Source organism: Fundulus heteroclitus, unplaced genomic scaffold (assembly GCF_011125445.2).
Source record: "Fundulus heteroclitus isolate FHET01 unplaced genomic scaffold, MU-UCD_Fhet_4.1 scaffold_36, whole genome shotgun sequence".
NCBI classification, from domain to species: Eukaryota; Metazoa; Chordata; class Actinopteri; order Cyprinodontiformes; family Fundulidae; genus Fundulus; species Fundulus heteroclitus.
The window spans coordinates 287,200-408,020 of record NW_023396770.1 but is presented as its reverse complement, the minus strand read 5'-3'; the positions used below and the strand labels follow the sequence as shown (position 1 = coordinate 408,020).

General features: G+C 48.3%; 3 protein-coding genes and 1 non-coding gene across 18 annotated transcripts; 2 read left to right on the top strand and 2 right to left on the bottom strand.

The window, feature by feature from the left end:
- The first annotated feature begins 4,547 nt into the window (after positions 1–4,547).
- Positions 4,548–34,673, top strand: senp6a (SUMO specific peptidase 6a). 2 transcript variants are annotated; one of them, XM_036130412.1, is made up of 23 exons: positions 4,548–4,666; positions 6,758–6,851; positions 11,043–11,106; positions 11,194–11,288; positions 11,766–11,921; positions 12,316–12,386; positions 12,515–12,603; positions 12,819–13,185; positions 13,262–13,494; positions 13,563–13,706; positions 15,072–15,105; positions 15,231–15,419; positions 23,317–23,510; positions 30,009–30,175; positions 30,265–30,381; positions 30,480–30,602; positions 30,676–30,768; positions 31,312–31,577; positions 31,653–31,738; positions 31,818–31,906; positions 31,982–32,050; positions 32,161–32,311; positions 34,183–34,673. In XM_036130412.1, exons 1-23 carry the CDS (start codon positions 4,636–4,638, stop codon positions 34,324–34,326), a joined length of 3,066 nt encoding a protein of 1,021 aa, XP_035986305.1. In that variant the 5' UTR covers positions 4,548–4,635; the 3' UTR covers positions 34,327–34,673. The 2 variants fall into 2 exon arrangements, with proteins under 2 accessions (XP_035986305.1, XP_035986306.1); XM_036130413.1 differs by lacking the exon at positions 6,758–6,851 and having other exon boundaries at positions 4,556–4,666.
- A 4,320-nt stretch (positions 34,674–38,993) lies between these two features.
- On the top strand, positions 38,994–90,175 carry LOC105934395 (unconventional myosin-VI). 10 transcript variants are annotated; one of them, XM_012874337.3, is made up of 36 exons: positions 38,994–39,188; positions 49,422–49,548; positions 50,193–50,262; positions 50,369–50,442; positions 52,243–52,372; positions 52,454–52,559; positions 52,687–52,742; positions 52,820–52,917; positions 53,797–53,961; positions 56,001–56,081; positions 57,598–57,778; positions 59,255–59,399; positions 59,501–59,658; positions 59,927–60,018; positions 60,140–60,212; positions 60,766–60,893; positions 61,142–61,237; positions 61,997–62,167; positions 62,763–62,801; positions 62,882–62,975; positions 63,710–63,840; positions 64,093–64,170; positions 65,027–65,156; positions 65,965–66,055; positions 66,618–66,768; positions 68,034–68,242; positions 69,104–69,182; positions 69,639–69,799; positions 70,031–70,069; positions 71,009–71,044; positions 71,947–71,985; positions 73,242–73,345; positions 80,192–80,323; positions 81,565–81,591; positions 83,666–83,887; positions 88,455–90,175. In XM_012874337.3, the coding sequence occupies exons 2-36, from the start codon at positions 49,432–49,434 to the stop codon at positions 88,652–88,654; spliced, it is 3,903 nt and encodes a 1,300-aa protein (XP_012729791.2). In that variant the 5' UTR covers positions 38,994–39,188; positions 49,422–49,431; the 3' UTR covers positions 88,655–90,175. The 10 variants fall into 10 exon arrangements, with proteins under 10 accessions (XP_012729791.2, XP_021178109.2, XP_021178111.2 ...); XM_021322434.2 differs by having other exon boundaries at positions 83,663–83,887; XM_021322436.2 differs by lacking the exon at positions 70,031–70,069 and having other exon boundaries at positions 83,663–83,887.
- A 2,580-nt stretch (positions 90,176–92,755) lies between these two features.
- Positions 92,756–105,174, bottom strand: LOC105934340 (interphotoreceptor matrix proteoglycan 1). Of its 5 annotated transcripts, none has more exons than XM_036130424.1 (8): positions 105,157–105,174; positions 104,548–104,667; positions 101,985–102,774; positions 101,226–101,713; positions 95,953–96,172; positions 95,458–95,665; positions 93,871–93,941; positions 92,756–93,310 (listed from the first exon to the last, which is right to left on the bottom strand). In XM_036130424.1, the coding sequence occupies exons 3-7, from the start codon at positions 102,253–102,255 to the stop codon at positions 93,908–93,910; spliced, it is 1,221 nt and encodes a 406-aa protein (XP_035986317.1). In that variant the 5' UTR covers positions 102,256–102,774; positions 104,548–104,667; positions 105,157–105,174; the 3' UTR covers positions 92,756–93,310; positions 93,871–93,907. The 5 variants fall into 5 exon arrangements, with proteins under 5 accessions (XP_035986317.1, XP_035986316.1, XP_035986314.1 ...); XM_036130423.1 differs by having other exon boundaries at positions 104,941–105,164; XM_036130421.1 differs by lacking the exon at positions 105,157–105,174 and having other exon boundaries at positions 104,548–104,897.
- Positions 105,175–106,490: 1,316 nt separating this feature from the next.
- LOC105934339 lies at positions 106,491–108,472 on the bottom strand. Its single transcript, XR_004928985.1, has 3 exons — positions 108,384–108,472; positions 107,378–107,427; positions 106,491–106,578 (listed from the first exon to the last, which is right to left on the bottom strand). It is a non-coding gene; the product is annotated as an uncharacterized LOC105934339 (transcript).
- Positions 108,473–120,821: the final 12,349 nt, after the last annotated feature.

Sequence of the window (120,821 nt, the reverse complement as noted above, 5' to 3'; positions counted from 1 at the left end):
CCTTTACTACTGTCGGCTCTTATGGCAGAGGGATATTTCAGCTGGATACAAAGTGTCTAGTGCAGGCAGGTCTCATAATAACCGCTGTTTCGTCACTTATTTTAGAGCCTAAATAAGCGATTTCACTTTCAGAAACGTGCCCAAAATAACCGCAACCTGTGACTCATTAAATTTAGAAGCGCCTTTAGAATAAAAGAAGCCCAAAGTCTCATGAAATAAACAGTCTGTGCAACAGTGAGCGCGGATCTGTTTTGCTACAGTCTCTAGCTCTCTTGAAACTACGGAAAGCGCCGAGGGTAAAAGAAACACAGTCCGGGAGCGCGGCGGGGAAAAACATTAGGGAACGGTGTTTTGACGCGCGACTAACGGCGACAAAAAAAAAATGTCGGCGTTGTGGTCTTACGCGTTAAAACCGACAGTCCTAATTTATATACATTTTTAAATTCAGACCAGAGGGGAGGAGGAATGTATTCCCCCCAGGGATAAAACATGAATGACCAGAGGGGGGGACGTCACAAGCAGAGGGGGGGTAAATCCCCCCATCCCCCCGGCAAATCGCACCCAGCATCTATACATCATTTCCTCTTGTGTTGGTGCAGAAATGATGAAACTCAGTCAGCCTCCTGCACCAAACCCAGGGAGCAGACTTCAGGTGGGCCTCTGGATTAAGACCCATTTTATTATGAATTTCTGGTCTTCACCGTCTAACAACAACCAGTGTGAACCAGAGGTGTTCTGGCTGGATGGTGATATGGGGACAGCCAAGGTGTCTCATGGTGGCGCTGTGCAGCTGTTGCAGCTGTTGCAGCGCTGCCTCACATCTTACCAAGGGAAGCGCTGCTGCAGCACCTGCTCCACTGCAAAGATCCAAACACCAGATCTTTGGTCCAGTTTGTAGGCAGAAAGCTGCTTCTCAGTTAATCATGGTTCTATAGCGAGGAACACGCAGCCTGAGGAACCACCAGGAGATCCGCACCAAGCGGCCTCCGACCCTCCTGGCCTGAAGCTGCTGGGTTTCACTTTGATTCTCCCTCCACTAGGAAGATGATTCAGAAATCAGACTTCAGACATCAGCAATGCCTAAAAGGTTCTGCATGGTCCAACATCCTGCTGGATGTCCTTAAGTTTCAGATTGTTTCCCTGCAGCTGAAGGAGGGAACCTGGTGTGGTCCAGAGAGACGTTCTGCCCAGGTTCTAGGTGTCCCTGATGGGAGCCATTTACCGCCCTGTGAGTTCAGTTTAAAGCGGTTCTGGATTAGCAGGTCTATGGAGTTTCCTGACGTTACACACAAATAAAACTTCTTTTACAAACTGGGCTCCGTTCTTCGTACGTCGCCAACTCAGTTAGCTGGATCTGATTGTTGACGGTTTGGCATGATCTTGGATCGTTTGGTTCTTCTAAACTCATCCTGCACTTGTTGTCATAGCAACATATGCGCCAGCTTAAACCTGCTCTTGTATTTCCCTTTTACTTGTCCCCATGTTCTAGTGGGTCCCATGGAGGCTCTGACATAAAAGAACAAAGTAAATATGATGGTGGTGGAGGTGTGGACAACATCAGGTTCCTGGACCTCCACATCTCCTCTGACCTCCTGGACTGTGAACACCTCCCACCTGGTGATGAAGGCCCAACAACAGCTCCTCTTCCTCAGGAAACACTCTCCCCCCCCCCCCCCCCCCCCCCGTGGTGACCTCACCATCCATCCTTCCTCTCCTGGACTGAGCAGCTCCCAGACCTCACAGTGATGCTGATCCATAAACGCTTTCTATCGTAGCTCTGGGCTGAGAATGCGTCTAAGATCTGGACACAGTCTATGCAGCACATGTCCAGAAGATCACCCCCCCCCCCCCATTTGACCCACTTCCATCAAGGAAATGACTCAGGGACATTAAATCACAAACTAGTAGACTTCTTTCCTAAAGCTGTGAGGCTAGCGCCCCCTGCAGGGCGTCAGTGAGCCAGCAGCCCAGTCCATGTTCTGCTACATGTTTACTACACGCTGCTGGTAATTTCTATTTGTTCTGTTTTCTATTTGTTCTGTTTTCTCCTAATAGCTTTCTAACCAGCTGTTAGCATTATCTTGATCAGATGCCGATCTACTCTTACCTTTTCTTTGATATTGTTAAAGTTGCAAAGATATATAACCATGCTGCTCGTGGAAATGTCCTATCCCAGTATTTCCTTTATGGTTTTGTGTTTTAGGTAAATACGTGTGAGCGGTCTGTGTCTCTGCTCCTCCAGCAGGTCAGGTTTGTGCCCTTCTTCCTGTTCTAGACTTCAGGTGTGATATAAACCTTACCTTTCCAGGTGAACTCCCTCCATATCTTCCTATTGGTGGATGTCTGGTGCCTTTTCCACATTTCCTGCCATCCTCATAATTATCACCTTAAGCTCTGATTCCCATTATTCCTTTAGTTGAGTGTTTACACCACAGGTTTTTGGTATAAAGTAGAAATGGTTTATATTTTTGTTCCACTATATGAATTTATTACAGTTTGAATCCACAGAGGGTCCCTCCTGTCTGATTGTAGATATCTGTAAAACTCGTGTTTATCTAAATTCTATTTGTCTTTCACTTTCTGTAAACCCCAGATGTCCATAAAGCATTTTTGACCAATATGTCAGCAAATGATTTCAACATGACTTAGGCTACCTTCACACTGCAGGAAATGTGACCAATCTGATCTGTTGGTCCATATTCTCTGATCACATCAACAGCTAGCTAACGGTAAGCGTTACCTGCTGCAGTCCAACATGTAAGCCTCCGCCCTGCTGGCAGGATCAGGATTATTACCAGGACACTCAGTAGCATCCCTTATTGGCTGAGAACATGCTGATAGCACCTAAAGGCCTGATGGACAGGGAGAACCTCCTCTTTCAGTAGCAGCAATGGCCTTAAAGTGTACCAAGGTCATGAATCCAGTCAGGTTTAGTGCAACAGACGAGGCTGAACCAGCTTGTTGTGTGACTAAACTGTCTCAGTGTGCTCCACAGTGAACGTCTGGTGGTTGTGCTGAATAACAGCCTGACTGCTTTCCTGCCACATTAGAAGCTCCATCATAACCCTAACCCACATGTCTGACCTCTGAGACCCCATGTTGGTGAATTCAGCCTCAACAGAACATCCAGAATGACCCCAGCAAGATTTTTAGCTGTTGGAGACGTTGCTTCATACAACCTTCATGAATTCTTCATGCACCAGCAGATCAGAGTCAACACAGCGTAGGTGAGCGCCTCCTGCTCAGCGCCTCCTGCTCAGCGCCTCCTGCTCAGCGCCACACATCCCCGTCTACAATCATGGAAGGTACAGGTCTGGTAACTGATGAACTCATCAGATTCATCCGCTCATTTTGACAGTCAGACTTCCACCTGCTGATCATCTCCAGCTTTGTTTTTCAGACGGCTTTATTCAGAGTTGTTAATTTTAACAGATTGTCTGTTTTCTGCCTGCGCTGCACAATCATGCAGCAGCTGGAACAGCCAGGTGGTGGTGACCCTCTGGTTTCTCATGCATCGTACATTTTTAAGCGCTTCTTTCCAGCTCTTGAATCAGAGAAGGCCTGTGTCTGGCCTGTGCTGGTCTCCTTGTCCTGAAGTATCTGGAGCAGTGAAGCACAGATCACCATCAGCACCACATTTACACGCAGCCATGAATACTTCTCATATCTCTGTAAAACCGTCAGGTCAGGTTGGCTGTGGATGCTACGTGGTCATGTCCATGATCATGTCCATGATCATGTCCATGATCACGTCCATGATCATGTCCACATTGTCCCTCTCTGAGTCCCTTCCTGTCCCTTCCTGTCCCCGTCCTGCTTCTTCTGTCTCTCCTTCCTCATGCAGTCCTCTGCTACTGAGGCTGCGAGGCTGCGTCCTGCCAGGCCGACTGGGCCTTGCTGCTCTGTCACCAGGAACCAGGAGGAGAATCACATTTTAAATCTAGGGATTTTATTAGCATTTGTCTGAATAACATTTTACATAAAGATTAGGAAACCTCATTCAATTTAAGAACATTTTTCAGTCAGAGAGACATCATGGGAGGAGCTAAATGAAGACTAGTATGAATGTTGTGCATAATCACACAAATGCATGCCCAGTCCAGGAATGTTGCAGCTCTATTATTATGTTATTATTATTTTATTATTATTATTATTATAACACTGGAGCAGTCCGGGTTAATTACCGAGTATGATACTAGGTCTTAACCCGGTGTATTACTGGGTCAGTTTTAGCCAGTAAATCAGTTCTTTATTCACACATAAACCTGACCAGGTGAACCACCAGGTGAACCACCAGGTGAACCACCAGGTGAACCACCAGGTAAACCACCAGGTAGTGTAACTATGAAGCGGGTCGTGGACAAAGGTGCAGAAACGCTGACTTGGTTTCATGCCCCCCCCCTCTTATCTGAGGTTTATTACGTTTTACGGTTTTATTGATGTTTTGTTGAGCAGAACCCGTTCTGGTCCAGTTCAGCCATGACACGCGCGTGAGAATGTTCAAGCTTTTATTGTGAAGTCCCGGCGTAGGAACTTCCGGCATGGTCTGTGGATCCGAGCCGCTTTAAAGCACCGATCTGCTGTTTCCATCCTACATGAGCATCCTCGGAACCTGAAGCGGGTCATGGCATAAACATGGCCCACAACAGAAGCTTTTTCCTCGAAGGTAAGCCGTGGCCTGCCCCCGGTACCGGTACCGGTCCGCTGCGGGGCTCTGCCCGCACACAGCTCCTGGTCCCGGGCTGCCTCCATGCTGCTGCCCCCAGCCATCCTCCGGCCGCCGGGCAGCGGGGGGCTGCCAGGCCGCCGGCGGAGCCGCACGTTCGGGCCTGGTGGGGTAGCAGCTGAAGGCCGGTTCGGTTGTTTCTGAGCGGTACCGGCGGTGTTCTGTAGCCGCGGAGCTAGCCCCGTTAGCGCTGGCGTTAGCCGGAGGTAGCCGCGGCAGCAGCGGGCCTTCCTGCGGCTAGAAGCGGCTGGAAGCTCCGCCTGGTGGGTCTCTGCGGAGGGAGGAAGCAGGTAGGCAACAATCAGCAGGTAAATGGGCTCTGATTGGCCAGAACTCGGAACCAGGCTGCTCACCTGCGCTAGCTAGCATGCTAAGAGGCTAGCTGCTGAGCTGAGGACAGATGTCAACAAAGCAGGACTGGTTGTTTCCTCCGACCTTCGCCTGAAAGAGGCTCTACCTGCAACATTAATATGAATATTAATAACCTCTGTGACGTCACCCAGCTCAGGTCCACCATCAGAGGTCCATTTAACTCTGGTTCTGGTTGGATGAGCCACAGAACCAGAGTTCTGAACGGGTTTCCTGACGCCACTGGGTCGGGACGTTTCTAACAGAGCCAGTAAAACATGATGGAGGAGAACCGGACCGGGTTCAGTACTCCAGGTCCAAAAGAACCGCTGGTGCTGCTCAGACCACTTTGTTGCTCTAACGGGCCTTTAAAGTTGCACCAGAGAGAACACTGAGAACATCAGTTCATGCAGAGTTCTGGACTGGACCGGTACCGGTTTGGGTCTCTTTAATCCTAATGGTGTTTGGGTCGGTGGTGGAATGGTCCTCAGGGAGACTGGAGGCTCCTGGACCAAACCAGAACCGGGTCACTGAGCAGCTCTGACGCTAATCTGGACCCACCCTGGTTAGGTTGCTCCTCTGAAACAGAAACGGACCGGTCCACAGCTAGTTGGTACCAGTCAGAGACCAGGAGAACCTCTGATCAGCTGGAGCAGCTCGGCCCGATGACCGGCGCCGTGAAGACCGCTGAGGAGAAATGAGGCAGATGCTCAAAGTGTTGGGTTGGTTCTGATGCTGCGCTGCAGGCTGGTTCTGATGGTTCCGATGCTGCAGGCTGGTTCTGATGGTGCGGGCTGGTTCTGATGGTTCTGATGCTGCAGGCTGGTTCTGATGCCGCAGGCTGGTTCCGATGCTGCAGGCTGGTTCTGATGGTTCTGATGGTTCAGATGCTGCAGGCTGGTTCCGATGCTGCAGGCTGGTTCTGATGGTTCTGTGGCTGTTGGACCTGCTGTCTGAACCAAGATGGAGGAGGTAAGCGGACCTCCTTCAGGTCCTTCAGAACTCTGAGGTCTCCACAGCGAGACGGCCGACTGGGTCAGACGGTTTGGTACCGCCCGTGTGGTCCTGCAGGATCCAAAAGGTTCCTTTCTAAGCAGGTTCTGTCAGTGTTTTCAGATCACTTAACGGGCCAGTGTGCTAGAACCGAACGGACCGTGTTCTGCCGGGCCGGGCCGGGCCGGGGTTACCTGGTGCTGAGCGTGGAAAGGTCACTGAGGTTCTGCCTGCTGGACCGCTGCAGAACCCGGTTCTGCTGGGAGCAACAGGAAGTGGTTGCACTGCTGCGGTTCCAGGACGCGTGTCGGTTTATTGGACTTCCTCATGGTACCGGTTCCCCATCAGGGAAGCAGCGGTACCGACCAGAACTTTGGCTAATTTATTAGCAAAGCTAATAAAACGCTGCAATAAAAAGAAAAGTCACACCAAGTCTGACGGCTATCTGCAGACCCGGGGCTGGTTCTGTGTGCGGCCTCGGGTCAGAACCGGGTCAGAACATGTGGAGCCTGCTTAGCTCGCAGAAGCAAATTGTCCAGAAAACAGAAACGGACTCAGCGAATGAGATGGAGCTGGGACCTCTAGTGACATGAGCGTGTTTCTGCAGCGGTTCTGGTCGGGTTCTGCTCAGCTCCTGTGATGCATGTTGATGATGTTCCTGCACTGACCTGGTTCTGGTTCTGATTTCAGCCCTGGATAGATCTGACTCCAGGAGAGATGGAGGCTTCAAGCACAGCTGGAGCTTCTCCCTTCCTGGTGACGGGGAGACCGAGAGGAGACACGAGTAGGCATCATCCGCCCTCGCCTCTAGCCCCGCCCCCTGCTGCTGCCTCGCTGCTTTAAGCTGCTGCCTCGCTGCTTTAAGCTGCTGCCTTGCTGCTGCCTTGCTGCTGCCTTGCTGCTGCCTCGCTGCTGCCTCGCTGCTGCCTTGCTGCTGCCTCGCTGCTGCCTCGCTGCTTTAAGCTGCTGCCTTGCTGCTGCCTTGCTGCTGCCTTGCTGCTGCCTCGCTGCTGCCTCGCTGCTGCCTCGCTGCTGCCTTGCTGCTGCCTCGCTGCTTTAAGCTGCTGCCTTGCTGCTGCCTTGCTGCTGCCTTGCTGCTGCCTTGCTGCTGCCTCGCTGCTGCCTTGCTGCTGCCTCGCTGCTTTAAGCTGCTGCCTTGCTGCTGCCTTGCTGCTGCCTTGCTGCTGCCTTGCTGCTGCCTCGCTGCTGCCTCGCTGCTGCCTTGCTGCTGCCTTGCTGCTGCCTCGCTGCTTTAAGCTGCTGCCTTGCTGCTGCCTCGCTGCTGCTTTAAGCTGCTGCCTTGCTGCTGCCTCGCTGCTTTAAGCTGCTGCCTTGCTGCTTTAAGCTGCTGCCTTGCTGCTGCCTAGCTGCTGCCTCGCTGCTTTAAGCTGCTGCCTTGCTGCTGCCTCGCTGCTTTAAGCTGCTGCCTTGCTGCTGCCTCGCTGCTGCCTCGCTGCTGCCTTAAGCCGCCTTAAGCTGCTGCCTTGCTGCCGCCTTAAGCTGCTGCCTCGCTGCTTTAAGCTGCTGCCTTGCTGCTGCCTTGCTGCTGCCTTGCTGCTGCTGCCTCGCTGCTTTAAGCTGCTGCCTCGCTGCTTTAAGCTGCTGGTTCCACGCCAGCAGCCTCCATTCGCTCACTGGTCGCTCTGCCAGCAGCAGACAGAAATGTTCTGCCTGTTTTATGCAAACTGATCTGGGTCACACCTTCCAGAACCTCACTACACCTCACTGACCCGCACCAGACAGCAGACAGATAAAGCTCTAAAGTATTCATACCCTGGAGGATGTGGGTAGAAACGCGTTTCTGGCAGGAAGTGAGACGCCGTCTCCAGAGATCCTAAAACCTACAGATTTATTTCTAGTCTTCTCAGTAATGATTATAAAAACCTTCTAGCAGCTTCTCCATGTCTGTGAGCAGCTGGAAGGCCTCCTGACCATCACCCTAATCTCTGGCTGCCTTTGGGCCGGTCCAGCTAACGATGAAGGCTGACCTTAACGTCTGTCAGTAACTTTGGGTCCAACCCTGGTAGGTTCTAATATTTCTGCAGAACTTTGTTAACGGAGCTCCACAGCAGCACCACATCTCACCCACCTGTGGCGGTTCTGGTCCAGGTGGTCCAGGTGGTCCAGGTGGACCAGGTGGACCAGGTGTCTCAGAGACCAAAAGCAGGAAGCTAGAATCAGAACATTTCCTCCTGTTCGTACATTAAATGACCCAGAGAGGCTGCAGAAGCAACAGCTTCGTTTTAAAATCATCGTTAGTGAAGCTAAAGGTAAAAACTTACGTTGGACCAACGGACCAATCAGCTGGTTTCTGTGCCAGCGCTCAACATCAGAACAGATTTAAGCTTTTAGAACCGGGACCATGACCCGCTGTGCTGGTCCTGCTGACTCTGTCACCGACCTAGACCAGCCCACCGGGCAGAGATGGCAGGCAAGGCAAGGCAAGGCAAGGCAAATTTATTTCTATAGCACAATTCAGTACACGACAATACAAAGTGCTTTACATGATTAAGATATAGCAAAATAATAAAATGTAAATTAAAAACGGTAAAACAGTTTAACTAGAACAGTCAAAGTTAATCCTAAACAAATGTGTTTTAACCTTGATTTAAAGGAACTTTCAGAACTTTTCCAGTTTTCTGGGAGTTTGTTCCAGATCAGTGGAGCATAGGAACTAAATGCTGCTTCTCCATGTCTGGTTCTGGTTCTGGTTCTGGTTCTGCAGAGCAGGCTGGAGCCAGAAGACCTGAGTGGTCTGGAGGGTTGATGCCCTGATAACAAGTCTGTGATGGATTTAGGAGCTAATTCAGGGATTTATAGACTAACAGAAGGATTTTAAAGTCTATTCTCTGAGATCCAGGGAAGAAGCATCAGATCTGCAGCATCATGGCTGTTTTCAGCAGTAATTCAGTAATTCATCAGTAATTCATCAGTAAATCATCAGTAAATCATCAGTAATTCAGCAGCAATTCAGCAGTAAATCAGCAGTAATTCAGTAATTCAGCAGTAATTCAGTAATTCAGCAGTAAATCAGCAGTAATTCAGCAGTAATTCAGTAAATCAGCAGTAATTCAGCAGTAATTCAGTAATTCAGCAGTAATTCAGTAATTCAGCAGTAATTCAGCAGTAATTCAGTAAATCAGCAGTAATTCAGTAAATCAGCAGTAATTCAGCAGTAATTCAGTAATTCAGCAGTAATTCAGTAATTCAGCAGTAATTCAGCAGTAATTCAGTAAATCAGCAGTAATTCAGCAGTAATTCAGTAATTCAGCAGTAATTCAGCAGTAATTCAGTAAATCAGCAGTAATTCAGCAGTAATTCAGTAATTCAGCAGTAATTCAGTAAATCAGCAGTAATTCAGCAGTAATTCAGTAATTCAGCAGTAATTCAGCAGTAATTCAGCATTAATTCAGCAGTAATTCAGTAAATCAGCAGTAATTCAGTAATTCAGCAGTAATTCAGCAGTAATTCAGCAGTAATTCAGCAGTAATTCAGTAAATCAGCAGCAATTCAGCAGTAAATCAGCAGTAATTCAGTAATTCAGTAATTCAGCAGTAATTCAGCAGTAATTCAGCAGTAATTCAGTAATTCAGTAATTCAGCAGTAATTCAGCAGTAATTCAGCAGTAATTCAGTAATTCAGCAGTAAATCAGCAGTAATTCAGCAGTAAATCAGCAGTAATTCAGTAAATCAGCAGTAAATCAGCAGTAATTCAGCAGTAATTCAGCAGTAATTCAGTAATTCAGCAGTAATTCAGCAGTAATTCAGCAGTAATTCAGTAAATCAGCAGTAATTCAGCAGTAAATCAGCAGTAAATCAGCAGTAATTCAGTAAATCAGCAGTAAATCAGCAGTAATTCAGCAGTAATTCAGCAGTAATTCAGTAATTCAGCAGTAATTCAGCAGTAATTCAGCAGTAATTCAGTAAATCAGCAGTAATTCAGCAGTAAATCAGCAGTAAATCAGCAGTAATTCATCAGTAAATCAGTAATTCATCAGTAATTGATCAATAACGTGCTGCTGATCGTTTCCTGGTCAGCGTCTTCTAGCCGCCTGAGCGTTCCACCTGCTGGGGTCCAGTTGTGTGTGTGTGAAGGTCCAGTTCGTCGTTATTCTGCAGAACCTGCAGAACCTGCAGCAGGGTTCTGCGGGATCCAGCATCGCTGCATGACGCAGACGGACCAGCGGACGCCTGGAGATCCTGGAGTCCAGAGTAGTGAGCCGGTCCAGTTGGACCTGAGCAGCAACAGGACCGTACAGAACCAGCGCCTGCTCCATTTAGACCATCACTTCCAGTGGTTCTGCTGGATCATCTGCTGGTTCCTTGGTTCCTGATCCGTTCAGGAAATATTTGTCAGGATACATCAGAACTAAAAAAAAACCCTCTAAACTATTAAATCTATAATTATTGAATGTGTCTGTTTATTAAATACATAAATAATGCTGCAGGCCTGCTCTGCCCTCCACAAAGATAATAATTAATAAATGGAAATAAGAAAACATCTGGCTCATTTCAAACCAGGAACTATTAATTAGTTCCTGGTTTCAGCGCATGCTGCCATCTGCTCCCAAAAAGTGGGCGGGGCTAGCGCTGCAGGGGCTGCAGTGATTGGCTGGTAACACTGTTGACCTCTGACCCATCGCCTCCATATATGGGCATCTTCGCTCAGCTTCATGTTGGCGTGTTTTCAGTAAATGTTCCGATTCTGAGGCACTTGCTACGTCTGCTAACGCGCCGCCGCCGCAGAGCCAAGGAGGCTCAGAGCGGCAGCAGCCGGAGTGTGAATACTTTCTGCTCTGGTTCTCAGTAAAGTGCTGCAACTTTATTTTAATGAGTAATCAGGGATGCGTTAATATTTGCCACTACGTCTCGTCGTCTCGCCGTCAGACATCATGGTCTGATGGCGACTCGTTATGACGGCGCCACGTTGAAAAGGCGCCCAGCTGACGCGGGGTTGTTGTGATCTTCTCCTCAGAGCGAGCGTGGTGAGCGTGGAGGAGATGGAGCGGGAGCAGCTGACCTCCCCGGAGGAGAAGAAGGTAAATCCTCCTGGTTCTGCTGATGCACCGGTCCAGACTGCTGGCGCTGAGCTTTGGACTCGTCTAAGCTGAAATGTTCTGGTCCAGTCTCCTTTAGGCCCGTTCGGTTCTGATGCCCTGAGAACCTTTGGAAGCCGATCAAACGTGAGGCCTCTGAACCGGCTGGGTCCGAGAAGATTCAGGTAGGAACCGGTTCTGTTCGTCTTATTGTTACTTTGCCGTTATTAGTCCAGACCCCCGAACCCAGAACCAGAACACACCAGAACCAGAACACACTAGGACCAGAACACACCAGAACCAGGCCGGTCCAGAACCAGGGCGTCCTGTGAATCAGTACCTGGCCTTGGCTGCAGGCGGGTCGGTGGCACATCCAGCGCCTCCTGGACCCAGAAGAGGCCGCCGGTTCTGTGACGGTACCAGGATGGATGAGGAGAACCAGAACTCGGTCCATTTAGTCAGAGCTCTCAGAATGAGGCCTTATTGTTCTGAGCTAACCCAACCAGGTTAAACGGGCCTTCAGGTCCAGTTCAGTCTGGGCGCTGCACGCTGGGCTCTGATTGGACGGCGTCATTAACTCTCTTCAGGGCGCCGTCTGGCTGAATGTTCTCGTCTGTCCTCCATGTTGGACTCGGCTTGACTCGGTCTTTCCTCTCCTGCAGCGACGTCCCGCTGGCGGTACCGACGCCGTCCTCCACCAGCGCCACAACCAACTTCAACCTGATCCTCACCTCCACGCTTCCCCCGGGGATCGTGCTGCAGGGTCGGCACTTTCAGCACGCTCAGGTCCCTTCCATGATCAGGAAACCCGTTCAGAGGTCAGCGGCTTCCTCCCTCCTCATCCTCACTGAAACAGGCTCTCAGCCAACTCAGAACCGACCAATCAGAGCCAGCCATTCCTCCTGGCTCTGATTGGTCGGTTCTGAGCGGTGGATTTCTGCAGATGGCAGCAGGGCCACCAGGGGGCGCCAGAGGAGCTCAGATTTTACCAACTACTGTAAAAACCACATTTATGCTGACGTTACCTAGAGCAGCTTTAATCACCGCGCCTCTGATCTTTGCTACAAACATCGCTAACATTTTGTTGAAACTCAACTAAAGAGTGTTTTAGCACAGCAGAGCTAAACAGAAAGGAGCCGGTGGCGGCGGCGCTGTTGGCTCCGTGTTTCTGGGCCGTTAAGGCAGACATGATCCTGATCTCTGCTCCCACAGAAACGACCCATCAGCCACACAGGAAGCTGTGGAGATGGACAGCATCGTCCTCACCTGTCCAGAGTCCCAAGGTACAGTCCACGTGTCACGTTCTAATTGTTTATTGGACTGTGTGCTGTTGGGTCAGAACCCGGGGAACCAAAGGCGTTCAAACAGCAACGATGTGAATAAATCCATTAATCTGTTTTAAATGTTGCAGACGAGACGCTGATCAGGAAACGGCGTGTCCAGCAGAAGAGGAGGCCTCTGGAGAACGTCTGCTGTTCCCCTCAGCTCAAAGTCACCGAGGTGAGAGGAGCCCTGAGGTTGGAACTTCATTTCCCACAATTCATAGCGGGCAGCCTCAGCACAATCCAGCAGAGTTCAGATCTGTGATCCCTGCGGCTGGAAGGATGTAGAAAGGCTGAGGGGTGTGAATACTTTAGGGAAGCTGTGGTGTAGCGTGTAATCGTGTAGCGTGTAATCGTGTAGCGTGTAATAATTTCCTCTCCTGCCCTCCCCAGCCCGCCCCCCCCACCGTCTACCACACCGTGTGCCTGAAGTGCAACAAGCCCAGCGAGGACAGCAGCCGCTGCCTGAGCTGTGGGAGCAGCGAGTCTCTGGTGGGCCCCCGGTCCGCCCCGGCCTCCCCGACCCCCAGGCCCTCCATCAGACCCCAGCCCCCCCCCGGACCCAACGGCCTGCAGCAGAACTTCTACAAGCCCGCCATGAGGGAGCCCCTGCCGGTACGGGTCACCTGCGGCAGGGCGGGGCTGCTCAGCAACGGCCGAGTCCCCCCATTGGCCGGGACGTCCGGCTGCTGCAGGGCCGGCACCCCCACCAAGGGGAAGGCCCCGGGGGGGGGGCAGCCGCCTGAGCTCAACGACCCCAGTGAGTAGGAGCAACGAGGGGGGGGGGGGGCTGTGGTCGTCTGCAGCGGTTAACCTCTCTTCCTCTTCCTCTTCAGTCGTCCTGTCCAGCGACGAAGAGGAAGAGGAGGCAGAAACCAGCAGCACCGGCAGCGGCAACCGATTGGACAACGTTTCCCCCCGACCCGCTGACTCCGCCCACTCCTCCCCGGCGCCCTCTGCTGGCAGAGTGGAGGCGGCGGTGAAGAGCGCCGAGGAGCTGCCCGCCGACTTCTTTGAAGACGTGAACACCAGGATCCGGATCCCGCGGAGAGCGCGCATGAAGGACCAGGTAGAGAAGGCGGGGGGTCTGTGAGCCGGCGGGCGGGGAATTAACAGCTTCTCCGTTCTCATCCCCAGTTTGGGAACCAGCCGCCCGCCCAGCAGCTTCCCGCTAAGAGGAAGAAGCTGAAAGCGTCGCCCACCAAGTGCGACAGCATCATCCTGGAGTGCCGCAGCGTTCGCATCGGGACCCTGAGGCGCATGGTGGTCAAGCCCGTCATCGTGAGTCCGTCCTTCCTTCCTGGAGATGCAGAGCAGGTTTATCACAAAAGTCCCACAGGAACTTTAGATATTACACCTGCAGTCATTTATTTCTGGAAGTGTAGCTAAGAAACGACCATTTCTGGATAACTGAGCTAAATGTTCCAGACGTCTTACCTGCCCTGCTGCTCCTCAGGGAAATAAATCCACCATGATGTTTTTCTACTGAGGTCCTCTCCTCCTCATAGACCTGTCAACAGTTTGCTTCTTCTGACTCTCAGCCATTTGCTAAATAAACACTGAGAGCGGCGGCGCTGAAACAGAAGCTCACTGATAAACACTAGAAGAGCGCAGCCAGCTCAGGAAAGATGATCCTCCATGACTCAAAGCTGGAAAAGGTCGTCCACTGCACCTTTAATACGATAAACTCACCCACATACAGTCATTTAGCTGCACTAGCAAACATTCTTAAGTCAATCATTTAGCATTCCTGGCTGATTGAAAACATGGAAAGCTATGGTTTCAGTTTCTCAGAGCCAGGTTCATGGCCTGGTGAGGTTAAAGCTGCTCTAAGCTCGATTGCTTTGGGCTGAATGAGCCACGATCTGCCATCACTCACCACTGTCTTTGCCTTTCTCTTCTTCCTCCGTTTTTACTTCCTCTTTTTGCTTCCAGAAGGATGTCTTCTTTTAGTTTTAACAGAGTTGAGGCTGCTGTCATGTTTGCACTCATGTTTAGTTAAGAAAACCCACTTTCTTTATTTAAAACACACTTTATTCACAGTTGTACCCAGTTCTGGGGCTGAATTATTTGATTATTTGATCCTAAACTGTCTGAAAGGGACTAAGAACCATAAACTGGCCTCAAACTGACGTAGAAAACCTGAAAACTGTTCCTTTTTATCCGCCTAACAATCTTTGATCGGCTTTATGACCTAAAATCCATCCTTTCATTTAGAGTAATAAACTTGATGCTGCAACTCAATTTAAAAATAATAATAACCCAAACTTTAGTGTGTCAGAAAATAGAAAAGCGTGGCAAGAACCACAGGCGGAACGCCTCCATGCGGAGCCCAGACCCGGTTCTGACACAGACAAGAGACATTTCTGTTATAAACACCATTTTACTGGATGGAATGTCCTAATTTTCTGAGACGTTGAATTTTCATTCTGTCTAAGCCAGATTTATCAAACTACAGGAAATAAAAGCTGGAAATCTTTCTCTCTGCCTGATTATGTCTGTCTACATAATAAATGATTTTCACTTTGTGAAAGTTTCTCCTTCACTATATCCTTGTTTTCCAGGCACATAATGATAATAATCTAACAGATTTGCATGTAAATAAATGAAACTGGAAATGAAACGATGTTATTTGTTGTTTTTCAGTTTTCTGTGGACAGCATCGAGGTGGAGGCTGAAGGTAAGGAGCGTCCTTCTCTGCGTGGTCTGGGCTTCCTGCGGCCCGGTTCCGGACCCAGCTGGACGCCTGAATGTGTCGGGGGGGGGGGTTGTGGAGGTGCTGCTCCTCACGGTTTGTCTCCTCAGGCGCAGAGGCCGGCACCTCGGAGGCGCTCCGCCTGCAGACGTCTGAGCTGATCAGCTGCGAGTGGTGCAGCGTCCGCAAACTTCCCGTCCTGTTCTTCCAGACCAGCGAGGACGAGTGTCTCCGCCTGCGCTCCCAGCTCCACATGTCCCAGGAGCGGGGGGGCCAGTGGTACGACTGCGCCGCAGACCGTGAGTAAAGAAGCCACGCACGTCCGCTTCCTGTCCTGATCCGGAGTCCACAGCAGGTCCAGTCGCTCCCGGTCAGAACTAAATCCTCCAGGAGAATCTCTTCTGCTGTCCTTTCCCTCAGTTAGCTGCTGCCTCAGGCCCACGTCTAGAGTTTCACCGTCCTGGTCCGCTAATATCAGAACCAGCTTCTTACCGACGTCATGCAAGCTGCTCCTGTCAGCAGAGTTTATGAGAAGGGCTGCTGGTGATCTGCAGAACCCTTCAGTTCAGTATGAGGGATTGCTGCAAAGCCATCAACACAATGAAAATACCTCCTCAGAGTTCATTTGAAATTGAAATACCTATTATTATTATTAGGCCCGAGCAGCGAAGCGCTGCGAAGGCCTATTGTTTCTGTGTTGTTTCTTCTTATTATTAGGCCCGAGCAGCGAAGCGCTGCGAAGGCCTATTGTTTCTGTGTTGTTTCTTATTATTTTTATTCTGCCCCCCTAAAGAGGGGCCTTTTTGGGGGCTTTATCATACTCAAAAACTCACCAAACTTTGCAGGTGCATGGTGACTTTTTAAAAATTTTGTATTTTAAGGTCGTCCCAAAAATCAAAAGAAAAATGCCTCAACGGCGCCACCTAGCAATTTTCAAAGGACCCTTTGCTATTCACTTACTTAATCGTTGAGACATGAGATTTGGAACAGTGGTAGAGCTCACCAAGACGCTCAGAATTTACAATTAATGTCATAGTGCAAATATCACAGGAAGTCGGCCATTTTAGATTGAAAGTCTGATTTTGACCCCATTTTTGACGTGTACAGCAGTGGTATTTGATCGAACTCCTCCTAGAGATTTTGAGCGAGCGGCTTGAAACTCGGTCAGTCTGATCATAAGGCATGGCCAATTAAAAGTTATCAAAACGGTGAGTTTTTGAGCTTGTTGAAGGGGCATTCGCAGGGGTCAAAGTTCACCTACTCGCCACAAAAAATAAAACTGTTATATCTCCTACACAGAAACACACAGAGGCACCAAACTTTCTGTGATTGATCATCATCGTGTCTTCTTTAATATCCAATGGTCAAATGATGACATCACTTAGGCCACGCCCCCTGACAACAGGAAGTGTCATGTTTTATTGTTAACAGTCGCTATGTTACCCCTCTGAGCTAATCAACATGAAACTGTGTCCACAGACAGAAGACATGTTGCTGTGTTGTGGATTCCAGGCCCAACTGGATTTCATGTAGCAGTGCGGCGTGGTGGCGTGGCGAAGTCACCTGAAACGCTGCTGCCATATGTCCAGACTTCCATAAGATATTGACAAATTTAATAAAAAGTAACTTAAAATTACCTTAAAAGGACAACATTTTTAAAAGTCAAAAGGCTTATTTAATGCTTTGAGAACATCTCTTCTATTCGGCTACAAAATCAACTGGATTCGATGGAGCAGGGCGGCGTAGTGGCGTGGCAAAGTCACCTGAAACGCCGCTGCCATATGTCCAGACTTCCATAGGATATTGATAAATTTAATAAAAAGTAACTTAAAATTACCTTAAAAGGACAACATTTTTAAAAGTCAAAAGGCTTATTTAATGCTTTGAGAACATCTCTTCTATTCGGCTACAAAACCAACCAAAACAGGATGATCTTTTAAGCTATAAGACTATTTTTAAGATGTCAATACATAGATTTTAAGCTGGTGGGTCGCCACTGCCTCCGGTGGCCAAATGCATCGCTGCATCAACTGATCTGCACCAGTTTAATCTCGTCATGGCAAAATTATTTTTTCTCTTCATGTGTGGCCCTAATACTCCATCGTAATAACACCGCTGTCGTTACCGCGGGTCCTGAGGAAAAAAAAAACGCTGCACCTGGGGGGAATTTTTGATTATGCTCACGCATAGATGTGTAAAACTTCACATTGCAATTCAGACAGGCGCAGACTGAACCGTGCAGTTCATTTTAAAGAGGCAGTTTTGGCGCATATTCCGATAGAAACGGGCTGCGGGGAGCCTAAGTGTGTTGTCGTGGGCGTGTTTACCCGCTGCAGGTAACCGCTGTGAAACAATCAGAAAGATTTCCCTGATTAATAACATCTTTATGGCGCTCATCTTTATTGTTACTATGTGCTGCTTTACCAGTTGTCTCTCTCTCGCTCGCTCGCTCGTCATCGGACAAAAATCAAACTGCTTCGTGTTTGTATTTGAAATTGTGCGTCAGACTCAGATTTAGAAGTGTTGTTACGACGTTTGAGCTGTAACTGCAACCGTTTTATATATATATATATATATATATATATATATATATATATATATATATATATATATATATATATATATATCTGGTAACTTTACTGAATTTGCAGCTTAAGAAGATTGGGTTTGACAAACAACACCAACTGTCCCCTCAATCCAGTGCACACAATACCACAACAGACCTCATCACGCTCTACAGTACATCAAGAAAACTAAATCAACTAAAACAAGTTCACGAGTGCACATGAAATGAAGTTAATCCATATTTGTGTGTCAGGGTGTCTAAGCATTCTCCAGAATTTGACATCTCAGCAGAGCCTGTAATAATTATAGAAAGTAACATTATAGTTGTTCTGCCTTTTGTTAAGACAGCAAGGAATTCATGTCGTGAATACATTACATAAATAAGATAATAATTCTTAGTCAGAGGAAATCCAAGGCAAAAACAGTTAGAAAAGTTTTGGGTTCATATTTAATCAGAGTGAGACATCACAACTTTGTTAGATCTCTATGTGAATTACGTGAGATAGTGAGTGCTCTCACCTTAAAAAAAGATCTTTGACGTATTTTGCTCCGGTTAAAAGCTGCTTTTCAGCGATGAAGCTAGGGAAACTGCTAATGTTGAAGTTGAATTTGTTCTACACGCTTCTGCCTTGGAAAAATATTCGTCTTTTTACAAAAAGAATGTTTAAAGCCAGATTTGGGAACAAAGGTTATTCAGTGAATGCAAGAAAAGGAAGCTTTTGTGGGGAACTTTTGTCCTAGCTGTCTAGCTGCATATGGCCCCAGGACAGCACAATAGTTTTCTTGAAGTTTAATTTTGGAGAAGTAGAAACAAGTATTAATTTCAAAAGGTAGGTAAAAAAGGAAAAAAGTTTTTACAAAATCTTAAAATGTTGGATAGTCGTTATTTCCATCTTGCTGTGAAAATTGGTGAAATATTATCATTTTTAATGCTTAGATATAAAATCGCAAGGCCATTACTAAAATTGCCTTTTGTTGAAAATGTTTTTTGGCATGCCATACTTTATATTTATAGGTAGCCTAGATGTGCATAATAAAAGAGTGGAACTAAAACCTGGTCTAAAATTATTATGGAGCTTTAACTTGCTAAGAGTAATACTGTTAGATGATTATATCTTTAAAATGAGATAACTGTCTCAAAAAATGTGATAGTTTATTTGGTCTGAAGAGATGATGCAATTCAATGTTATTTATATAGTGACAATTCATGAAATATGTCATCTCAAGGCACTTTACAACGTCAAAATCAATCAGATTATACAGATTGGGTCAGATTATACACATTGGTCAAAAAATTCCTATATAAGGGAACCAGTTCATTGCATCAAAGTCTTGACAAGTAGCATTCTCTCTTGAAGAAGCGTAGAGCCACAGGGAGAGTCGTCTGCATTGTCCATGGCTTTGCAGCAATCCTACCTACTGAGCAAGCATGAAGCAACAGCGGGGAAAAAAACTCCCCATTAACGGGAAGGAAAAACCTCCAGCAGAACCGGGCTCAGTATGAACGGTCATCTGCCTCGACAGACTGGGGGTTACAGAAGACAGAGCAGAGACACAACAAGACAGACAAAAAAGCACAGAAGTTCTACATTAGATGGTAGTAGCGGGTGATCTGTCTTCCCTGGATGAAGCCACAGCTAACAGAACGCCAGACCAGGTGTGCCTACTATGAAGAAAAAAGAAAAATCAAAAAGTTAAAAGCTGAAATTACAACAGTCATTCAAAATTGAAGAACAATAGACCCTGATGTCCTGCAGTAGCCTAAACCTATAGCAGCATAACTATAGAGGTAGCTCAGGGTAACATGAGCCACTCTAACTATAAGCTTTTTAAAAAAGGAAAGTCCCAAGGGCCAGCTTCTAGTGGAGAAGTTCAAGTATCTTGGGGTCTTGTTCACGAATGAGGGGAAGATGGAGCGGGAGATCGACAGGCGGATTGGTGCGGCGTCTGCTGTGAAGCGGGGGCTATACCGGTCCGTTGTGGTGAATCTGCACCAGATTTTTTGTGAGTCGTGGGGGAGCGCTGCCGAACACGTTCGTGTAAATCGCCCAGTGGACGGGCGGGCAAAATGCGTGACAGCATCTGCGGTGGCGGGCGGCCGGCGGTGCGCAAATCCCAGCGGTGGCCAAGGCCGGAGCGGCGCTTTGCTGCGAGGGCCGCTCATCACCGCTTGCGGTTTTAATTATTATTATTTTTATTCTGCCCCCCTAAAGAGGGGCCTTTTTGGGGGCTTTATCATATTCAAAAACTCACCAAACTTTGCAGATGCATGGTGACTGTTTAAAAATTTTGTATTTTAAGGTCGTCACAAAAATCTAAAGAAAAATGCCTCAACGGCGCCACCTAGAAATTTTCAAAGGACCCTTTGCTATTCACTTACTTCATCGTAGATTAATGAAATTTTGTACAGTTGTAGATCTAAGCAAGACGCTCAGAATTTACAATAAAAGTCATAGTGCAAATATCACAGGAAGTCGGCCATTTTAGATTGAAGGTCGTAATTTTACCTCATTTTTTACGTTTACAGCATTGGTATTTGATCGAACTCGTCCTAGGGATTTCGAGCGAGCGGCTTGAAACTCGGTCAGTCTGATCATAAGGCATGGCCAATTAAAAGTTATCAAAACGGTGAGTTTTTGAGCATGTTGAAGGGGCGTTAGCAGGGGTCAAAGTTCACCTACTCGCCACAAAACAGAAAACTGTTATATCTCCTACACAGAAACACACAGAGGCACCAAACTTTCTGTGATTGATCATCATCGGGTCTTCTACAATATCCAATAGTCAAATGATGACATCACTTAGGCCACGCCCCCTGACAACAGGAAAAACTGTTATATCTCCTACACAGAAACACACAGAGGCACCAAACTTTCTGTGATTGATCATCATCGGGTCTTCTACAATATCCAATGGACAAATGATGACATCACTTAGGCCACGCCCCCTGACAACAGGAAAAACTGCTATATCTCCTACACAGAAACACACAGAGGCACCAAACTTTCTGTGATTGATCATCATCGGGTCTTCTACAATATCCAATGGTCAAATGATGACATCACTTAGGCCACGCCCCCTGACAACAGGAAAAACTGCTATATCTCCTACACAGAAACACACAGAGGCGCCAAAACTTTCTGTGATTGATCATCATCGGGTCTTCTACAATATCCAATGGTCAAATGATGACATCACTTAGGCCACGCCCCCTGACAACAGGAAGTGTCATGTTTTATTGTCCATGGCTTTTACAGGCAATTCATGTCGTGAATACATTACATAAATAAGATAATAATTCTTAGTCAGAGGAAATCCAAGGCAAAAACAGTTAGAAAAGTTTTGGGTTCATATTTAATCAGAGTGAGACATCACAACTTTGTTAGATCTCTATGTGAATTACATGAGATAGTGAGTGCTCTCACCTTAAAAAAAGATCTTTGACGTATTTTGCTCCGGTTAAAAGCTGCTTTTCAGCGATGAAGCTAGGGAAACTGCTAATGTTGAAGTTGAATTTGTTCTACACGCTTCTGCCTTGGAAAAATATTCGTCTTTTTACAAAAAGAATGTTTAAAGCCAGATTTGGGAACAAAGGTTATTCAGAGAATGCAAGAAAAGGAAGCTTTTGTGGGGAACTTTTGTCCTAGCTGTCTAGCTGCATATGGCCCCAGGACAGCACAATAGTTTTCTTGAAGTTTCATTTTGGAGAAGTAGAAACAAGTATTAATTTCAAAAGGTAGGTAAAAAAGGAAAAAAGTTTTTACAAAATCTTAAAATGTTGGATAGTTGTTATTTCCATCTTGCTGTGAAAATTGGTAAAATATTATCATTTTTAATGCTTAGATATAAAATCGCAAGGCCATTACTAAAATTGCCTTTTGTTGAAAATGTTTTTTGGCATACCATACTTTATATTTATAGGTAGCCTAGATGTGCATAATAAAAGAGTGGAACTAAAACCTGGTCTAAAATTATTATGGAGCTTTAACTTGCTAAGAGTAATACTGTTAGATGATTATATCTTTAAAATGAGATAACTGTCTCAAAAAATGTGATAGTTTATTTGGTCTGAAGAGATGATGCAATTCAATGTTATTTATATAGCGACAATTCATGAAATATGTCATCTCAAGGCACTTTACAACGTCAAAATCAATCAGATTATACAGATTGGGTCAGATTATACACAAAAATTCCTATATAAGGGAACCAGTTCATTGCATCAAAGTCTTGACAAGTAGCATTCTCTCTTGAAGAAGCGTAGAGCCACAGGGAGAGTCGTCTGCATTGTCCATGGCTTTGCAGCAATCCTACCTACTGAGCAAGCATGAAGCGACAGCAGGAAAAAAAACTCCCCATTAACGGGAAGGAAAAACCTCCAGCAGAACCGGGCTCAGTATGAACGGTCATCTGCCTCGACAGACTGGGGGTTACAGAAGACAGAGCAGAGACACAACAAGAGAGACAAAAAAAGCACAGAAGTTCTACATTAGATGGTAGTAGCGGGTGATCTGTCTTCCCTGGATGAAGCCACAGCTAACAGAACGCCAGACCAGGTGTGCCTACTATGAAGAAAAAAGAAAAATCAAAAAGTTAAAAGCTGAAATTACAACAGTCATTCAAAATTGAAGAACAATAGACCCTGATGTCCTGCAGTAGCCTAAACCTATAGCAGCATAACTATAGAGGTAGCTCAGGGTAACATGAGCCACTCTAACTATAAGCTTTTTAAAAAAGGAAAGTCCAGCTTCTAGTGGAGAAGTTCAAGTATCTTGGGGTCTTGTTCACGAATGAGGGGAAGATGGAGCGGGAGATCGACAGGCGGATTGGTGCGGCGTCTGCTGTGAAGCGGGCGCTATACCGGTCCGTTGTGGTGAATCTGCACCAGATTTTTTGTGAGTCGTGGGGGAGCGCTGCCGAACACGTTCGTGTAAATCGCCCAGTGGACGGGCAGGCAAAATGCGTGACAGCATCTGCGGTGGCGGGCGGCCGGCGGTGCGCAAATCCCAGCGGTGGCCAAGGCCGGAGCGGCGCTTTGCTGCGAGGGCCGCTCATCACCGCTTGCGGTTTTAATTATTATTATTGTTATTGTTATTATTATTATTATTATTATCATATTATTATTATTATTATTATTATTATTATTATTATTATTATTATTATTATTATTACTTCCACACGTTGTGCTGGCAGTGCAGCCTGGTGGTGTTTACCCAGGATCTCCGCCCTCCACCAGGTACTGATGAAGCTAAAGAATCTGCAGGTTCTGGTCACCGGATGGCGTCTCTACTTTGTACCTTAACTGAAATTACAGGATGAATTTTGACATAATCACCAAATAAACTATTTAACCAGTATTTGTGTCAAACTAACTGACAACTGACACAGCATAAAGTTTCATAAAATGTTCCACAACCTTTTCAATCAAACATGCAATAATAACAATAGAATTAGTTTTAATTACAAGAGTTGGGTTACATTACTTTATATGGTTTGTTGTGTGATTTATTAGCCCCTTTAATACAAGTTAGATCCAAAATATTGAACTTTAAACTGGGAATAGCAGTAAAAATATAGACGAGAAATAAAACTGGGAGCAGGATTTAAGCGTTTGATCTCTGTCGTCATCAGAGGTAGACGAGAAGTACATCGTCCTGATCTTCGAGAACGGTCTGGTGATGAAGGAGCAGATGATCCTGGAGGACATCCTGACGGTCATCGGCAGGAACAACAACCTCAGCAGCTTCCCCACCAAGCTGACCTTTGAGGAGGCCAACATCCGCCTGGTCAACTACAACAAGGCGTCCAGCCAGAAGGTGGAGAAGGTGGGTTCATAGCAAGGAAGCCGGAAGGAAAAACAGAAAAAGTCATTTACCTAACATAAAATTTACTTTAGGGCAATTTAAAATTCACATTTCTTTTAAGACACAATGAGAAATATCATGCAACTTGCTCTTTTTAAGTCATATTTTTTATTACCTTATTTAATGGAATGTTTTACGTGTATTGCTACTGTTATTCAAATCTTTTTTTTAGTTTTTTATGTTGTTTTCTCAAACTGGTCCCTATTGAAATTTAGATTTAAGTAAAAAAATAAAATCAGCTTTAAATGTAGAAAGTCTTATCTTCTCCAAAGAGTCCTAATCAAGCTGCTGGTGCCCCTTTGGACTGGATGTTGGGCAGAAACACTGATGGACTCTGGATGCTCATCGTCTATTTTTTATTTCATTTCTAGTAGAGGGAAAAATTAGAAGGTTCTTTATTACATCAGAATTTAACACACGGATTAGAAGCTCACATTCATGCTACTAGAATTTAGCTAACATTTAACTATTTAAAATGTAGCATATATTAGCTTAGCACACATTAGCTTGGCCTATTTTGGCTAACATTAGCAAAACCTAGCTTATTTTACCATAGCTCATCTCAGTTTAGTAGTTTTGACTTTGTATTTTTGTTCATTTTAGCATAATTTATTGAAAATTTATTTGTCCAAGTATCAGTTATCTTTGCTAGTTTAGCTTAGCACATTGTAGCTCCTCCTTTTTTAGATTAGCTTATTTGGTATATTTAAGCTTTTCTAAAGCTGTGTTTATGCGCAACACAATTTAATTTGACACTCTTGACATTATTATGCTTTAGCTTGTCTCAATTTTAGTTGGTTTATTTGGTATTAATTTAGGTTAGCTGAATTTAGCAACTGTAGCTTTGTGTATTTGGGAGGATTTTAGATTTTCTATCCTCAGTTTGCTTTACATCAGCTCATCCATTTGTAGTTTAGTTTAGCACATTTTTTATTTTATTTCATGTTAACACAACTTAACTGCAGCTTTTGTTATTTTATTTTAGGTTAACTTAGATGCTCTCTATTTTGGCTAATCTTAGCACTCTTTAAGTTAGCTTAGGTTAGCTTATTTGATCTGTTGTTGAATTTTTAGCTTTCAGTTCTATGTTTTTGTTAAACATTTACCAACTCCAGTCCTTTTCCATCTGTGTGAGACAATGCTGGAAGCAAATCAAAAGCTTTATATCTAACTTACATTAATAATAATAATAATAATAATAATAATAATAATAATAATAATAATAATAATAATAATAATACACACACTGGACACTATAAACTAATATCACTTATATTTTGAATATATTTGTGTAAATGCATTCTCGCCGATAATTGAACTTATATAGAAAATTAATTTTAGTTTCAGCTGAAAGGACATGACGCTATCAGCTGACTGTACAAACATTACTAGGAAGCTGTGGCATCTCTGCATGCGGGGCCACCAGGTGTCGCTGTGGAGCTCTGTGTTCAATCAGCGGGACAGAATTGTTCTTTATGGAGCAATATTGTAAAAAGACAGATTCCCTTACCAATAAAATTCTGTTATAAACATTTGTGTCTATATATCTAAGTCTGCCAGAAAACTAACAAGCTCAGAGGTTAAATCCTCCTGAGGCGCTTTGATATTGGGGGCGGTCCACCAATGTTTGTTTAAATAACAAACATCTAAAATCTCAGTGAGCATGCCCAGTACACTCACAGTAGATAGCAGTGGGGCACAAATCCTACGGTCCCAAGCCCGCATCATCCAATCAGAACGCTGGAAATGCAGACGTTACGTTTACGTTGTCCTGGATAATGTGGGACCATCTGGGCAAGGCAGAATTATATTAGTATAGCACATTTCAGTACGATGACAATGCAAAGTCCTTTATGTGATTAAAACATAGAAAAATAAAAACAATTACATTTTATTTATATAGCGCCAATTCATGAAACATGTCATCTCGAGGAACTTTACAAAGTCAAATCAATCATATTATACAGATTGATAAAAAATGTCCTATATAAGGGAACCAGTTGATTGCTTCAAAGTCTCTCCAAGCAGCATTCACTCCTCCTGAAAGAGCGTAGAGCCACAGTGGACAGTCGTCTGCATTGTTGATGGCTTTGCAGCAATCCCTCATACTGAGCATGCATGAAGCGACAGTGGAGAGGAAAACTCCCCTTTAACAGGGAGGAGAACCTCCAGCAGAACCAGAACCAGGCTCAGTGTGAACGCTCATCTGCCTCCACCCACTGGGGCTTAGAGAAGACAGAGCAGAGACACAGAAAGCTCAGAAGCTCACATTGATCCAGGAGTACTTTCTATGTTAGAGAAGACAGAGCAGAGACACAGAAAGCACAGAAGCTCACATTGACCCAGGAGTACTTTCTATGTTAGAGAAGACAGAGCAGAGACAAAAAAGCACAGAAGCACACATTGATCCAGTAATCTGTTCTACATTAGATGGTAGTAGCGGGTGAGCCGTCTTCTCTGGATGATGTCACAGTTAACAGAACGCCAGACCAGGTGTACCTTCTATGAAGAAAAAAGAGAGAGAGCAAAAAGTTAAAAGCTGAAATGACAACAGTCATTTCAATGTAATACAATGCAAAACTGGAGAACAGTATAAATCAGCAGAGTGAGAGAAATAGACCCTGATGTCCTCCAGCAGCCTAAGCCTATAGCAGCAAACAAAATAAAAGCATGTAAAAAAAACTATTAGAATAGAACATAGGAAAATGGAAACTAAGAGCAAAAATGTATCTAGTGTTTGTTGTCCTTGTTCGCTCATTGATTGATGTGAATCTTTTCTGTTCAATAAATTAACAAGCCTTGATTAATAATTTTATGTATAAAATTTAAATTACATTTACCTTATATATAATAGATTTTCTAGTTTGTTGGTTTATGCTAATTTATCTGTTTAATTTAAAATTGATCAAAGTCAGGTTGTATGCATCACAAAAAATTAGTTGCTGCTAATTTAAGGTAAGCTTATGCTAAATAAAGGTATTGAGTTTTTGTGCCCCACTTAACTTATCATACCAGAGACGCCACTGCTAGGATGTCAACTAAACTGATTATAAAAACATTACAGATAGCATTAACTACCAATATATAGTTTTGTCTCATCAGTCTGTGTTATCTGTTAGTCATCCATCCATCCATTTTCCAAACCGCTTAATCCCTCATGGGGTCGCGGGGGGTGCTGGTGCCTATCTCCAGCGTTCATTGGGCGAGAGGCGGGGTTCACCCTGGACAGATCGCCAGTCCTGTCCAGGGCAACACAGAGAGACAAACAGGACAAACAACCATTCACACCTAAGGACAATTTGGAGAAGCCAATTAACCTAACAGTCATGTTTTTGGTCTGTGGGAGGAAGCCGGAGTACCCGGAGAGAACCCACGCATGCACAGGGAGAACATGCAAACTCCATGCAGAAAGACCCAGGGGTGTACTCGAACCCAGAACCTTCATCTGTTAGTTATAAAGATTATTAAAAATATAAACTATATATTAATTTCAGGTGCTGTATAGCTAGTAGTCCTGTTTATTCCTCTTCTAACTGAATGTAATTCTCATGCTCTTGAACTTTAAGAAAATCAACCAATGGTCCATTTATAAGAAAGTGTTTTTTTTTTTTTTTTTTACACTATTAGCGGGACGAGAGTCCCATATAAAGAGAAACTCTCAGTCCTTCCTCAGTTTATATTTAATATGTGATTCATTTTTATTAGATTTGGTCCAATCCTAATTTAGCCCAATGGGATGAGGAAAGTTATTTTTTTATTATTTAAAGGTAGAGTGGACAATTTTTTTCTAATAAGTAGGTAAGAAATGCCTAAGTCCCTTTTTCAATAAAACGTAAGACCATCTTACCTGCTTTTCTGCTTCTCAGGGGGATCACTTGTAAAAATTTTCAAAATCCACTCAGTTCTTATTTCTTTCTACTGAGGCCTTCCTCTTCTTCTCATAAATATGAACGTAGTTTGCTTCTTTTGACTCTCAGCCATTTTCAAAGTCTACAGTGAGAGCAGCGGCGCTAACACAGAAGCTAACTGCTAAGCTATGCAGCAAATCTTAATGCTACACTGCCAGACAGCACACAATAAACCCCTCTAAGCTAACCGCTAAGTTAACCGCTAAGCTAACTGCTAAACTACGTAGCAAATCTTAATGCTACACTGTCAGACAGCACACAATAAACCCCGCTAAGCTAACCGCTAAGCTAACTGCTAAGCTATGCAGCAAATCTTAATGCTACACTGCCAGACAGCACACAATAAACCCCGCTAAGCTAACCGCTAAGCTAACTGCTAAACTACGTAGCAAATCTTAATGCTACACTGTCATACAGCACACAATAAACCCCGCTAAGCTAATCGCTAAGCTAACTGCTAAGCTATGCAGAAAATCTTAATGCTACACTGCCAGACAGCACACAATAAACCCCGCTAAGCTAACCGCTAAGCTAACTGCTAAACTACGTAGCAAATCTTAATGCTACACTGTCATACAGCACACAATAAACCCCGCTAAGCTAACCGCTAAGCTAACTGCTAAGCTATGCAGCAAATCTTAATGCTACACTGCCAGACAGCACACACTAAACCCCGCTAAGCTAACCGCAAAGCTAACTGCTAAGCTATGCAGCAAATCTTAATGCTACACTGCCAGACAGCACACAATAAACCCCGCTAAGCTAACCGCTAAGCTAACTGCTAAGCTATAGGGTAGTTCACGTGTGACGTCCCGCGTGACGTCAGCGCTACATCCGGGTCCCGCTGGTAGGCAGAAAACAGTACTGTTCTCGTCTACTACATGACAAAACGGGTGATTTAGAGCGTACTTTTACTTCGTTTATTTATGGAATCTAAGCAATGCCTACGACTTGTTGTGCTCCCGGTTGCACAGAGAGGCATTCCAAATCGTTGGATGTACGTTTCTGTCGTTTACCGAAGGAGGAAGGACGAAGAAAGAAATGGATATTTTCAATGAAAAGAGCGCAGGCAGACACTCCCAATGGACTGGGGGGGGGGCATCGTACTACGAGAGAATTTGCAGTCTACACTTCATCTCCGGTAAATACAACTTAATTCTGCTCTAGTCATTGTTCTACTTAAATTGCGGCGGAGGGTACACAGATCGCTACACGGGCCGGAGAAGCGGTAGCAGCAGCAGCCAAGCAGCAGCGGCGGAGCAGGCAGCGGCTGCTCTGCCAGTTCACGGGCTGCGGCAGCAGCCCGCGGCTGCTGCGTAAACACTACACGGGCCGGCGCCGCCGGCTACACGGGCCGGCGCCGCCGGCTACACGGGCCGGCGCCCCGGCCCGGCTACACGGGCCGGCGCCGCCGGCTACACGGACCGGCGCCGCCGGCTACACGGACCGGCGCCCCGGCCCGGCTACACGGGCCGGGCCGGGGCGGCTAGCAGCAGCTAGCAGCTAGCAGCAGGGGCTACAGCCGCTGCTGCTGCTATTACGCCCCGGTTCACGGGCGCTAGTATTTCTGTGTTTACGCTGCAATGTCGCCGACACCGCCACCCATTTTAACAAGACAAAAACACCTAAATAATCCGTAGTGAAATTTTTTTTTTTTTAACCTACCGGGCCTCTGCTGAGACGCGGCCTGTGTCCGACGCCGCTTTGTGCTGTTGCACAAACATGTGTGAACAACATCCATCCATCCATCCATTTTCTGACCGATTAATCCCTCATGGCGTCGCGGGCGTTGCTGGAGCCTTTTTCCTGATATAAAATAATTGTAGCCGTCCAGTGGTTTCATGGCTTTCGTGCTCTCTGTCTGTACTGGCCTGCCATGTTTATAAGGCAGCTGTATATGTCATGGTACGGAGCGCTTGGCCAGCATTTCACAGACTCGCTCCGTCCCTTCAGGCTTTTGCTGTGTGGATCTGGCAATCTGATACCATCAACCATCAACTTACTCTTAAAACGATCTTGTAGTACGTTATCTAAAGAAGAAAAATACGCGGAGAACTCGTCAGTTTCTCTGTTTGCGTCCGCCATTGTGTTCGCCTTTTGCCTACCAGTCCGGCGCGCATGCGCGAAAAACCCGCCTCAAAACAATAACAATGAACTACCCTATGCAGCAAATCTTAATGCTACACTGTCAGACAGCACACAATAAACCCCGCTAAGCTAACCGCTAAGCTAACCGCTAAGCTAACTGGATACATAAAGACCAGAAGTGCCAGCCGGGGGAGACTAGGAAGGAAGGAGCGCACACAGGTGTTAGGTGAGCACATCCGTGGTTGGCATGTGGGACAACCAGTAGATAAGATGGTTCTCCAGAACTTGAAGCTGAACAAACATCGTCTGCTCTACCTTTAATGTTGACCGCTGGCTGGAAGCTGTTTAGGTCGGGGCTAACTTAACGTGGTGCTGGTTCTGAACTGGACCGTTAAACATTTTTCATTTTAATGCAGAGACGCTGCCAGTTTTGTTGGTGTAAATGTTATCCAACCCCGGACAGGTGAAGCCAGAGCAAACCTCTCCCAGCTCGCCGGCGCTGTCCCTGGGCCCGGCCGCCGACGTGTCCACACGCACACGCATGGCCACGCGGCAGCACGCCGGCACGTACTTCGATGAAGAGGAGGACATGACGGACCTGCAGCCCACCTTCTCTGGACCAGTCATGAAGTGAGTGGCTGCTGTTATCCTTTCAGCTGTTGTGGGCGGCCATGTCTGCACCGCTGCTGTGCTAACGGCGGGATGTTTGCCCCCCCCAGGCTCATGGTGTACCCGCCGCCTCCAGCCAAAGGTGGCATCTTAGTGACTAATGAAGACCTGCACTGCCTTAATGACGGCGAGTTCCTTAACGACGTTATCATAGACTTTTATTTAAAGTGAGTAGTAATCATTTCTGCCTGTCTTTATTCTTGTTACACAAATTTGACCTGAAAACAGTTTTCTTTGAGCTCACGGTCCTTTCTGGTGCGTTTAGATATTTAGTTTTGGAAAAGTTAAAAAAAGAAGATGCACAAAGAATCCACGTGTTTAGCTCATTCTTCTACAAAAGACTGAACCAGAGGGAGCGCCGGACGGGGCCGGACACGGTCAACCTGACGTAAGTGTCGGCCGGGTTCTCTTAGATCTAGTCTTTTATTTTGCTGCTCAGCTAAACTTCTCTGGTTCCTCAGAATCCAGAAGAAAAAGCACAACAGGGTGAAGACGTGGACGCGGCATGTGGACCTGTTCCAGAAGGACTTCATCTTTGTTCCCATCAACGAGTCGTAAGTCTCTGCTTTAAAATCTTCTTACTGGGTTTAGGGTCTGAACCGGGCCTCTAAGCAGAGGCGGCACCTTTTCCGTCAGGTTTAACTCACCTGAGGACGGGAGACTCAGGTGCTGTCATTATGTTCCCACCAGTTCAGGCTTATTTCATGGCTGAAATGGAGACGTATGAAAGAAGAAGGTGAGCGTGAGGCAGCAGGTGTGCTGCTCAGGTAGTTTATCTGAATGTTTCTGTGGTGATGAATCAGTGAGGAGGAACGCTGACGGCCCAGATTTAAACTGTGAGCTCCACTTCTGACCAGCATCTTTACTCTGGAGGAGCCGTTCCTTCTCTGGTCAGGTAGCCTCAGAGATTGTGGACGGAAGCAGCAGGAAGTCTCACTTTTTTCCACATAATCACTTGTAGCTCAGCAGCAACGCCTCAACCGCCCCCCCCCCCCCCCCCCTACTGCGCGCTGAGGGAAGTCTGCGGCTGCTTCCCTTCTTCTGGCAGGAATGGTGGTTCTGTGCTGAAGTCTGAAGGGGTTCTGCTGTTTTGTCAGAGCTCACTGGTATTTGGCGGTGATCTGCTTCCCGGGCCTGACCGGTCCGGTTTTGGAGAAGAACCCAAAGTTTGAGTCCGGGTCACCGGCTGAGCCGCAGTCAGAGGACAGCATCCCGGACCACTGCCGGCCTCTGTCTCCGGACGGAGACGGCTTGGACTGCTCGTCAGAGGAGCCGTCACCAGAGGGCTCTGCGGAGGCCGACTGTGACTTTGGGCCGGAACCGCCGGGGTCCAACCAGACAGAACCCGGGCCGCAGTACCTGAGTGAGTTATCCTGCCGTTCTTCGTTGGATCAGGAGTAGAGAGGTTGTGTTTGAAGTGTGGGGTTCTGTGTTGAAGGCGCGCTGCACCAGATCAGCGTGTGCTACGGCTCAGGGAACGGAGACGACACCTGTACCTTCTCTGACGACCAAAGCTCCTGTCAGGTACGCTCCCTCCTGTGTTCAGGTTCTAGCCAGGCCCGCTATCAGTCCGGTCCGTGATGATTTCTGGCTCTGTGTCCAGGACGACTGCAGCAACGACGGCAACCTGAGCGAAGACGCCGGGGCCGCCGACGTCTCCGCTTTGGCCTCCAAGTCCATCATCTGCAAACAGTGAGTGGCTGCAGCGGCGCGTGGGGCCAGCAGGGGGCGGCGGAGGGTTTGATGACGCTGATTTCTCTCTTTCAGGCCCTGTATTCTCATCATGGACTCTCTGCGGGGGCCAGGCAGGTCCAACGTGGTGAAGACCCTCAGAGAGTGAGTCCAGACCTTCTGGACGTGTCCTCCAGGCGTCCTGAAGGCCTTCCAGGCTTTTTGTTCAGGCAGCGGGGCCGACTGGCTGCTGATGCTGCTGGTGGTGTGTTCAGGTACCTGGAAGTGGAGTGGGAGGTGAGGAAGGCGAGTCAGCGGAGCTTTGGGAAGGAGGTGATGAAGGGCTCCAGCCCACGTGTGCCTCAGCAGGACAACTTCAGCGACTGTGGAGTTTACATCCTGCAGTATGTGGAGAGCTTCTTTGAGGTGAGACTCCTCCTCCCTCTGGTGCAAAGCTGTCCTGCTTCTGGAAATCCAAATTTAAGACCTTAAAAAGCCTTAAATTCTCAGAATGATGACGTCTGAGTGAACAGGTCTTCATTTTGTTCCATTTAAGGCACAATAAAATGCTGCTGTGGCTGCAGGCTGCTGTAATAAAGGTGTTTCCAGGTGAAGGTGTCATGTGACAGACATGGCTGCCGTCAGGGAAACGCTGATTTAACGACGCTTGGCATCAGAAGAAGCGGTTTAAGGCTCGGTTAAACTCCGTAGCAGCCTGAACGTGATGCTGCTCCTGGAAAAACCCATAAAGCTGAGATGGTGTGCGGGCGGAGGAGCATGTAGGCGGCGCCGGTACCGCTGGTACCGCTGGTACCGCTGGTACCGGTACCAAAGACACGAGGAAGCCGTTAAACGTCGTAGCTAACGTGATTCCTGGCACACTTAATGACGTAAAATGTTGGCTCATAACGTCTGGTTCAATATTAAAAATGAGAAAACCAGACAGAATTATCAGCTTATGTGCAAAGAATAAAAGTTATCCACCATTAATAATTCATGCAGAAGAAACACTTTTCATGTTCTTCTATATCAGCCCCATGAAAGCAGAACGTCTGAGAATAAACAGAATAAAGCACTTTATTATTATTCATAATAATACTAATATTATTATTCAGCTAAAGGGAAAAGCTGAGAGTAAATTCATGGGATAAAAGGCTTAAAATTCATTAAAACGTCTGCAGGGCTCTTATTGTGAAGGTTGGCAGGAAGTTCCGTTTCACTTAATCTGTGGTTTTGATGGTTCCCCCAAAGAAAACGGCTTTCGTTTCGGTTCTTTCGGCGGTCCGGTTGAACGTAGCCTGAGGCGGCGCTGGTAGTCCAGGTTCTCCTGTGGTTCCCAGAAGGTTCCATCTGATAAGAACCTTTGACTGCTCAGTCCACACCGAGGGAAAATAACCGGGTCAGGTTAGGTTCTCTGAGCCGGTTCTGATGGGAACCAGGGCTGAGATACGGAGACCCAGACAGGACCGCTTCATCTGGTTCTACCTTTAGTTGCCTTTAGTTGAGCTGCATGCTGGGAAATGTTCTGGAGCAGATCTGGGTTCTTCCAGCCCTGAAGGAACCGGTTCCCAGCATGGAGGCAGCAGAGGAACGTTTCCGTGTGGCGATAATTATTTTAGTCCTTTAGATTTATGATCAATTCTTTCAGGTGAAATCATTCAGAAACAAAAGCTGGTTCCTCTGCAGACGTTCTGGACGTTCTGCCAGGTTCCTCTGCAGAGGTTCTGGATGTTCTGCCCGGTTCCTCTGCAGATGTTCTGCCCGGTTCCTCTGCAGATGTTCTGCCCAGTTCCTCTGCAGACGTTCTGCCAGGTTCCTCTGCAGACGTCCTGGACGGTTCCTCTGCAGACGTTCTGCCCGGTTCCTCTGCAGACATTTTGGACGTTCTGCCAGGTTCCTCTGCAGATGTTCTGCCCGGTTCCTCTGCAGACGTTCTGCCCAGTTCCTCTGCAGAGGTTCTAGACGTCCTGGATGGTTCCTCTGCAGAAGTTCTGCCCGGTTCCTCTGCAGACGTTCTGCCCGGTTCCTCTGCAGACGTTCTGCCAGTTCCTCTGCAGACGTTCTGCCCGGTTCCTCTGCAGATGTCCTGCCCGGTTCCTCTGCAGACGTCCTGCCCGGTTCCTCTGCAGACGTTCTAGACATTCTACCAGGTTCCTCTGCAGACGTTCTGGACGTTCTGCCCAGTTCCTCTGCAGAGGTTCTGGACATTCTGCCAGGTTCCTCTGCAGACGTTCTCCCAGACGTTCTAGAGCAGCTGAGACGTGCCCGCTGACAGGAACCTTGTGCTTTGTCTGCAGAACCCCATCCCCAGCTTCCACCTCCCCATGAACCTGTCGGATTGGTTCCCTCAGCAGCGCATGAAGACCAAGCGGCAGGAGATCAAGGAGCTGATCCTGAAGATCAAAGATCAACAAGAGCTGGACAAGAAGGAGTCCGACTAGGCGGCGGCCCGGTTCCCCCGGTTCTCCCGGTTCTCCCGGGTCCTCAGCCACGAACAGCAGACTTTAAATTTGTACGGAGTGAGACGTGTAAATACGCTGCCTTTGTAGTTCCCTTTTTCAGGACTCACGGGAGAAGTGGCCCGTTAAGTTATGGTGTCATTCAGGTTCTGCTCGCTCCAGGAGGTTCTGGTCAGAGCCGGCGCCGCTCCTGGAGCGTTCTAGGCCTGCCCTGCTTAGCGGAGCGTGCTGATAATAAACGTTGTAAGTATTGTCAGTCGGTAGCTTCTTGTTGTGTGTCTGGAGTGGAGTGCAGGAATTTACAGCATTAAAATTAAACTTAGATGCAAGAGCCGCTCCGTGAACTCTTCTGTCTGCTGCTCGTCTGACCAAGGTAAGAAGTTCTGGTGCTGCTGGGCCTCCAGGTACCGACCCAAAGAGTCCCCGTAGGTTCTACAGGAGCCCTCAGAACAGAACCATTACATACACCAAATAAAAAAGTCCCGTCAGCTTTTCTTCTCATCGTGGTGAAATCTGAATAAAGGTTTCAGGTCACTGTTCATTTATTATTCATTATTAAATAATAATGATCATTTATTTATGTTCAGAAGTTTACATACACTAAGATCAACGCCCAGATGATGATGTCATGTCTTTGGAAGCTCCTGATTGGTTGCTTTGAGACACCTGTGGATGTTTTAAAGGCGCCTGGACCAGCCAGGATATCAGCGCTCTGGATTATTTTTTTTATACCTTTATTTCTAAAGGCAAGTCATTAAGAAAAAGTTCTTATTTACAATGGCAGCCTGACAAGTGGAGTAACCACTTAGGAAATGGGAAGTAGGGCTAAAATAAATAAATATATTAGTAATACATACATGAAATACAATTTAAAACACAACAGACAACCAAAGTCTCTAGTCTGGTTCATCCTAAACGTCTGAAGGCGCCAGTAAGATCACCACAGGACGGTCCATCACTCAGAAAGGAGACGGTTCTGTGTCCCAGAGATTCAATTACATTTTATTTATATAGCTCCAATTCACATCCTATCATCATCAAGGCTCTTTCTAAAGTCAGACTCCATCAGATCCTCCAGGTTGGTGAGAAAGTTTCCTCTCTAAGGAAACCCAGCAGGTTGCATCAAGTCTCTCCAAGCAGCATTCACTCCTCCTGAAAGAGCGTAGAGCCACAGTGGACAGTCGTCTGCATTGTTGATGGCTTTGCAGCAATCCCTCATACTGAGCATGCATGAAGCGACAGTGGAGAGGAAAACTCCCCTTTAACAGGGAGGAGAACCTCCAGCAGAACCAGAACCAGGCTCAGTGTGAACGCTCATCTGCCTCCACCCACTGGGGCTTAGAGAAGACAGAGCAGAGACACAGAAAGCACAGAAGCTCACATTGACCCAGGTGTACTTTCTATGTTAGAGAAGACAGAGCAGAGACACAGAAAACTCAGAAGCTCACATTGACCCAGGAGTACTTTCTATGTTAGAGAAGACAGAGCAGAGACACAGAAAGCTCAGAAGCTCACATTGACCCAGGAGTACTTTCTATGTTAGAGAAGACAGAGCAGAGACACAGAAAGCACAGAAGCTCACATTGACCCAGGAGTACTTTCTATGTTAGATGGTAATAGAGGATAGCAGCATAACTACAGAGATAGCTCAGGGTCTGAGATGTGCATCAACACCTGGTGAAGATGCTAGCTAAGCTGGGAGGCGTCATCATCACCAGTGAAACGAGTCCTGGACCCACAGGGGCTGCAAAAGGAGACGGGGATGAGGAAGTGAAAGTCTGGAGGAAGTGAAAGTCTGGAGACATGTCCAGTGGCTCAGTGGCATGAAGAAACTAAAAATGAACAGTGTGACCATAATGAGCATCGTTACCTCTGGGGGAAGGAGGAGGAATGTTTGCAGCCTGAGAACAGCGTCCCAGCAGTGAAACACGGGGGGGCAGCATCATGCTGTGGGCTGGTGCGCTTCACTAAACATGAGAAAAGAAGATTATGTGGAAATTATGAAGCAACGGCTCAAGACGGAGAGAAAGTGGAAGCTTGGACATAAACGGGTCTTCCAGATGGACCGGTTCCAGAATGGCTTCAGGGGAACAGAGTCGATGTTCTGGAGCAGCGATCACAGCCCTGATCTCACTCCTGAACATTTGTGGGCGGAGCCGGACCGGCAGCTCCAAACTGGGTCAGCGCCACCGGTTCTGTCAGCAGGAACGGGCCAAAGATCCTGCAAACGTTTAAAAGCAACGGTAGCAAATATGAACAACACGTATGTAAACTTCTGACCTTCAGGAAGACAATAAAACAATGTTTAAAAAGTATCAATAATTCTGGTAGTTCTGACGGACTGAAGGCGGAAAAGGTTCAGATTTCATGTCTGACTGGGAGAAAAAGGCAGATTTTTAGGTGGCGTATGTAAACTTCTGGCTGAAAAAGATCTGTGCTCCGTGTTTGATGGGTTTTCAGCGCCGTTCACACATCTGTCAGGAGAAATAACTGTTAGAAACATCTGTTTTAGACTGCAGTTCACTTTGTTTTAAATCAGCATGATGGAGATTCTTTCAATGCCAAGAGATTAAATGAAAAACTTCCTAAAATGAACTTTGCTCTATTTTCCTGGAGGATCAGCTGAATGAATATTTATAAATAAATAAAATATTCTGAGCTCACGTCCGTCCATCAGACGTCTGGGTGCTGTGGCAGAGGAGCAGGATCTAAGATCTCATTTTCTGAAAATCAGGATGTAATTTTGACCTCTATGGGCTTCCATAGAGAACAGCAGCCATGCTGAACAAGTTTAAGATAAATTGTTGTTAAAATATTGTAAAGAAGAACTGAATTTACTCATTTAGCTTTTTAAAAGTTAGTTTAGGTTAGCAGAAGTGACGCCTGCTCTCAGCTCATGGTGTAAAACCAGCAGCAAACATTTATAGCTTTATTGTTTATGGCAGCAGGGCGGCCATCTTGTTTCACCAGCATGATCCACAGCTTGTTGCACTTTACATTCAGGTTGACTCCCAGACGAAATGCTGGACATAAAAGCAAGTTTTTAAAATTATTTAATTTTGTGAAATGAGAAGGAGGAAAAAAATATGGTATAATAAAATCAGAGACTTCTGACGGCTGCATAGCATCAGTCCAACAGCCTTAGCTTTAGCTTTAGCCTTAGCCTTAGCTTTAGCCTTAGCCTTAGCTTTAGCCTTAGCCTAAACCCGACAACCTAAGGCTCCAGCCATGACCGTTCTGTCTAATGTGGGAAAAGTTTAGTTGTCTTTGCCATGCACTCACCATGAAGTTCTGATGCCATCAGAGAGAACTAGGCATGGTAACCGCTGATGCTGATAAGATGAATTTGGGCCTATCGCATGAATCTCAACAAGCTATAGGCCTGCTAAGAATCAAGCTCATTTTTTCATCCTGAACCTGATGGGTCATCCGCTTATATCAGACCAGTGGGACTGTCGCAGAGATGCTGAAGCTGCAGGCGTTTATTCTCCAGAGGTCAGATGGACCGACCCTGCAACGTTAAACCTTCCTACATGCAGCAAAATCTACCTCCTCTCAGGACGGCCGCCTTAAATACTCTAAACCAAAATCTGACCAGATTCTGCCATTCATCTACACACAAGTCAATTACCATCAAGGATTAAATGCTTTATATTTTAAACGTACAACGGCCCTGGTTATGAGAACACCAGGCCTCTCCTGGGACCTCGCCATGGTGTCCAGACCCGGATCAGGACACTTTGGTCCAAACAGCAAAGACAGGTGAGTAGTTATTCCTTAACGAGCCGTTGCTTCACATATATTCCTCTAGAATGCACATAGAGTTGAGCTTAGTTGCTGCAGGGTAATAACTCTTCACAGACAATCGCCTCACTTCTTAACGAGGAGACGCTGTGCAGGACTTGGAGCATGCTAATTATTAAAATGCTCAATAAACAATATAAACTTCTTGTGTGCCTAAAGTGCCGTGCTGAATAAAGAGCTGCCCAGCTTCCCACAGTAAAAATGGCGCCGCCTACAAAGACAAAAAAAAGAGAAAATTGAAAAAATTAAACATGGGGAAAAAAAAGAAAATTAGTTTTTTTTAAAAATAATCTGAGAAAACAATTACTGTTGAAACCTTTTTTGATTAAGAACTATTCAAAGTTTAAATTTTTTGTATTGCATTTTTTTATTTACATTTACAAAACGTGTTATTTGCAACAATAACGGAACAAAATTCCCTCCACTTGGTTCTGCGCCACATTCAGAGCTCTGATCTGGGTTTATCTTTGCTGCGGTCGTCACTTTAACAAGCAGCGCTTCGTTATTGCATATTTTGTAAGAAAGGAGAATAATATAAAGATTTTCTGGCTTGAGACAGAAAAGAAGCATCTAGTGTCAGCATCAGCCACAGGAGGAAATGTGGTTTATGAAATGTTCTTACATTTACCAGAATGCAAAGCTTGATAAAATATATACTCACTGAAAAGTTAATTTCAGTGATTAAAATCTAAAAGTGAAACTCTGACAGAGGACCGGCCCCTTTCATCCTTTATTAATGAATTATTAACCTTCCACTCCGCGTTTCCACTGTGGAAAGGCTGGAGGACAACAGCGCCCCCTGCGGGCAGCCCCGCTCCGCCCGGAGCTATAAAGGCGGCGTGTGACGTCACGGGGCTGTTTCCCAGGATCGCTGCGGGAGAGGGGAGCTGCTGCTCGGGAAGAGAGTGGACCAAGCCGCCGGCTGGAGGGACGCAGTTTGTTTCCGGACCGCCAGCTGAAGCCGCGCTTTGCTTTCTGCGGATCTAAAATAATTTCTGCTCTAATTTTGACCCAAACCGAGTTCCGTCCAGGAGAGCCAGGTAAGAACCGGCTTTAACACCGGGAGGTTCGGGCTGGGGAGACCGAGCTGGTAGCTAGCTGGCGGGGCTACAGAGCTCAGCGTCCCGGTTCGAGTGGCGGAACCTGTGTGAGGGTGTGTCGGTACCGAACTGCGAGCCGAACCCCTGACCATGGCGGGTCTAATTTAAGCAGCAGGTAAGAACAACCTGCGGCGGGATGTTTTTATTCTAAAGGTGAGATTTGTCGAACCGACCTGCCGCTCAGCTTTGTGCGCCGCGCCTCCCACCGAACTCCATGCAATAAAGAGCCAATTTAGAGCGGAGCCGGAGCCGGCAGAAGGCAGCGGGTGTGGGGGGGTTTATGTCCCCTCAGTCCGGTGGAGCTGGGTCGGAACCGTGGATCCGCGGAGGAAACACCCAGACACGGAGGGCTGCGCTAGTGTGATCCCAGGAAGAGGAGCCGTGCTGCGGCCTGCAGCTGACAGGAGGCTGCTGCTGAGCCTGGGAAGCAGAACCGATGGACCTGCTCTGAATGGCAAGTGTGGACCGGGCTGGTTCGGGTGTGTTAGCGTGACGGGGCTGATGGTCCAGGGAAGCAGGTTACATAAGACCTCCCTGCTGCTGTCTCCTTTTGTTCAGCAACTCTGGCCAGAACTTGTTGCAGCAACCTTGGTGTAGCCCAGCGGCTCCTCGGCAGGATGCTCCAGGTGCGCAGGGAAGGGAACCATCGACAGGTATCAGGAGTCCGGCCTGCACTAGTGGACCTGAACCCGCTGCGGGGCGGAGGCCTCGGCCCGTGGTTTCCTCATACCTGCAGTGGACTTTGACTTTTGCCTCCTCCTGGTTTTATCAGCGCAGAGCCATAAAGTGGCCTGCTTCCTCTGGCCTTCATCCACCCTGGTCTTCCTCAGCACATGGACCATGTCTGGTTCCAGGAAGTGTGGAGCGGTTGACCAGGCCTGGGAATGAGGCAGCAGGAAGGTTCTTCCTGACTGGACCCGTCCTCCCTGGGCCCGGTGCCGCCCAGCCCGGTATCGGGTCGCTGGGTCAGAGTCTGCTGAGACCTTCAGGACTTCCAGGATGTTCCAGACAGTTTATCAGGAAGTAAATAAATGTAAATAGTCTGACGTCAAGTGTTTGGTGTAAGCAGACCCAGGATCTGCAGGCAAAGCAGCAAATCACCACAGTAGTGGGGGGGGGGGGGGGTGTATTTATTCAGGAAATCCCAAATATGGGCATAGTTCCTCACCTGGTCTGGGTCAGGTGACTGATGGCGCCTAATGGATCCCATTGATCGGCTCGTTTGTTGCCATAGTAACATATAAAGTAGGTTGTTGCACGGTTCTGGTTCAGTCTGTGCCTCCCTGCTGAAAATGTTCTGGTTCTGGTTCTGTCTGTGCCTCCCTGCTGAAAATGTTCTGGTTCTGTCTGATTCTAAACGGCTACTTTTACTCCCAGATATTTAATTAGTTTTTGAAGGAAAGTATTTCCTGCAGGAGAAAAAGGTTCTACGCTCAGCAGAACCCGGCTGCAAAGCTGCTGACTGGGTTTGGGTCGTCAGGCGGATCAGAATCATGGTTTCTGGAAGGTTTCTGCCGTTAGGTTCTGGAGAACAGCCGCAGCGACCCGGTTTCAATGAATAAATCAAACCGGGTCGTCAGTTATGCTAGCGGGCCTCCTGCCGGTCCTGGACCTGTACATGATGGACGGTTCTGATGATCCTCTCTGCAGGCCTAGTCGCTGCAGTTTGGACCCGTGTAGTTTTCTGGATCAGCACCAGACTGTGGTTCTGTGGTTCTGTGGACTGGTGGACACGGTTCTACAAGCCTAAATATGTCGGTGAAGATGAGGGTCGCCATCAGAACCCGGTTCCACTCGGACACTAGAGGAAAATCTAATATCACTATTTATTTCATTTATTGATATAAAGCGCGCCCTGAATTATTATATGATTTATTTCATGATTTATTTCATTTATTGATATAAATCATATAATAAATAATATAATAAATCATATAATGAACCTGATTCATTATATGATTTATTTAATGATTCATTATATGATTTATATCATTATTTATTTCATTTATTGATATAAATCATATAATAAATCATATAATAAATCATATAATGAACCTGATTCATTATATGATTTATTTAATGATTCATTATATGATTTATATCATTATTTATTTCATTTATTGATATAAATCATATAATAAATCATATAATAAATCATATAATGAACCTGATTCATTATATGATTTATTTAATGATTCATTATATGATTTATATCATTATTTATTTCATTTATTGATATAAAGCGCGCCCTGATTCATTATATGATTTATATAATGCCACGTCACTGATCCAGAGCCGTTTCAGAACCAGAACCAGCTGGTCTGGGTCCTCCTCACACTCATGTCTTGGACCTGGAACCGTTCTGAGCAGAATCAAAGATCTCTGGGGGGGGGGGGGGGCTGGCTGCCGGCCTGTAGTGGTTCCTCCAGACATGCGTCTCACTGAGGATAAGCCGTTTATCTGTGTCTTTATCCACTGGGATTACATGGCCTGGGATGCCGGGTCGGGCCTGGGATGCCGGTGGTTCTGGATGCCGGGTGGTTCTGGATGCCGGGTGGTTCTGGATGCCGGGTGGTTCTGGAGCTGGCAGGTCCAGGACGGGTCCAGATGCTGCCTGGCTCATTGGATCGTCTGCAGAGCTGCAAGGTGGTGTTGGTTCCATCGGGTCTCCAGACCTGTTGCAGAACCAACTGGACCTGCAGAACATGCGTCTGCTTTAATGACGGGTCCGCTTCACACTTCTGGTCCTTTGCTGTCGTTTCCATCGTTACCAGAACTGAAGGGAACCCAAATCATGGAGGAGGAGCCCAGAACTCCCCCCCCCCCAGTAATTAGGGGGATGTGAGCTGATTTAGTCACAGCCTGCTGAGCAGAGCGATGGCTTCTGTGGGGGGGGGGGGGGTTCTGCTCTCTGAGGGGCTCAAAGACTCAGATTACTGGAATAAACCAATAAAGGCGATAATATACCAATAAAAAAACAATAATAACTGATATATCAATAATAATTGATAATAAACCAATAATAACTGATAAACCAATAACTGATAATAAACCAATAATAACTGATAATAAACCAATAATAACTGATAAACCAATAACTGATAATAAACCAATAATAACTGATAATATACCAATAACTGATAATAAACTGATAATATACCAATAAAAAAACAATAATAACTGATATATCAATAATAACTGATAATAAACCAATAATAACTGATAAACCAATAACTGATAATAAACCAATAATAACTGATAATAAACCAATAATAACTGATAAACCAATAACTGATAATAAACCAATAATAACTGATAATATACCAATAAAAAAACAATAATAACTGATATATCAATAATAACTGATAATAAACCAATAATAACTGATAAACCAATAACTGATAATAAACCAATAACTGATAATAAACCAATAACAGCAGCTTTGGTTCCTCTGGACCTTCAGACACTGCAGAACGAACAGAACCGCCGGGCTTCATGCGGTTCCTCACGGACTGCAGGCGGGCCGGTCCAGTCTCCCTGCCGTTCTGTCCCTCAGCCAGCCGTGCGGTTCTGTCTGGAGCTGACTGGGTTTTAGGTTCTACATGCACCTGTGGGTCAGCACCAGCCACGCAGCAGAACCTTCCAAAACCAGGAAGTTCTTGGTTTCCAGAACCCGACCCAAAATGTCCTGTAGCCCATAATCTGGGCCGGCAGGAGAACCCGTCTGATTGGGTTTGTTCTGTTGGCGGCTGATGATGCAGCGCTGTGAGGGGTCAGAGGTCACGGCTGGCCAGGTTAGATGGGCAGAACCGTGTTCTGGTTTATCTGGAGCGGGTTCTGAAAGGACCGGACTGCAGTGGCGCCGCTCAGACACGCCCGGCACGGCGCCGCACCCTCGGGTCGGGCCTTCTGAAGATGGTTCTGGCAGCAAACAGTGCGGCTGCCTTCAGCCTTTGTCTGCCGGCACACCTGGCTGTCCAGGTGAGCTCCGGCGCCGCTGGAGGTCACCTGCGGCTGCGCTTTGAAACCGGATCCCTGCCAGAGCCAGGTGTTCCCTCACCTGGGTGGAGGTCCGCGGTTTTAGCCGGGCGTTGGCTTCAGGTTCTACTGCATTCACGGCGGCTGGAGCAGGGCGGGGCACACCTGGCCCCGCTCACACAGGTGTTCCTCCACCTGTCTGTGTCTGACGGCTGCAGTGCAGCAGGACTGTCTCCCTCAGCATGACGCTGCCACCGCCGGGCGCCCCGCCCTCTGACCACAGCGCCTTCATGGCGTCCTCTCAGCTCCTCATGTTCCTGCAGCTGCAGCCAGGTGGCGCTGAAGAGTCCGGCTGAGACGCGCCTCACATGAATACCTGGTGCAGTCTGTTATTTCTGTCATTTCTCTCTGACATTGTTATTTTCTGTTTCTCCCCCTGTTTGTGATGGAAATGTTGAGGAGGAAGCTGGAGCTGTTGGTTCTGATCCGCACTGTGAGAAATGTGGTGGTTCTGGTCCGTTCATACCTGTTTCCATCTTTACGGGTCATGTTTTGTTTCCTCTGGGTTATTTTTGGCCTCCGCTGAGCCTCCCGGACCTTTCCGCTCTGCTGCTTTGAGATCAGTTATGCAACATCATCCACACTGAACATGAAGAGCAGCTTCTCCATCTTCATGCCAACACGCTGCTCGTTTCTGGGTCCGCCTTCTGGGTCGGCGCCGGCTGCAGGAACCGGGCCTTCCTCCTCTGTCAGACCCGCAGAGATGCTGAGGGAGGTAAAGGCTGGACCAGAACAAACGTGAACTATATGACCTAAATTATAAATTATCTTTACTGCTGTATTTTCTGAAACAGAACATACGTCCAACAAAGCCACAGAACGCAACCAGGCGTCAATAATGTGAGTCAGACTAAAAACATGAACTGCAGCCTCATCATCTCTATTGGAGCTGAAATTAATAAAATCTTCCAGCTTAGATATTTAGTCTCCATGGAAGCTGCGAAGCCATTTGCCTGATAATGTGTTGATGATGCAATCAGATGTTACTATTGCAGAATAAATGATCAATCTACACAAAACAACCAACATGCTCCATGATGACATATTCAGCACTGAAATATTTGCAGAATATTTTCCTTAGAGATCAACTCCAGCAGGTTCCACGGGTTCCTGCTTGGTTCTGCTCTAATTCTCAGATTCAGAACCTGCTACTATTAGCCACATTAGCTTCCACTAGCTTTAAATGGTTTAAATGTTTTGTTGCTTTATAATTTACCAGCTGCCTGAGCCGTCAGCCGATGGACATTTTCCTGAGGTGATTCAAACCGCAGCAGGAAAATGGGAAGCTCATCTGGACGGGGAAGCTCAGACTGATGAGACTTATGAAGCTAATGTTTAACCTGACAGCGTTAGGTTATGTTGCCTGGGGGGTTTGCTGCTTCACTGTTGCAGAGCCAGGAACTTTACTGGAGCTTGTCACGTTGCTCCAAACATCAGTGCATGGTGCTAGCTTGTGTCGTTAGCTTGGGACGCTAGCTTGTGTCGTTAGCTTGTGGCACTAGCTTGTCTAAATGATCAATCTACACAAAACAACCAACACGGTTCTGGTGCAAACATATTTTTACCGTGTAAATCAGGTTCTGCGCCATGATTATATATTCAGCGCTGAAATATTTCTGTCTTTCTGCTAACCTTGCAGAATATTTTCCTCAGAGGTCAGCTTGTGGTGCTAGCTTGTGTTGTTAGCTCGGGGCGCTAGCTTGTGTTGTTAGCTTGGGACGCTAGCTTGTGTTGTTAGCTTGGGATGCTAGCTTGTGTTGTTAGCTTGGGACGCTAGCTTGTGTTGTTAGCTTGGGGCGCTAGCTTGTCTAAATGATCAATCTACACAAAACAACCAACACGGTTCTGGTGCAAACATATTTTTTCCGTGTAAATCAGGTTCTGCTCCATAATGATATATTCAGCGCTGAAATATTTCTGTCTTTCTGCTAACCTTGCAGAATATTTTCCTCAGAGGTCAGCTTGTGGTGCTAGCTTGTGTAGTTAGCTTGGGGCACTAGCTTGTGTTAGCATGTGGTGCTAGCTTGTGTTGTTAGCTCGGGGCGCTAGCTTGTGTTGTTAGCTTGGGGTGCTAGCTTGTGTTAGCTAGGGGCGCTAGCTTGTGTTGTTAGCTTGGGACGCTAGCTTGTGTTGTTAGGTTGGGACGCTAGCTCGTGTTGTTAGCTTGGGGCGCTAGCTAGTGTTGTTAGCTTGGGGCGCTAGCTCGTGTTGTTAGCTTGGGGCGCTAGCTCGTGTTGTTAGCTTGGGGCGCTAGCTCGTGTTGTTAGCTTGGGGCGCTAGCTCGTGTTGTTAGCTTGGGGCGCTAGCTTTTGTTAGCTCGTGGTGCTAGCTTGTGCTAGCTTGTAGCGATAGCTCGTGTTGTTAGCTTAGCTAATTGAGTTTTTTCTTGGCCGTCTGCCTTACAGGGAAAGTTCCTGTGAATAACTCCTCTGTGGATAAAGAGGCTCTGGTGTTTTTCTGGCTGAACTCGACCTGCTAGCAGAGGTTCAGCTTCCAGCAGCAGGTTGTTGTTGAGCTGAGCTGCAGGGAGGCTGATGTTCTCTGCTGCTGCAGCTCTGGGTCCCCAGAAGGGCCACAATTGGAGCACATGGGTTCCTTTATATCCTTTGGAAAGGAACCTTGCAGCAGAACCAGAACATGGATCCTGATCCTGTGGAAGTGGGACCATTACTGGGTCTATGGTGGTCCATCAACCTCTGAGGTTCCTGGAAGCAGGTGTGATTACTTCCTAACCTGGAAGCAGGTGTGATTACTTTCTAACCTGGAAGCAGGTGTGATTACTTTCTAACGGCTGCTAATTGCTGGCTGTGAATCAAACGCCGCGGGCCGGACCGGGTCAGAGATGCAGCCATCCCTGGCGGCACCATCATCTCAGAGGTCTGCAGGAGGATTCATGTTACGGACCGGTACCAGTAGGACCGGTACTGGTACCAGTAGGACCGGTACCGGTAGGACCGGTTGTCAGCGTTTCTGTGGGTCAGAACCAGCGGCCCGTCTGTGTAATGAACAACCTGAGCTGCTGCTGCCACATTTTATCAGGCAGACTTTGGCTGAAGCGGGGATGACTGCAGTCAATCTTTAAACCGGGTCAGCACTTCACAAAGTCCTGCCGTCGGCGGGAATGAGCGGCGCCGGCCCGATTGGGCCGGGGGGGGATGCGGTCCCTGAGGAAACATTAGCCAGCGAATGCTTCAGGAAGGAGGTTTTACTGGAGAACCATAAAGTTCCTGCTTTATGGCGTTTCTATAACTCAGTAACGATTTATCTCAGGTCAGCTGAGCTGCATGTGGAACCGTCACGCTTTGGGTCCGGTTCGCTGACTGGACCGGTTCTGGAGGGCCAGGATGCAGTCTTTGGGTCCGGTTCACTGACTGGACCGGTTCTGGAGGGCCAGGATGCAGTCTTTGGGTCCGGTTCGCTGACTGGACCGGTTCTGGAGGGCCAGGATGCCAGGACCCGATGGTGTTGGTTCTGCCCGCATCACCGCGTCCATCCAGATGCTGGGATCTGGACCGGAACCAAAGACTGGATCCAAGCAGCTCGTTGAGGGTGTGGCTGTCCTGACCCGGTTCTGGCTGACCCGGTTCTGGCTGACCCAGTTTGGTCCAAGCTTCCGCTGACGGATCTCACTGCGGAGAGAAGACCCTGGTCCACTGCAAGGAGCAGAACCAGCACCTAACCCGAACCAGAACCAGAACAAAATCCTCTTAAAGCCCAGGACTGTGCCGTGTAGGATAGAACTTTGGAACCGGTCCCTAAATCTGGACCCAGCTCAGCAGAACCGTCAGACAGAACCAGTTCATTGGAGCATAAGTGAGACGTGTTCCCTGGTACCGACTGTCTCTGAGCAGAACCAGCCGGCCCGCAGGAGAAGCTCTAAGCGGTCCGGTAGGCCCGCCCTCAGCTGGTTCTGTTCTCCACGTGACCGGGCCGAGCCGGCGCTGAGCTCAGAGCTCCAACAATCAGCTGATTGTCTGCCGGGGCGTGGGATGACACGGCCGACCCAAACAGTACTTCCTGTCAGCGCCGTCCTCTCAGGAGGCCCGCATGCTGCAGCGGGTTCTGCCAGAACCGGCCAGAACCGGGCTTACGGGTCCTGCTGGGTACCGGCTTCCAGGCCGGTCTGTGGGGCAGAAGGTCCAGAAGTATAATCTGTCAGCATTACAGCTGTTTAAGCCCAAAAGGTTCTGGATGTTGGACCCAAAAGGTTCTGGATGTTGGACCCAGGAGGAAAAAAACTGTTAGATTGATCAAACTCAGAACCGGGTCAGGAAGAGTCCAATTTCCTGTGAGCCCGTCAAAGTTTGAATGATGGTTCTGATGGGATGGACGCGTTCCAGCGGTCCAAACAGAACCGGGCTTGTCTCTCTTGTTACTAAAATCCCATTAGTCAACATTAACCCTGCAGCGCTGGTTCTGAACCATCAGAACCGGGTCAGACTGCATAGATGTGCGTGCTGGCCTGGGTTTGGGTCCAATCAGACAGTTCTACCCAGGTGACCCGGCAGGTCCATTTGTAGAGCCTTCAGACTGGTTTAAGGTTCTGGTCCGATTGGTTCTGGTGGTCGAAAATGGGCCGGTTGTGTCTAAACGTCTGGGAGTCGGTTCTGTTGGCTGAAAGGTTCAGTTCCTACTGGACCTGTGCGTCCTCCATCCGGTTCTGATTTGCCTTCTCTGTCAGAACCACCGAGCGGTCCAGTTCAGCCTCCTCGGCCCGGTCAGAGCAGAACCAACTGGTTTCACTATTAAAACATGTTCTGGTGCTGAGGAGGGAGGGTTCTGGTTCTGGTGCTAAGGGTTCTGGTGCTGAGGAGAGTTCTGGTTCTGGTCCATTTTACCTTAAAATGGGGATGAATGAGGTGACCTCCTGAACCGGACCGAGCTGGGAGCAGCAGAACCCAGACTGGGTCGATGCAGCAGATTCTGGTCTTTATGGGTCTTTGTTCTGGTTCTGTAATGTCCGTCCCTCAGTCGGTACCTGGGCCTCCTTTTGGACCAGTCCAGAACCGGTCTGGTTTTAAAGGGCCTCCCTTACATCTGGGTGACCCGCTAACTGGAGAGGCCCGGCGGTTCTGGACCCGCTCAGATGTTGCTTCCAGAACCTCCTGGACCCGGGTCTGGAGGTCTGTAGGTTTCCCTCTCTGGATGCTCAGAAGTGGTTCTGGTGGTCCGATGACGCCAGCCAGGTTCTGGTCAGGTTCTGGTCAAGTTCTGGTCAGGCAGGTGGACCTGCAGCTCAGCAAATGACACAGTGGGTCGTTGGAGAGTGAAACCCAACCGGGCCGAAGGTTCTGGAACCGTCTCTGTAGAATAACCGCCTTCAGACGAGGTTCTGGTGGTTCTGATCAGAACCTTTGGGTCGAGCTGAGCGTCAGACGATGGTTGTTATAAAACATTAATTATAGAGAAATTAATACTAATGCAAAATGGCAATAATATGCATTCAGTTAAAATTATAAAATCAAAGAATAAATTTCATCTTAGATCAAGTTTTGCTAAACATTTTTATTTTTTAAACTTCCGTCCATCATCTGGGACCGTTTGTCATTTAACCGGATGTAGTTTTTAAAACGACTGCTTTGATTGGATGAAAACAAGCTGAGCGTGATTGGCTGCTGGTGGCTCAACCAGAAGGCATAAATATAGCTCCATGTTCTGTCGCTGATGGTCTCATCTTCTGAGAACCGCAGGCCCGTTCTGTTCCAGGATCCGGTCCAGGATCCGGTCCAGGACCCGGTCCGGTGTTTATCCAGCAACACGTCCAGGGTCCGGTTAAACGGCGCTGCTCGGTCATCAGAGGGGAAACGGCGTTAATGAGCCAGAACCGCGGTTCTGGTTTCGCTCTAGCCTGCATCAACAGCCCGCCTCCGACCCGGATCCTGGACCGCTCCTCAGAACCGGTTCCCTGGAGTCCTGACAGGGTTCTGGTTCAGCTGCTGCTGGGATCAAGGTTCTGTTAGTGACCCACTTTGGGTCCAGTCAATGGCTGCAGGGGCCAGAACCAGCCCACACCACCGTGCCTGGAGCAGCTGCTTCTGAGATAAAACTGGATCAGAACCGGACTGAAATCAGAATCAGCAGAACTCTGCAGGTCCGGTAGCAGGTCCGGTGTGAGCCGCTGCCTCTTGCTTCCAGAACCGGCGCCATGGAGGACGGGAAGCCGGTGTGGGCGCCTCACCCGGCGGACGGGTTCCAGCTGGGAACCATCGTGGACATCGGTGCCGACAGCCTCACCATCGAGCCGCTCAAGCAGAAAGGAAAGGTGAGACCGCCAGGTTCTGGGAGCGGACCGGTCCAGGAGGGGCGGTTCTGGAGGCTCCTTACTGGACCGGACCTGCTGCCCCCCCCCCCCCCCCCCCCCAACACACACACACACAGGAACCTCCAGCTCCTCCGTATTTCCTTCATTCCTCCTTCCTTCCTTCCTTCCTTCCTTCCTTCCTTCCTTCCTTCCTTCCTCCTCTCTCCTTCCTTCCAGCTCCTCTGTAGTTCCCTCCTTCCCTCCTTCTTTCCTTCTTTCCTTCTTTCCCTCCATCCTTCCTCCCTCCCTCCCTTCCTTCCTTCCTTCCTTCCTTCCTTCCTTCCTTCCTTCCTTCCTCCCTCCCTCTTTTCTCTCCCTTCCCTCCCTCCCTCCTTGTGTCCTCCCTCCCTCCCTCCCTCCCTCCTTGTCTCCTCCCTCCCTCCCTCCCTCCTCCCCTCCAGCTGCTCTATCCTTCCATATCTCTTCTTTTCGTGTATTTCTAGTTGAAATGTCTTCATAGCAGCAAAGTGGGGTTTAAACCAGAGTTTAGCTTCCTAGTGTCACAGACATGGAGGTGAATGATTCTGCTTCACATCCATCACCATTTTCTCCTCCTCCTCTCCTCCTCCCCCCCCCCCCCCCCCCCCCCCCCCCCCCCCCCGCAGACGTTTCTGGCTCCTGTCAACCAGGTCTTCCCTGCTGAGGACGACGTCAGCAAACATGTGGAGGATAACTGTGAGTGTCTGCTTCCTGCTCCTCTGTCTCATGGTGTCGTTGGGCCTCCAGGCCTGCAGGTGGCGCTATGGAGCTCTGCAGTAACCCTCCCCTCTCTCCCCATCAGGCTCGCTGATGTACCTGAACGAAGCCACTCTGCTCAACAACGTGCGAGTCCGCTACAGCAAGGACAGGATCTACGTGAGTAACGCTGTTCAGGAGGCAGAACGTGTTCTGGTTCTGGAGTCCAGAGAAACTCTGAGCGGCACCAGCAGAACACCAGAACAGTGTTAAAGCTACACACGCTAATCCTGTATATCAGTCTAATACCTTTTGTTATACTGGCTAAACTCGTCCTCCATCCTGAAAGTAGTTAAAACATGTATTCAGAAAAAGGAGGTTCTCTGTGGAGCTGCAGGTCTGTAGAACCTCTGACCCTGCTGGGCGGTCCGGATGGCAGGGATTGGTCAGAGTTCTGGTTCTGCTCTCCCCCCCCTCTGTTCCTCAGGTTCTGGAGGAATCTCCTCCTCTCCTGGTGGTTCCACATGCCGTCATTCTGACGCGCTCACCTAACACCAGTCTGCGTGCTCTTTCTTTGTTAGGTTCTGCTTGCTGGCTGTGCATTTCTAGTGTTTATGTTGACGGCTAGCTTAGCAGCTAGCTTAGCGGTTAGCTTAGCTGTTAGCTTAGCCTTTAGCTTAGCGGTTAGCTTAGCAGTTAGCCGTTCATTGTAGCTCCACTGCTCTCACCAGAGACTGTGAACATGAGCAGTGAACTGAGATTTTATTGCTGCGATCCCCCTGAGGAGCGCAGCAGGTGAGACGTTCTGCTGCAGGTATTCATGAAGGGATTTAGGGGAAACTTCCAGGTGTTTGTTTTCAGCGCGGCACTTTACAAAGACTCAAAGATTCTTTATTGTCATTCACACATAAGACAAGCAGACATGCGATGAAAAGGGTTACAGGGTTTTTTCTTGTTAAATTAAAAATATGAAGATTCAGAAGTTTGTCTGACCTAGTTGTCCTTCATGAGCCACAGATGGCAGATAAAGAGGTAATAATGTGATTATTGAATGATTGAGTTTACAGCATTTAGCTAATCAGAGATGATGGCGTGCAGCAGACAGTAACATGAAGGTGATAGTAGCGTATGACGGCTGAGTCACAGCGTTGGGGCGATTGCCCTCACAGCTCTGGTTCCACAGGTCCGGTTCCTCACTGCAGCACGGTGAATGGACCCTGAGTGGGTTTGCACTGGTTCTGTTCTCATGTCCTCCACGTCATGCAGGAAGCTCCTCGCTCCAGCAGCAAGGGCAAGAGAGAAAAAGAACCGGCACCAAACACGGGCCGGGTCTGCTGAAGCAGCCCAGAGTCCTCTGGACGTCAAACAGGAAATGACATCATCGCCTGGAGGAGAACAACTGAAACCTAAACAGAGAATTACCAGCAGAGGTCTTTACTGGTGCAGGAGTGAGGAAGGAGGTGACCTCAGAGTTGACTCACCCACAGGAGGCTTCTCTCCTCCAGCCCCGCCGTCCCCTGAGACGCTCGGTGAGAAGATGCTTCTGTGCATCCTGGGTTATATTGATGAAGGTCCCTCGGCTCATTTTGCTGCTACATTCCTGTCAGATGATAAATGCTGAGATTGACTGCTTGTAGCTGCTTGCAGCTTGGCAGCAAACCGCCGTCATTCAGCAGCGTGTGGCGCTGAGCGACCGTTCAGTGGTCGGTGCTCCTTCTGCTCATGATCAGCTGCAGCCGTGCAGAGCAGGACGTTTCTCTGGACCTGAGCAACGTCCAGCAGCTCCTCACCAAGTCCACTTCTGCAGCCTGCAGGCCTCAGGCCTCCTCTAGTTAGTCCAGGAAGTACCAGCTGCAGGCCGGCTGCACGCTGCCATCTAGTGGCGCTGGGGGGTGCTACAGTTTTCCTGGCAGGATTCATTTCAGCTTCTAGCAGATGATTCAGTTTAGGCCTGAAGGTTTTCTGTTGTCTTCTCCTCAGACGTACGTGGCCAACATCCTGATCGCGGTCAACCCGTACTACGACATCCCAAAGCTTTACTCAGCCGAGACCATCAAGAAGTACCAGGGCCGGTCGCTGGGGACGCTGCCGCCGCACGTCTACGCCATCGGTGAGCTCCTTTACCTCCTGGTCCCACCCTGTTCAGGAGGCCCAGAAGATTAATCTGCCTGCTTCATGTGTCGCTCTGCAGCTGACAAGGCGTACCGGGACATGAAGGTCCTGAAGATGAGCCAGTCCATCATCGTCTCTGGAGAGTCTGGGGCTGGCAAGACGGAGAACACCAAGTTTGTGCTGAGGTAAGTGGAGCAGCAGCGCCTCCAGGCGCACATCCAGGGCTGGATGAGCTGCTCCTGGTGGCTGGTGGCTGTTTGGTTCTGGTTCTCCCCGTAATCCTGCTGAAATGTGTTGTGGTCCACATTCCAGATACCTGACGACGTCCTACGGGACGGGCCAGGACATAGACGAGAGGATAGTGGAAGGTAATGTTTGTGCGTCAGCGCTGAAAGGAAACGGCGAGGAGTTAAAATGTCTGAACTGGAGTCTCTGCTTCCTGCAGCCAACCCCCTGCTGGAGGCTTTTGGCAACGCCAAAACCGTCCGCAACAACAACAGCAGTCGCTTTGGCAAGTTTGTGGAGATCCACTTCAACGAGAAGGTGATCTGCTCTGTTTTATCAGAATAAACCAGGCCTGATAAGCGCCGCTGTTCTAGGTCCAGATTCTGCTATAAGACATTAATGGACCGTTCCCCTGAGAACAGAACCAGCAGCGCTGGGTCCAAACGGTCTGCAGACGTCCTGCTGTACAGTTTGTGCTTGGCTGGTTTTGCTATTTGATGAATATTCTTTCATTATTTCTGTGCATTGTTGCTTCAGTCAAGAAAGAAACCAAATAAACTAGTTTTCTAAACATTTAACTAGATTTCCTCTGTGATGCCACAAGGCTCGTTGCTTCAACATTCACCACCTTGGTTAGGGTTAGGACCCGGTCCGTTTATCCAGCAACATTATTATTATTATTATCATTATTATTATTATTATTATTATTATTATTATTATTATTATTATTGTTATTATTATTATTATTATTATTATTATTATTATTATTATTATTATTATTATTATTGTTGTTGTTAGCATTATTATTATTAGCATTATTGTTAGCATTATTAAGAGGTTCTGATTTTGGCTTAAATTTCAACCATTTTCTCACATGCCTGCAGGGTAATTACCTCATCAACACACATGTAACTGAAATAAAGTGACAGATGAAGACATTAAATATTTGGCTTTTAAGTCCCAGCGTGTTCTGCAGTTCCTCCAAGCTCAGTGATTGGTTCCCTCGTCATCTTTAGGGTTATTTATCACCATCGTTCTAGGAGTCGTCCCACTTTACCTCCAGTTGTTGCTTTAAGCTCCTCTCAGCTCTGTTTCTGGTCTCTGACTACGATCAGTGAACTGCAGCTGAATTCTGGCTCCTGACTGAAGGAGCACCTTGTGGCTCATAACCTGTGTCCTCTTCCTGTCTTACACCAGAATGCAGTCGTCGGCGGGTTTGTGTCCCACTACCTCTTAGAGAAATCAAGGATCTGCAGGCAGAGCTGCGAGGAGAGGAACTACCACATCTTCTACCGCCTGTGTGCCGGAGCGCCGGAGGACATCCGCCAGAAGTTCCACCTCAGCTCCCCGGACACATTCAGGGTACCGACGTCTGATGATGTTCTGTTGGTCTGCTTTAGCTTCTGTGAGGCCTCAGGTAGCAGGAAGGAGCCGTTTCTACACCGACCATAAAACTGACGGGCCTGGAGTTCTGCAGTTCTGTTGCACTGGAAGTTCTCTTCCTCATTTTGGGTCCAGAAAATCTAAATGCTGTGATGGTAAATCTGAACGGCTAGCTGTGAAAAACGTTGTCAATGCCTGAGAATCTCAGCCTTTAAAATAATGAAGTTAAAATAATTTTTCTGAAAGTTTCCAGATAGCAAAACACAAAACTTTAAAACTCTTCCCCCGGGTTCTGGTGCTGGTGTGACCTCCACCCTGCAAGCACCAGTCATGGCCGCAGGTTTCTTCCTCTGATTGGTCGATCAGACGCATCAGAGTCCAGATTAGCGTCTGACCCGGTCCGTGGCCCCGGTCCTCACGCTGTTCAGAACACCACAGAACCTACAGAACCTACAGAAACCTCAGACGGTTACGGCCCGGCTCTGTGAGCTGGGAGCGGCAGCCTGCAGCGTTCCCATCCCGGCCAGCAGGGGGCAGCAGAGGCAAAGGGAGCGCTGATGCGGCTCTGAGGTCCGTTAGCAGCATCAGTTTCACAGAGTTTGGATCAGAAAGGAAAAGATTGTGATGAGGAATTGCTAAAGGAGCCGGATCCTGACCCAGTTGGTTCTGATTAATCTGGACCCATCGACTGTAAACCTGCAGAGTTCCTCTGCTGCTCATCATCGCTCCAGCAGCCTGGATGATGGTGGGAGGCATAAAGGAGAGCAGCTAGGATGGAGGAGATGAGGAGACCATGAAGGAAAGGAATGAAGAATCAAAGTTAAGGTGAAACAAAGAAAGAGGCGCCGACAGATCCACTGCTGATCAGAACAACATCTGGAGACGTTAGGCTGGAAAACCAGTTAAAATGTCACTAGATTCCAACATGGCTAACATTAAGTATGAACTGGAAGGGATTTCATGTTTCACGGTGTATGAATGTGATTCTCAGAGAGTCGGCTCTTTGAATGAACTACTGGAACCGGTTCCTGCTGGGAAGCCCCAATAAAATTCCCTGCCTGACCAAAAATAAAGGTCACACTGTCTCTAACATCTGGGTGGACCTCCTGTAGCTCAGTCTTCAGTCCCTCAGGTTCCTTCACATCGTCCGTGTGGAGATGCTCCTATAAAACCTGGATGGAGCTCCGCTGCTGTTCATCGCTGATCACCATCATTCAGCCTTTAGTTCCTCAAAGGCCGCGGCTCTCCACCATCCTTCCAGCTTTGATAAAGCTCTGATCACTTCTGGACCCTCTCAGATGTTTTCTCTGCTCGCTTCGTGGCCCTTCTGAAGCGGACATGACGAGCTTAACGAGGAGCAACACGTCGCACGGCTTAACGAGGAGCAACGCGCCGCACGGCTTAACGAGGAGCAACGCGCCGCACGGCTTAACGAGGAGCAACGCTGATCTGCAGCAGAAGTTCTCATGGAGGCTCAGTTAACGCGCCTCACAGGTCAGAAGGTCTGCCTGTGGTTTCCTGCTGCTCTCTGAAGGTTAACGCCTTGGCAGCAGATCATCTGTTCAACGCAGAAGCTGCTAGAATAAAACCGTAAAATCACATCATTTACACACTTAAATATAATTAAACATTTAAATGATTTATTTATATTTAATGAGAACGTTTAACTTGAAGGTCGTTTTATGGCTTTGTGCTTCTAAAGAAGGACAGAGTCCTCCTCCTCTCTGCCATGACCAGTCACATGACCGGTCACATGACCAGTCACTGGTCATGTGACCGGTCACATGATCACATGATCGGTCAGAAAGCGGTTTCTCGGCTTTCCCCCACTGGAAAAAATAGTTTTAATGTGAGTTAAAGTTCAAAGTGTTGCTGAAGTTTCTCGGTTTGTTGCTTCAATCACAGGAAGAATAAAATGTTTCTCCAAATCTTTTAGATCAGCGTCTAGAGACGGGCCGGTTCTGTTCTGGTCCGGTTCTGGTCCAGTTCTCCTGAACGTCTCTCTGCTTCTCCTGCAGTACCTGAACCGAGGATGCACTCGCTTCTTCGCCACCAAAGACACGGATCAGCAGATCCTGCAGAACCGCAAGAGCTCTGAGGTAATTCAGCCCAAAGCTGACCGCTGCTCCAGAACCAGAACCGACCCGCTGCTCGTCCTGTAATCAGACCGGTACACCACAACAGAACCACTTAGAAACATGCATTTGGACGTTCTAAGCGTTCTACGTGGAACATGAGCTGGGGCGTTTTCTGATTAAATACGGACAGATGTGAAAGATTCTGGTTCTGTTGGTCCTGAGCGGATCTCTCGGGTCAAGAGCCTCCTGGTACCGTGGTGTTGGTTCTTAGTGGGTCGGGCTGAGGGGAATTGAATCTGTTGTTCTGACCCATTAAAGGCTTTAAAAACTGGCGGTCCAACAGAACCGATTGACCCCTCTGGGCCCGGTTCTGTGTGGAAAACCCAACTGAACCGAGATCCAAGATGGCGTCGGATGACTTGGAGACACAAGACGGACCTCCAGAAAAGATGAACGGTGTTCTGGTTCTACGGGCCTTTCCTCTGGGTCCAGCTGCAGTTTTTAGAAATCCGGTTCGGTACCAGGAGGTGTCTTCTGGGTCTTCAGGAAGTTCTGGTTTGTTTCTAACATCTGGGTCAGCAGGAACACCTGGGAAAGCTGAGACCTTCAGGCTCAGCAGTACCAGGCCCGGCCAGCAGGTGTAGAGAAACTTCTGAGCTGCTCTGAGGTCAAGTTCCCGGTTCCTGCCCGGTTCTGGAGGTAAACCGCTCCATGATGATTACTGGACCGATGTGCTGACCCGGGTCAGACTGCAGCTCGGTACCGCCTGCAGTCAGAGCCTCCTGGTCGCTCCTGGTCCTGCAGTCAGGCATCCTGTGGAGACGCCTCATTCTGCTGCAGCTCAGAGGAAACCCGCCGTGCTTTTAACGCGGGTCAGAACCTGGACAGAACTGACGGGCCGACTGATCCAGATGGAAGCTCTGGTTTCTGTGCGGAGCAGCTCTGCATGAGTAATCTCCTCATTTAGATGTTTGCAATCAAACATTTTAATTAGCAGCCTGGCTCAGAGCTGCAGCGGCGCCGCCGTGTGAGACGGGTTCTGCTTTCAGGCTCGGTTAATTATGCTCAGGCTCCCGCCTGGACGCCTTTGTTCAGTTCCTGCAGCTCGCTGCTGTTAATTAGCAAAGTCGTTAAAGGCATTTAACTCCTGCTGAGCAGAACCAGAACCAGCTGCACGGCGTCTGAAACAGCCAGATTGGTTCTGGTGCAGAAATGTGTCCCTGGTTCCACTCTAGGAACCGTGTTCTGATTGGACCTCGGTGCCAGTCTCCCAGTTTCTGGGCTGGGAGGAGAACCTCCGGTCCAGCTGCTCCTTCCACTGTGGGCCCAACAGAACCGGACTGGAGTCCCCAGCGTTGGGGGGTCAGGTGATCCTGGTGGCGTTGCTGAGGCATCAGAACCGGAGCTCCTAGGTTCCCCAGCAGAACCGTCTTCAGCTGATTGGGTTCTCCTGCTGATGGCAGTGAGACGGCGCCCCCTGCAGGCCGGCGGCGTCCAGCTCAGGCCCGGTCTGAACCCGTCTGTTCTGGTTCTGCAGCACGCCAAGTTCGGCCCGTTGAAGGACCCGCTGCTCGACGACCACGGCGACTTCACCAGGATGTCGGTGGCCATGAAGAAGATCGGCCTGGGCGACACGGAGAAGCTGGACCTGTTCCGGGTCGTGGCTGGAGTTCTGCACCTGGGCAACATCGACTTCGAGGAGGCGGGGAGCACCTCAGGTGAGCTGCAGGTGACCTTTGATCTGAGCCCTACAGCTGGCCAGATGTTTCTGGAGGAGAACCAGAACCGCAGCTGATCAGCTGGCCAGATGTTTCTGGAGGAGAACCAGAACCGCAGCTGATCAGCAGGAGGACGGCTTGCTGTGCTTTTCACCACATACGATTCCTGATCCGGTGAAGTTGGGTTTGTCCAGAACCTTCTTGGTTCTTTAAATGTGTGCATTGGAACCCTGGTCCTGGAGGGCGGTTCTGATGGACCGGTTCTGGGGAAATTATGCAGCCCAGGCAGGTTTATAGATGGTTTAGGTGTGAAGTCGCATCAGTAAGTAGCTCAGCAGAACCGGGTCATCTGGACCGAGACTTTCCAGCTGCTGTGGCGTAATCTGAGAGCAGCTGATGGGTGCTGTCACCAGCAGGGGGCAGTCTCAGGCCATGCTCAACCCCCGGTTCCTCCAGGTTCCTCCTCCTGGTTCCTCCTCCTGGTTCCTCCTCCATGTTCCTCCTGGTTCCTCCTCCAGGTTCCTCCTCCTGGTTCCTCCTCCTGGTTCCTCCTCCTGGTTCCTCCTCCTGGTTCCTCCAGGTTCCTCCTCCAGGTTCCTCCTCCTGGTTCCTCCTCCTGGTTCCTCCTCCTGGTTCCTCCAGGTTCCTCCTCCAGGTTCCTCCAGGTTCCTCCTCCAGGTTCCTCCTCCAGGTTCCTCCTCCAGGTTCCTCCTGGTTCCTCCTCCAGGTTCCTCCAGGTTCCTCCTCCTGGTTCCTCCAGGTGGAGCAGCAGCATTCATCAGCTGATCAGTATTCAGAGCTGAGGAGTTTTTTTTTTTTTTTTGCAATAATCTCCCAGATTATTATTTATCCTTTAAAGTCCAGACAAGGAGGATGAAATTCCTCAACAAAATACTTTTATTGCTTCCTTTATTTAGTCTGATTCTCTTGCAGGATTTCCCAGGAAGGCCGTTAATCTCCCAGACTGAACACAAACTAACAAAAGGCTTGAAAAGATAAAGGAATGCATGTAAAGATTTTTTATTCAGTTCCTGCGTCTTTTGATCCAAGGAGAATGTGATCATTTCCCTCCTTGTGATAAAACAAAGTTTCCTAGCTGCTCCGCCTCCAACAGCTCCGTTTATTTTATTATCGGAGGATAAAAGCCACACTGGGTTCTTCCATCAACCACATTTACTGCTAATGAAGCAGTTTTCTGCTTTTAGGCCCGCCATCGACCCGTTGGTGCACTGTTGCAGCAGATATTATTTATTGGCACCATGTGACCAAATATGTTTAGAGCGGCGCAGCAGAATGTGATTTAACTCTATAATCGGTGACATGAAGGAAAATCAGCATGTTGACAGCCGGGAAAAACGACCCGTTTGCTTCTAAGATGGGATTTAATTTTAGACCAGACAAAAGGGAAATAATGGAAATAATAAAAATGTCGTAGCAAATCTAAAGTGTGTTTTAGCCCTTTCCCTCGTCTTGCAGGCGGCTGCACCATCAGGAACCAGTCCAGTCAGACGCTGGAGCACTGCGCTGAGCTGCTGGGCCTGGAGGAGGACGACCTGCGAGTCAGCCTCACCACCAGGGTCATGCTGACGTCAGCAGGGGGCGCCAGAGGGACCGCCATCAAGTAAGGCCTCTAGACACGCTCACCTGTGCCGCTGTGGCTCACCTGTTCAGGTGAGGCCGGGGCCCTGCCCCTCTCTTAACAGCCTCTCTCTCCCCCCCCAGAGTGCCGCTGAAGGTGGAGCAGGCCAACAACGCCCGGGACGCGCTGGCTAAGGCCACCTACAGCCGGCTCTTTGACCACGTGGTGACGCGGGTCAACCAGTGCTTCCCCTTCGACTCCTCGGCCAACTTCATCGGCGTCCTGGACATCGCCGGCTTCGGTCAGTCACCTGTTGTTTTACCTGTTGTTTCACCTGTTGTTTCACCTGATGTGTCACCTGTTGTTTCACCTGTTGTTTCACCTGTTGTTTCACCTGTTGTTTCACCTGTTGTTTCACCTGTTGTTTCACCTGTTTCACCTGATGTTTCACCTGATGTGTCACCTGATGTGTCACCTGTTGTTTCACCTGTTATGTCACCTGATGTGTCACCTGTTATGTCACCTGTTGTCGGAGCAGGTGTAGATGTTGTGCCGCTTCTCTTTTCCAGAATACTTTGAGCACAACAGCTTTGAGCAGTTCTGCATCAACTATTGCAACGAGAAGCTGCAGCAGTTCTTCAACGAGCGCATCCTGAAGGAGGTGAGCAGCAGCGTCAGGTCCTCCCGGTTCTGGTCCGGTTCTGTCTGGGCTCGGCCCGGGGACAGCAGAACCGTGGTGGTGCTGCAGGTTTCTCACCGGGAACGTCTGGTTTGCTTTGCAGGAGCAGGAACTGTACCACAAGGAGGGGCTCGGCGTCAACGAGGTCCATTACGTCGACAACCAGGACTGCATAGGTAGGCAGCGCAGCCAGAACGCCCGGTTCTGATCCGGTTCCTTCCTCCTGGTTCTCCCCACACCCAGGTTCTGGTTAAAAACACACACCGGCCCGTGGAGCCAGGTTTAGATCCCAGGTTCTGTCTCAGTACCACGGCGCCGTGCTCGGGTCGTTGGGAGGAAGGGTTCTGGTGGTTCTAAGACTAAAGTCCAAATGCCACGCAGACCTGCGGCCGTTTAGAAGAGCTCAGACTATAGAACCGGGTTTAACCGGTTCTGGTCAGGCCCGTCTCTGAGAAAGCCGGCAGAACCTCCTCCTGATGATTGGATTAGGAACAAGGAGGGTTCTGCCGGTTCTGGAGGAACCTTTTTATTGTGACGAGGAGCCGGGTCCAGATGTGTGTGGTTCTGTTGGTTCTGTTGGAGTCGGCTGTGTGGATCTTCTGTAGATCAGCCAGTTCATCTCGTCTGTGGAGACGGAGCCGGCTGCTCCTCAGGCTGAAGGTCCGCTGGTCTCTCCCATGTGGGCCTAACCGGACCAGCGGTTCCGCTAACACCTCTTCCTCTCTGCAGACCTGGTGGAGGCCAAGGTTCTGGGCATCCTGGACATCCTGGACGAGGAGAACCGTCTGCCTCAGCCCAGCGACCAGCACTTCACCGACACGGTTCACAGCAAGCACAAGAACCATTTCCGCCTCACCGTGAGTTCTTTGCCCTGCGTGCTGACTGCCAGGCTGCAGGGAGCCTGCACAAAACTTCTATGAAACATTTCTACGCTAGAAAACAGCAACTAGATCCTGGGCTGACTGCTGAAATCAGCTCCTTTCATCAAACAGAACAATTAATCAGGATCAGGAAGTATTAAATAGATAAAAGAGCTGTAATAATTTCCTCAGCTTTGTAGTCCAGGTGTTTGTGTCCTCAGGAAAACGTCTCTCTCGTCCTCCAGGTCCCCAGGAAGTCCAAGCTGGCCGTCCACCGCAACGTGAGGGACGACGAAGGCTTCATCATCCGACACTTCGCTGGAGCCGTGTGCTACGAGACGGTGCGTTCAGGGTGCTGCGCTGCGTTCAGGGTGCCCCGGTGCATTCAGGGTACTCTGCCCAGCCGTCTTTCAGAGTGTGTGTCGGGCAGAACCAGTCTGAGCTCAGCAGCTGATGCAGGACCGTTGTGCCTCTCAGAGCCAAAATGGCGGGTTGTGCTGCATTCAGGGTGCGCTGCGTTCAGGGTGGTGCGTTGCGTTCAGGGTGATGCGCTGCATTCAGGGTGGTGCGCTGCATTCAGGGTGCGTTGCGTTCAGGGTGCGTTGCATTCAGGGTGCGTTGCATTCAGGGTGCGTTGCGTTCAGGGTGCGCTGCGTTCAGGGTGCGCTGCGTTCAGGGTGCGTTGCATTCAGGGTGCGCTGCGTTCAGGGTGCGTTGCGTTCAGGGTGCGCTGCGTTCAGGGTGCGCTGCGTTCAGGGTGCGTTGCGTTCAGGGTGCGTTGCGTTCAGGGTGCGCTGCGTTCAGGGTACTGTGCGTTCAGGGTGCTGTGCTGTGCTGCGTTCAGGGTGCTGTGCTGCGTTCGGGGTACGGTGCGTTCAGGGTGCTGTGCTGCGTTCGGGGTACGGTGCGTTCAGGGTGCTGTGCTGCGTTCGGGGTACGGTGCATTCAGGGTACCCTGCCCAGCCGTCTTTCAGAGATTGTGTCGGGCAGAACCAGTCTGAGCTCAGCAGCTGATGCAGAACCGTTGTGCCTCTCAGAGCCAAAATGGCGGGTTGTGCGGCCCAGGCAGCGCTGACCTCTGACCTCGTCTCCCATCTCAGACCAAGTTCGTGGAGAAGAACAACGACGCGCTGCACATGTCTCTGGAGAGTCTGGTGAGCGAGTCCAAAGACGCCTTCGTCCGCCGACTCTTTGAGAATTCGTCCAGCAGCCGCGACGTCAAGCAGAAAGCCGGCAAGCTGAGCTTCATCAGCGTGGGGAACAAGTTCAAGGTGAGGCACGCTGACAGCTAGGGGGCGCTCACGCTCTGCACCGCGCCTCTGCTTTAGTGAGCAGCAGGAGGACTGCAGCTCCCCCACAGACCAGCAGACCTCAGAGACGCTGTAGGCTTTAGACCATCACTGAGCAATTAAACGCTTTTATTTCAGGTTTAACGACTCTGTCTGTTCTGTGAAGATCAGCACAGCAAACGCTGCACACAGGCAATAAATATAAAACTTAAATATAAAACTTTATTGATAAATGCTCATGCAGGGAACAACGTTAATAACATCGTTTACCTGAATTAACTACAACTCCTCGCTCTCTCCTCTTTCTCTTTTTCTCCATTTTTAGCATTTTGTCTCCTTTGTTCCATTGAACATGAAATATTCCCAGAATAAATTAGAATAAATTCTTCCTGCATTTATAAATCAAGCAGAGCTCTATGGAGAAAGCAGGAAGGCTCCACTGGTGAAAATAAACCTGCTTTTAGCATTAAGTCAACAATTAACACATTAGACAGGACAGGTCAAACATGGTTCTGGTTCTGGTTCTGGTGGTCCAGTCTCAGCCCATTGTGGTAAAATGTTCCGTTTGTTCCTGCAGACGCAGCTGAACATTCTCCTGGACAAGCTCCGCAGCACGGTCAGTACGGTTCTGGTGGTTCTGGTTCTGGTTGTCCCGCCTGTTCTGACCCGGTTCTCCTCGTCCCGGTTCTCCTTCAGGGCTCCAGCTTCATCCGCTGCATCAAACCCAACCTGAAGATGGTCAGCCACCAGTTTGAAGGAGCGCAGATCCTCTCGCAGCTGCAGTGTTCGGGTCAGAACCGCCTCCTCTGAAACGTTCTAGAACCCTAACCTCTGACCAGAACCGGTCCGGACCCAAGCGGCCGACTATCAGCAGGTCTCAGCACCTCCTGCAGAGGAAGGAGAACCCAGAACCGTTCTGGCCTCCTGTTGTTGGTTCCGTTTGGTACCAGAGCCGCTGGTCCCGACCAAACCGGGTCGGTTTGTTCTGAAGAACCAGGAGGCCTGGATCTGAGCTGCTCCGTCTGTAGGAGGTCCAGCCTTTAGAGATGAGGGGAGGAGTTCAGAACCGCCGGGCCGGGTTTGGGGTTCTGCTTCAGGTGTTGGACCTCCTCACATCTGCCAGGTTCTGTCCCTGGAGTCCAGAGAACACCAGTGAGGCTCGGGTTCTGCCCGCGGGTCCGGTCGGGTTCTGCCTGTGGGTCGGGTTCTGCCTGAGCTCGTTAGCAGAGCTGGGCGGTCCGGTTGGAGGAACAGCGGGTCAGCCCACTGAGACCGCTGAGTGAAACCAAGCAGTCAGAACCGGTCAGAACCGGTCCGTTCTCCCACCTGGACCCCTCAGAGAAGGGAAATGGGCCGAAGCTCATGTTCTGCAGAACCAGCAGGTTTGGGTCGGTTTCACTGAAGGAGAAGAAAGAGACGTTTTATTCCTGCGTCTCTGAACCCAAACGTCTGTAAAGGTTCTGTAATCCTTGGTCGGGTTGTTCTGATCCGGGTTCTTAAAGTTCTTCTTGTGGGGTTCTGCAGGAATGGTGTCGGTTCTGGACCTGATGCAGGGCGGCTTCCCCTCCAGAGCTCCTTTCCATGAACTCTACAACATGTACCAGAAGTACATGCCGCCCAAACTGACCCGGCTCGACCCGCGGCTCTTCTGCAAGGTGAGTTCTGGTCTGTGCGCCAGAACCGGGCCCGGTTCAGATTGGTCAGAACCTCTGTGTTTGTTCTGCTGGTCTGTGCGGCAAAACCGGGCCCGGTTCAGATCGGTCAGAACCTCTGTGTTTGTTCTGCTGGTCTGTGCGGCAAAACCGGGCCCGGTTCAGCCTGGTCAGAACCTCTGTGTTTGTTCTGCTGGTCTGTGCGGCAGAACCGGGCCCGGTTCAGCTCGGTCAGAACCTCTGTTTGTTCTGCAGGCCCTGTTCAAGGCTCTGGGACTCAACGAGAACGACTACAAGTTCGGCCTCACCAAAGTCTTCTTCCGCCCTGGAAAGGTGAGGCTCTCGCTGCTCGGTACCGGGCCAGAACTTCAGCCGGGTCTGGAAAAGAAACATTCAGAACCAGAGTTTTAACCCAGAGGAGCTTTATGGCAGAACCGGAATAATAAGTTTCACATAAAAACATTAAAATGGAGAAACCTTTGGCCTTCAGGCCAGGTGTGAAGGAACCAGCTGGTTCTGCCACAGACCTTATAGAGACTAGACTACAGCCTACAGGCTGACGGGATCTGGGGCGGCCATCTTGGGAAGGTCGGCGGCTTTTATTCAAGCAAAACTCTGAATGCCTTCAGGTGTTTCTGTTGAAAGCTGAAACATCCAGGATGAATTTACATTGTTGACTGGAATTAATTAACTGTAATGTAACATTCTAATGTATAGTTTTAAACCAGACCCTCGTAAATAAAACCGTAAATATGTAAATAGTTACAGTCGCCAATTTCTATATGGATATCCTGATATCTGGCTATATTTCCATATCTCTCGTATTCCTGTCACTGACAGCCTTCAGCTGCACGTCTGAGAGGAAGTAAACATGAAAGATGAGGTTTGGTGAACTTTAAAGTCAAATAAGATGTTTGTTATAGTAGAAGGTTTGAGGTTATGAATTGTGCATTAAGGGTGACGTGTTTGCGTGTCCTCTCAGGGAGGCACACGTGTGTAATATGATGAGGAATCCACAGAAAAAACTACCTGGATGAGTTTGTTCAGGTTTTCAGACGCGATATTCCAGCAGAAACGTTTTCATTGACGGTCCTAAAAACGTCTTTTTCTCTCTAGCAGACGTTACCAATGTTCTGCTAGAGCTGTCTCTGCTGCTGCTGTGTGGTTTTAATGTTCTGACTGGGTCCAGTTCGCAGAGTTTGACCAGATCATGAGGTCGGACCCGGACCACCTGGCGGAGCTGGTCAAGAAGGTCAACAAGTGGCTCATCCACAGCCGCTGGAAGAAGGTCCAGTGGTGCTCCCTGTCCGTCATCAAGCGTAAGCACCGCTGTTCTCCTGCAGGTCCACCGGGCCGGACCTGGAGGACCCGCTCCTCCCTGAACGCTTAACGCACGCCTTCCTGCGGCCTGACGAGTTTCAGCTTCTACCAGAAACAAGAAAGCCGTTTAGTTCCCAACAGGAATGAATAAACAGTGAGATTATCGTAGATTAATGAAGGTTGTAGATTAATGAAGGTTGTAGAACGTGAAGAACCGTCTGGAGGGTCCGCCAGCTCAGAAATTAAACAGTCCAGCTTCTAAATAAAGGTTTCAACTTTTTCACACGTTTATTCTGTTTTAGGTTTTGTCAGAAAAGGACCAGAAACACAAGCAAAGCAGTCGGGCCCGGTGGGTCGGTCAGAACCGGCCAGAACCAGCCAGAGTCGGATGAAGGATAAAATAATTTTCCACCATGGTGCCTGAACTTGATCAGAACCTTTAGTTTGCTCCCTGGTCCGGTTCTGGTGCTGGTCCAGGAGCTTTGGGTGGTGTAGTCGGATCAGGCTGGTTCTCCTGAGGGTTCTGCAGCTAAATGGGCCGGGCCTTCATCCGTATAAGGCGGTTCTTTCTGGACCATGAACCGGTGCTGAGGCTGACTCCTCGGGTCAACCCGGGATTGGACCCTCCAGATTATTAATCCCGTTCAGATTAGCGCTGCTTCCTGTTGCAGCAGCAGGGCTCGGCCACTAGGTGGCTCCACCTGACTCACGCTGGGCCTTTAAGGCCTCCCTTTGTGCGCGGTGTGTGTGTTTATCCAGCACAGCGCCCCCTGCTGACGGGCCTCCCTGCTTCTGTGTGTGTTGCAGTGAAGAATAAGATCGTGTACCGGGCCAGCGCCTGCATCCAGATGCAGAAGACGGTCCGGATGTGGCTCTGCAGGAAGAAGCACAAACCTCGGTGGGTTGGCTCTCATTCTCACCTTCACGCTCCTTCAGCCGCCCCCGCTCTTCATCTGCTGCTCCTCCTCTTCATCATCCGTCACTTTCACAGCTCAGCAGCGCCGTTCTGCTCGTTGCACATGCAGCGGTTCTTCCTCTGATTACCAACACTTTGGACCCGGCAGGTACCGTGAGGGATGCAGGTGAAGAGGAGGCCTCTTCCTCCTCTGGGGGTCCTTCATCTTATCTGACAGCCTGCTGATCCGTTCCAGGCGACAGAGTGACTGATTACTGAGCGTTAACGACTGCAGGGGGGTTCTGGTAGGAACCGGGGGGTTCTAACGAACCTTAATGAGGCGAAACGCGTCGGCAGGATTAATTAGAGCAAACCAGGCGCTGGAGCCGCAAGATTATTGAGTGACTAATTAACGGTTCTGCAGCGGCGGTTCTGGGGAGGCGGCGGTTCTGCTGCATTTACTGCCACCGGGCAGGTTCTGCCCGGTACCGTCAGCAAAGCTCCCCGGTAGAACGATGATATAATAAAGGCTTCTCTAACGGAGGCCCGGTTCCTGTGGTTCCAGAATCGACGGGCTGGTGAAGGTCCGGAACCTGAAGGAGAGGATGGGCCGCTTCAACGAGGTGGTGGGCGGCCTGAAGGAGGGCAAGCAGGAGATGAGCAAACAGATCGAGGGCCTGGAGAACGCCATCGACGCCCTGATGCTCAGAATCAAGGTGAGTTCGGTTCTGGGGGTTCTACAGGTTCTACAGGCTCTACGCTGGGTCCAGGGTTCTGGCGGTTCTACAGGCTCTTTGCTGGGTCCGGGTTCTGGAGGTTCTAGAGGTTCTACAGGCTCTTTGCTGGGTCCGGGTTCTAGAGGTTCTACAGACTCTTTGCTGGGTCCGGGTTCTGGAGGTTCTAGAGGTTCTACAGGCTCTATGCTGGGTCCGGGTTCTGGCGGTTCTGTAAACACTGCTGGACAGAATGACAGGGAAGCCCTCTGCACTGCATGTTGGTCAGTACCAGAACATTTTGGACCCGATTATTCTTCAGGTGCCGGTTGGTCCGAATATTCAGCCCCGCTCTCCATCCAAACCCGGTCCTGTTTGGACCCAAATACCCCCCCCCCCCCCATGGTTTACACCAGAACCATCAAAGTTTAAACGGGTCTTAGGAAGCTTACCCGACCCAGATATCATCTTGATCATTTTTCTTTTCACAATCACAGTTTAACTCAACCCCAGAATGTTCTGATGGTTTGGACCTGCCGAAACATCCAGAACCTTTAGGATTTAAACCGGTTCCCCTTCTAGCCAGCGTGTCTCCCACAGCTGGAGGACTTCCTACTTTCTGTCCAATCAGAGCCCAGAGTGCAGAGAGACACGCCCACTCTCATTTCACCTCTGGATGGTTCTGGTCAAACCGGACCTGAAGGTTCTGCTGATCCAGTAATGACCACCACAGAACCTGTAGTGGTGGTAATGGGTTTTATTATTGCATAAATGGCTTGCCATACCAGACTTTTTTAATAAAATGTTTCATATTTTCATATTTTAAAGCTCTTAGGTGAATGTCTGCAGTTCTGAGGCCGAGTTTACCTGAAACTCCTCAGTCTGGACCTAGAACCCGCCTGGAGAACACGCCTGTAGAACCCGTCCAGGTTCTTCTAATAACAATGTTTTAGTATTTAGTGGCTCTCTGAGCAGCTTTTATTTCTGCCTGACGAACAGCCCACCTCTCTGCTGCTGGAGAACGGATCAGCGCTCAGAACTTCTGCAGTTCTGGAGGTTCTGGCATCCTGACCCATTACACGTTAACTTCCTGTTTTTACATCTTTTTGGTTGGAAAAGAGCAAATATTTGGCCCTGATGGCTTGCCGTAGGTAGCAGCCGCTGACAGGAGGTGATGTTTGATGTTCTGGTCGTAGGAGCAGGTTCTGACCCGCTGGGTCAGAACCTGCTCCTACTAAGCCCGGTTCTGGTCCGTGTTTGTGTTGCAGGGCACCATGATGAGCCGCCTGGACATCGACCACGAGTTCCAGGCGCTGGTGACCCGGTCCGAGAAGCTGCTGACGGACCTTCAGAACAAGAAGAAGGAGGAGGAGGAGCGGGAGCGTCTGCGCCGCATCCAGGAGGAGATGGAGAAGGAGCGCAGGAGGAGGGAGGAGGAGGAGCAGCGCCGCCGGCAGGACGACGAAGACCGCCGGCTGTAAGTGGCAAACCAGCCGGTTCTGACGGGTTCTGCAGGAGCCCGGCAGAACCAGGCACACCTCTGCTGATCAGGGCTGGGGCTGAACCGGCAAGGACCGCAGGCCCGGTTCAGGAGAACCAGCGGGTGTTTCTGGACCCGCCTGAAGAGCTGCTTCCCTCGTTAGCAGAACTTTCTGCTCGGTACGACCCGAAGGTTCTGCCGAGGTTCTCCAGACGAGCCCGACAGCTGCTTCCAGAGGCAACAGAACCTCTGGCTCAGCACCAGGAGTTCTGGTGGCACCGGCCGTCAGTCCAACAGAACCTCTAGGATCCATCCTCCGCTCTGCTCACCTGCTGCCGGTGCTGAGCTCTGCACCGGTGGCAACGTTGGTCCTGGTCCACTTTGGACCGCTGACCCGTTAGTGTGAGGTTCTGGATGACCCGGTTAAATGCAGTGGTTCTGTTTGCTTTAGGTGAGTTTTAAAGGTTAGGTCAGATGTTCTGTTGGGTCGGCGCCGCTCGCCCCCCCGCAGCGACTGATGGCGCCGCCGTCACAAACCGCTGCTGCTAATCAGACATCAGCTCCCAGGAGCCGCTGAAGGTCCGAGCCCGGCGCCGGTTCTGACAGCAAACAGGAAATCATTGTTTCTGCAGCAGAACCGTCCCAGCAGAACCGCTGGGCGGCGCCGGGAGCAATCTCTGGGATTCGAACCGGGGACCAAGCGCCTTGCTCTAACTGCTCCTGGTGTCCCGGTGGTTTCTGGCACTGGGCAGCACCAGAACATCGGACTTTCAGCAGAACCGGCAGGGAATCTGCTTTAGCGGAGGTTCTGACGGGTTCTGATGGGTTCTGACGGGTTCTGTCGTGTTTCCCCTGCAGGAAGGCGGAGATGGAGGTGAAGAGGAAGCAGGAAGAGGAGGAGAGGAAGAAGAGGGAGGAAGAGGAGCGGCGGCTGCAGGTTGGTGCTGATTTCTTCATGCTGTCGGGTTTAAACCAGAACCAGAACCAGAACCTGATCAGAGCTCTGGGGGGGGCGTTCATTGGACCCTCTGCCTGGGCGGATAAAGGTTCCTGTGAGGCTGATGGTGCAGAACCTTTCAGAACCTCCACAGAAACGGAACCAAATGGGTGACAGAAACGAGTTCTGGTTCTGTTGACCTGCCCCGCTGGCTGGTTCTGGTTCTGTTCACCAGGTGGGCGGCTGCAGGTGTCATTCCGGGTCAGAACCGGGACACCGCCGGGTTTTCTGAGGGGTCATTGATTCTCACTGGACCGCCTCGGCATGCCAGCACAGGTCCAAACCGTCCTGGTGGCTCGGGCAGAACAGGCAGCAGGTTCTGGTTCTGGCCCGGCGGGCTGAACTGGCAGCAGGTTCTGGTTCTGGCCCGGCGGGCTGATGGCTCTGTGTGTCCAGGTGGAGATGGAGCTGCAGCTGCAGGCGGAGCGGGAGCAGGATGTGGCCCGGCAGGCGGTTCTGGAGCAGGAGAGGAGGGACCGGGAGCTGGCCATGCGGATCGCCCAGAGCGAGGCCGAGCTCATCCCCGAGGAGGCGCTGAACGACTCGGGCCTGCGCAGGTAACCGGACCCGGTCAGAACTCCAGGCTCGGTCCGATTGGACCGCACGGAGAACCCGTTAGAACCCCGTTAGAACCCCGTTAATGGGTCCAGCATCACGTCAGACACGTTTTTATTCCTCATCTTCCATCCGAGCCTTACCGGACCAACCCGCTGACACAGAACCAGAACCAGAGAGGTTCTGACGGAACCGCCCTGTTTAATCGTGTTCTTCTTCTTCTGTTCTCCCAGCAACGGCTCCTCCGTTCCGTCGTCCCCCGAGAGAGCAGCGTAAGAGCCTCACCTTTGACCTTTGACCTCTGGAAATTAACCCCGCCTCTTTCCCTGCCTGCATGCTGCAACCACCCCCCCGCTAACAGAACCGGACCCAGTCAGACGGTTCAGAATCAGAACCGGCTCGATTCTAACCCCCGCTAACAGCCTCCTTTACCAGAACCGGCTCGGTTCTAACCCGTGTTCCCAGTCAGACGGTTCAGAATCAGAACCGGTCAGCAAACCCTGATTGTTTCCAGCCACAGAACCGGTTCAGAATCAGAACCGGTTCAGAATCAGAACCGGTTCTGATTCTGCAGCTTTTTATCAGACACTCAGATCAACGGCATCAAAAATTCTACTTTTAGTTCTGCTCACATTTTCCACCTCACTGGTTCCAGGCCCGGTTCTGCAGAATCCCAGAACTGGCTTGGTTGTCCACGGCTTCAGAACCGTCACGCGCCATGTCCAAATTCAGGGTTCTGCATCCTCCCGCCAACCCGGCGGTTCTGAAGCTGGACGGTCCCGTCTGGACCAGCCGGTCCCGCCCGGACCTCAACTTGGCTGCTGTCGTCTAGCCACCGGCAGCTCAGAACCGTGGCGCCGTAGAACCGGACTTTAATCCCTGAGAAAGTCCAGCAGTAGGTCAGGTGGTTCTGTTGGACCTTGGCGGTGTTGGGTCGGCGCCGTGGAAACCAGTTCTGGTCGATAGAAAGTGGATCTGAACCCCAGGTTCTCCTCTCTGGCCCGGTTCTGGGCTGGGTCTACTGGGGTCCACTCAGAACCGGTGCTGCCGGACCCAGTTTGGTGGAAAACAGGAACCAGTGGAAGGTTCTGTGTTGGTGAGCGGGTTCTGGAGTGGATCATGTGAACAGCGAGCAGCTGGTCTCCCCTGATGGGGCTGAATGGACCTGACCCGGTTCTGGTTCTCTAACTCTCCTCTAACTGTCTTCACAGCGGCGCCGGCAGCACAAAGCTGAAGAACTACACCATGTAGGTTTCCTCCCTCACACTCAGAACTTCTCAAACCGGGTCGCTTCAGAACCTACAGTCCGGATGCTGTTAGAAACGGCGCTGATCCACGGATCCTCAGCTGGTACCGGGTCGGTACCAGCAGGCAGGCCAGAATCAGAGGCACCCGGACCTTCGCTCCGGTCTGTCTGGAAACATTTTGACACCAGGTCCAAATTCTTGGTTCTGCCTAACCTGCATTTGGAACGCTGCTGGACTGGACCGGACCTGGACTGGACCGAGCCAGTCCAGGTCCGGTCCAGTCCAGGTCCGGTCCAGGTTGGTCAGCGGAGCCGCCAGAACTGACCAGGACGTTTCAGACAGACTGAGCGAAGGTCCGGTTGCCTCTGATTCTGGCCCGCTTGCTGCATCAAACCTGAAAACCCAGAAATGAGGTTCTGTGGTTCTGTTTGCTTGAAACACCATGAAAACCTGAGCTGGACCGGGCTCAGACAGACAGAACCAGAACCTAATGATCACAGAACAGGTTTAGATTACAGTTGCTGGTGTGTTCAGACCCCAGAGGAACCATTTCTGGTGTAAAGGTTCTGTTTGGGTCAGTTCTTCCAGGTTCTGTTTGGGTCAGCTCCTCCAGGTTCTGTTTGGGTCAGTTCCTCTAGGTTCTGTTTAGGTCAGTTCCTCTAGGTTCTGTTTGGGTCAGTTCCTCTAGGTTCTGTTTAGGTCAGTTCCTCTAGGTTCTGTTTAGGTCAGTTCCTCTAGGTTCTGTTTAGGTCAGTTCTTCCAGGTTCTGTTTGGGTCAGTTCTTCCAGGTTCTGTTTGGGTCAGTTCTTCCAGGTTCTGTTTGGGTTCTTTGGGTTTAAATGTTGTCTGATAAGCTCCGCCCACTCTGCTGGCTGCTAAATCTGGACCATCATGCTTTGCAGGGAGGAAATGGCGAGGGAGATGACTGAACTTCTGTCCCGGTGGGTAAAAACGGTCGGAACCAAATCAACCAATCAGCCGCTCTGATTTTTCCTGATTTGGACCAAATCATTAATGAAAACCCGGTGATTCTGAATCATTGACCCGATCCACATGTACTTCCAGGGATGATGTTTGATTCCCTCAGCAAAGAAGGTTCTGGTTCTTCTGAGCTTTCAGCAGAACCTCCAGCTGCTGAAACCCAGAACATTTGACCCGCGGGTCGGTTCTGCTGCTTTACTCAGTGATGCTCTGGCGCCGGGTCCGGTAACTCGAGCAGAAACAGGAACGCTGTGAAGATCAGGCTTGTGGACCGCTCTGCGGTTCCGTCTCGTTGCCACTCCTCGGAACCAGCAGCTGACCCAAAAGTCGACGGTCCGGGTCGGCGCCAAAGAACTCAGCAGCTTCTAACGAGCTGATCTCTGCAGCGTTGGTCTGAAGGCGGGTCAGATAAAGTTCCCTCTGGTTCCCCTCCTAAAGCTCCCACGCTCAGGTCGGGTCCAGTTGGATCAGAATCTGATCAGAATCTGTCGCCCCTGGTGCTGGTCTGGATCTGGCAGGAAAGGAAGCAGAAGAAACGGGTGGGGGAGGGGCAGAGGGTGCAGTATGGGTCGGGGACCGGACCTGAACAGCGCCACCATCTGGCGGCTCGCTGCGACTCTGAGCCTGTAGATGATTCCCAGGTTCTGACCCGGCACCGGCAGAGGTCCGGTCACCTAACCTCAGATGTTCTGGAAGCCCGTTGTGGTTCTGGTGGATCCTGAAACATGAAAAGTCACGAGCTGATGGTTCACAGGTGCAGAGGGATTCTTCTCACTCTGGGTCCACTGGACCGGCGGTTCTTCTGGACCTCCTGGTGTCTGCAGCATGCAGTCTGTCTCCTTCCTCTTCCTCCTACAGGCTTCCTGAGTCTTCCTCACCTCTTTACCGACCCGTGGTTCTGTCCGGTTTGTAGAACCGGACTCGGGTTTCCCCTGTTAGCTGCCGAGAGCTCCTGATGGAGTGGAGTTCACAGAGGGAGCCAGAAGGTTTGAGGATCTGGATCCAGAGTCTGGTTCTGATTAAGGTCCAGTTCACAGAATCAGCAGAAATTCTGATTCTCATCAATTGTCAGTAGGAAAAGATGGAAAGTGGATCTAAAACCTGTAGGCCCATATTCTGACTCTGCGGTTCTGACTCCCTGTGTGGACTCCAGTCCTGAGCCGGATCTTTAGTTCCCAGGTGTTCACGGCTGACTCGGTTCTGTTTCCTGTCCCAGAGGTCCGCAGGTTCTGGCCTCCAAAGCTGCCGCCAACGCCAAGAAGTACGAGCTGAGCAAGTGGAAGTACGCCGAGCTGCGGGACGCCATCAACACGTCGTGTGGTGAGTGTCAGCGGTTCTGCAGAACCGGGTCTTTAATTTGGGTTTTAGGAACTGGAGCGGTTAAAGAATGATTCATGTTGAAGATCCAGATGGAAATGTCTCAACTACCAGATGGTTAAAGGTCAAAAATCGGCTTACAGAACCAGAACAATAAAGATTTGTGGTTCTGACTGGTCCAAATCCAGGAGGTTCTGCTGGTTTTAATTCAATTTAATTTATGCAGCACCAATTCATGAAACGCATCATCTCAAGTCTCTTTCCAAAGTCAGCTTCCATCAAATCCTCCAGGTTGGTGAGAAAGTTTCCTCTCTAAGGAAACCCAGCAGGTTGCATCAAGTCTCTCCAAGCAGCATTCACTCCTCCTGAAAGAGCGTAGAGCCACAGTGGACAGTCGTCTGCATTGTTGATGGCTTTGCAGCAATCCCTCATACTGAGCATGCATGAAGCGACAGTGGAGAGGAAAACTCCCCTTTAACAGGGAGGAGAACCTCCAGCAGAACCAGAACCAGGCTCAGTGTGAACGCTCATCTGCCTCCACCCACTGGGGCTTAGAGAAGACAGAGCAGAGACACAGAAAGCACAGAAGCTCACATTGACCCAGGAGTACTTTCTATGTTAGAGAAGACAGAGCAGAGACACAGAAAGCTCAGAAGCTCACGTTGACCCAGGAGTACTTTCTATGTTAGAGAAGACAGAGCAGAGACACAGAAAGCTCAGAAGCTCACATTGACCCAGGAGTACTTTCTATGTTAGAGAAGACAGAGCAGAGACACAGAAAGCTCAGAAGCTCACATTGACCCAGGAGTACTTTCTATGTTAGAGAAGACAGAGCAGAGACACAGAAAGCTCAGAAGCTCACATTGACCCAGGAGTACTTTCTATGTTAGAGAAGACAGAGCAGAGACACAGAAAGCTCAGAAGCTCACATTGACCCAGGAGTACTTTCTATGTTAGAGAAGACAGAGCAGAGACACAGAAAGCTCAGAAGCTCACATTGACCCAGGAGTACTTTCTATGGTAGATGGTAATAGAGGATGATCTGCCTCCCCTGATGATGTCACAGCTAACAGAACACCAGACCAGGTGTACCTTCTATGAAGAGAAAATGACAGAGAACAAAAAGTTAAAAGCTGAAATAACAACAAACAATGCAGATTGGAGAGCAGTAGGAGAACTCAGCAGAGAGAGAGAAATAGACCCTGATGTCCTCCAGCAGCCTAAGCCTATAGCAGCATAACTATAGAGGTAGCTCAGGGTAACATGAGCCACTCTGACTAGAAGCTTTGTCACAAAGGAAAGTTTTAAGATTAGTCTTAAAAGTAGACGGGGTGTCTGCCTCACGGACCAAAACTGGGAGTTGGTTCCACAGGAGAGGAGCCTGATAGCTAAAGGATCTGCCTCCCATTCTACTTTTAGAGACTCTAGGAACCACCAGCAGACCTGCAGTCTGAGAGCGAAGTGCTCTGTTAGGAACATACGGGGTAATCAGAGCTCTGATATATGATGGAGCTTGATTATTAAGGGTTTTATACGTTAGAAGGAGAATTTTAAATTCTATTCTTGATTTAACAGGAAGCCAATGAAGGGAAGCTAAAATTGGAGAAATATGATCCCTCTTGTTGATTTTCATCAGAACTCTTGCTGCAGCATTTTGGATCAGCTGAAGGCTTTGAACTGCATTTTGTGGACTTCCTGATAGTAAAGAATTACAATAGTCCAGCCTTGAAGTAACAAATGCATGGACTAGTTTTTCAGCATCACTCCTGGACAGAATGTTTCTAATTTTGGCGATATTCCTGAGGTGAAAAAAGGAAACTCTGGAAACCTGTTTAATATGGGATTTAAATGACATGTCTTGGTTAAAAATAACACCAAGATTTTTAACTTTATTACCAGAGGCCAAGTTAATGCCATCCAGATTAAGTGATTGGTTAAGAAGTTTATTTTTTGAGGACTCTGGTCCAAAGATTACAACTTCTGTCTTGTCAGAATTTAAGTGCAGGAAATTTAAAGTCATCCAGCTTTTGATGTCATCAAGACATGACTGCAGTGGAAGTAATTGATTGGATTCATCAGGATTTATGGATAAATATAGCTGAGTGTCATCAGGATAACAGTGGAAATTAATCCCATGCTGTCTGATAATTTTGCCGATGGGAAGCATATATATAGTAAATAGAATTGGTCCAAGGACTGAACCCTGTGGTACTCCACAGGTGACCCTAGAGTTTGAGGAACATTTATTATTAACATGAACAAACTGGAATCGGTCTGACAGATAAGATTTAAACCAGCCTAATGCTTTCCCCTTAATCCCTACAGTATGCTCAAGTCTTTGTAGGAGAATATTGTGATCAACTGTATCAAATGCAGCACTGAGATCTAACAGGACAAGTACAGACACAAGTCCATTATCTGAGGCCAAGAGAATATCATTAGTGACCTTCACCAGAGCTGTTTCAGTGCTATGATGAGCTCTGAAGCCTGACTGAAACTCCTCCAGTAGGTCATTACTTTGTAAATGTTCACAAAGTTGATTAGCAACTACTTTCTCAAGAATTTTAGATGAAGAAAAGAAGATTAGATATAGGTCTGTAATTTACTAACTCATCTTGATCAAGAGATGGTTTCTTAAGTAAAGGTTTAATAATAGCTACTTTAAAAGCCTGTGGTACATATCCATTTAGTAAGGATAGATTAATCATGTCTAAAATAGTGCCACTGATCAGAGGGAATACCTCCTTAAACAACTTGGTTGGGATTGGGTCTAACATACAGGTAGAAGGTTTAGATGAAGCTAAAATTTTAGATAGCTCAGAAAGCTCTACTGCTTTTAAACAGTTCAGACACTGCGCAGGTTCTAAAGATTCCTCCAACGCTGCCTCACTTACTGAGGACGAGGTAATCATGTTTGGGAGGATGCCAATTATTTTATTTTTAATGGCATCAATTTTATTTATGAAGAATCCCATAAAATCATTACTGCTAAGAGCTAAGAGAATGGATGGATCAACAGAGCTGTGGCTCTGGGTAAGTTTGGCAACTGTACTGAAGAGAAATCTAGGATTATTTTTATTCTCTTCAATTAATGATGAAAAATATGCTACTCTAACTCTGCGAAGGGTCTTGTTATACAACAATAGACTGTCCCTCCAGATTAGGTAGGATTCCTCTTGGTGTGTAGAGCGCCATTTTCTCTCCAATTTCCTAACATTGTGCTTCAAGGAACGCAGCTCTGAATTAAACCAAGGAGCCAGCTTCCTGTGAATAATCACCTTCTTTTTCAAGGGATCTACATTGTCTAATGCCGAATGCAATGAGGAAGTCAGATTGTTAGCAAAGGTATCGATTTGTGAATGGGAAGAAACAGCATTGCTGCCATCTACAGGGCATTTCTGCAATACTGACGATATTAAGAGGGGGACAGAGACTTTAAAGTTTGATACTGCATTATCCAATAAAGATCTACAATAATGGAACCCTCTTTATGGGGTGGAGAACTTAGTTTGATTAAACTCAAATGTTATTAAAAAATGATCAGACAGGACAGGGTTGTGAGAAAATACTGTCTTAATTCTTCACAATCAATGCCATATGTCAGCACAAGGTCTAAAGTATGAAGCAAAGAGTGCGTCGGTTTATGCACATTTTGAACAAAACCAATTTAATCTAGGATAGTTTTAAAGGCTACACTAAGGTTATCACATTCTTTGTCAACATGGATGTTAAAATCACCCACTATAATAACCTTATCAGTATTTAACACCAAATCAGATAAGAAATCTGACAACTCATCCAAAAACTGAGTGTAAGGGCCTGGTGGACGATACAAAACAACAAACAGAAGAGGTTTTATTGCTTTGCAGTTTGGATGAGGGAAACTGAGGGTTAAATGTTCAAAAGAACTGTAATTATTAGTTGGCCTGGGACTAATTAATAAATCAGACTGAAAGATGGTTGCCACTCCTCCTCCTCTTCCCACAGATCTGGGAATGTGGAAATTTGAATAACTGGAGGGAGTTGACTCATTTATACTAACGTAGTCCTCTTGCAGCCAGGTTTCTGTGAGACAAAACAAATCAATCTGTTTATCAGAAATCAATTCATTAACTAACAAAGTCTTTGGAGGGAGAGACCTTATATTTAATAGACCACATTTAATTATTTTATTTTTAGGTTCAAGGTGAACCGTATTGATTTTTATTAGGTTTTTATGATTTGTTCCTTTTAGATCAGTTTTTGATCTGTTAAGTTTTGGCCGTGGGAAAGTCACCGTCTCAATAGGATAATGGGTGGGTAACAGTACAGAAGCTGCAGAGAGGTGTGTTAAACTACGGCTCTGCTTCCTAGTCTGGACCCTGGGTTGTAATTTTTAGACTGATCCAGCAGGTTCTGCTGGTTTTAGGCTGATCCAGGAGGTTCTGCTGGTTTTAGGCTGATCCAGGAGGTTCTGTTGGTTTTAGGCTGATCCATTTGGTTCTGCTGGTTTTAGGCTGATCCAGGAGGTTCTGTTGGTTTTAGGCTGATCCGGGTGGTTCTGTTGGTTTTAGGCTGATCCAGGAGGTTCTGCTGGTTTTAGGCTGATCCGGGTGGTTCTGTTGGTTTTAGGCTGATCCAGGAGGTTCTGCTGGTTTTAGGCTGATCCGGGTGGTTCTGTTGGTTTTAGGCTGATCCGGGTGGTTCTGTTGGTTTTAGGCTGATCCAGCAGGTTCTGCTGGTTTTAGGCTGATCCAGAACCGGGAGGTTCTGCTGGTTTTAGGATGATCCATGAGGTTCTGTTGGTTTTAGGATGATCCAGGAGGTTCTGCTGGTTTTAGGATGATCCTGGAGGTTCTGCTGGTTTTAGGCTGATCCATTTGGTTCTGCTGGTTTTAGGCTGATCCAGGAGGTTCTGCTGGTTTTAGGATGATCCTGGAGGTTCTGCTGGTTTTAGGCTGATCCAGGAGGTTCTGCTGGTTTTAGGCTGATCCATTTGGTTCTGCTGGTTTTAGGCTGATCCGGGTGGTTCTGTTGGTTTTAGGCTGATCCAGGAGGTTCTGCTGGTTTTAGGCTGATCCGGGTGGTTCTGTTGGTTTTAGGCCGATCCACGTGGTTCTGTTGGTTTTAGGCTGATCCAGGTGGTTCTGTTGGTTTTAGGCTGATCCAGCAGGTTCTGCTGGTTTTAGGCTGATCCAGAACCGGGAGGTTCTGCTGGTTTTAGGATGATCCTAAGGATCATCCAGGAGGTTCTGCTGGTTTTAGGATGATCCTGGAGGTTCTGCTGGTTTTAGGCTGATCCAGAACCAGGAGATCCTGCTGGTTTTAGGTGATCCAGGAGGTTCTGCTGGTTTTAGGCTGATCCAGGAGGTTCTGCTGGTTTTAGGATGATCCTGGAGGTTCTGCTGGTTTTAGGCTGATCCAGAACCAGGTGGTTCTGTGGGTTTTAGGCTGATCCAGGTGGTTCTGCTGGTTTTCGGCTGATCCAGGTGGTTCTGCTGGTTTTAGGCTGATCCAGGAGGTTCTGCTGGTTTTAGGCTGATCCAGGAGGTTCTGTTGGTTTTAGGCTGATCCAGAACCAGGAGGTTCTGTTGGTTTTAGGCTGATCTAGGAGGTTCTGCTGGTTTTAGGCTGATCCGGGTGGTTCTGCTGGTTTTAGGCTGATCCAGGAGGTTCTGTTGGTTTTAGGCTGATCCAGAACCAGGAGGTTCTGTTGGTTTTAGGCTGATCTAGGAGGTTCTGCTGGTTTTAGGCTGATCCGGGTGGTTCTGCTGGTTTTAGGCTGATCCAGATCCGGGTGGTTCTGCTGGTTTTAGGCTGATCCAGATCCAGGAGGTTCTGTTGGTTTTAGGCTGATCCAGGAGGTTCTGTTGGTTTTAGGATGATCCAGAACCAGGAGGTTCTGCTGGTTTTAGGCTGATCCAGGAGGTTCTGTTGGTTTTAGGCTGATCCAGGAGGTTCTGTTGGTTTTAGGCTGATCCAGAACCAGACGGTTCTGCTGGTTTTAGACTGATCCAGAACCAGGTGGTTCTACTGGTTTTAGACTGATCCAGAACCTGGAGGTTCTGCTAGTTTTAGGCTGATCCGGGTGGTTCTGCTGGTTTTAGGCTGATCCAGGTGGTTCTGCTGGTTTTAGGCTGATCCTGGAGGTTCTGCTGGTTTTAGGCTGATCCAGAACCAAGAGGTTCTGCTGGTTTTAGGCTGATCCAGGTGGTTCTGCTGGTTTTAGGCTGATCAGGGTGGTTCTACTGGTTTTAGGCTGATCCAGGAGGTTCTGCTAGTTTTAGGCTGATCCTGGAGGTTCTGCTGGTTTTAGGCTGATCCGGGTGGTTCTGCTGGTTTTAGGCTGATCCAAGTGGTTGTACTGGTTTTAGGATGATCCAGAACCACGTGGTTCTACTGGTTTTAGGCTGATCCAGGAGGTTCTGCTGATTTTAGGCTGATCCTGGAGGTTCTGCTAGTTTTAGGCTGATCCGGGTGGTTCTGCTGGTTTTAGGCTGATCCAAGTGGTTCTACTGGTTTTAGGATGATCCAGAACCACGTGGTTCTACTGGTTTTAGGATGATCCAGAACCAGGTGGTTCTGCGGGTTTTAAGCTAATCCAAGTGGTTCTACTGGTTTTAGGCTGATCCTGTAGATTCTGTTGGTTTTAGGCTGATCCAAGTGGTTCTACTGGTTTTAGGCTGATCCAGAACCAGGGGGTTCTGCTGGTTTTAGGCTGATCCTGGAGGTTCTACTGGTTTTAGGATGATCCAGAACCAGGAGGTTCTGCGGGTTTTCCTGCAGCATTGCTGTGGGCAGCATTAATGTGAAGGTTCTCCCTCATGCTTCAGAACCGGGATCAGAACTCTGTGGTTCTTCTGTCTGCAGACATCGAGCTGCTGGCCGCCTGCAGGGAGGAGTTCCACCGCCGTCTCAAAGTGTACCACGCCTGGAAGTCCAAGAACAAGAAGAGGAACGCCGAGCCGGAGCAGCGAGCGCCCAAATCCGTCCTGGACTACGGTATGACGGTTCTGCTCCACAGGTTCTGCTCCACAGGTTCTGCTCCACAGGTTCTGTTACAGTGCTTACGGTCCATCAGGCAGGTTCTGTTGCTGTTCTGTGAAATGTTCTACCTGGATGTTCCTGAACCCAGAGCTGCTAGAGAACGTCCGTCGCACTGAGCGCGCTCAGCACTGATGCGTTGTGACGTGCTGATCCGGCTCTTTCTGGGTCAGAACCAAACCACGGCGAGCTGGTCCTCACTGGTGTTAATGAGAGTTCTGGTTCAGTAGAAGTTCTGGTTCTAACTAATAGTTGTTGCAGGACTGTGAGACGATCCGCTCAGATTAACCGGGCTGCGCTCAGGTTGGCGGCCCGGTTCTGAGGAGGAACCTCCTGGAAAGTCCATTTCCAGGAGGTTCCGGTTCTGTCAGGTAGCCTCCAGCCACTGCTGGAGGACTTCCTGTTTTCTGTCCAATCAGAGGCCAGACTGCAGAGAGACACGCCCACTCTCATCCACTGCTAGATTTCACCTCTGAGTGGTTCTGGAGAACCCTGAAGGTTCTTTAAGAAAACACAGAACCATTTACCAGAAGGTTCTGATCCAACTTCTAGTTTCCCACCTTGACTGAGGCGTCTGCGGTTCTGTTGGACCTGACAGGTTCTGTTGGACCCAGCAGAACCGCAGACAGGATCCCTGTTAAAGGTCCGATTGAAACAATACAAAGTTGTTCACATTCAGGACAATTTGACATTAATTTATGATTTGCACATAATTAATCTGACGTCACGTTCTATAAATTACATTTAAACTTAAATTTAAAACGTTGCATTTCAGCGCTCTTTAAAGGAAGTTAATGTTTAAGGAACTTATTCCTGAACCGCTCTAAGAACAGATGTGTCTCACAGTTTATCATTAATTTAGTCTTAGCATCTGGTAAAATGATAATTATCTGAGCTGTTAGTGTGACTTTTTTAAAAATTAATAAATTATACAGCAACCTTCAGTGGAGGCCAAAGGACATCTTGGCACTAAGCGAGCGGCCTTATGCTGGATAGATGGAACGGTTCTAAATGAGACGGAACCAAAGATCGTACGTCTGTCAGAGGAACGTCTCCTGGCTTTAAGGTCAAAAAGGTTCTCAGGTTCTGTGATGGTTTAGATCATCATCCAGACCAGAACCTGTCCCCTGGGTCTGTGGGCCCAGCAGAACCGTCTGCTGTCATGCTGTGTGTCTCATTACCTGCTCTGTGTGAAACAGGTTCCACGTCTCCAGTGAGAAGACCAGGTAGGTGTTCCTGTAGAGAACCCCCAGCTAACCCTGACTAACCTGGCCGGGCCTCCTGCTGCTTCATGCTTCTAGCTGCTCTGGGGGGGGCGGGTTCCACCAGAGGTTCTCCAGCTGGGGGGGGGGGGTTCCACCAGAGGTTCTCCAGCTGGGGGTGAAGGCTTGATGGGGGGGGCAGGAGAAAAGGTTAGAAAAGGTTCCCTGGTGACGGTGTAGATAAATCCTGCTAAATGGGTCAACAGCGCCACCTACTGCCTGGTCTGGACCTGCAGTGGTCTGAGTGGCAAGGGATTCTGGGTAATGCTCAGAGCAGCGGCTTCCTGCAGTGAGGGAACGCAGCTATCTAGAACGTCTCATTGCTGTCTCATTTTATAGTTTATAAAATGTGGCGCCTGTTAGAAACGGTGAAAGGCATTCTGGGTAATCCTCAGCGACCTGGCTGCATTTAGAGAGAAAACTGGAAACGGACCAGGCTTGGACCCAGAGCAGAACCTTTAGTCTGGAGAACAACAACCGGGTCCAGACTCTGGTTCTGATGGTCCCATGTTGAGCCACTGCTGACCCGTTAAACATCTGGACCATCAGAACCGCTCTCAGCCACCTGGGGCTCTTCTGTTGCAGCAGAACAATCAGAACCTGAGTGGACCCAGCAGGGAGTGAAGGAGAAACGTCTCCTCAGCACAACCAGCAGATGCTTCAGCTTCATCTGGGAAGTTTCCAGTGTTTCTGACGGTGTTGGCCTGGTTCTGTACCTTCTGGTTCTGTACCTTCTGGTTCTGTACCTTCTGGTTCTGTGCGGGGGGGTTGAGGACTTGTGTGGGTGATGGAAGAACTTTTTCTGACTGTTTTTTCTTCTGGGTTTGGATCATGTAGCATCCTGAGGCTGTAGATTCAGATTTTAGGCTGTAGAGAGGATGACTGGAGCCGCTGTGGTTTCCTCCTCTTTCATCAGCACCGCTGACCTTCAGCTCTAACAGAACCACTTCCTGTTTACAGGCAGTGATGGGAAATGGTCCACTAATGTCTCAGATCAGAACTTAAAGGTGACCTATTATGAAAAATTAACCTGTTGCATCTTTTTGTGCTTCCATTTGGGTTTCCACCACTAAACATGATCCAGCTGGTTTTAGCAATAAGTTAATGTTGGTGTCTGGAAAACGACACGTTTCAAAAACGTCACAATCAGTGGGCCCAGCCCGTCACCTAGCAACCCATGTGAAGTAAACCTAACAAATATTTAACACATTGCTTTTATATAATATCTTACATTTAAGTTATTATTATTATTATTTTTATTATTATTATTATTATTATTTTTATTATTATTATTGGAATAAATTACATGCACTACTAAACATTTTTACATGCTGATTAATTCCTTTGCAATTAAAGACGCATAACTAAAGGTTAGCATGATGCTAATTTGCATTAGATTTGCCATAGGGATGCTAGTGCTATTATTAGGGTCTAATTTTTCGGCTCTTCATCTGAGAGCTACCGCTATCCTTTAGCCTTAGCCAGACACCGACCTAAACAACGTTCCCAGCATTTACTCGTCTAGACCGCTACTTCTGGTGCGCATAAATAACCGCTGACTGTGGCGCCGCCGCCAACCGGCTCTGGGAAACTGACAGGATAGTTTAGCACGGCAGAAACGCAGCTCTGGATCTGTGGCAGGCCTGCAGCTGCTGCTGGTTCTGCAGGAACTCCTCTGCTGCAGGACTGACTCTGGGTCACAGGTGCTTCTGTCTGCAGCCACTTTCAGGTGTTTAACGTGTGAATATTAAAGAGTCCCACTAACAGCTGGTTCTGAGCAGCAGGAACCCAGGAGGAACCTGATCTGATTAGATTAGGTGCAGACAGAACGTGTTGGAGCGTAATGGGTCACCTTTAAGATGTGGGTCACAGGTTCAGGTTCTGACCCGTTCATTTAAGTTGGACTTTAACAGAGAAATGATCTAGATTAGTGTTTTATTTTCCATCAGATCTGAACTGAGACGTTTCCCATCAGCTGCGTGTCGACCCGCTCACCGCCTGATGTTCTGACCCAAACATTCTGATATCTGACCAGCAGCCCAGCAGAACCTGGCGCCGCCCATCCCGGCCCGGCAGCACGACGTGGCCATGAACCGGCAGCAGCGCTACTTCCGCATCCCCTTCATCCGACCCGGGGACCAGTACAAAGACCCGCAGAACCCCCAGAAGAAAGGCTGGTGGTACGCCCACTTCGACGGGCCGTGGATCGCCAGGCAGATGGAGCTGCACCCGGATAAACACCCCATCCTGCTGGTGGCCGGTCAGTAGAACCCAGCGGCGCCGGTACCAATCAGCCGTTGGTGCTGCTAAAATTCAATTCAATTTTATTTATATAGCGCCAAATCATGAAACATGTAATCTCAAGGCACTTTACAAAGTCAAGTTCAATCATATTTTACAGATTGGTCAAAAATGTCCTATATAAGGGAACCAGTTGATTGCATCAAGTCTCTCCAAGCAGCATTCACTCCTCCTGAAAGAGCGTAGAGCCACAGTGGACAGTCGTCTGCATTGTTGATGGCTTTGCAGCAATCCCTCATAGTGAGCATGCATGAAGCGACAGTGGAGAGGAAAACTCCCCTTTAACAGGGAGGAGAACCTCCAGCAGAACCAGAACCAGGCTCAGTGTGAACGCTCATCTGCCTCCACCCACTGGGGCTTAGAGAAGACAGAGCAGAGACACAGAAAGCACAGAAGCTCACATTGACCCAGGAGTACTTTCTATGTTAGAGAAGACAGAGCAGAGACACAGAAAGCACAGAAGCTCACATTGACCCAGGAGTACTTTCTATGTTAGAGAAGAAGGAGCAGAGACACAGAAAGCACAGAAGCTCACATTGACCCAGGAGTACTTTCTATGTTAGATGGTAATAGAGGATGATCTGCCTCCCCTGATGATGTCACAGCTAACAGAACACCAGACCAGGTGTACCTTCTATGAAGAGAAAAATGACAGAGAACAAAAAGTTAAAAGCTGAAATAACAACAAACAATGCAGATTGGAGAGCAGTAGGAGAACTCAGCAGAGAGAGAGAAATAGACCCTGATGTCCTCCAGCAGCCTAAGCCTATAGCAGCATAACTATAGAGGTAGCTCAGGGTAACATGAGCCACTCTGACTAGAAGCTTTGTCACAAAGGAAAGTTTTAAGATTAGTCTTAAAAGTAGACGGGGTGTCTGCCTCACGGACCAAAACTGGGAGTTGGTTCCACAGGAGAGGAGCCTGATAGCTAAAGGATCTGCCTCCCATTCTACTTTTAGAGACTCTAGGAACCACCAGCAGACCTGCAGTCTGAGAGCGAAGTGCTCTGTTAGGAACATACGGGGTAATCAGAGCTCTGATATATGATGGAGCTTGATTATTAAGGGCTTTATACGTTAGAAGGAGAATTTTAAATTCTATTCTTGATTTAACAGGAAGCCAATGAAGGGAAGCTAAAATTGGAGAAATATGATCCCTCTGGTTGATTTTCATCAGAACTCTTGCTGCAGCATTTTGGATCAGCTGAAGACTTTGAACTGCATTTTGTGGACTTCCTGATAGTAAAGAATTACAATAGTCCAGCCTTAAAGTAACAAATGCATGGACTAGTTTTTCAGCATCACTCCTGGACAGAATGTTTCTAATTTTGGCGATATTCCTGAGGTGAAAAAAGGAAACTCTGGAAACCTGTTTAATATGGGATTTAAATGACATGTCTTGGTCAAAAATAACACCAAGATTTTTAACTTTATTACCAGAGGCCAAGTTAATGCCATCCAGATTAAGTGATTGATTAAGAAGTTTATTTTTGAAGACTCTGGCCCAAAGATTACAACTTCTGTCTTGTCAGAATTTAAATGCAGGAAATTTAAAGTCATCCAGCTTTTGATGTCATCAAGACATGACTGCAGTCGAAGTAACTGATTGGATTCATCAGGATTTATGGATAAATATAGCTGAGTGTCATCAGCATAACAGTGGAAATTAATCCCATGCTGTCTGATAATTTTGCCTATCGGAAGCATATATATAGTAAAGAGAATTGGTCCAAGGACTGAACCCTGTGGTACTCCACAGGTGACCCTAGAGTTTGAGGAAGATTTATTATTAACACGAACAAACTGGAATCTGTCCGACAGATAAGATTTAAACCAGCCTAATGCTTTCCCCTTAATCCCTGCAGTATGCTCAAGTCTTTGTAGGAGAATATTGTGATCAACTGTATCAAATGCAGCACTGAGATCTAACAGGACAAGTATAGACACAAGTCCATTATCTGAGGCCATGAGAATATCATTAGTGACCTTCACCAGAGCTGTTTCAGTGCTATGATGAGCTCTAAAGCCTGACTGAAACTCCTCCAGTAGGTCATTACTTTGTAAATGTTCACAAAGTTGATTAGCAACTACTTTCTCAAGAATTTTAGATAAGAAGATTAGATATAGGTCTGTAGTTTACTAACTCATCCTGATCAAGAGAAGGTTTCTTAAGTAAAGGTTTAATAACAGCTACTTTCAAAACCTGTGGTACATATCCATTTACTAAGGATAGATTAATCATGTCTAAAATAGGACCACTGATCAGAGGGAATACCTCCTTAAACAACTTGGTTGGGATTGGGTCTACCATGCAGGTAGAAGGTTTAGATGAAGCTAAAATTTTAGATAGCTCAGAAAGCTCTACTGCTTCTAAACAGTTCAGACACTGCGCAGGTTCTAAAGATTCCTCCAATGCTGCCTCACTTACTGAGGACGAGGTAATCATGTTTGGGAGGATGCCAATTATTTTATTTTTAATGGAATCAATTTTATTTATGAAGAATCCCATAAAGTCATTACTGCTAAGAGCTAAGGGAATGGATGGATCAACGGAGCTGTGACTCTGAGTAAATTTGGCAACTGTACTGAAGAGAAATCTAGGGTTATTTTTATTCTCTTCAATTAATGATGAAAAATATGCTGCTCTAACTCTGCGAAGGGTCTTGTTATACAACAATAGACTGTCCCTCCAGATTAGGTAGGATTCCTCTTGGTGTGTAGAGCGCCATTTTCTCTCCAATTTCCTAACATTGTGCTTCAAGGAACGCAGCTCTGAATTAAACCAAGGAGCCAGCTTCCTGTGAACAATCACCTTCTTTTTCATTCTTTTTACATTGTCTAATGCAGAACGCAATGAGGAAGTCATGGCGTTAGCAAAGACATCTATTTGTGAAGGGCATGAAACAACATTTAAAGTTTGATGCAGCATTATCCGATAAAGATCTACTATAATGGAACCCTCTTTTGGGGGTGGAGAACTCAGTTAGATTAAACTCAAATGTTATTAAAAAATTATCAGATAGGACAGGGTTGTGAGGAAATACTGTTAATTCTTCACAATCAATGCCATATGTCAGCACAAGGTCTAAAGTATGAAGCCAAGAGTGCATCGGTTTATGCACATTTTGAGCAAAACCAATTGAATCTAGGATAGTTTTAAAGGCTACACTAAGGTTATCACATTCTGTGTCAACATGGATGTTAAAATCACCCACTATAATAACCTTATCAGTATTTAACACCAAATCAGATAAGAAATCTGACAACTGATCCAAATTAAAATTATCTCTATTGTCTCCATCGCCGCCGGCGGTCTGACGCTCAGCCGCAGATCTCTAGAACCAGCAGAACCGTTCTGTAGTCCACCGGGTCAACCGGAGCATTTAGGGAAGCTTTAAAAGATTTAATCACTTACTGCTGGTTCTGTTATGGAGAAGGCCCAGCACCAGACTGCATTACCAGAACCATGAGTCCGCCCGACACTTAATGGTGCTGCTGAAAATGGACTTTCAGAACCACTGTGTGGACCGACGTGTCCTCAGCCCGTCTGTCCAGACTAGACCTGCTGCTGAGCAGAACCATCAGAACCCAGCGGCACCAGAGAGGGCCCTGGTTCTGGATGGGTAAAATAAAGAAGGCTGGGCTCTAGAAAAGCTCCAAACCGGATCAGAACCGCTACAGGTTCTGCAGCCAGTAAACCCAAATCAGCTGAGAGGGAGGGAGATGTTCGGAACCTGTTCCGACCCGGTCCTGTAACTTAATCTGCCTACAGAATATGATCATCCCGTTCAATTAGATATTTAAATACTCTTAACGGGTCAGGGAGGCGGTTCTGATCCTTTCCAGACCCAGTGGTACCAGTAGCAGAACCTTTTCTAAAGGAACAGAGTGGATTCTGGTGACATTATGAAGCTGCCAGAACCTGCTGGTAAACTGGTTCTGGAGCATCAGTGGGATGCTTCAACATGGGGAGGTCCACCAGAACCAGAACCAGCAAGGCCCACTCTTCATTTCACTGTAGCTACAGAGCATGGTGCCAGTCTGGCTGTTCCTGTCCTTCTTTGGTTCTAAGAACCGGCCCAGTTAACAACTGATAACACCGGCCTGCTGGTTCCGCTTCCTGTGGGCGGTTCCGCATCCTGTGGGCGGTTCCGCATCCTGTGGGCGGTTCCGCTTCCTGTGGGCGGTTCTGCATCCTGTGGGCGGTTCCGCCTCCCGTTGACGGTTCTGTTTCCTGTGGCGGTTCCGCCTCCCGCTGACGGTTCCGCCTCCCGCTGACGGTTCTGTTTCTTGTGACGGTTCTGTTTCTTGTGACGGTTCCGCCTCGCGCTGACGTTGTGTTTCTGCCTCCCGTTGACGGTTCCGCCTCCCGCTGACGGTTCCGCCTCCCGTTGACGGTTCCGCCTCCCGCTGACGTTCTGCCTCCTGTGGACGGTTCTGTTTCCTGTGGGCGGTTCTGTTTCCTGTGGCGGTTCTGCCTCCCGTTGACGGTTCCGCCTCGCGCTGACGTTGTGTTTCTGCCTCCAGGGAAGGACGACATGGAGATGTGCGAGCTGAGCCTGGAGGAGACGGGTCTGTCGAGGAAGCGGGGAGCAGAGATCCTTCCTCGGCAGTTCGAGGAGATCTGGGAACGCTGCGGCGGCGTCCAGTACCTGCGCAGCGCCATCGAGAGCCGGCAGGCGCGGCCCACCTACGCCACCGCCATGCTGCAGAGCATGCTGAAGTAACCGGACCGGACCCAGGCCCGCGGACTCGGACGGTGTCGGAGCGCTCTGGGCCGCAGGACGCTCGCCCGGACGGCGGTTCCTCACCTGTCCTTTAGTTTCTTTGCTGCTCCTCGGGGGGTTAATCTCAGTAATTGATCACATCCGGTTCTGTTCCCCGGGGGGTTCTGTTCCCCGGGGGGTTCTGTTCCCCGTCGCATCACTGCACGTCTAACTGAGGCCTTAAATCTCATTAACGGGTTTAATTGCTGAAGAGCCGGACTGTTTCCTCCCCACATGAAATCATCTCGTTTATTGTAATTATTTCCTGATCATTCCAGCCAATCGCTGCCGTCCTCACGGCTCGGTCCAGCTGATTGGTTCTTCCAGAACAGGAAAGGTCCCGGTCCGGCTGCCTCTGATTGGTTCTCCTGGACGTGATTTAAATGATGAATGAATCAGTTTTTCTCACTGTTTGATTTAAATTTGGGGGCGGGGTTTCCTGGTTCTGAGCTCTGATGTCACTTCCTGTTTGTCCAGGAAAAGGTGAACTAATTATGCAACATGGAGATGTGACCCGTGGCTCCCCCGTCTGTAGGGGCGGACCCTGAGCCTGTTGTCAGAATAGTTCTGGTACCGGGGCGGTCCAAATAGAGTTTATTTTTGGGAGAATCATTTCTACTTTTGTGGCTCCAAATAAGAAGCAATAAAACATGGAAGGCGAGAACGAATCGGACCCGGAACCAGAACAAAGAGCCTGGTTCCGAAAACTGGACTTCTTTACAAATGCCGTTAACATTCAGCCTAGAGGTTCTGTCCAGGTCCAACGTCTCTGCTGCCTTTATTGGGTTTAGCTTCAGCTCAGCGTCTGCAGGTCCAAACGGCGTCCTGGTTCTGACCCGTTCAGGGTCCAGAGCGGTTCTGATCAGTGTGGAGGTTTGGCTCCAGGAGCCGCAGGATGCATGAAGTCCGGAACACGATCCGCTGATAAGTCCTGTCAGCATCACTCCACGTCCCTCAGCTGGGTTCTGCTGAACCCAAACGGATCACCAGAACAAGAACCAGCTCCCGGTCCAGTTTGGACCCGGCCTCCTGCAAACCAACGATGTGACCAATGTTCTGACAGATGATTCTGCTCATGGTACCGGTTCCTCCCAAACGGACCCCTTCATGTTAACGTTCAGCTTGTTTGGTTTGTCAGTGGCAGCCTGGTTCCGTTTCCTGTTTCTGGAGTCGGGTCAGAACCGGCCTCCATCGGTACCTGCTCAGGTGAAGGGTTCCTATCCTCCAGGCTGCCTGTTGTCCGGGTCCAGTTCTCCATCTGATGACTGCCAGAACCACTGTGGGTCGGTCAGAACTCTGTGGACGGTTCTAGAGCGACCGGACCGACTCCGTCATGCAGGTGGAACTGGACCGCAGACCCGACAGAACATCAGGGACCAGAAGTGAAGGTGCTGCCGGGTCAGCACGCCGTTTGGGAAGAACCGCCTCTGTCCCGGTTCTAACGCCGATCTCTAACCCATGAATAAAAGCATTTCCTGTTTACTTCCTGTTTCACTTCCTGTTTCCTGTTTCACTTCCTGTTTACTTCCTGTTTCCTACGGGTCCAAACAGCCAGAAACACGCATCACAAAAACAGCTTTTATTCAACACATTAAACACATTTCACAGACAAAATTAACCTGGCATCCTGAGAGGTCCGGTTAAAACGACCCGGTTCGGTCCGGACCGGGTCGTTTTGACCGGACCGGTCCGGGTCCAGTCTTCAGCGTTTCACCAGAAGTCCATGTTGACCCGAGAGCTCGGATTAAACGCTACATCTGTTCTATTAAGCTGTTATGAGTTCAGTCACATCTGGGTTCTGGCGGTTCCCTCGGATCCTCCGCACCAGAACCATCAGAACTTCAAAGTTCATTTCAGTCTTCAGTTCAGGAACCGGAACCTCACAGATCATTTCAGCGGGTCGGTTTGGATGATTCTGGCATCCAGCGTCTGAAAACCATGAGTTCAGGTTCTGACAGTTAGAATATTGGACCAGAACCATAATACTGGGTTCTGTTACAGAACGGTTCTGTTGACACAAAAGGTCGTTGCTGTAAAGCTGCATCACTGCAGATTATTGGAACAAGGTGCCGTCTTACCGGTACCGGCCCACTCACCCAAAAGTACCGGTACCGTCTTTAATCACCATGGGAACGGGCTGAACAAAACCCAACAGAACCTGCAGGTCGTCAGGAGATGAGACACCAGAACCAACCATACAAAGCAACAGAACCGTGGACTGATCTCCTGGAGGTTCTGTTCAGTAGGTCCAGAGTTGTGGGTTTGGGTTTCATCAGCTCAGAACCAGAATCATCAAACCGCTGAGTCTGTTCTACCGGTTCTAACAACAAAATAAAGTTTATTTAAATGTTCTCGTGTGGTTCTGCGGCGCCGCCATCGGGTCCGTGTCGTCACCAGGTCTCTGCTAAACGGCCAGGAAGTTGATCTGAAGGCTGCCCCGGTCCATCAGAACCACGGTGGCACAGAACCGGTCCATCAGAACCACGGTGGCACAGAACCGCTCCATCAGAACCACGGTGGCACAGAACCGGTCCTTTGGGTCCAGTCTCTGCAGGCTGACCTCTGTTCCTCCCCTCTGACCAGAGGGGAGGGTTTTTCTCCTGCAGGTGGACGGGACTTGAAGGTCTCTAGAGAACCTGTGAGGTTCTCCAGGAAGGTTCTTCTCTCCAAGGCTTCAGATATCAGGACAAAACTGGACCTGGCCTTCATCAGAGTTCTGTCTGAGGAACGTGTGGAACAGGATGGAGAACCTGAGAAGGTCATCTCCAGACTCTACTGTGTCTAGGCACAGAACCTTGCAGCGTAACTCTGATGCAGGACGTAGAACCTGGAAAGGCGTTTCTATTCTGTTCTATTGCAGACGCTGTCCGTCTGAATCAGGTTTAGGATTTCTTTCTATCACCAACGTTTAGTGCTGATCAGCCTGTAGAACACTCAGAAATCTGATCGTCTAGCAGTCAGTGAACGCATCGTGTGGAAGTGCTGCTCTTCGCTGTGGATGTTGTTACTGAGGGAGGAAGACTCTGAACGAGCTGCTAACCCTGACCCCACGGTGACGGTCCGGTTCTGCAGGTTCTGCAACATGTGGCTCTCTGGACCTTCTACAAAGGCTCTTATGCACTGCAAAAACGGAACTAAAAATAAGTCAAATCTTCTTGAAATGAGTGCATTTGTCCTTGATTTGAGCAGATAAATAAGATGATCTGCCAATGAAATAAGATTTTTCCACTTAAAATAGGAACAATTCATCTCAATAATCTTATTTCAAGTGCAAGATGTCTAATTTTCTTATTTTAGGGGCAAAGATACTCATTTCATTGGCAGATAATCTTATTTACTGGCTCAAATCAAGGACGAATAGACTAACTTTAAGAACATTTTAGTTGTCTTTAGATACATTTTTGCAGTGTAACGAAGGTTTTTACTTAAACATGATATAAAACAGTTTTACATTCTTTCCAGGGAATATTTCCACAATAAAACACCAGGAATAATTTTTACATCTATTTTTCTTGGCATCACGTTAGAAACAGTTTTTTTTATTGACACCAATATCAGCATCCTATTGAAGGAAATGTTTCCATCTTTCCTGCTTATTTTAAAACTCTAAAATAAATATACTCTTTAAAAATCACAAATTTCTTCTAGGTCGTCGTTTTTCTGGTACTTTTATTCAGCTGAGGTGGAATGGTCAGGGTTGCAGAACCCTGCTCTGGTTTTAGGCTAATTACAGATATATAATAATACATAAAAACTGGTTTAAAATGTGAATCTAGATACATGGTTTTGGTTTGAATGTTATAAAGTCCATTTAGTGATAAAGTTAGCGTTCTGTTATACACTGAATGCTCCAGATCTGCTGCTTAAGTGACGGCGCCTCACAGCAGCAGGAAATTATTTATTATTATTATTTATAATAAAAATATGTGTGTGATGCCCTGCGACAGACTGGTGACCTGTCCAGGGTAAACCCCGCCTCCCGCCCAGTGAGGGAATAAACGGGTCAGAAAATGGATGAATGAATGGATGATGGATGAATATACATTCTAATAATAGTTTCTCATGTAATAGTTGGTGAGAAGTGTGAATCTGCATGAGGTCCACCGTCCTGCAGAGACGAGAACATCTCAGCAGGTTCAGCCCGAGGTGTGAGCTGCAGCTCAGAGAACTGACCAGAACCAGAACCAGGAGCTCCAGCTCAGACTCTATTTCTATCATTTCTGAGGTCTTTCCTCCTCAGAAATGATAGAACCTAGAAGACCTCCAGGCCTCCTGATTCAGCAGCAGCTTTGGACAGAACCAAATAAAACCCAAACCAGAGTGGACCTGGCTAACCGGGTCATGAACAGAACCATGAGCCCCAACAGTAGCCGTCAGAAAGGCGATCCAACGGCCTAGTCAAAGAATCCTGAGACAGTTGAAGTTCTGATGTAGACCAGACGAGGTTCTTGTCCTGATATCTGAAGCGATCCGGTTTAATCTGCTCATTCAGAACCAGAAACTAATGGTGGAGTTGGGTTTTTCTCTGGGATGTTCCCATCAGAGGGTTTCCTGATCAGACGGAACCAGGTCCACCAGCTGGGCTCCTCTGGATCTTCCTGCTGCCGCCTCGTGTTCCTGCAGGAACATCAAGACAGAATTATTAGACCCGGTTGGCCCTCAGCAGCTCTGCACTCTGGATCAGAACATTTTCTACGTTGGGTCAGTCCGCAGAGAAACTAAAGATCTGAGAGGAGCAGCAGGAGGTCCTGGTTCTCCGCCTGTCCTGCAGCTCCTTCCTTCCAGCTTTAGTCTTTATCTGGTTCTGTTGGAGTTCTAGTTGAGCTTTTCTTTTAAAATGGGTTCTGTGAGGATTCTTCATCGCTGAGCGTCCAGCTGAGGGTTCCCTCCTCTGCAGGAGAGGCGGAGGCAGGAGGACCTCCCTGCAGCTCCGCAGCTTTTAACCTTTGCAGCGCTGCAGGGAGATCCTCCTGCCTCCAGACCCGGCAGCCGATCACTGATCCAGCCCAGATCAGGCAGAAACAGCCGAGGGGGAGGAGGAGGAGGAGGAGGAGGAGATGGAGGAGGAGGAAGGGGAGGAGGAGGAGGAGGAGGAGGAGGAGGAGGAGGAGATGGAGGAGGAGGAGGAGGATCAGGAGGAGAGCTGCAGAAAGCTCACAGTCCCCCTGAATCAGTACCTTTAATCCCCGGTGCCGTCTGGTCCAGTACGTCTTCCTAACGGCTCGGCGCCACAGATCCGCTGTGCGGTCTGAAGAAGAAGAAACAGGAACCAGGTGAGAAAACCAACCTGCAGATCTGAGATCAGCAGAACATCTGATGTGAGGAGGACGGATGGGACCCTGAACGCCCCACGGTGAAGCACGGGGGAGGCAGCATCATGCTGGGGAGGATGGATGGAGAAGAATCAGGACCATCCTGGTGGAAAACCAGGAGACCTGAGACTGGAGATTCTGACCCGGCAACCCAGACTGTGGTTCTGGTTCTGCTCCATCCGTGTGAGATTAGGAGGAACAGGTTAAACGGTCAGCAGCAGCAGAACCTCCTGAAGATCAGTCGTTTCATCGCAGCTGTATGTCCCGCCTTAAACCTCCATACTGCCACGTGATTGGCCCAGACGCTCCGGTTTGGGTTCGGTTCTGAACGGTTGAGGTGAGGGCGGGGCGAGGTGGATTCTCGTGGGTTCTGAACTAACAAATACCGTGAGAATCCAGCTTGCAGTCCAGGTTCTGGAGGTCCACCTTCCAGCAGAACCACCACCCTGAACCTGGTTCTACTGCAGGTTCTGCTCCTGGTTCTACTGCAGGTTCTGCTCCAGGTTCTACTGCAGGTTCTGCTCCAGGTTCTACTGCAGGTTCTGCTGCAGCTCTGGGTCCCCCTTCATGAGAATCTCTGAATAATTCATTAGAGTTGCCTGTATTGAGGTGTTGACTTCTCAGTAGGGCTGAACAGAAGTGCACTCCACACTTTTCAGATCCTCAGTCGGTCCGGTCCAGCCCGGCCCGGCCAGGAGGCGGCGCCTCACCAACCGAGAGATCCAGCTGAAGCACCTGTTCAGCCTTCAGGTATGACGACTCGGTGTCATCAGTGACTTTATGATCTTCCTGCTTCCTGCAGCAGAAAACTTTAACGAGTTCTCGGTGATTTAAGAGCAAACAGCAGATCTATGAGAATCAGATTATCTTCTGCAGCTGATGAGAAGATAAATCTGCAGCAGATAAATCTGCAGCAGATGTTTCCTCCTCAGCTCTGGTTAGATCTCCTGGTCCCCAGAGGAGCTGTCAGGATGTCAGCAGCAGCCTGAGGCCTCGGTTGGTTCTCAGGAGGTTCTGGAGTCCACCACCTTCATGTCCTCTCAGTCTGTGGACCAGATCATCATCCCAGGTCTGTCCAGCTGCTGCTGGTTCTGAAGAACCAGAACCTGCATGGACCCCAGGGGCGGTTCTAGCCAGGGGCCAAGAGGGGCCAGTGCCCCTGTTAAGGCCCCTGTCCTAAAGACATAACATTAATTACACTTCTTATGATTATATGCTCTGGTGAAGAAACCAAAACTGATCGGTCACTTTGACCAACTTTACAGTTTTACTCTAACAACGATTTAACGACGTCACATTTAGCTTCAGCCACATGGAGCTGGAATCTGCTAGATCATCAGGGGTCTGAGCAGATCGGGGGTCCAGGAGCAGATCGGGGGTCCAGGTGCAGATCGGGGGTCCAGGAGCAGATCGGGGGTTCAGGTGCAGAACTTCCTGGTCCTCGTGAATTACCTGCACTCGGCTCCTCGTCCTGGAACCAGGTGACACTGGCCGTGTGGGCAGCGCTGCGGCTGCAGGACGCAGACGCTCCTGCAGGGCTGCTGGTCCACGGACAGGAAGCCCGGCTCACACACACACCGGGCCTCCCGGCTCCAGCCGTCCACCCTGCAGCGGGAAAAGTCTCCGCAGGCCAGGAACCGGCACGGGTCGGCCTGGTCGGCTGCAGAGAGAAGGAGGACAACCAGGATTAGAGACCTGGAGTGAGAAGAAGATCATCCTACAGCCGGACTTTAGCTGCCAGAACCGCTGGGAATCGTTCAGGTAGACCACAACCTGGAGTCCCACCAGAACTCTTCCCTGTGACAGCAGGTTTGAAGCACAGAACCAAAGTCCAGTCCTGACAGAGAAGCTCTGGAAGGTGGAGCTGCTGAACATCCTGAGCATCTACAAACCCAGCAGCACCGCTGAGAACTGATGGACCAGGTGATCCAGGTACATGGACCTCACCTGGCTCCACGTCCAGGGAGCGGCGGTCGATCTGCAGCCGCAGCTTCCTGGCGGCTGACGAGCAGAACTCCTCCAGGATGCAGCGCACGGCCTCGGTCAGGTTGTACGGAACCGACCTGGAGAACTTCATCTTGCTGTTGACCACAACGCTGCCCTTCCTGAAGTTCAGGATCTCCAGCTTCCTGAAGCCGGTCAGGTTGGCCTGCAGGTACGGCAGCAGCTGCAACAGGAAGCAGAGGACTGGTCAGAACCGGGTCAGAACCGGGTCAGAACCTGGTGGGAACCTGGTGGGAACCTGGTGGGAACCTGCAAAGAACTGCTCAGAACCTGGTGGGAACCTGCAGAGGACTGGTCAGAACCTGGTGGGAACTGGTCAGAACCTGGTGGGAACCTGCAGAGAACATCTGACTCTGCTGCTGAGGACCAATCATGAGAAGATGCAGCTGAGGTCCTCACATCCTCAACCTGTGCAGAAACGCGCAGAACGGCCTGAAGCTCCAGAACCGGGAGGCCCTGCGTACCGATCCAGTTCTGCAGGGGATTCTAGTTCGACCCGGTCCATTAAGCCGACATTACTTCCTGTCTAGCCGTAAATCCTTCACTCGCCATAAAGTTCTGACCCGTTTGTTTCAGAGTTACAGACCGGGATGTTCTGGATGGCAGTAAAACAGAGAATCCATCATTTCACTCTGAAAACAGAGGAAAATGCAACCTTTACTCTAGAAGGAGCTTCATTTAAGAACCTGAACGGCTTCAGAACCACCCAGTGGGGTTCTGCTGTAAGGCCACAATCATTTACACGTTAATGTGGTTTAAATGAGCAGCGATTTAAAAGAATAAAGCTAAACGGACCTGTTAGGAGTTAAATGTGGGTTAGGCAGTCTAGAACCTGCCGGTTCTGTCCCGTTCTGCAGAGAATCAGTGGCATCGTTGCTTTGTGGATTATTAATGAATCGCTGTTGACCCAGAACTACTGAAGTCTTTTATAGGAACCAAACTATGACCATAAAGTTCTGTTTTATTCTAAATCCACCTTCTTAGAGCTCAGTTCAGTCCCCAGAACCAAACCCTGGAGAGAAGAGGAACTACAGGGCTTCCCTGCAGGAAGCCAGTAGAACCAGAACCGAACCCTTAATGTGCAACCCTCTCTCTTGTTTTAAAGATTGGGTTCTGCGGTTCTGGTGACGATGCAGGTAACAGTGAACGGTCGTGAGAACATAGCGTCCACGTCTAAAGTTACACTGCATGTCATTTTATCGTCAGCAGAGAACCGATGGACTTCTCAGCAGAACATCAGCCGTGCTCATCGTGTTCTGACGGGTTTCTGGTTCTGAACGGCCCAGAATAATCTCTCCTGGTTCTCCTTTTGGCTGCAGATGAGATGGGCCTCTTCTCCCTGACTGAGTTAAACGTGCTCAAACCTTTTTATCTGTCAGCCATCTTGGATTGATTTATTTTAGTTTTCAGCTGATCCACACAAGATGATTCTTTACACCCCAGAGGAGTCGGTTCTCTGGAAAAGTTCTGTTATGGAAAGAATTCAACATGAAGCGGATCTGGAGAAGAACCGCCTGATTCCAGCTGTATTCAGCAGAAGATGCCTTCACCACAGAGGACTTTGACACGTTTCTACAGAAAACAGCTGTTATGGAGCTGAAGATCTGCAGACTGAAGTGAATCATGATGTAAACGCCGCGTATAGAAACGACTCTGCCTGTGATTCTGGAGATGACCACCAGCCCAGCGACTCAGAGAACAAACAGTGTTTGGAGAACGGGCTGTTCTCCCAACACAGGATGGGCGTAAACCTGCTGGAAATGCTGGAAATGCTGGAAATGCTGGAAATCTACTAAACAGATTCGCTCCGCTCCAGCATGAGACCCAGGAGCATCATGACATCAATCACAGGTACGTCAACAATCTTCACTCTAAGCTACCAGAGGAAAAAACACGCCACAGGAACAAGGACCCTGATATACCAAAAAAAGGTAAAAAACAAAGCAACTGGACTTGTTTTCCGTAGTTGAAGACGTTTCGCTTCCTCTCCCGGAAGCTTTCTCAATTCAAAAAGTCTGGAGTAATGATGAGTAACAAGCTTTATACCATACCAGACCAAGGCCTGTAATGGCTTAGATAACATGCAAATTCAACCGAAACAGGACCACCCCTTAGTAATGGGCGGTCGTAAAAACCATTAAGCCAGCGGAATGGACCGAAACTGGTCCACTCCTCTGTAACGAGGAGTCGTTAGAGTGTTATTGGCTTGGCTTAAAGGAACAATGTTTTAATCACCTGAATGAGGGTGAGAGTTAAGTTGACGATTGGCTGGAATTAATCCTATAGCTGTGTTGTAAGTTTTTGCACAAGGAACAGAAACACATCAGAGATGCCCTCCAAACCTGTGGGTACCCCAACTGGGCTTTTGTCAAATCAGCAAGAAAATCCAAAAGACCCGCTGCAGAACATAATGGTGAGAAGAATAAACGCAAAAACATCGTCATCCCATATGTTGCTGGAGTCTCTGAAAAACTCAAGAGGATTTTCTCCAAACATAAAATCCCAGTACATTTCAAACCAAACAGGACCCTCAGACAGAGGCTGGTGCATCCCAAGGACAAAACCCCCAAACCTAAGATGAGCGGAGTGGTGTCTGCAGTTCAGTGCAGTGAGGAATGTTCTGATCTTTATATTGGAGAAACCAAACAACCTCTCCACAGACGCATGGCTCAACACAGGAGAGCTACCTCCTCAGGTCAAGACTCTGCTGTCCACTTACACCTAAAGGACAAAGGACACTCTTTTGAGGACCAAAATGTTCACATTTTGGACAAAGAAGACAGATGGTTTGAAAGGGGTGTGAAGGAAGCCATCTACGTCAAGAGAGAAAGACCAACCTTAAACAGAGGAGGAGGCCTTAGGTTCCAACTCTCAAAAACTTACAACACAGCTATAGGATTAATTCCAGCCAATCGTCAACTTAACTCTCACCCTCATTCAGGTGATTAAAACATTGTTCCTTTAAGCCAAGCCAATAACACTCTAACGACTCCTCGTTACAGAGGAGTGGACCAGTTTCGGTCCATTCCGCTGGCTTAATGGTTTTTACGACCGCCCATTACTAAGGGGTGGTCCTGTTTCGGTTGAATTTGCATGTTATCTAAGCCATTACAGGCCTTGGTCTGGTATGGTATAAAGCTTGTTACTCATCATTACTCCAGACTTTTTGAATTGAGAAAGCTTCCGGGAGAGGAAGCGAAACGTCTTCAACTACGGAAAACAAGTCCAGTTGCTTTGTTTTTTACCTTTTTTTGGAATGACCATGACCTGGATGACTGAGAATCTTCACCAGACCCTGATATAATGCAATGGATCTATAAGTTGGATTAAACATTTCTGCAACAAGAAAAACACAGAGGTGTTAATTTATAACCCTTTGATCTGTGGCCTGGTGTCTGATGTATCAGAAATCCTTCCAAGGATCACGAAAGAACGGCCGGCCCTGGAAAAACTCATCGTACTGCTGTGAAATCAGCCAACAGGAAAATAAGATCAGACTCAAAGGCCATAAGGCCACAGTAAATGTGACAGCATGAAGGGCCTGGCCACGCTACAATCCTCTCTGTTCACATTGGGGGAACTCTGGATCTGATTGGGGGCCGCAGACTGGCCACACATGGAGGCAGAATCCAGGCTGACTAAATCCCTGCACTGTTCCAACATCGGCGCTTGAACAGCCGGCTACCATGAAAACAGGCTGTTTGTGATGTTTCTAAGCTGTGCAGGAGAACAGCTGACCTGGGAGAGATCCACAGCCATAATATCAGGTTTAATACGACATGTAGAAAGTGACAGCTGAAGGTAATAACAGGATTAATTAATACGACATGTAGAAAGTGACAGCTGAAGGTAATAACAGGGTTTATGGATGGAAGTGAGTCTGTAGCACCTGGATCACCTGCAGGTGTTGGTGAGAGTGAACTTGTGTCTGTGAGGTTTATCCATGAGGAAAATGCTCAGCAGTGGCTGTGAGGAACCAAAGACCCCCAGAGCACCGAGGCAGACGCTGGGGAACCAGAACCCCAGATGCCTGAAGGGACCCCCAGAGATAAGGGGCCCACGAGGGACCAGCACAGGGAGTCTGCCTCCCCCACCCAAGGTAAGAGGAGAGACAAACTCCAGGAAACCCCCAATGCTGAACCCCCCGGGAGCTGCAGGGATGATCCTATGGAGTCTGCCGGCAGTCAGCTATGGCAGAGTGGATCCAGCCGAGGGCCCAGAGACCCCAGGGGCCCTGACAGAGCCACGGGGCCCCTGACAGAGCCACGGGGCCCAGGCCCCACAAAGCTGCTGCCAGGAGTGAGCCACTGTCCACCCGAGCACCCAGCCCCGGACATGAAGGACCACCAACGCAGGAGGGGGGGATGGGCTCCACACTTAGTGGAGACCTGAGATGTCCCTGGATGGGGGGGGGGCAGGACCAACCCAACCGGACAAATGGACAAACAGAAAACCCCGTACACACTAACACGTTCCCTCCCTAGAGCCCCCCATGCAGACTCTAGTACTCACACTCACCACCCATCCTTGTCTCCCAGGTCCAGGCACCTGCGCCCCAGAGGGTGTCCAGCCCCCAGACCAGGAGGTGAACCCCATCATGAGGGGGGGGGGGGGGTCTCTACAACCTGACCTACCCGGTCCATACTCTGGTCCTAACCCCCCACCCCGGTCCCAGACCAAACCACCCACGGGCCCATCCCCCCGCAGATGGGGCCAATATGACCTAACCAACCAGAGGTGCTACCTCCCCCACACCCCGTCCTCTATACCTAACCCCCCCCCCCATATTCCAGGGGAGAGTGTGAGAGCGCCACCCCCAGCCAAGACCCGACCAGGCGGCCCGCTGCTCCTTTTAATGAGAAACGTTGTTCTAGCCTTCCTGCCTGAACGCTCGTTAACTATTTAACGCTAAAGCCTTGATGCTTAGCGCTCCCTCCAGCCTTCCTGTTATCCCCTGAACGTTTCACGTTCTCTCCCTAGAGCCCCCCATGCAGACTCTAGTACTCACACTCACCACCCATCCTTGTCTCCCAGGTCCAGGCACCTGCGCCCCAGAGGGGTGTCCAGCCCCCAGACCAGGAGGTGAACCCCATCATGAGGGGGCGGGGTGGATCACCACAACCTGACCTCCAGCCTTCCTGTTATCCCCTGAACGTTTCACGTTCTCACGCAGGTTCTACAGGAATAAACCTGCATGTCTTTGTGGTTCCACTCACCACATCTAGAAGCGTGTTCTCCAAGGACCTGTACTCAGATGAGGTCCTGTTGAAGAGGTCCTCAGAGAAGTCCATGTTGGTGAGACGCAGGCTGAAGAAGACCACCAGCTCCTGCCCGTTGCTGGCCGTGGTCATGGTGGGCGTGGTCAGGTAGGTCAGAGGGGGCGGGGCCGTGACGCCGGCCCTGCTGCGCTCCTCTCCTGCAGGCGCTGAGGTTCTCAGCACCTTCATCTGCTCCGGCCCCCCCGCTGGAGGGGAGGTGAGGCCTTCAGGCTCTTCTTCCCAGACGTCATGAGCACCAACAGCAGAAGGCTCTCTGGGTTGGGTTCTGTCCCCTGGTTCCTCATAGAACCCAGAGTCAGGCGTTGGGCCAGGTGAGGAGACCTGGAGCACATCGACAGAAGCTGGAGGAGCAGAGGAGGCATCTACGGCGGGTATGGAGGTCCCTTCTTCTGGTCTCTGGGCTGGTGGGACCCCGGTCTCTGCAGCTGTTTCAAAGAGAATTGAGTTAGGACCTGGAGCAGAAGACCCAACGTGGCTGATGTCTCCTAAACGTGTCTCTGATGGAGTCCAGCAGGAAGACATCCAGTCCAGATGTTCCACCTCCTCAGAGAAGCTAATGATGGACCTTAACTGGAGACGTTCCAGGTGTTCCACCTCCTCAGAGAAGATAATGTTGGACCTTAACTGGAGACGTTCCAGGTGTTCCACCTCCTCAGAGAAGATAATGATGGACCTTAACTGGAGACGTCTGCTTACCTGAGGCAGCTGCTTCAGACTGAAGACCACTGTCCCGAGGTTCTGGTGTTCTGGAAGAACCGCTGTCCACCTCAGCCCCGTCCTCCATGGGGGAACCTTCTGGGATTGGACGGATGAGATGTTCCTGTGAGGGCTGGATGAGTCCCGGCATGACGGGCAGAAGATCTTCCTCTGATGGACTGAGATGATCAGAACCAACCGCAGGAGGTTCCTCCTCTTCCAGAACCCGACGAGCGTCTTCTCTGTAGTGGAGTTCTTCCATGCTCTCCATGTGGAGAGTGTGGAGGATCTTGATTGACTCGGCAGGCGGTTCACTGGCGTCTCTCTCGGGTTCTCTCTCGGGTTCTCTCTCGGGTTCTCTCTCGGGTTCTCTCTCGGGTTCTCTCTCGGGTTCTGACCCTACGATTGCTGGTCTGAAGTCAGATTTGTCTTTGTCTGGTTCTGACACGATCTCTAGGTCTGGACTTTCAGATTCATGTCTAGCTTCAGGGTTCTCTCCAGGCTGTGGAGAAGGTTCTGCCTCTGTAATGTTCCCTGGCCTGCCGTCGGCAGAATGTTCTGCATGGGGAACTTCTACAGCGACACTGATGGATTTGTCTTCAGCTGCTTCATCTGACGCAGACACCTCAGGAACCGGTTCCTCTGGTTCCCAGACGTCATCAGTACCTCCACCCAGGTTCACCCTTTCCTCTCTAACTTCAGGAACGTGTTCTTCTGTGACTTTGGACAACCGGTCCTCTATAATGTCAGGAACACGTTCTTCAGGAACCTGTTTTATGACACCAGGAACCTGTTCTATAACACCAGGAACCCGTTCTTCTGTGACATCAGGAACCTGCTCTATGACACCAGGAACCTGCTCTATGACACCAGGAACCTGTTCTACGACACCGGGAACATGTTCTATGACACCAAGAACCTGCTCTATGACATCAGGAACCAGTTCTTCTGTGACATCCGGAACCTGTTCTTCGACATCAGGAACCCGTTCTTCTGTGACATCAGGAACCCGTTCTTCTGTGACATCAGGAACCCGTTCTTCCATGACATCAGGAACCTGTTCTTCTGTGACATCAAGAACCCGTTCTTTTATGACATCAGGAACCTTTTCTACAACACCAGGAACCTGTTCTTCTGTGACATCAGGAACCTTTTCTACAACACCAGGAACCTGTTCTTCAGTGACTTCAGGAACCCGTTCTTCAGTGACATCAGGAACCTGTTCTTTTATGACATCAGGAACCCGTTCTTCTGTGACATCAGGAACCTGTTCTTCTGTGACATCAGGAACCCGTTCTTCTACGACATCAGGAACCTGTTCTGTGACGTCAGGAACCCGTTCTTTTATGACGTCAGGAACCCGTTCTTCTGTGACATCAGGAACCTGTTCTTCTGTGACATCAGGAACCCGTTCTTCTGTGACATCAGGAACCCGTTCTTCTACGACATCAGGAACCTGTTCTTGTATGACATCAGGAACCTGTTCTTCTGTGACATCAGGAACATGTTCTTCTGTGACATCAGGAACCTGTTCTTCTGTGACATCAGGAACCCGTTCTTCTACGACATCAGGAACCTGTTCTGTGACGTCAGGAACCCGTTCTTTTATGACATCAGGAACCCGTTCTTTTATGACGTCAGGAACCCGTTCTTCTGTGACGTCAGGAACCTGTTCTTCTGTGACATCAGGAACCTGTTCTTCTGTGACATCAGGAACCCGTTCTTCTGTGACATCAGGAACATGTTCTTTTATGACATCAGGAACCCGTTCTTCTGTGACATCAGGAACCCGTTCTTCTGTGACATCAGGAACATGTTCTTCTGTGACATCAGGAACCTGTTCTTCTGTGACATCAGGAACCCGTTCTTCTGTGACATCAGGAACATGTTCTTCTGTGACATCAGGAACCCGTTCTTCTGTGACATCAGGAACATGTTCTTCTGTGACATCAGGAACCTGTTCTTCTGTGACATCAGGAACCCGTTCTTCTACGACATCAGGAACCTGTTCTTTTATGACATCAGGAACCCGTTCTTCTACGACATCAGGAACCTGTTCTTTTATGACATCAGGAACCCGTTCTTCTATGACACCAGGAACCTGTTCTTCCATGACATCAGGAACCTGTTCTGCGACACCAGGAACCTGTTCTTCTGTGACATCAGGAACCCGTTCTTTTATGACATCTGGAACCTGTTCTTCTGTGACATCAGGAACCTGTTCTTCTGTGACATCAGGAACCTGTTCTTCTGTGACATCAGGAACCTGTTCTTCTACGACATCAGGAACCTGTTCTGTGACATCAGGAACCCGTTCTTTTATTACATCAGGAACCCGTTCTGTGACATCAGGAACCTGTTCTTCTATGACACCAAGAACCTGTTCTGTGACATCAGGAACCTGTTCTTCTGTGACATCAGGAACCCGTTCTTCTACGACATCAGGAACCTGTTCTTTTATGACATCAGGAACCCGTTCTTTTATTACATCAGGAACCCGTTCTGTGACATCAGGAACCTGTTCTTCTATGACACCAGGAACCTGTTCTGTGACATCAGGAACCTGTTCTTCTGTGACATCAGGAACCCGTTCTTCTACGACATCAGGAACCTGTTCTTTTATGACATCAGGAACCCGTTCTTTTATGACATCAGGAACCTGTTCTTCTATGACATCAGGAACCTGTTCTGCGACACCAGGAACCCGTTCTTTTATGACATCAGGAACCCGTTTCTCAGTGACATCAAGAACCCGTTCTTTTGTGACATCAGGAACCCGTTTCTCAGTGACATCAGGAACCCGTTCTGTGACATCAGGAACCCGTTCTGTGACATCAGGAACCCGTTCTTTTATGACATCAGGAACCCGTTTCTCAGTGACATCAGGAACCCGTTCTGTGACATCAGGAACCCGTTCTGTGACATCAGGAACCCGTTCCTCAGTGATGTCAGGAACCCGTTCCTCAGTGACATCAAGAACCCGTTCTTTCACGACATCAGGAACCCGTTCTTTTACGACATCAGGAACCCGTTCCTCAGTAACATCAGGAACCCGTTCCTCAGTAACATCAGGAACCTGTTCTTCTGTTACATCAGGAACCCGTTCCTCAGTGATGTCAGGAACCCGTTCCTCAGTAACATCAGGAACCTGTTCTTCTGTAACATCAGGAACCCGTTCCTCAGTGACATCAGGAACCCGTTCCTCAGTAACATCAGGAACCCGTTCTGTGACATCAGGAACCCGTTCCTCAGTGCCCTTGGGCATGTTTTCCTGCGTTACTTTGACTGCTGGTTCCTCGGTGACTCCATGAACCTTGTCCTCGGTTCCTTCAGGCGCTGTGTCCTCTGCAGCTATGGGTTCTCCTCTGTCTGTTGAATCAGGAACCGTGTCTTCAGCTCCTTCAGTTTCATTCTCAGGTGGCGTTTCTGCCGTCACTTCAGATCGGCCTTTGTCTGAAGCACCAGAGAATAGTTCATGATCTGGTCTCAGTAGAACGTTTCCATCTCTAGAACCAACGAACTCCACCTCTCCCTCCACCAGGTTTTTCTCAGGTTGAGGAACTAAAAGCGAAGCTTCAATAACGTCCTCTCTCAGCTCTTTGTTTTGTTCTCTAAGTTCTTCTATTTGTGTTGAGAGAACTTTGCCTATGGCCTCGTCTGAGCCCGTCTCAGGAACGGGTTCTCGCTCTAGAATGTCAGCTGATTCTATTTCAGGTTCCTGCTCCGTTCTGGAAACATTGGATATAAGTTCTGCTGGTTCTGACTTTTCTAACCCTGACCCAACTTGCTGGAGGCTCGGTGCCGACACGTCCTCTGGTTCTAGATACGCTTCAGTCTGCGAGCCTCTGACGTTCTGGGATTCTTTGTCCAGAACGTCCCGTGGTTCAGGTTCTAGGACCCCCACAGCTACCTTCTCCTCTGGGAGAGCATTGGTGTCTTCTGGCTCCTGGAGCATCGGTTCTGGTTGTTCTGTGGGGGCGTGGGGAGTGACGGCTGCAGGTCTGGGACTCGTACCGTCAGTCTGCTCCTGGTCACCAGGAGACGCAGCAGATAGAACCGGAGCTGTGGGGGAAGGATGAAGAACCTCTAATCGAGGATGAGGAGACGCAGCCGATAGAACCGGAGCTGTGGGGGAAGGATGAAGAACCTCCAGAGGAGGATGAGGAGGAGTCAGGTCTTCCTCTGGTATCAGGTTAGGAGACGGAGTGACGAGGGAAGCAGCCGTCTCCTCCTGGAGGAGCAGAGGAGGCGTTGGGATGAAGACACGCACCAGTCGGCCGGTTTCATCCTGATCAATGGTTTCAATCTGATGAGTGATGATGAGCAACTCCTCTTCCTCGCCTTCCTGGCTCGATGGCTCGGCTTCCATGGTGTGAATTGCTGACTCATCATTAAAGTCTCGTGGAGCCGGGGAATGATCGCCCGTCGCCGTCATGCCGTCCGTCACTGCCAGACTCTCTCCGTGTGGATCCAGCAGGGTCACCAGGTCGTTTGCCTCCTCCTTCAGGGTGGGGGGGGCCACAGGCTGAGCTTCATCTGTCTCTGGCTCAGCGACCCACACTTTAAACTCGTTGTGTGAATCAGGTTCACTGGACTGTGGAGACGACACAGAGACCGTTAACACTTTGTTAAACTCTGCTAGTCAGACTTAGTTCTACAGCTTCATGTGATCCACCATGTTGTTAAACTATCAGAGCTAAACTAGCATTACTGGAGCTAAACTAGCATTATTGGAGCTAAACTAGCATTACTGGAGCTAAACTAGCATTATTGGAGCTAAACTAGCATTACTGGAGCTAAACTATCAGAGCTAAACTAGCATTACTGGAGCTAAACTATCAGAGCTAAACTAGCATTACTGGAGCTAAACTAGCATTACTGGAGCTAAACTAGCATTGTTGGAGCTAAACTAGCATTGTTGGAGCTAAACTAGCATTACTGGAGCTAAACTAGCATTACTGGAGCTAAACTATCAGAGCTAAACTAGCATTACTGGAGCTAAACTATCAGAGCTAAACTAGCATTACTGGAGCTAAACTAGCATTACTGGAGCTAAACTAGCTTTACTGGAGCTAAACTAGCATTGTTGGAGCTAAACTAGCATTACTGGAGCTAAACTAGCATTGTTGGAGCTAAACTAGCATTACTGGAGCTAAACTAGCATTGTTGGAGCTAAACTAGCATTACTGGAGCTAAACTAGCATTACTGGAGCTAAACTAGCATTACTGGAGCTAAACTAGCATTACTTGAGCTAAACTAGCATTACTGGAGCTAAACTATCAGAGCTAAACTAGCATTACTGGAGCTAAACTAGCATTACTGGAGCTAAACTAGCATTACTTGAGCTAAACTAGCATTACTGGAGCTAAACTAGCATTACTGGAGCTTTTACCTCCAAATCTGCTGCTGCAGGAACTGATGTTGGCAGAATGATCGCCTCTCCTGGAAAAGTAGATTTTTGTCAGTGAGATCCAGGAACTGAAACTATTACCAAGACAATCGTACAGAGACAGAACTATAGAAAGCCTGTGTGAACAATCAGAAACACATGAAAGACATTTTTAACATGTCCTGCCTGGAGGTGTAACATTAAGAATTATTGTCTTAATGCCAGAAGGAGCCCAACAGCCTTACCACTAGATTGAAATAAAGAAGCTTTATTAGAATCTATGCAGGGACTATTTAATGTTCAATGGACACAGAAACAGGTAGAAGAGGAAAAAAGGAGAGAAACAGACAAAATGCTAAAAGGGAGAAAAGGTGAAAGAGAAAGAGCAGAGGAAAGGTAGAGAGTGATATAACATCCTCTGAGTCTGCTTCTACACCTGCAGAGAGAGATATAAAGAACAGCAGAACCAGCTGATAAAGTATTACAGGAACAACCAACACCTTGATACCATCACTGAAGAATATACAGGATTAATTAATACGACATGTAGAAAGGGACCACCACAACCCAACCTACCCGGTCCATACTCTGGCCCTACCCCCCCCCCCCCCCTCCACCAGGGGGCGGAGCCAACAGGAACCAAACGGGCCAGCCAACCAGAGCCCACCCAGAACCCAGAGGCGCTGCCTCCCCCACACCCTGCGCCTCCACAATCCCTGGTGAGTCTGTCGCTGGTCTGCATCCGTAGTACGACACATGAGGGAAGGAGAACCAGGGTGCACCGAGGTAGTGGAGACAGGAAGTGGAGGAAGGAAGGAAAGGAGAATGGGTCCAGGTGGTCCACTTATAGTTTGGCAGCTACAGACTCTGAATGCTGGTTTCTAACCTCATTTAATAGCCACACAGCTGGGGCCCGTTTGTCTGTGAAGACGTTCAGAGCCTTTTGGCTCCATGAGCTGCACACGTACCAACAGACTGCTATGTGAACACCAGAACCGTAGAACCGTACCTGGTTGGAAGTTCAGTGAGTCCAGGTTGACAGGAAGAGAGGCTTTCTCCTGCAGAGCCTTCATCACCATTTCTCTGAGTCCAGGGTCCGCTGAGCCGTCCGGTTCTCTGGTTGTTGTCTCGGACTTCTCTGAGCTCACTGGATAGATGTGGTTCTCAAAGAACACAGAATAGTGCACCGAGATTCCTTCAGCCCTGAAATAGAACCCGTTCCCTCAGGTTAGGAGTTGAAGGTACCACCTTCTCCATCACCTTCATGTAGAAAATACTGAGCGCTATCACACAGCTGATTAATATTCTACAGTTTGTCTGACTAGAAGGTGAACTGCTGCTGTTTGCTCAGATGCATCTGAACTAAAACCTTAAGTCTGCATTCAGGCCCAACATCATGTGCTGCAGAAATGCTGCAGAAAGGTTCCAGCGGTCACTAGTTAAATCATGAACATCTGATCCAAACCAGGCAGAAGATGCAGGTCGCCTGGACGTTTATATTTGGACAGAGAAAGGTTCAGTTGTCCTGAAGTAAAGACAAAAGATTCATGCTTTCATGGTTTTATCAGAAACAGCTCTTTGCTTCTATAGGACCTGATATTTTCCTTCTGCCATGTCTCTAACACACTTTATTTTTCATTGGCATCTGTAATACTTTCACATCGGTATATCTGCATGTCTTCTTCTCATGCAGTCTGTCCTGTAATCCAGAAATCTGCTGTTGCGATGACCCGGGTAACTCAGAATTTGCACCTTCAAATCCAAAAATGACTTTTGGTTTATAGTCTTCCGGACTTTCTGAAGGTCCGTCAGATTCTCTTTGGACTTCTGGTTTTTCATCCAGGTTCAGACAAGAACCGGACCATTTTCACAGCTATGTTCTTCTTGTTCTTTCTTTAATTTTTGCTTGTTCGGGAGTCCGTCTGTTCCCCGTTATTCTCCTTCTAACGTATAAAGCCCTTAATAATCAAGCTCCATCATATATCAGAGCTCTGATTACCCCGTATGTTCCTAACAGAGCACTTCGCTCTCAGACTGCAGGTCTGCTGGTGGTTCCTAGAGTCTCTAAAAGTAGAATGGGAGGCAGATCCTTTAGCTATCAGACTCCTCTCCTGTGGAACCAACTCCCAGTTTTGGTCCGTCAGGCAGACACCCCGTCTACTTTTAAGACTAATCTTAAAACTTTCCTTTGTGACAAAGCTTCTAGTCAGAGTGGCTCATGTTACCCTGAGCTACCTCTATAGTTATGCTGCTATAGGCTTAGGCTGCTGGAGGACATCAGGGTCTATTTCTCTCTCTCTGCTGAGTTCTCCTACTGCTCTCCAGTTCTACATTATCTGGTGTTATTGCTGCATTTAACTTTATTTGCTCTCTTTATAGATCAGTCTTTAGGTGTCTCCTCTTTGGGTTTCTCCTAGAAATCAATGAATTATCCACCATCCTGTTATGACCGTTGTCATTTCTTTAATCTGTACCTAAGAGCATAAATGCTGTTATATGTTTCAAACTCTACTGGTTAAAATCTGCCGGTCTGCTGGTTTAGGAGGTCTTCTGTGTCCGGTGGGTCTCTGTGATGGACCGGAGGCCCGGGGATCCCCCTCCTCTCACCCAGTGACCACAGGAGACCCCCCCCCCCCCCAGCCCTCCAAGGGACAGACAAGGGAGGGATGGTTAAAATCTCTCACAGGCTGTGATGAGAACTTTTCTCTTTCTCTGTCCCCATGGAGACTGAGAGCCGACGTCTGAGTCTGCTTTAGTTAAATATTTACACTGAGGTTGTCAGATTTTAACAATGCATTAAAGTGCAGAGAGTAAAACACAGATTTTCATCAAGGTTGACTGTTTGCAAACAAAAATATAGACTTATTAAAATTGAACATAAAATAAACTGTGAGAAAGCTGAAGCAAAACTTTAACTAGTGAGAAATGTTTAACATCTACAGAGGATGTGTCACATACCTGTCGGTGTCCAGCGTCTCGCTGCATTATGAGGAGGAGAAGAAGAGCATTAGAGCTGGAAAGTCTCCAGCATTCATCAGTCCCTTTAAATATAAGAGAAACCGTCTGGTAGGGTGTCCAACATCAGGTGGGACACATTTACTCCTCCAGTCCCTGTGCTCCTAATCTGAGACCCACACGGTTCCTTAGTGGTATCTGACCTTCATCACGCTCTGTTCAGGACGGGAAACCATCCTTTCACACGTCTACGGCACGTTTATCACGCTTTATAGGAGAGCAGTTCATGCAGGAGTGATAAAACCGACAAATCATGATGGTTTATTGGTTTAACACGTTTGTCACAGACCGGCACCGTCCATGTTTGATTTAACATTTCTGCAGGAAAGCAAAGTTTTTCTCTGGAAAATGTGAAACACAAACATATTTTGTTGCATTTAGTACATCTAAAGTCATCAACCTGACAGAACATGGCTGCAGCATTGTGAGGGTGTTGGTATTATCACATGAAGGCCTGTGACTGAACATTAGTTGCTAACAAGCTGCCTCAGCGCTCCAATCAGCTCCAAATTAAAATGACTGAAACGCTTTTTACCGCGCCTGGACGGCTTTTCATCATCTTGACTTGAAAATGTAGAATCCTGACTGATCAAACCTGAAATAGATATTTTAGTTCTAGGAAACCGTTTGAGGTTCCTGATTGTTCTACGCAACGCACGCTCTGTAAAACATTCGTCTCCTGATTAGCACGAATCAATCAGGAGCGTCTACGTTTCTAAACATCAAGATAACACTACCTGCGTCTTCTTTCTATACCTTTACTGTAGTGTCGTTTCTGAAATGATTAATTATTAAAGCCCCACTCTGGACCAGCATCTAGTGCTAGATGGTAACTAAGGAGCTCGCTGTTAATAACTGAAGCTTCTGAGGGTAAAAAGTGTAACAATGTCCGCGTGTCCTCCATGTGTTTACCACCAAGCTGCTAACAGCTAACAGCTATCAGCTATCAGCTAACAGCTAAAAGCTAACAGCTATCAGCTAACAGCTATCAGCTATCAGCTAACAGCTATCAGCTAAAAGCTAACAGCTATCAGCTAACAGCTATCAGCTAACAGCTATCAGCTATCAGCTAACAGCTACGCTCACCGTGTGAAAAGCTTTCTGGCTCTGGTGCCAAGCCTGCTAGCTTTTTCTAAAGTGGTTTATAAATTCAGTGAGCTGCAGTCTCTCAGGCTGCTTTCTGAACATCAACCTGCTTATCTGGGCTCTAAAAAGCCTCTAGAAAGACGGCAGAGAGAGCCGGTGAGGCTGCTGCTCTGCACACAGCGACCGGCTGCTATCCTCCGCCTCTCCCCGTTCACACAGGGAGACCAACAACCTGTCTCTGCCTGCAGGGAGGACAGAGGCGCTGCTGCACCTCACCTGTTTCTAACGTGAGCCCAGATCAACTTCTGCTAGAATGCATGAAGTTGTCCAGCAGACAGCTGCAGCCTCAGCATCGCCTTAAACCCTCATCCCTCATCATTCATCTCCACCTGGTGATAACCGCTCATAGAGACTTATCTCTACTTTCTCTTTCCTCTGGCTGGGCAGAGTGTGGATGTCCTCCATTTCAACAGAAAGCGCTAAATAGATGATCTATGGTCGTCTTTGCTTGTTTTCTCCTCCTCCTCCACCGACAGCACGTCTTCATTTAGGAGACGGAGAGGAAAACGCGTCTGGAGGAGAAGTTTGGTCCCTTTCTGCTGCTGAAATCAGAAATAGTGACGCAGCGTAGCGCCTCCTAGTGGTGCACCACCACCGCAGTATTTATAAACTACTGGTTCTAAGCCATGAGAACGCTTTCATTTCTGATGTGATGTCATTAGGCGTTGCCAGAATATGTAGTTCTCAAAGCAGTGCTTGATTTCTGCTAATTAAAGCCAGATTAATTACACACTGTCCCTTTAAGGTGGAAATCTCTCCAGGGACACAGGAGCCATGATTTCATCACCATCTGCCTGCAGGAATCAGAAAGATGGTGACAGCTGAGCGTCGCCATCTACAGAGACGTTCTTTTTGCTCCTCTGCTGGCCGTTGCTAACGTGTTCAGCTACATCACAGACGAATGCATAGCCGCCTCGTGGAGCGCTGAATCACACGTTGACGTTGCCGCCATATTGGAAGTGGCACAGTGGGAGAAGATGCCTCAGTCCTGAGCTGCATGGATTGGTACGACTGATTCACAGAACAAACCAGAACTGCTGGCATTCCCTTTCACAGGCCAGAATGTACATGTACTAATGATTTTATTTATTCATCATAATGTCATTATAACGTCATATATCTGTGGGCTCCATGGCTTCTCCTTTTTTACTCATTGCATGCCTGTGAAATATCATACTTCCTGTCATATTGTCTTATTGTGGTAAATACACACAAAAGCACTTTGTTTACTATCAAATACAGTGTAAAACAATATAATAAGCCAACAGGGGGTGGTATGCAACTGGTGAGCCACTGCTGTAGAAATTCATAAAGTCGTGGTTCTAGGTCCCTTTAAATGTCTGTTTTACTCTGACTTTATGTTCTGTGTTTGTTCTCCATTACAACGTGTGCCGCTGTCAGGTCACTCTTGTAAAACCAATCTCAATGGCTCTTTTGCCTGGTTAAAAAGGTTTAATAAAATAATAAATTATATCTTGTGTTTTTCGTAATAGTTTGGACAAAAACAAAACAAAAAAACAGGCAAAATCTCATCTTGTCTTGATGAATCAAAAACTGTTTAATTAGCTGGATGTGTTGTTAGATGCCTAATTAGTAATAACGACAGTACTGGATATAAACCAGAGCTAGAACTGAGATGGCAACTAAAGTAGCTGATGGTTGGTCCTCCATCCAATCCCAGTGCAGCTGATATGCTGCAGTGGGATTGGCTGGTTCTCATCGATTGGTTCTCATTGATTGGTTCTCATTGATTGGCTGGTTCTCATTGATTGGTTCTCATTGATTGGTTCTCATTGATTGGCTGGTTCTCATTGATTGGTTCTCATTGATTGGTTCTCATTGATTTGTTGGTTCTCATTGATTGGTTCTCATTGATTGGAGCACACGGAACCGGATCATAAAGCGGTCTGTACGTGCCGTGTAAACTGCACATGTGCATCAATGCTATAGACCCGATGTGGCTTAAACTTGATCTGACTACCTTGGGCCTCCATTGACCCAGGTGGTCAGTTGATCCTTTATTATGAGGAAAACACTAAATTACAATTACCTTCACTGTATACATGAAGGTTAGACAATAGGAGAACATGAAAACTATCAGACGCTCCAAAGAAAGGACTTGATGTTCCTTTAATTTCCTGAAGTTTAAACCATTTGAACCCAGCATGACATACCGGCAACAGGTCGTCTGTAATTTGGCTGCAGGTCATGAATATATAGAAATATTAGAAGATTTATAATAAATAGCTCCTGTGTAGAGAGGAGAAGGTTCTGCTATGGGTCCGTTAGAAAGCTACATGTTATTCAGTGACGTCAGAAGAAAAGGAGAATAAATTCACCAACCAAACAGTTTAGTAAAACAGCCTTTAAAGTCCAGAAAGCTTTAAATCAGCACCAGTTGTGTCTCATCAGTTCAAACGGCTGTTCGCCCCAAACAATGTTGTCCATTACACATGAAGGTCTTTATTAAGGCTCAGTGGAAGATCTGGCTGTGGACATGTCTGCTATTTTATAGTCTATGTGTCAGTAAAAGCATCATACTACCACCCTTCAGACTTACCGGATCCCCAACACACCGATGGCTTTAAACCCTGGAAGTTTGTCAAAAACGTGCTGCATCTGCAAAGAGAAAGGTGGAGTCAGCCAGGATGTCCCTCTGCCGAGGCTAATTGATCCTGATCTCTGTAATTAGCTGTCAGCGTGTCGCCGTAAAAACTAACTGCATGAATGGGGCGGCTCATTGATATCTATCTTTGGCAGAGTTCAGCACCTCCAAGCTCTTCTGACATAATCGTCTTTCAGCCTGCAGCAGGCAGCATCCCTGGGAAACATCGCGTGCCGCTCCCTCATGCTTTTCAGGGAGGGATTTCATTGCCTACGCGCCGCTCATTGAAGAAGGAAGGGAAATACGTGCAGGAGGAGTAAAGCGTCGGTAATCTGCTCCTTCTTTCTGGCCCTGGCCTTTAGCCCCTGCAGAGTAAGCTCCTTTTCTAGCAGCCTGACGGCTTCTTTTAGATTCCAGGCTAAAATAAAGAAAACCGGATCACAGGAGATTATTTAACTGGAAAAAAACAGCCTTCTGACTCGTTGATCCAAAAAGTAAAATTGTCCAGAGTGTGCCAGGCGTCTGCTGAATAATGTTGAGCTGATTGTTGTGGCTGCATGTCACAGAAGCTGACTAATGGACCCTGTGTTTGCAGAGGAGGAGGTCTGCAGTCCCACCTGGTCCTGCAGGTGCCTCGCCAGGTCGACATACTGAGGGGAGCCTGGCTCGCCCAGCAGCTCCCTGTAGCCGGGATCCAGCAGGTTGATGCTGAACTCGACGGTCCGGACCACCAGACTCTCAGGGACCACGTTGGGCAGCTCCGTGTCCTGCAGGCCAAACAGACAACAGTGGGTTTAAATGGCCATAATGCTATGTTTAAAGCATCTTAACGCTTTTCACCAGTCAGCTGCTAATGCCCCCCCCCCCCCATACGGGAAGTGGGGGGCATTAGCATTAGGGGGCACCACAGCCCAACCCACCCGCTCCATAGTACTGCACATCATCGTCTGGCCCCTTTATTGTGGAGTCCCTTAGGGTTCTATCGGTTCTATCCTGGGACCTTTATTGTTTGCACCATACCTTCTTCCTCTCAAAGAGATTTTTACCAAACATGTTTTAGCGCACCGTTTCTATGCTGATGATTGTCAACTTTATTTGCCAGTTGCTAAAAACAGCCTCTGGCCCCTGACAGCCCTTCTTGGCTGTCATAAAACGTTCTAAAGCTTAATGAGAGCAGAGCTGATGGTGCTTGGCATCTCTGACTCGGGACCTTTTAAGCATTTTGTGCGTTCCAAAGGAACCAGCCTTGTTGTCGCCATAGACGGCGATTTAAACTGAACGAACAAATAAACTGCGTTTTAAAATCCTGTTTTTATCATGTCCGTCTTTTATCTAAGGTAAAAGCGTTTTTATCTTTTAACCTCTCTGAGCAGGTTTTACTCTTTTATTTCTAGCCGTCTGGACTGCAGCACTTTATTCAGGCGTTAGCCAACAAGTTCTCTCCCGTCTGCAGTCAGTCCAAAACGCAGCAGCTCGTCTTTTAACAGGGACCAGAAAACATCACATTACACCAATTCTTGTGTTTCTGCACTGCCTCCCTGTTCGTTTTAGAATAGATTTTAAGATTTTATTGTTTGTGCTTAGATCCCTGAATGGAATGACTCCTCAATGCATCACTGACCTCCTCCAGATTTATTCTGCAGCACGTGCTCTGAGGTCTGAGGGCCGTCTTCAGCTAATAGTGGCTAAAACCAGAGAAGACAGAGAGTTTTCTGTTGTTGGCCCTAAACTTTAGAAAACTTTAGTCCTCCATGTACGGACCGCCTCTACGCTGGAGTGTTTAACTCTCATCTTAAGACCCACTTTTACTCTTTGGCTTTTAACACCGCGTAGTTGTGTGTTCCTCTGTGTCATTTTAGTTTATTTATTTTATTTAATTAGATTAGATTTATTTTATTTTTTGTTATGTACAGCACATTGGAAACTTTTTCTGTTGTTAAATGTGCAATATAAATAAAGTGGATTGGATAAGGGAGTAGAAAGAGTAGCAGTTGGCATTAAACGAAGGAAAAAGCTCCAATAATGTTCCTACTTTCAGAGCGGATCAGAGAAAATGAGCTGGAACATAAGATAGTCTTTGTTGATCTCACAATGGAGAAACACGTGTGGACTGAAGGCCGTCCCTCCACGGTGACAGCAGGTATCATCTGAGCCGATGCTGAGCTGCTGAAACAAGCACTGAGGAGCATGAAGTGAACTTTGCAGCAGCAGCAGCAGAATCTGCTGAGTAAGCAGGAAATAAGGCCAGCGGGTCGGCTGTCTGTGGACATCTGGAAGCTGTTAGTGAAGCAGAAGGTTTCTGCCCAGCCTGTTATGGAGGTGCTTCCAGAACCGGCCGGTGGTTTGACCTCTGTCCGTCTGCAGCAGAGCAACAAGCTGAAAGCAGCGGTAAAATGTTCATTAATGTCTAGCAGACCCGGCTGCAGAAACAAATCACAGGGGGGGCATTCCATTTTTTTAGGGGGGCACACTTTAAAAAGTTTTTTATTACTTATATATATATATATATATATATATATATATATATATATATATATATATAGCAATAGTGTAGTCAGTTTTGTCAAATTAGGCAGGTTTCCAACCAATTAGGCTTTTGAACACAAAAGCCTAATTTTTGTTCCAATTAGCTGAAACAAAAATAGTTAATGGGCAGGTTGTAAAAAAATTGGGAAGCTTTTCACAACATTTGTTGGGCTTTTAGAAAGAATTACTAACAAAATATATCAAAATAGTCGTTAATGTCGGACAGGAAACCAAAACATTTTAATAAAATGCCATCTCCTACAACTCATACTGGTCAATTTATTTTTTAAATAAGTCGAATCTGTCGATCTGACATCATCACTGAATAGTAGTTATAATGAATAATATTGATTGGTATGATAAAACAAGAAAAGAATAATGGTTAATCAAGTGTATGGTCAGTGTAAACGCCCAAGAGGGGTTGAGTTCTACTTATCAACTTAAAAATATTTCATGACTGCGTGTAAGAGATATGTTTAATTGACCTATACTGAGAGAAATTAAGTTTATATTAAGGTAGATTTACAACTCATGTTGGGAAGCTATTTATAAATAATTTTTTTCCGGTTGATATATCATGATTGTTAAAGAGATTGTGTGTGTTATGTGGTTGTCTGATTGCATATTTTGTTAGGAGGCCGTATGCACAGTTTTTTTCTTTGCTTCAGTGCAGTTGTGTGCTAATGGCATATTATGTTTAATAGTTCTTATGTGTTTAATAGTTCTGTGCTTTAAACGTGAGAGTTTGAGATTTGGGCTTTTTTTTCTTTTAAGTTGGGCAGGTTTTATGTTGGGTTACTGGAAACTATCAGTGAGATAGGGTAACCTGTAGTGCTGTGTCTTGACTCAAAGTCCAGCATAAGCTACCCGCTTATTAGCATGAGATCAGGCTGAACACTGACTGAAGTAAAAATTCACACTAAAAGAGGTTCTGTAATTACAGCAGGTATGGAGCGCAAGGAGCAGAACAAAGCAGAGTTCCCTTCTGTCTGCAAGTAACCCAAGTTTCTCCAGTTTGGCAGTAGATCTGCTCCTGGTGCTGCTAGCTGTCCTAGCTAACCCTGCTAGCGTCAATGTTTACTCCACTTTAGACTTCAGTGCTGACATTTCAAGCATAAATGAATAGCGCTGCTTCCAGCTCGCTCTCTGCTTCGTTGTCACTTCTTGTAATTGTTTGGTAATCAGACCAAATTTCCATCCCGCTCTACCGACACCGACGGTGAGCACAGACGAACACCGCGTCGGCGACTGAAGGCTATAACTCAGTGTCCCGCCCCACTCCATCTGTGATTGGCTAGCATGTTGCCTTCAGTCGTTGATTTGATTGGTTAAATTGTATGATTGACACAACAAAGATAGTACTAATAGAACGATGGCCACTCCGAGGTATATATATATAAAAACAAAAGACAGCTTCCAGTCCAGGGCGGGCACAGCTGGCTCACAGGGCGGGCACGGCCCCCCAATGCCCGCCCATGCCGCCGGGTCTGATGTCTAGCAAGACAGCAGATCCACCAGTCGTGATCTTCTTCTCTTCAGAGCTTATGTGACCATCAGGGTCAGCAGCAGCATCTGGTCTTCTAGCCGTATACGTCTCGTTTTACTGGTGCTGTTCTTCTGCACCACCAGTCATGTTCTGCCTACAGTCCAGAGGAGAAATGAAGTTCTGGGTTGAGGAAACATGGAGGACGTGGAAACGCTCAGCAGACGAGGAAACACAGGCGCCAGCAGCAGGAGGAGGCAACCAGAACCCGGTACTGTGGCGCTGTGATGGTCCAGTGGACCGGATGCAGGACAGCAGAGTCTCTGAGGACGGCAGACTGCTAGCAGCCTCACCTGCAGCACAGACGGTCTACCTGTGCACAGGTGAGAACGCAACAGCTGTAGGCCTCAGCGTCTCTGTGGCTGGTTCTGGTTCTGGTTCTGCACAGGTCCAGCTTTCCAGCACCGCTACAGGATTTGAAGCATTACCACTAATGTGTAATATTAAAGAAACCCTTAACAGTAAAACAGAATTTAATAAATTATTTGAATTCAGGTTTACACCAAAATCAGTAAATTAAATGAAAAGTGAAGCAGGTGTAACTCTATAAATCTAAATCCTGACTGTGTGAAGAACGGCTGCAGAGAGGAGGACCACATGAAACCTTCAGCCAACCATCAGCTCCATGAGGACGTTACCTGCCGTTAACCAGCAGAAGGTCCTGATAACGGCAGACGCTCGCCCTGAGGAAGGCCTTTAAACACCAGCAGGATGTGTCTGATGGCTTCATGTGGACAGGTCCAGACGGAGAACCCAATCAGACGGAGAACCCAATCAGACGGAGAACCCAATCAGACGGAGAACCAATCAGACGGAGAACCCAATCAGACGGAGAACCAATCAGACGGAGAACCCAATCAGACGGAGAACCAATCAGAGCAACAATGCTGCTCAACAAGGTAAAACACTCATTCCTAAAGATTTAACAGACCAGGTGAGTGCAGTCAGAAACATCTCCTGTTGTCACCGTCTGCTCCCGCTCTGCTTCTCTGGATAGACTGAAAGAGAACCACACCGGGTCCATCTGATCCACCTGATCCACCTGATTACCTGATCCACCTGATGCACCTGATGCGACACGTTTCAGAGGGACCAGAGTTGCCGTCTACCTGAACCGGCGGTGTCAATCTGCAGTCCTCCAGGTCTGGTGTCCTGCAGCGTTTGTGTGTCCTGCTCCAGCACACCTGGTCTAATTCAGCCATTTAATCCAGGTGTGCTGGACCAGGTACGGTCTAAAAGCTGCAGGACAGAGTGTGTCAGCCTTGGCCTAAATGGACTCTAGTCTGTAGAAGTGGACCTGTGAAGACCAGGTACCTCCAGGCCGAGGTCAGCAGGCTGGCTGTGGTCCACAGCAGGACTGGGAGAGGAGGTGGCTGGCCTGGGGGGGGCAGCAGAGGTGAGGGTGGTGACCTGTGGAGCTGAGGAAGACGTGGGCTGAGCTTCAGAGCCTGGAGACAAATAAGATGAGCTTCAGAGACATCAGAACCACCAGGTGAACATCACTGAAAGGGAAATATTACCCAAACGTTCAGGCTGTGGAGCAACATCTACCGCCAACATGAAGCTTTAGTCTTAACTTTTTATCTCTTCCAATGTTTCTAACATAACTAGAAATGAACATAGTCATTCTCATTCACTGAGTTTGTTTCTGCATCTTAAATCTTAGAACCCGTTGATTGATTGCTGTGGGCCGGGCCCTCGCTGTGAAACCGTCACATTATATCTGGCTCCATGTCCAGCACATCATCATGAAGCTTTAGGTGTGTGTACCTGTGAGCTCAGGTGTCTTCTGCGTTGGTGGAGCAGTCACGACCCTGAAAAACAATGTCAGAGTTAACAAATGATTGATCATTTTTATTCCAGCTTCGTACCTGCAACCTTTGGCTCTGGGGCCACATGTGGATCTCTAGCCCCCCCAAAGCTCTTCATCACCTTCAGCAGGAACTCTGAAATAAGATGTTTGAGCAGTTGCTCTGTTTTTATGCACCATCAGCAAATAGTTTTCCACTCAAATGATCCTGATAGTTTATGGGATGTTTTCCTGACCTTTTCTGTCGGTTAGCTCATAATTTCTGTCCATACGTTGTTGTTTAGTGGCCTAACTACTCTTCTACAGTTTTATAAACATGGAAACGGGTAAAAGACTTTATTCCTTTTAACAGATTAAACTGTTTTTATTACATATAATCATCTTTGATTGTCTTCACAACTTTGTCCATTCCAGTGAAACGTGTGCTCTGCATTTAACTCATCCCTCAGCTAGGAATGGTCTAAGGCAGCCCAGACGCCATGTTGCAGCAATCCCTTGTCCTGGGCAAGCATGTGGCAACAGTGGAAAGAAACAACATTTAACAGCTGGATTGCTGGTGTCGATTCTTAATCAGTATTATTATTATTATTATTATTATTATTATTATTATTATTATTATTATTATTATTATTAATATTTTTACTACGTGGCGGTCCTACGACCTTCACTAGACTGTAGCTGGACTTCTTCTTCTTTTATGACCAGGTTTTAACTCTCAGCCAAAAGGCTAACCCTAACATGGCTGGAACAATCAAGAGTCTTTATTGTCTTTATGGCATCATAGTTTTGGTGAGACACCAGA

Coding starts and splice junctions, on each gene's coding strand:
- senp6a (XM_036130412.1), top strand. CDS start 4,636: ATGGCCCACAACAGAAGCTTTTTCCTCGAAG. Junction 31,907..31,981: donor AAGTCCATCATCTGCAAACA/GTGAGTGGCTGC, acceptor TCTCTCTTTCAG/GCCCTGTATTCTCATCATGG. Junction 32,051..32,160: donor GTGGTGAAGACCCTCAGAGA/GTGAGTCCAGAC, acceptor TGGTGTGTTCAG/GTACCTGGAAGTGGAGTGGG.
- LOC105934395 (XM_021322434.2), top strand. CDS start 49,432: ATGGAGGACGGGAAGCCGGTGTGGGCGCCTCACCCGGCGGACGGGTTC. Junction 59,400..59,500: donor GCCAGAGGGACCGCCATCAA/GTAAGGCCTCTA, acceptor CTCCCCCCCCAG/AGTGCCGCTGAAGGTGGAGC. Junction 71,986..73,241: donor ATGACTGAACTTCTGTCCCG/GTGGGTAAAAAC, acceptor TTCCTGTCCCAG/AGGTCCGCAGGTTCTGGCCT.
- LOC105934340 (XM_036130424.1), bottom strand. CDS start 102,255: ATGGAGAGCATGGAAGAACTCCACTACAGAGAAGACGCTCGTCGGGTT. Junction 101,714..101,984: donor GTCTGAAGCAGCTGCCTCAG/GTAAGCAGACGT, acceptor TCTTTGAAACAG/CTGCAGAGACCGGGGTCCCA. Junction 95,666..95,952: donor CTCCCTGGACGTGGAGCCAG/GTGAGGTCCATG, acceptor TTCTCTCTGCAG/CCGACCAGGCCGACCCGTGC.